At 54.8% G+C, this 120,000-nt stretch overlaps 1 protein-coding gene across 1 annotated transcript; it reads left to right on the top strand.

Annotated features, from left to right (window-relative positions):
* Positions 1-5,509: 5,509 nt before the first annotated feature.
* Positions 5,510-40,442, top strand: SDHAF3 (succinate dehydrogenase complex assembly factor 3). The gene is made up of 2 exons (XM_007506054.3): positions 5,510-6,141; positions 39,487-40,442. Exons 1-2 carry the CDS (start codon positions 5,968-5,970, stop codon positions 39,766-39,768), a joined length of 456 nt encoding a protein of 151 aa, XP_007506116.2. The 5' UTR covers positions 5,510-5,967; the 3' UTR covers positions 39,769-40,442.
* The last annotated feature ends 79,558 nt before the right edge of the window (positions 40,443-120,000 follow it).

The following is a 120,000-nucleotide window of genomic DNA, read 5'->3' as shown; positions in this document are numbered from 1 at the left end:
ATGGCAGTTATTGGAAGGATGATGCCAAGGGGCAATGGCCCCATACTGGGTGGGGAGCCTGGGGGCCTGGAAGGACAGTGGTGGCCCCTGGAAGGGGGGAGGGATTCCAGGGAAAGGGAATGAGATCCATTTGGGACACACCTCTCCTCTCTGGCCATTCAGACCAAGATGTCTGAAAGGCAGTTGGACACGTGAGGCCACGGAAGGGAAGGGCCTGGAGGATCCAAAGCATGAAGGCAGGAGTTAATCCTTGGGGGCTACTGAAGTGTAGCAGGAGAAGACACGTGGTCCCAGACATGTGGGCAAGCATCAGAGACAGCCCTCCCTCCCTGCCTCTTCTGAGCACCCCAAGGGACCATGCAGCTGGGTTAGAAGCTCCAGAGCATGGCTACCCCCCTATCCTGGAGCCCAACCTGGCCACCTCCTGCATTTGGCTCTCCAAGGAGAACCCGGAAGGCAGCCTCCAAGCTGGTTTGGCTTCCTTTTGCTCTCATTTACAGGAGGGTCCGAATTAGTCCAGTTCAGTTCCCGGAGGAGTGAGTCTACCTGCGGGCCGCTGGACAAGGACCTGGCGTTAGGAGGATGAGCTCAGATGAAGGCTGCGGGGAGTCTCTGCCCCTCTGGCCTCTCTGACTCCAGGGCCTTCCCTTGCTGAGGACCATCTCGTATCGTTTGGTTGGGGGCCTGGACTGTGCTCCATGGCGGGTGTAGCCTCTGGGAATCCAGGAAGGGCCACCTCCATGTGTGCTGAGGCAACAGAGGGAGACTCCATGGACATCAAGAATGCAAGGAGGTAAGGAAGGAACTCCCAGAGCCACAGAGGAGTTTCTGCAATGAGCAAGAGATGGAAACGGCTTTGGGGAGTCATGCCTTGCTCCACTTTGTCCTGGAAGGACTCCAAGGGGACCTGGAGAAGAGAGAGGGGGAGTGGGGGCTCCCAGCTGAAAAGGGGAAACAGGAGAGGGCTGCCCCAGGGCAAAAGGAGTGTGATGGAAAGGGAAAGGGATGCCACCTGCCTTGGCTCCAACAGGAATAAGAGAAACTTGGATTGGAGGCAGCCCAGCGCTCAGTGGATAGAGTGCTGGGTCTGGAGTCAGGAAGCCCCGAGTCCAAACTGATCCTCAGACACTCACTAGCTCTGTGATTTGGCCAAGTCACTTACCCTGTTTGCCTTAATGTACTGGAGAAGGAAATGGCAAACCACTCCAGTATCTTTGCCAAGAAAACCCCTGGACAGGATGGCCCATGAAGAATCCTACTGGCCTGAAGTGACTAAAAAACAAAACTGAAAAAGAAAACCAGGGGAATCAGAGGTTGGAAGGCAAGTACCAAAAGGAAGAACTGAGGCACCGGCAGCAGTGGTGGCATTGGTGGTGGGTGGTGCAGCACACAACTGAAGCAGAGACCCTTCAGAATCTGCATGTGGAGCACCCAGGGTCCCCTGCCCCATAGGCCTGGAAAGCTGCCTCCCTCCCCAGACTGAGGTTCTCCATTGGTCAGTATCTTGTCCAACCACTGCCCAAGAATCACCACTGAGGGCTAATTTGTTCAAAGCAAAGGCACATGAGGAAATGGAGCAGTGGCAAAGACAACAACCCTCTCCTTGTCCATTCTCACCCCATACCAGAACCAGGGAAATGCTGCCCCTCTGGGACTTCCAATGAGAAGAACTTCATCAATAGCTAGTCTGTGGCTGGTTGTGCCCCCTGGCATTGAGCAGAGCCTGTTTTGGAGCGAGTCAACAGCTTAGAATCATGGAAAGTATTAGCGACCTTTTTGGATGGGTAGAAAAGCTCTGCTGAAATTGGGACACTAATACATTGCTGGGGGAGTTGTGAATGGACCCAACCATTCTGGAGGGCAATTTGGAACTATGCCCAAAGGGTGATAAAAGACTGTCTGTCCTTTGATCCAGCCATAGCACTGCTGGGCTTGTACCCCAAAGAGAAAATAAGGAAAAAGGCTTGTACAAGAATATTCATAGCTGCATTCTTTGTAGAGGCTAAAAACTGGAAAATGAGGGGATGCCCTTCCATTGGGGAATGGCTGAACACATTGTGGTATCTGATGGGGATGGAATACTATTGTGCTCAAAGGAATGAATGATGAACTGGAAGGATTCCATGTGAACTGGGAGAACCTCAATGAACTGATGCAGAGTGAAAGGAGCAGAACCAGGAGAACATTGTACAGAGACTGATACATTGTAGCACAATCGAATGTAACTAACTTTGCTACTAGCAGCAATGCAGTGACCCAGGACAACCCTGAGGGACTCATGGGAAAGAATGTATCCACATCCTGAGGAAGAACCGTGGGAGCAGAAATGCAGAAGATAAACAACTGCTGAATCACATGGGTCGGGATGTGGACTCTAAACGATCACCCCGGTACAATTATCAACAACACAGAAATAGGTCTTGATCTATGACACATGTACAACCCAGTGGAGTTGTTTATTGGCTATGGGAGGGGGGAGGGGGAAAGGAGGGGAGGGAAAGAACATGAATCTTGTAACCATGGAAGAATGTTCTAAATCAATTAATTAAAAAAAAAAAAAGCAAAGCTCTGCTGTCCCCCTCCCACTGTAGCTACAAAAGAGGTGAGAGCTTCCCCCAGCCATTGGGGCCTCCCCTGGCACTGTCCTGCGCTCTGGGGCTCTAAGGATGCCTTCACCATTTGCTCACATAGTAATATTCAGAGTCCCATTCAAGGGCTGGGAAGCCAGGAAAGAGGGAAGGAGGGAGAAATCCATTTGCGATTTACAAGGCAATTAACAGACAGCAGATGGTTGGAGTTTCTGGAAATCAGATAGCCATGAACTGCTTTAAACTTGCCAGACTGTCCCTCAATGTGGCCCTTCTGGAGAGTAAACACAGCGGGCTACAATAATGGGGGATTCATCGGGAGCAAATGTCTCTCCTGCATTAAAGCAAACAACCCCATCCACTAGCCTCAGGTCCTCTTTCCCCAGGGCGGGATTAGGACACCGGAGTCCCCTCGGGCAGATCGCTGAGTCCCAGAGGGAAGGGAGTCGCCCTTTCACTGCTCTCCACCTTCTTTCTTTCCAGGACTGCGTCTGCCTTTCTCTCCTTTGATCCCTCTCCACTAGGTTGCTCTTTCTTTTACATCCTTTACATCTCTGCCTTCCTCTGGTCCCAAGTCAGGGAATGCTGCAGGCAAACACAGCTTTACTAGACACTTACTAGCTGTGTGACCTGGATCCAAACAAGGATGCTGGCTGCCTCAGTTTCCCCACTTGTCAAATGGGGATAATAACAGTACCTACCCCTCAGGGTTGTTAGAGGATCGAATGGGGCACCACTGGCAAGAGCTTTGAGCACTCTGGCAATGCCAGCTGTTATTCTTAAGCTCCCACTATGTGCCAGGCTCTAGCTCACTCCCAAAGGTACTCATGGTCTGCTGGGAGGGCCAATGCACACACAGTTGTGTGCCAGCAGCCGGGAAGTTCGAGCTGGAATTCCCATGGGAGTCCTGACTCCAAAGGGAGGGCTGTTTTCCCTGGATCACGGCAATCAGCCCATGCTCTGATGTGGAGTTAGCGCTGCCCCATCTCCAGGCTGCCACTGTTAGGCATTAATTGGTCTTTCCCCTCTGGCCTTGGACCTTCCACCTTCTAAGGACCTGCTTTCAGCCTTGAAGCTCCCCTAACTGGCCTCATTCGCCCGGGCTAGAATACTCCCAACCCCCCTTTGTCCCCCATCTCAGGGGTACTGACCCCCAGCCTCTACTGGACCTTCCCCAAGACATGTCATTCTCATGTCTGTCTCCCTCTCCCCACCCCAACCACACTGCCTCAGTGGTCCTCATTTCCTGAATGACTTGTGTCTTCCCTCCTCTGCCCAACCCAGACCTGGTGGCCCTCAGGATTTGTGCCCTCCCTCTTCTCTCTTTGACTTCCCCTTCCTCAGCCTCCCTTTTGGAGCCCACTCCTTCCCTCAGCCCCATTTCCTAGGTCTTCAGCCACCTTCCTCACTTCAGCCCCCCAGGCCACCCATAGGCCCTTTAGTATTCCAATTTCCTGGTCCCATTAAAAAAAAATCGGACTTTCCACCCTAGAACTGATACTCAGAGTCGGTTCCAAGGCAGAAGAGCTGTAAAGGCTAGGCAATGGGGGTCCAGTGACTGGCCCAGGGTCACCCAGCTAGGAAGCCTTATTTGAGCCCAGGCCTGGCTCTATCCACCCCAGTCTTGGCCCCCATCATGTCTTCCCATGCTTGATCCTTTGGAACTTTCAGCAGCCATCATCACCCAATCTGGGGCGGTTAAGCAGCCAATTGACTGTTGGGCAATTATTAAGCACCTCCTCCACAGTGCCTGAGACCTGTCTGGGGCCACAGAGATCAGTCCCTCCTCCGAGGAGCTCACAGGCCTCTGGGGCTGCTTGCAGGAAGCCAGGGATGTCAAAGAGGAGCAGGAGAGAATTCCCGGGAGGGGAGATGGCCAAGGAGCATGCTGGGCAGGGGGGGGGGGGGAGGGGGGGGGGCGGGAGCGACCAGCCTGAGAAGGGCCTCGAAGGTACAGAGTGGGTTTCCTATTTGATCCCAGAGGGAATTCGTGCTTGGGGGTGGGTGGGCTGGGCTCCGACCACCAACAACTGGAAGGGAAGGGGGGAGCCTGGGGCCCGCAGGCCCACCTTTGCCATGGGGGGGGGCAGCTGTCAGAGGAGCAGGGAGTGGGCGAGTATTTCAGAGATGTTCCCACGGTGGAAACCGGAGGGCTGGAAAGCTGGGAGGCTGGTGGGTGTGGGGAAGGGCTGAGCTCCAGGCCTGGGTTGAGGCCGGAGGCAGGGAGGATGCTAGTACTTGGGAGAGGCCCCGGTGCCCTGAAGGAAGAGCCTGCGGAGGAAACAGAGGAGCCCGCAGCTGGACAGAAGAGGGGATCCCCAGTGAGGCCGTGGGAACGGGATCTGACAGTGTGGGCGGCTCCAGGGACCACGAAGCAGCCCCCCCCCCCCCCCCTTGTTCTCTTGGTTTTAACTTTCCAGCCAGAAGAGCGGCTCCTCGCCAGGGGACGGTTCCTCCAAGGGCAGCCAGCCTGCTAACAGCAGAAGGCGGCCAGGATTAGAGCCATAGAGCTGAGGCCCCAGGAGGAGGCGGCTTGGTGGGAAGCGTCCCGTAGAGATGGACGACCTCCAGCAGGGACAACCATGAGGCCAGCAGACGTGTCTGTGCGCTTTGGGCGCCAGTGGCCAGAGCCCAGAAGGGGGCAGGTTCTCAGGGAACGGGAGCCTCAAGGGGGGCGGGCACCCGGGGAGTGTTTGCTACAGTGTATCATCTCCTCCGAGTGGGTGTGGAGAAGACCCGTGGGGAGCCTGTGGGAGAGGGGGATGAGGAGGAAGCCCCGAGGAGGCTCCCCTCAAGGAGGTGAGGACTCCTGGGTCCACTTCGCAGTCTCTCCCCTGACCCCCGCCCTAATGGCAGTCAACACCTCCGCGCTCCTCCCCACCCCCGCCTCAGTTTCCCCCTCGGAAGAACTCCCCTAAGAGGGGGAAGGAGTGCTTCCTGGAGGAGGAGGATGGGGAGGATCAGAACCGGGTTCTCCAAGGAGCTGCCCTACTATCCCGGGGTGTCGCAGGAATGCCAAGCCTGGCGGTGTATGTGTGCTTCTCTCAGGCCACCCCCCCAAAATCGGGGGGGGGAGAAAGGGGGGACCATCGGCCTCAGAGGGGAGGCGGGGCAGTGCGCAAGTGTGCTGGGAGCTGTGGGTTCACGGGCTGGCTTCCTAAAAGAAGTTGTAGAGAGCAGACGCAGCAGGAACCACCTAGGAAGAAAGTCCCGTCAAAGGCAGGGCGTGGAGAGGCCGTGCAGGGCGCAGGCGCGCCTGGAAGGCGCAAGGATGAAGGCGGAAGCGTTTCCAAGAGAGACGTAAGCAAAACAGAGTCGCGCGCAGGCGCATTGGGAACTCCAGAGGCGGCGCAGGCGCAGTGAAGCCGGTGACACCAGCATGACGGGGCCGCACGTGTCCCGGGTCCGGGCCCTGTACCGCCGGCTCCTGGCGTTGCACCGCGCGCTGCCGCCCGACTTGCGCGCTCTAGGCGATCAGTACGTGAAGGACGAGTTCCGGCGCCACAAAGGCGTAGGCCACGAGGAGGCGCTGCGATTCCTGCGCGAGTGGGAGGCAAGTCCGTGCGCGTGCGCCCTGCGTGCTGCTGCGTGGCCGCGTGTGCGTGCGTGCGTCTTGGGTCAGTGACGTCACGGGAGGGACAGTGGGCGGGCCGGAGGGGATGTTAGAGTAAGCCCCTGCTGGGTGCTGGGTTCTTACGTCATCCTCATACTAGGGAACGATAATGGCCAGCGCTGCCTAGACCTCTTGTTAGATCGTCACAACCACCCTACACAGGAGGTGCCGTTGTCCCATTTTACAGTTGAGGAGACTGAGGCACACAGAGGTTAAGAGACTTGCCCAGGGCCCCCGGCTAGTAAACGGCTCAGAGTGGACTAACCGCCTCCAGCAACATCTAACCGCAGGGTGTCGGATTAGGTGCCCCCCCACCCCCCCAGGTCCCCAAAGTAGCCGCAAGAGCCGTAGGAGATAAGGCAGGGAAGACGCTGCCCGCCCGGCGGAGAGGTGGGGGTCTCATCCAGGGAGCGGCCCGGGGGCTGGGGCCGCCGGCTGGAGAGGGTGTTGGGAGTGAGGAGGGGAAGGGCCTTGACAGATCCTGGGGAGGGGCTAGCAGGGCGGCTGGAGGGGGAGAGCCTGGAGGACTCCCAGGTGTGTTGCGGGGAGCCCCTTCTCAGAATGGTCCAGCCTCTTCGGGCAGGGGGCAGCCAGTGGACACTTCGGGCTGAGTGATCCTGGACAAGTCACCACACCGCTGGCTGCCTCGGTTTCCCCAACTCTAACGCAGGGATCTAGAGAGTGCCCAGCCCCGGGATGGTTGTGTCTCAAAGGAGAGAGTGCCCTGGGGCTGGGCTTGCAGTGGGTGCCATCCAGGGGACAGAGAACCCTGCTGGAGTCTGGAGGTCCTGGGCCCAGATGACCGAGTCACTTCCCCGTCCCTGGGTGGGTACCAAACGCAGGCAGGCCACCAGGCTTTAAAAAGTCCCCAAAGGAGGTCTCCACCCTCATGACCCTCTCCTTCTTTGGTCTTCCCCAAAGGCAGTCAGGAGAAGTTCATGAAGGCACCCACAAACTGGCTCGCTATTAGGGAGTTGGTGCTCTCTCTGAATGGAAAATCAGGAAAATGGGGTGCCCAGCAGGGGACTGCCTGCGAGGCCCACTTGGCTGGGAGGCATTAATGAGGGTCCAGGTGAATGGTCAGTAGGCCCGGCGCTTCTGGTGCTCTGAGAGAAAGGATTGGAGACCTTAGAGTCCAGGCCCTGGTTCGAATCCTCCCCAAGACTTCCTTCTGTGGGGAGAGTCCCAACAGTCCCGCCTTGAGGTGGCCCTTTACCCATAACCATTTGAGGCTGGGGTCTCCCTACGGAGGCAGGCATCCATCAGGTCAGAGAGTTCCCAGGCCCAAGATGGGCTGGGGTGGGGTACAGCTGGAAACCAGTGAGGACTGCGGGGTACGTTTCTGTGCTGGCTTTTCCTGGGCCCCCCAGACAGCCCAGATTTCTTCTCCTGAGACCATGGAGCCCTGAGGAATGGCTGTCCCTGCCCCTCTGAGTAGGAGCCTCTATTGCTGCAAAGCTTTGTCTCCGCCACTTGTTTCCTTTCCATCTTGGGGATCCCTTTGTGGGTGCCCTTTCCCCCCAAGGCCACCAGCTTCCTACACTGTGAGAGAGCTCTCCCGGCCCATCTGGGACCGTTTACAGTGTGAGAACAGAACACGGTGGCCATACTTAACTAGAGGGCAGGAGCCTGGGAGGGAGGAGAAAGCAGGGATTCACCTGCCCAAGGATGCTGCAGAAGAGGGATTTGAACCCCCAGAGGGTCCTCTCAGGGAGAAGCCGTTTAGAGGAGTCAAATGTGAATCGTCCCCTTTTGTGTCCCAGGCCTATCCTGGTCGCCGCAGCATGGTTTCTTCTTGTCTCAGTGATGGTGATGCTTGTTGGTCCTTTGGGCCCCCAAATTGTTTTCTCCCGCCTTTGGGCAAGAGAAAAGGGGGGCTCTGGCTGGCCCCAGCATTCTGTTTCCTGACCTAGGCCCTGCTCTTGCAGAAGCCTCGGGCCGTGGCTCTAGAATCTTGCTGTTGTTCTCAGACGCTGTGAAGATGCTCTTCATCATTATAAGGCTATCCGGGCCCCGGAGGTGGGAGATGGGAAGAACTGTTTTCTGCCCCGCCTCAGACACTAGCCTGGCCTCCCCGGGGAAGAGGCTCGGCCACCGCCCCCCTGTCTCCCACCCCAGGATTCCCCAGACCCTTGAACCCCAGACCCTTCCCCTTGGAGAGGATCAGGAGCTTCGATCCCCTGAGCCGGGCGCCATCATCCTTGACTTCCCTGGATGATTCCAGGTCATTGGAGACAGTCTTGCTTTGGGTTTGCCTGGCCCCAAGGCAGCAGGGAGCACGGGGACCCCTGGCTTCTCCTCTGTAGACGAGTCTGTCCGGGTGGGGGAGGGCCGAGATGGTCTGGGGCCTCCGGGATGGAGAGGCCCGGTGGGCCTGGGTTTATTCCTGGGGTGGCCGCCGTGGTCCGAGGCTTCACGGACTTTCCTCGTTTACCTTCCTGTAACGAAGTCACCTTCTTCCATTCCAATAACGGCCCACGATGCGTCTGCGAGAGCACTTAAAACACGTCTGGTACGTGCAAGCCATTCTTTTTGCCGGGGATGATCAAAGTGTTTCCAAGTTCGCTGTGCGCTCAATGAGATTTCTCTCTCCAAGTGACGAACGAGACTTTATACGTTCCCAGAATTCCCCTGCCATGGGGCGTCGTGCATCTGGGACCATTCGAACCATATGCCATCAGAGAGTGGCCAGAGAGGCCCTCAGCTGGGGCGTGGCCTTCCCCTGGCCCTTGGGCCAGATGTCTGAGGGCGCGCGCAGACTCTTGGGAGAGCGGCTGCCCCCTTTGGTGCCCTTGACCCTCAATGAAGAGAAGCCGGGCGCCAGCACGCCCACCTCCAGTAGGTACGGGAGCATCGTACGACTCGAACACAAGCCGGGAGGCCGCCCGCCTCCTTGGAGGAAAGGCATCTTGTTCCGGCGGGCCGTCGCATGGCTGCTTTGGTTCAGCCTCTTCCCCTCGCGTGCCTTCTTCCCCTTTGCCCTGCCCCGTCCAGCCCTCTTCAGGATGCTCTTTCCTGCTGCCCAGCTTCTCCGAGCCATGCCAAGCTGACCCTGGCCGGGGTCGCCGTCCAGGCTGGTCAGCACCCCCACCCCAGCCGTGTGAAGCCATTCTGGGTGCAGGCGTGTGTTTCCTTTTTGGTCAAGCAGTAGTTTTCTTCCCCCCCCTTCGGTAGTCCCGTGTTCTGCATCGTGCTCTGGAGTCGTGGGGTCCTGTACCTCGAAATCCCTCATCCACTTTCCCCCCGAAGGAGTATGCGGAGTTTTCCTGGCTGAGCCCTTCCTGGGAAGCTCATCTGTTCTTTCCCTTCCGTGACCTGATGCTTGCGGAATCTCGTGGGATCCTGCCTCCCTCCTCAGGCCTGCAGCTCCTGGTTGGGGGATTTTCTTGGGTCGGAGACTCCGGGCCAGCCGGACTTTCATTTGGGGCTTCTCGTAGGAGGGTCGGTGGCTTCTTCGTGTCCTCATTTGACCGTCTGCCCGGGCGGTTTCCTTGCAGACGGAGGTTCTTTTTCTGGTCCCGTGGCCCCTGGACTTTGTGCCAGCTGTTGGCCTTGGCTCCCTATTTCTCCTGGTCGCTCATGTTTAGGAGCCTGTTCTTGGTCCGTGTCTAGCCTCGGATTCCCGGATGTTATTTCCCTTCCCAGCCCTTTCTCCGCAGCTCCCGTTTCCTTTCCAGTTCTTTAATTTCCAATGTAAGTTGGAAGTGATTTTCAAACTCTTCCTTCCCCTCTTAATGATCCTTAGGCAGGCTGTGTTTTCCTTGGCGTTGCTGGGAAGCGTTTTGTTGGGTCTTCTCTCCTGGGTTGTCTTGGGCATCCCGGCCCTCCTCATAGCTCTTTATCTGTCTTGCTTCACTCATTTCTCCGGCAGTCTTGGTGCACCCGGGTGGCTGGCCCAGGTGGGAGTTTGGGAGGCTGTCTGGGATCCCGACCCCCTGGCAGACCCCACACGGCGGGCTCCGTGTCACCTGCTGGCCTCATTCAGGGCTCTGAATCCTCGCTCCAGGCCGCAAGCTGCTGCCCTTGGCCAGGAGCTGAGAACAAGAGCCTCGGGACAGTGACTTGGGGAAGAAGGGGAGATCGGGGTGGTCCGTGGAGCTGCTGGCCTAGCCCCGCGCTCTGGCGCCGAGTCTTCACTCCTGGTCCCTGGGGGGGCTCCCCGCTTCCCCATTGCTGGCTTGGGCTCCAGGCCAAAGTTGCTGCCAGCTTTGAGTGGGGGCGCCAGCTCTGGGGATCGCTGTGCAATTGGACTTAACGGTCATTTGCCTCTCGGGGCTGGGGTCACTCAGCTGCTGGTTGGCTTTGGGAGCTCGGCCAGGAACGGTGGCTCCCTCCCTCGCTGATGACTGCGTGGTCCCGGGCTCACTTTGGGTGCTCGGCCGCTGGAGCCGCCATTCTGACTGCCCCGCTCCCCATTCACAAAGTGTTCTTTAGACACCCCCAATGCCCTCCACTGGGGCGACAGCCTCCTCGCCCGGCTTCCCGCCTGCAGTCGCTGCCCGGTCTGTGGGCTGCTCAAGCTGGCCTCTTCCGTCCTCTCCACGCATGGCATCCCATCTCGCTTTCGGGCTTGGCGTTGGCCACCCCCGTGGGCCGGAGCGCCTTCCGTGGCTCCCCGCAGCCCACCCATCCTTCTGTGCCTTCCCAGAATCGGCTGGAGTGAGTTAGCGCACACCGCGGTTCTGCTGGAGATGCTCCGGGCAAAGGCGTTTGTCCCCGGGCAGACCTCTGCGCGCGGCACACGCGTGGCACACGGATGCTGCTGGCGCCTCTGCTAAGGCCCCTCTCCTTCTTTGTGCTTGCCAGGTGGAAGTGGAGGCTCCGAAGTCAAAGCAGTCCTTTGCTGGCGTCTCCCCCAAGTGACTTCTGCTCAGGAGGAGGTGACTTCAGTGCTGGCTTCTGTAGGGGGGCACAGGAGGATCCTGTGTCTGGCTGCATGGCCTGCTCCTTGGCCGGAATCGGTCCTCTGCATTTTGGTGGGCCCCAATTTCTGGTAAGCCCAGTGGACCACAGACACTCCTCGGCCCCAGGCAGGGCGAGCATTGGCTCCCTGGGACATGGGATCCCTGTTTCATCTGGCTCTGCCCTTGGGAGCTCTTTGTTCTGTAGCCCGGGGCCATCTTGGATTTCTCTCAATCCTGACTTCAATTGCCTTTTGTAATCGATTAGCCACACTTTAGGAAGCACCTCCTGGGTGCAGAAGGGAGGCAGGGCCTGGCTTCCAGCAAGGGAAATAGCACGTTCCCACACGAGGAAGTCCAGGACTAGGTCCAAAGCCCATCCACTGGGGGGCAGAGATCACCAGCTGAGCCATTCCCGTGTTGGAGAGGCGGACATTTGCAGGTGGGGGACGAAGCATGACCTCCCCACCCCAGGGAAGGGGCTGGAAGCATCTGCCTCAAGTCCAGCCAGGCCAGGTGGAGCATGGAGGGGTGAGACGGTAAGAAGGCAGGAAAGTTGAGAGGGAGCCCGATCATGAGGGCGTCACTCAGCAGCTGGAGACCTTGGAGCTTGGCCGCTCTGTCCGTGTAGGCTGTGGTGAGGCCCTGCCCGAGGCACAGTGAGGGGAGGAGGCGGGCCTGAAGCAATGAGCACACCAGAGCATCTCTTGGAAATCCCCCAGAACACAGGAAAACCGCCTCGGCCTCCAGGAGCCGGCTTTCTGATGGCGAGAAGATGCCCTCCGAGGTGAGAGAGACTTCTGCGCCTCTGCCCGCCTCCCTGGTGAAGAGGGACCCCCTTCTTACTCCCCAAATAATCCCTGTGTGTTGGGGTGTTTGGCATTTACTCCGTATGGACATGTCACCTGCCCTCAGAGAGGGGGAGCCTGGACATTAGCTGCTGTTTGTTCTGTAGTTGGGTTTTGTGAAGGTTGGACTTGGCTCTCCCCTGCTTGGAACAATGAGGGCACTTCGCTCTTCCTTGACAGTGAAGATTAAATTGTAACCCTGGGTCTAGTTTTAGATTTTAATCAGAACGCCTTAACTCAGTGTTTAAAGTAGATCCACCCATTTTAAACACAAAAGCTGTGAACTTACTACAAAAAGGTGTGAACACCCATTTCATGCATTGAGTGGGAGGTCTGTGACCCACGTGTGAAAGAATGGGCAGCCCTGGAGAGGAGCGTCTGCTGTGATTGGTAGATGTAAAGTTAGAGGAGGTGACACAAGAGAGAAAAATCTTTAAATAGAGGAAACAGAGGCACACTGGATGGATTTAGATCAAGATCATTCAGTCACTTGGAGTTGGAGTGAAGACACTTGGCTGTGGAGCTGGACCCCTGGAGGAGCTCATGCAGGAGCCTCAGACTGCTTTCCTTTTAGACAGTCACCGTGGTGAGTGGAAAGACTGACTTAGTTTCCTTGCCTTTTCTGGGGGTGTGAACCTCTGAGAAAGGCCCATCTTCTTGAGACTCTTTTCTCCTGGCTGGGGCTTAACATTTCCACTTGGCTCAGAGGAAGTCAGAGCTCTGCCTCTCTCTCTCCCCTTTTATCTTTTCCTTAATATCTTCCCTCTATTGTAAAATAAGCTACCATAAATTCCATTTTACTTTAGTAATTCATTTTGGGATTTAGTCATTAAATCCCTGGTGACTACCAATTTAAATCAACCTATTAAATATTCAAGACCAACCATAATAATAAATTTAACATTTATTTTGTTCCTTTTTTATCCCATTTTTGCATTTGAAGGACATGTAATTGTATTGAAAAGATTTTCTTTTTTTTGATTTTGCAATAAGCTAAGATATCCATTTGCTTAGCATAAAATTGCATACCCAAAAGCTTTAAACTATGGAAACCTGTCATTTATTGATAAATATTATGGGATTGTGATTTATGATTGTGTCTGACTGTAGGGATCAAAAAAGGAGCACAGACTTTATCTACATAGTGCCATAGAAGCACAGACTTAACCTGGAAAGTGCCAAAAGAACACACAGGTCAAAAGGAAACCAATCCCATCGATTGGTGTACTTCTACGCCAATACGAAAGGACTTGAACCTAATGTGAGCCTTGAGGTTGCAGTGCTTGACATATGTTGAGACGTGGGACTCCTTGAACCACACTCCTTGTAAAATACTTTCTATGAAAGGACCTAACAATTGGCTCTCCCTGAGAAATGGTGAAATGATCAGACTGTGGAAGAGCCATCAGGATGTGACCATAACCGGCAGCAAGATTCTGGAGAAGGAAATGGAAAACCGCTCCGATGTCTTTGCCAAGAAAACCCAGGAGAGTCCATGGGGAGATTCAGCTGCTCTTTGGGAAGCTGACATTGGCCAGGGTGTGGGGGATGGATGAAGTGGGGATCGAGTCCAGGCAGGAAGAACAATGATTAGAATGACCTGGGTGAGAAGGGGCAGGGCCTGAACTGCCCTGATGGGACCCTCAAAGGTCACCGATGGAATCTCCCAGCTTTAGCGCTTCTTGCCTCTGTGCTCAAAGGCTACCACCCTGTGTGACTGGTGGATGGCGGTGCCTTTGCCATAAATGCTCTTGGGGTGTGGGGGTGTGGCCGGACTTTAGTGGAGAAGAAGAGGAGGAGTTTGTTTTGTACATGCTGAGTTTCGGGGGAGCAGAAATCCTCAGTAGACCAAGGGCAATTGGGACTGGAGCTCAGGGGAGAGGCATGGGTACCTGAGCTGGCACCCCCGCCTCCTCAGTCCCCCACTCGGGACCTGTTTCCCCTGCAGCAGATAGCACCAGCCCTATCTTTATTAACCGCCTGGTATGCTGGAGGGACCCTTTGGTCATGCCAACAAAGAGGAATGTTTCCATAGCGGCAATTTCTGAAGTTGCCACGTGATGGCAGAATAGCCTCACATCTGGAGCGACGCCACTGTGAGCCCAGGCTGGCAGCTTCACATCTGACTTCTCTGTTTGTCTGAGATATTGCAGCCTTCCAGCTTCTCTCATTCATTTTCCACAAGATATTCAAGTGTGTCGGTTTATTTAAAAATGGAAAATGGCTTCTCATTTATGCCTGAAGGAGAAAGACAGAGACAGACAGAGACAGAGCAACTGACAGAGAGAGAGGGGGAGAGAGACACAGGGAGAGGGAGAGACAGAGAGAGAAAGGGAGGGAGAGACAGAGACAGAGAACCAAACTAGACAACCTGCCCAGCCCACCTAGGCCATGACTGGCATCGGTAGGAATAACCCCCCACATCAGCATCAGAATCAGTGATCCTAGGACTTTAGAAGTCGTTGAGTTTGGCTCCAGGGCAGCATACCAGGGCATGTGAAGGGACTTTTTAGGGCCACTTAGGAATTCAGTAGCAGAGGCAGGAGGCTAATCCAGGTCCTCTGATTCGCCATAATCTGGTGGGAAAACGTTTAACTGGAGCTAGGAGAAGCTGGGTAAGGGCCCTGGCTCAGACTGAGCCCCCCTGCCTTCCTGCTGGTCAGGTCAGATGGGGCTTCGGGGGGATTCAGCTTCAGAATGAGCCAGTGCACAAACATGGCAGCCCAAAGACACCCGGGTTGTCACAGGCTTAATTAGGAAAGGAGCCTGCTGATTGGAGATGACGGAGGAAGGAGAGGCAGAGGGAGCACATCTTTCAAGAATGATTCTAAGGTTGGGATGTCGATAATGTGGGACTGAAGCTCGAGAGAAAGATCTTGGCTGCAGAGAGACTTTGGGGAGTCATTCACCTAAAGGTGGGGATGGAATCAGTGGATGCTGATGAAAGAAGAGAGGGGAGGGAGGGAGGAGGGAGAGAGAAAGAGAGTGAGAGAGACAGAAAGAGAGAAGGAGGGAGAGACATGGAGACAGAGAGGGAGAGAGACAAGAGAGTGAGAGAAAGCCAGAGAGAGGGAGGGAGGGAGAGACAGAGGGAGGTAAAATCCGGGCAACCAGTATTTTGTTGAGTGCTTCTTGTGTGCCAGGCCCTGGAGCTCCTGTTCTGTCCTGGCAGAATCAGGAGAACCCCAAGCACAGCTGGGTGAGAGCAGGAATGGACAAGGATCCACTGGGAGGGGCTCGGTTGCTCTGACAGAGGTTGTGACCCCAGATGTTCCACGTGACCCACCATGGTTTCCTCTGCCTCCAGAGAGAGCAACTGGCCTCTGAGTGCAGGTTGGGCCCATTGTTGTCATGCTGCCTTTATTTTTCTTGGGGGTTCTTGGCCTTTGCTCTCTTCTGCAACATGGCCAATATGGAGATATGCTTTGTGTGCCTTCACCTGTGTACTTGATATGAAATTGCCTTCTCATGGAGAGAGGGGGGCAGGAGGGAGGAAGAGAATTTGGAACTCGGTTTTTTTTTAACTTTAAACATTATTTTATTTGGTCATTTCCAAACATTATTCATTGGAAACAAAGATCATTTTCTTTTCTTCCCCACCCCCACCTCTCCCATAGCCGACACACAATTCCACTGGGTATCACGTGTGTTCTTGATCCGAACCCATTTCCATGTTGTTAGTATTTGCATTAGAGTGTTCATTTAGAGTCTCTCCTCAGTCGTATCCCCTCAGCCCCTGTAGTCAAGCAGTTGCTTTTCCTCAGTGTTTCTACTCCCACAGTTTGTCCTCTGCTTGTGGATAGTGTTTTTTAGATCCCTGCAGATTGTTCATGGTCACTGCATTGCCACTAATGGAGAAGTCCATTATGTTCAATTGTACCACAGTGTATCAGTCTCTGTGTACAATGTTCTCCTGGTTCTGCTCCTCTCACTCTGCGTCAGTTCCTGGAGGTTGTCCCAGTTCACATGGAATCCCCCCAGTTCATTATTCATTTGAGCACAACAGTATTCCATCTCCAACAGATACCTCAATTTGTTCAGCCATTCCCCAATGGAAGGGCAGCCCCTCATTTTCCAATTTTTAGCCACCACAAAGAGCGCAGCTATGAATGTTCTTGTACAAGTCTTTTTCCTTCTTATCTCTTTGGGGTACAAACCCAGCAGGGCTATGGCTGGATCAAAGGGCAGACAGTCTCTTAGTGCCCTTTGGGCATAATTCCAAATTGCCCTCTAGAATGGTTGGATCCATTCACAACTCCACCAACAATGCATTAATGTCCAGACTTTGCCACATCCCCTCCAGCATTCATTATTTTCCTTTGTTGTTATGTTAGCCAATCTGCTAGGTGTGAGGTGATACCCCAGAGTTGTTCTGATTTGCATCTCTCTGATTATAAGAGATGTAGAGCACTTTTTCATGTGCTTATTAATAGTTTTGATTTCTTTGGCTGAGAACTGCCTGTTCATGTCCCTTGCCCATTTATCAGTTGAAGAATGGCTTGATTTTTTGTACAATTGATGTAGCTCTTTGTAAATTTGAGTAATTAAACCTTTGTCAGAGGTTTTTATGAAGATTGTTTCCCAATTTGTTGCTTCCCTTCTGATTTTGGTTGCATTGGTTTTGTTTGTACAGAAACTTTTTAGTTTGATGTATTCCAGATTATTTATTTTACATTTTGTGACTCTTTCTATGCCTTGCTTGGTTTTAAAGCCTCTCCCTTCCCAAAGGTCTGACATGTGTGCTATTCTGTGTTTACCTAATTTACTTATAGTTTCCTTCTTTATGTTCAAGTCATTCACCCATTTTGAATTTATCTTGGTGTAGGGTGTGAGGTGTTGATCCAAACCTAATCTTTCCCACACTGTCCTCCAATTTTCCCAGCAGTTTTTATGAAATAGTAGATTTCTGTCCCAAAAGCTGGGATGGAACTCAGTTTTTAAAAAAAATAATGTTTTATTTTCTCCAATTACATGTAAAAACAATTTTAAAAATTTCTCATAACTCTTATCTTCTGTCTTAGAATCAATAGTAAGTATCCAGCATCTAAGTTGTTCAAGGCAGAGAAGCAGAAAGGACTAAGCAGTGGGATCAGGTGACTTGCCCAGGGTCACACAGCTAGCTAGGAAATATCTGAGATCAGATTTGAACCCAGGTCTTCCTATCTCTAGATCTGAGTCTACTCAACTGCCCCAACATTCTTTTTTTTTTTTAAGTTTTGGGTTCCAACTTCTCACTTTCCCTCCTATCCTCTCTCTCTGTCCTGAGATGATAAGCAATCTACTACATATTTCACACATGCAGTCTGGAAAACATCTTTCCTATCAGATTAATTTTGTGGAAGAGATCTCAAATGGAAATAAAAAAGAAGCAGAAAGAAAGTGAAATACAGTTTGCATTCAGACTCCCATCAGTTCTTTCTCAGAGGACAGACAGCATTTTTCACCATGAATCTCTGGGATTGTCTTGGATCACTGAGATTGAGAATAATGAGGTCATTCGCAGTTGTTCATCAAAAATATTGTCCTGTTAGTCGTAATAAGGAACATGTACTGTCATAGGGGAGCGTGGGTCTCACCCGGACTCCTCAATCTGAACAAACTTGTCCTTCAACTCCAAGAGCAGCTCCAATTGCAAATCTTGTAAACAAACACACTGACACAGCAAATATATATAAAATTTGCTGTCCCTGTGTATAGAGTTCTGGTTCTGCTCACTTACTGTTGCATCAGTTCATCCTGCTTGAGATTTCTTATAGAACAGTGGTGTTTTATCACTATCCTATACTACAGCTTGTTCAACCATTCCCCAATTGATGGACAACTCTTCAACTGCCAACTTCCTCTTCTACCCTCTTCTCTCTTTCTCTTTAATCTTTTTGGGATACAGACCTAGTAATAATGCTGATGAATCAAAGGTATGTACAATGTAAAAAATTTTAATTAATTTGGAATATTTTTCCATGGTTACATGATTCATGTTCTTTCCCTCTCCTCCCCTCCCCTCCATAGCCAATGAGCAATTCCACTGGGTTTTACATGTGTCATTGATCAAGACCCATTTCCATATTATTAATATTTGCATTAGCATGATTGTTTAAAGTCTACATCCCCAATCATATCCCCCTCGACCTATTTGATCAAGTAGTTGTTTTTCTTCTGTGTTTCTGCTCCCACAGTTCTTTCTCTGGATGTGGATACATTCTTTCTCATAAGTCCTGGGTCATTGCATTGTTACTAGTAGCCAAGTCAGTTACATTTGATTATTGCTACAATGTATTCATCTCTGTGTACAATATTCTCCTGGTTCTGCTTCTTTCACTCTGCATCAATTCTTGGAGGTCTTCCCAGTTCTTATAGAAATCTTCCAGTTCATCATTCCTTACAGCACAATAATATTCCATCAATATCAGACACCACAGTGCATTCAGCCATTCCCCAATCAGTGGACATCTCCTCATTTTCCAGTTTTTAGCCACCACAAAGAGCACAGCCATAAATATTTTTGTACAAACATTTTTTCCCTATTATTTCTTGGGGATACAAACCTAGTAGTATGGCTGGATCAAAGGGCAGGCAGTCTTTTATGTTTTTTAATTTATTTTTTTTAAGACCCTTACCTTCTGTCTTGGAATCAATGCTGGGTATTGGTTCCAAGGCAAAAGAGTGGTAAGGGCTAAGCAATGGGGCTTAAGTGACTTGCCCAGGGTTACACAGCTAGGAAGTGTCTGAGGCCAGATTTGAACCTAGGACCTCCTGTCTCTAGGCCTGGCTCTCAATCCATTGAGCAACCCAGATGTCCCCAAAGGCAGTCTTTTAAAGCCCTTTGGGCATAGTTCCAAATTGCCTTCCAGAATGGTTAGATCAATTTACAACTCCACCAGCAATGCATTAGTGTCCTGATTTTGCCACATCTTCTCCAACATGTATTATTTTCCCTTGCTGTCATGTTAGCCAATCTGCTAGGTGTGAGGTGGTACCTCAGAGTTGTTTTGATTTACATTTCTCTAATTATAAGAGATTTAGAACACTTTTTCATGTGCTTATTGATACTTTTGATTTCTTTATCTGAAAACTGCCTATTCATGTCCCTTGCCCATTTATCCATTGGGGAACGACTTGATTTTTTGTACAATTGATTTGGCTCCTTATAAATTTGAGAAATTAGACCATTATCAGGTTTTTGTTATAAAGATTTTTCCTCAATTTGTTGCTTCCCTTCTAATTTTGGTTGCATTATTTTTTGTTTGTACAAAAACTTTTAATTTACTGTAATAACAATTATTAATTTTACATTTTATAATATTCTCTATCTCTTGCTTGGTCTTAAAATCTTTCCTTTCTTATAGATATCACAGGTAAACTATGTTCACCTAATTTATTTATACTTTCCTTCTTTATTTTAATTCATTTACCCATTCTGAATTTATCTTGGTGTAGGGTGTGAGATGTTGATCCAAACCTAATCTCTCCCACACTGTCTTCCAATTTTCCCAGCAGTTTTTGTCAGATAGTGGGTTCTTGTCCCAAAAATTGGGGTCTTTGGGTTTATTGTACACTATCTTGCCAAGGTCATTTACCCCAAGTCTATTTCATTGATCCTTCCTTCTGTCTCTTAGCCAGTGCCATATTGTTTTGATGATCACTGCTTTAGAGTAAAGTTTAAGATTTGGTACGTCTAGGCCTCCATCCTTCACATTTTTTTCCCCCATTAGCTAAAAGGTACGTACAATTTGAGAGTGCTTTGAGCATAGTTCCATATTGCTCTCTAGAATGGTGGGATCTGATCCCAGCTCCACTCCCAGTGTATTAGTGTTCCAAATTCCCTGCATCCCTTCCAGCATTTATCATTTCCCTTTTCTCTCCTATTAGGCGGTCTAATAGGTATGAAGTGGTACCTCAGCATTGTTTTAATTTGCAGTTCTCTAATTAAGAGTGATCTTGAGCATTTTTCTATATGACTATAGGCAGCTTTGATTTCTTCATTAGACCACTGCCTATTGATATCTTTGGCCATTTATCAATTGGAAAATGGCTTTTATTTTTATAAACTTGACTTAGTTCTTTATATGTTTGAGAAATTAGAAGAGAAGAGAGGAGTCCCCCCCCCCCCCCTTTCCTTCTAATCTTGGTTGCATTTGTTTTGTTTGTATACGAACTTTTTAATTTAATGTAACAATTATTTCTTTTACATTTTATAATATTCTTTATCTCTTGTTTGGCCTGAATTCTTTCCTTGTCCATAGATACATATGACAGATAAATTATTCCTCACTCCCCTAATTTGTTGATGGTACCCTTTTTGTTTAGGTCATGCACTCATATTGACCTCATCTTGGTATATGGTGTGAGATGTTGGTCTATTTCCAGTCTTTGCCCTTTTCCAATTTTCCCAAAAGTTTTTGTCCAATAATGGGAACTGAAACTATCAAAAGTGAATATTAAATGTTTTTACCTGTAATCGGGAAATATTAAACAAAACAAATAAAAATGCATTGGAAAAATCATTCGAAAAGATAACCGTGTCCGAGATGTCCAATGGGATCACAAGACTAGAGCTCAAGAGAGAGGTCAGAGCTGTCTCGGGATCAGAACTTTGGTTCTAAGTGATTAAGAAGGGCAGCAGAACTTGGGAGTTTGCCAGCCACAGGGCAGGAGGACCAGCTGAGTGGGACCACCTACTTCCCAGGATCCTGAGAATCCTGAGAGTGGTGATGCTCATGACAACACTACTTTCTCCTGGGAGGGAGGAGTTGGGGGCCCAGGAAGTTCTGCCTGGGCATTTGGGCTGGTAAATCCCTGCTACTTCCCTTCCCCAGACTAGTTTGAATTTCCCCCTGGAATCGGCCTTGTAGCTCCCTCCCCAGATGGGGTACCCAGACAAAGCATCATGAACGGGATGGGAAGCAAGCGTCCGGAGTCCCTGGACATTCGGCTCACTGACTGGACCATTCCTTGGCTTTGGTTTGCCCAGTATTGCAGAGGCCCCTTTAGGGATGAGCCTGGACTCTCTTTTGGCCCTTCACTTCATCCAAGATGGTGGAGATGAGACCCCACCTGACGGCTCTTGTCCCAGGCACTTAGCCTCCATTCCTCCAGCACTGGTCGGGCAAGGTTTTGAATGACAGTTATTTGCACAAGCCCCTTCTGCGCCCCTCCTCCTCGGCTCCTGTGCTCCCAGAGGCCTGCCATCTGTCTTGTTGAATTCGTTGTTTTCCCCAACTGCCTCATGGTACAAACATGCTGTGCGCACAGTAGGCATTTAATACGTGTACATCGAGTGGAATCCTCGAGTTGCTGGATTTGGGCTCAGCAGAAGGTTGAAGACTGAAGGCGGCTGTGCCCAGGGCACGGGTGGCGGCCAGGCGGCCCCTTTCTCGGGCTCCCGTTTTGACCGTGGTTCGAGAGAGCGAGATCTCCCCTTCCTGCGAACGTCCCGCCCCCGCGAGGGGGCTCACCCGGGAGCTCTTTGGCGAAAGGACGACGAGTTGGCCATTTTGTCTTGGCTCACGTCCGGACCAGGGAGTGGGGGCGTCTGGGAAGCGGCCATAGTTATGAAGGGCAGAACAGTGTTCCCACCCGCTTGGCCATAGCTACTGCCGCCACTGCTGCTTGTCAGCGGGGAGGGCGACGTTCAGAGCCCCTTTCGCGGGTGCTCAAGCCTAGCCCCACGGTACAAACTTGCCCCAGCGTTGCCAGTCACGTCCTATAGGCTCCCATCCCTGCCTCCTGGCTTCCCAGCCAGGGCCCCGCCGTCTACAGGAAGGCTTGCACAGCCGCCCCTACTGCGAGGGCCTCCTCCCTGCTCCCGATCCCCAGCTTATCCCACCTAGAGCTTGTTTGCACCCTGCCTGGGAGCTCTTGGGCAGCCGTCTTTCCCCTTTCTTTATGTCCCCAGCATGTATTTAGCAGTGATGCCCGGCACGTAGTAGGTGCTTCCCTCCTCCCCAAACGTTCCCCTTCTGCCTTAGATTCAATAGTGTGCATTGGCTCCAAGGCAGAAGAGCAGTAAGGGCTAGGCAACTGGGGTTAAGGGACTTGCCCAGGGTCACCCGGCTGGGACGTGTCTGAGGCCGGATTGGAACCCAGGACCTCCTTTCTCTGGGTCTGACTCTCATCCACTGAGCCAGCTAGCTGGCCCTGGAGTGGGCACTGACTGGCTGGCCTGCATGCATTATGCCTGTAGCCACTGTTCCCCCTTGATCCCAGTGCTGAGGGCCATAGGGGGCACCCAGAGAAGGGTCTAATGGTAGCTTCAGGACCACGGACACCGCTTGGCATGAGAACCACCTGAAGACCTTGAAGAGAAGCCCTTGGCTGTAGCTGGAGAGCGGTGGTGGGGCTCAGGATTGGGGGCGCGGGGGAAGTGGAGGCTCTCAGTGAGGACAGGCAGCCTGGGGGAGATGGTGTGGCCAAGTCCACCTGTCCGTCGCCCCTGGAACCTTCGCTTCATGTGCGTTCTGGCCCTCAGCCCAGGCGTGGCTGTTCTCTACAAAGGAGCGCTTTTGTGAGGGGCAGCACCCTACGGAGAAACGGGGGGCTCTTCCTAAGGACCTGCTCCTAGAAGGAGGATCTCCCGACTTATCATCTAGCGCCAGCCTTTTGAAAATAACAAATGGGAAGATTTGATCTGTGGAGTGACACGTCGAACCTGGGCACCCTCCTAGACCCTCCTCATGACCCGGAAAAGGCCCTGGGGGTTGGGGATCACAGACTGGCCTGCCTGATGACCCAGGGAGGACTTCTGATGAGCGCCCTCCCATGCCCACTCCCTTCTTGTCACTAGAGGCATCCTTTTTTCTGCCCATTCAGGCGCTCGTCTCATTCCTGATCTGTCCTGATCCACTCCCCTAGTCCGCTGATTCCAATATGGCGCCAGCAAGGCCAAATCAGGGTTCCTCTGGTGGAGGAGCCGTGGACTGTGCCCTTGGAGGGCCAGCTTGGAAGGTGTCTGTCTCAGGAATCCCCCCTAGTTGCCCCTGTGGTCCCAGGCTCACCGCAGGTCCTCGAGGGGCCCTCGCGGTGGCCCTTGTGGACTTGTATTCCGGATGCCCGCATTCCTGGGTACCGACTCTTTCCGTACCCGATCCCATCAAGCCTGCCTCATTCTCCCAAACTCCAAGGAGCCCTCCTGGAGCAGGGCGTCCCTGGGGATCCCAGACCACCTCCTTTCTAGCTGCGCCCAGCGGTGCGCCTCCCGGACGGTAGCTTTGTCGTAGCTGCACCCCAAGGCGCTCCGTGACTCGCCAAGCCAGGCGACTGAGCTCAGTCTAGCGGAGGGCCAGAGAGACGTCTAGGGGGGGCAGCTACAGAGCCTGTCCTTTGGCTCCCAGACATCAGCGGCCCAACGAAAAGGGAGAGGATGTCAGCGCAGACACAGACTCCTCTGAGAGGGCTCCACGCGGCTTAGCTCATGGCATTGCGGTCTGCGATGAGAGATTCCTTTCCAGAAGGGAGGAGCATCCTGAAAATGCCATCTGGGCTCGGTGTCCGGGGAAGGCACGGCCTTTGACGCGGCTCAAAGAGTGCCGCGTGGAGCCCGGATTGGGTTGGGTCTGCTTGGCCCCACGGGGCAGGCCCGGGAGCATCGAGGGCCAGTTAGAAGGAGGCACGCTTTGGCTCGGTCCCAGAGAGAAAACTAAAAGCAAAGACGCTTGCTCCTAGCGAGCAATGTCCGGGAGTGTAGCCTTGGGAGCTTTGGGCAGAGGCCGGGTTACCAGACGCCTTGTCCGGCGTGGCATCCCGGCTTTGTAGGAGGCTGGGCTCTGCCGCTCCCTTGGCACGGAGACCGAGACCTCCCTCTCGTCCCTTGTCCTTGCTCCTTCCCCGCAGGGGGCTGGCCTTGACCGGGGCCGGAGGAGGCCCTGAGAGGAGTCTCCGCAGTCCAGGGGCCTTTTCCCATCCCTGCTAGGGCGGCCCTTTCTCTTGAGCTTCTCTTGGTTGTTCTGCCTCTGGCCACGGGTTTCCCAGGGCTTCTCTCTCCTTGGCAAAGTCTCCTTATCTCTGAACGTGCCTTCAGACGGACCTGTGGCTTCCCGTCCCCTGACTGGGTGCTCCTCCTCGGAGGCTGCCCTGGCGCCTCGGAAGCAGACCCCAGCCCCGCCTCGGCCCTTCCTCTTGGGGCTCCGAGCCGCGCCGTTGCCTCGCCTCGGGCTTCGCGCGTTGCCTGGCCTCCTGCTCCCTCTCGCTCTCCCTGAGACTTCCCACCGGGGCTCCTCACTGCGCTCGCCGCCTCCTTTGTCCAGCCTCTTCCAGAGTTACTCCGCGGTGTGAAGAGGAGGACCGGCGCGCGTTGGTGGGGGCTCCGTCCGCACCGGTGAGGCAGCCGCCTTTCTCCCACCGTGGAGCTGTGCCGGCCCCTGTCCTCTGGCCTTAGTTGGGTCGAGGTCGGAGTCGGGGCCCAAAGAGAAGGCTCCCCTTTGTCTTCCCGGCTCCGTCCTCTCCCTCTCCTGGCCTCTCGGCCCGCGCCTGCCCCCCGCCCCACACAGGGGAGGGACCCGCCGCCATTTCCTGGAAGCTGCCGGGCGCCCTCCTCACCTGGCCACGGCCAGCCGAACCAGCACATTTCAGAGCAGTCGTTTGGGCGCTCAACCGCAGCGCGCCTCTCGGGACTCTCAAAATCGCGTGACTGCGACTCACGTTTTCTCTGGTGACCAGCGAGCTTTCTTCTAAAAAACAGCCTGTAATGAGCCTGGAAAAGGGAGGCCAGAAGAGCGAAGGTTTTAATTGCTCCCCCGTGCATTCCTCCAAAGGGATCCCGGCTTAATTGGGAGGGGACTAAGCCCGGGAATACCAGCTCATTGAAAGAAAAAGCTCCGGCATGGCTTCTCTCCGCTCAGCCTGCTGATTGCTCCCACCAGCCGCCGAACCTGGAGCTTCTCCGCGCCGCTCCCGTGAGATTGCAAAGGCGCCGACCTTCCGATTGCCTGGATCCCGGATCCTTGAGGCCGCTGCAGATCTGTCCTGCGAGCACTTTCACGCACGGCTCCAGCCGAGCTCCGGCCTGGGACCCGCTCGCTGCTCTCTTCATCGGGTCTCTCTGAGACGGCCCGTGACGCAGTGCTGTGCTCCATCCGATACACCCTCCCCATTGGGTGGAGGCCCCCTCGGGCATTTGGGGACCGTGGAAAACAAGAACAAGCAACCGGTGAACAATTATTAGGCACCCACTGCATGCCTGTACCAGATGGCAGCCGGAGGAGCGGCGAGGAGGACATCCAGAACAGATAGAAACCGCAGCCCTTGGCCACAGATGGGTCATTGATGGGGAGGAGACTGAGGAGTCGTGGAGAGCTGGGGGGGCCTTGGCCACAGATGGGTCATTGATGGGGAGGAGACTGAGGAGTCGTGGAGAGCTGGGGGGGCCCTTGGCGATACCTGGGAAATCTGGGAGATGGGAAGGCTTGGGGGTGGCCATAATGGGTTCTCCCGTCAGTCCAGTGGAGGACCAGTGAGGAAATACATCACCCACATTCTGCCCCAATCAGGCCCGACCACATATTTGTCTTCCTGAGCTCTGTGGGAACCCGATTCAAGAGGCTTCTTTTGATTGTCCCACTGGGGAGGGCGATGGAAGGGAGAGAAATGGGTTCCGTGCTGGAGAGGAGATGAAAGGTTAGGCCCCACCAGAGATGTGGGCCTCCTCCCCAGGAAGGATGAGCCTCAGCCCTCGCCTCCCCTCCCAGCGCAGCTCTGGGGTCTTCTCCTCCCCCTTCTTTGGCCTTCATCTGCTCAGATTCTCCTCTTGACTCCTCGCCCTCCATAGGCCATCCCTCCCCAGATGCTAGCAGACCGCACAGGGCCTGGGGCTCACGGGGCCCTGATTTGGAGAGGAGACACGGAGGAGCCCCACAATCTCAGACCGGGGAGAGACGCTGGGGAGGCAGAGCCCCATCGGGCCTGATTCCAGGGGCCCTCAGGTAGCTCAGGCAGCTCCCCAGAGTCAGTTCCTCGGGGAAACAGCTCACCCCTTTGAGAGAGCTGAGGAGATGGTGAGGGGAGGTCCGTGCCAAGCCAGGCACCCCAGCCGGGCACTTGAGAAACACCCGAGGAGGGCGCCGGGGAGCCTCAGGAGACAAATTTCCTCCCAATTCTGTAGGGAATGGCAGAGCCCTTTTTTCCTTTGTAAAAACAAGTTGCGGCAGGGCTGCAGGGCAGGGATGAGGGGCGCCAATGGGGCGGCCATGCCTGGGGACCAAAATGGCGGAAACATCTTCGTTGGCACAGGGATGGGTACGGCAGGAAGGAGCACAAGGGGCCATTTCTAACAGGGAGGCTTAAAAATACCCACCGTCTTTGATTGACTCTGGGAGACTTTTGTTCCAAGTGTAAGAAAGGATGTGAGGTGCATTAACCAAATGAGCCCCGCAGCCCAGGCTCCCAGTGACACGTAATGGCTTTAATTGCCGAGCAAAGGAGCACTTTAGAGCGGGCGGGCGGGCTCCTTTGTCTTACGCCTTTGTTTGGCACGTTCAGATGGCGCACGGGCTGCCTTAGCCACGCGGCGCGCCTTTGTCCTCATAGAGTAATGCTCCCATTTGTTCATTAACCCCCGGCAGGGCCCCTGCACAGTAGTGAGGCCTCCGTCACCTCTCCCCAGTCTCGAGAGACCCAAGGTAAGCCAGGAGAGGGGCCAGGGAAGGGGGAAAGCTTCCTGTCTGTGCTTGGCAGAGCCCAGGGAGGGAGAGAGGAAGGCTGCCCCAGGACCGAGGCTCTTCTGCAGATCCTTCACGTCCGCCCGCCAGGTGGGCTTGTGCGAGAGGTCCTTCAGCGAAGGACTGGGCTGGGGATACGGCCCTTCCACGCTTGGGGGGGGTGCCAGAGAAGAGAGAGGACCCAGGAGAGCAGGGAGCCGAGCATTCATTCCAGGCGGAGTCTGCCTGTCCTGAACAGTCCCCTCTGCCACATACCTGATGGAGGCTCTTCTCTTGGACAGCTCTGGTTGTGTGGAGCTCCCCTAGCTCCAACCTACGTTGGCCTTCTTGGAGCACCCAACACTTACTTGTTCCTTGTTCTGCGTCTGTGGTGAACAGAGCAGAGCTCATGCCTCTTCCAAATGGTGGTCTTCCCAGCATCCTTGGAGCATCGTCCCTCCAGTTCTAGAACCAGATGAGTAGGAGCACTGGGGAACGTGTGAGCAATGATTCTCAGATCCAGGGAGAAGGAACTGGTTCATCCAACTAGCCGTACAGTGCTGGGGGGCACCCAGGCTTTTAGGAGCACATGTCATGTACCCATTGAAGGAGATGGCTTCCTACCCCATGCTGTCCCCGGCCCTGGCTGTTTTATGTTAGGGACCAAGCTTGTCTCCCCAGCGGCCTTAAGAGCAGGGAGCATCCTTCTCTGTCTGTCTGTCTGTCTGTCTTTTTCTCCTTCATTTTTTTATTACTATGCTAATGTGTGTTTGAAATTATCTTTCTTCAATTAAGTCCTTCCCTTCCTTCCTTCCTTCCTTCCTTCCTTCCTTCCTTCCTTCCTTCCTTCCTTCCTTCCTTCCTTCCTTCCTTCCTTCCTTCCTTCCTTCCTTCCTTCCTTCCTTCCTTCCTTCCTTCCTTCCTTTCCTCCCTCCTTTCTTCCCTCCCTCCCTCCCTCCCTTCCTTCCTTCCTCCCTCCCTCCCTCCCTCCCTCCCTCCCTCCTTCCTTCCTTCCTTCCTTCCTTCCTTCCTTCCTTCCTTCCTTCCTTCCTTCCTTCCTTCCTTCCTTCCTTCCTTCCTTCCTTCCTTCCTTCCTTCCTTCCTTCCTTCCTTCCTTCCTTCCTTCCTTCCTTCCTTCCTTCCTCCCTCCCTCCCTCCCTCCCTTCCTCCCTCCCTTCCTCCCTCCCTCCCTCCCTCCCTCCCTCCTTCCCTCCTTTCTTCCTTCCTTCCTTCCTCCCTCCCTCCCTCCCTCCCTTCCTCCCTCCCTCCCTCCCTCCCTCCCTCCCTCCTCTTTTTTAGACTGCAGAAGCCTTAGGCATTTCTCATTATACAGGAGTTTGGTCTAAATATATTTTTGCTCTGGAGACTTCTCTAACCTGCTTATTTGCATGATAATCAGGGATTCATTACTGAAATATTGAAACCCAGAGGCCTTTGTCACAGCATAATTTGAATTCTCTTTAGAATCTGTGAGGAACTGCTGTGATCCCTCCCTCTTAATCAGGGTGGTTCAGTGGGATGAGGGTGGGCTTGTGGGCCCAGGGCCTGGCTTGGCCTCTCTTTCATCCCTTTCCGGAGTCTCGCTCCCTCTGAACAGTAGCATTCTTTTCCCAGCTGAGCTCCCCAGCATTCAACTCAGACACCACCCCGTCCTCGCCGTGTCCTGCAGGGCCTTTGCTAGGGATCTTCACCCCAAGACCAGCGTCCATGCCTTTGGGGATCCGTCTGGGCGCCCTCATCCGCTCCGTTAGGGTAGAATCCTCTGCGGGCAGAGAATGCTTTCAGTCAGGGCGGCCCCCCGGCGTGCCAGGCACCTCCAGAACGTGAGCGATCCTGTCCAAACAAGCATGCTGTCTAAGAGATATGTCGAGGGGGCCTGGGACAGGCTTCTCAAAGACAGTGAGTCTGGCTGAGGAGTGAAGGGAGCCAGGAGGCCGGGAGGCCTGGAAGGGGAAGAATCCCGTCTGCGGAAGCGCCTGGAGAAAGGACATGGAGGGATGAGTGTGCGAAGCAGCCAAGAGGCCAGCGGTGGGGCCAGGGAGTGCGTGGAGGGGCGCGAGCTCGAAGAAGATGGGAAGGGTGTGCAGGGAGCTCACATGAGGAAAGGCCAGAGGCTGTATTGGTGCCTGAGAGCCGCTGGGCTTTATGGAGTCGGGGCTGCTGGGCCAGACTGTATTTCAGGAAGAAGAGCTGGAGAGCTGAGGGGAGGATGCACTGGGGAGAGGCATGAGGAAGGAGACAGCTGTGGTCTGGTGGAGAAATATGGCCTTGCCCAGGGGACAAGGACCGGATTTGAGAGCTGCCGCACTGATGGGCCCAGCTTGATGGTCCATTAGATTAGATACAACAGGGGAGGGTTGGGGGGAGTCGGGGATACCACCTGGGTGGCGAGCCTGCAGGTAGGCTGTACCAGGGAAGGTGGGCAGAAAGGAGGGTTCAGTGGGGAAGATCGAGTGCTGTTTGGGGCATGGTGTTCACAGGACATCCAGTTGGAGGTGTCTGATTGGTGGTTAGAAATACCAGGCCACAGGGCAGGATGACTTGTCTGAGAACTGCCTTCCTAGAGGGGAAGATGGGAGCCTGGGACCAAGGAGACCAACGAGTGGAGGGGAAGAGAAGGGGGCTGGGCCAGAGGCTGCTCTTCTCTCTTTCCCTCCTCTCTTCGCGGGTCACAGTTGGCTTGTTGAGCCATCCCAGGCTCTTTCCTTAGCTCCAGCCCCCATCTTCTATGGCCCCTGGGCATCTCCACTTCAGTGTTCCATCCGCACGAGGATAGCAGCTGCTTTGTCCGCACCCAGGGCTTCTAGCCGGCCGGTGGCCTTACCCCCCGCCGCCCCGGCCCCCCAGTGTCTGGGGCCTTCCCTCCTCTGCTCTAGTCCCAGAGCCGCTGCCATGGTCCATGGCGTCACGAGGGCTCCCTTCCTGCTCGGTGCTTCAAGGCCTGCAGCCAGCGGCCAGCGGCATTGTCATGGGCCACAGCACCTGTCTTCCCGGCTCACAAACGCGTCCCAAAGAGCCCATAACTGTCAGCCATGAGCGCCCTTCCTGGCTCTGTTCTGTGCAGGGTTGGAGGACAATTCGCTCTCCTTGTTATTCTTTGGTGCACAGCCAGCTATGGTTCCACTGGGCGGCTCTGAGACAGACCCTGAGAGCAGGAAGAGGCTCCCTTCGGTCCCCCCAGGCTCCCACTGGGGCTGTGGAGGCTGGCGACGACCAGGGTCCACTTTCCCTACGGGTGGATCCGTGCGAGGATGCTCTTGGGCCAGGGTCGTACCTGGACGATGCTCTAGCTGGGCCCCGTTTACTTTTCTCTTGCAGGATAGTTTAAGCTGGGTTATTGCTTGGATCCCTTTTTGCTCCAAGAGAAAATGGCTGTGTGCAGGCACTCAGTCGTCATCCCCATCCCTCTGCCCCAGCTGTCTAGCCTTGTGGTGGTTGTTCTTACGTCGCGCCCAACCCTTTGTGTCTCCCTCCCCAGCACACCATCCCCTTCTGCCCACCGCCCAGCCTTAGTTCTCTTCAGTCTGCATTTCATAGGATTCCACATCCTAGCTGCAGGCTTGGCCTCCCCAGGAAGCTTCCTCCCCTCTTCCTGCATATTCCTGCCCCGGCCTGAGCTCCCTTCTTTTGTGTGTGTTTATGTCTCTGCCCTGTTCACTGCGTTACCCAGAGATGCTTCACTAGAATTCATGCACCTTAATCAGGCCCAGAATCACAGGGGTAGAGCTGAGGAGGGCCTTCGAGATCAGTTAATGGGAGCCCTGTCAGGCACCTGGGCCAGGGTCACAGAGCTTGGAAACCAGTCTCAGGGGCCAAGGGGAGCCCCAGGCCAACAACGCCTCCACTCTAGCCCTTTGTTAGACAGAGGGACCCTGGGGGAGCCCATGAGCTCCCTGTTCTCCAAGCAATGGACGTTTTCCCATTATTTTCATCACATCCTCCCAGATTCCTTTGCCAGAAGAGACCTTAGAGCCTATGTTGTCACACTCCCACGTCACGTCATGGGGATCAGTCCATCCCTGAGGCGCATTCAGGGCCTCCTACATGCCAGCACCATGCTTGCCAGTGAGGATGCAGACACAGAACAACAACTCTGGGCCTCAAGGAGCTTATGTTCTATCAGGGAGACATCATGGGGCGGGAGAAGAGGGAGGTGGGGGAAGGAGAGACAAAGAGAGAAACAGAGATAGACAGACAGAGAGAAAGAGACAGAGAGACAGAGAGAGAGACAGGGAGAGAGAGAGAGAGAGAGAGAGAGAGAGAGAGAGAGAGAGAGAGAGAGAGACAGAGACAGAGAGAGAGACAGACAGAGAGACAGAGAGAGAGAGAGAGACAGACAGACAGACAGACAGACAGAGAGACAGAGAGAGAGAGACAGAGAGAGACAGAGAGAGAGACAGAGACAGAGAGAGAGACAGACAGAGAGACAGAGAGAGACAGAGAGAGAGACAGAGACAGAGAGAGAGACAGACAGAGAGACAGAGAGAGAGAGAGAGAGAGAGACAGAGAGAGAGACAGAGACAGAGAGAGAGACAGACAGAAAGACAGAGAGAGAGAGAGAGACAGACAGACAGACAGACAGACAGAGAGACAGAGAGAGAGAGACAGAGAGAGACAGAGAGAGAGACAGAGACAGAGAGAGAGACAGACAGAGAGACAGAGAGAGACAGAGAGAGAGACAGAGACAGAGAGAGAGACAGACAGAGAGACAGAGAGAGAGAGAGAGAGAGACAGAGACAGACAGAGACAGACAGAGACAGACAGAGACAGACAGAGAGAAAGAGAGAGACAGAGACAGAGAGAGAGAGAGAGAGAGACATAGGAAGAAAATGGATAGGTGTCCAGCTGAAGGAAGGACCCTGGCAGCTGGCTAGCCCTTGGAGGACCTAAAGGAGTGTAGTACATGCTATGCTGGGTAGAATACGTGCAGATATCAATTTGGCAGTCTAGCACAGAGACAATAATTAGGCCCATGGCATTGGAGGAGATCCCTGAGGGCGAGAGATTCAAGGGAAAGAAGGGAGCAGACCCAAGAGGACAAAGCCTTCCAGGACAGCTCCTCTGAAGGGGAAGGTGCCAGGCGATCCAGCAAAGCTGACTGAGAAGGAGCAGTCAGATGGTTGGAGGAGAACCAGGACATGCCAGAATCATGGCAGTCAAGCTCTAGCTTGAGTCTAGCTCGGCCAACGGTGCCACAAGCTGCAGAAAGATCAAGGGGGATGAGGATGGGGCAATTAAAGGTCAGAGTGAGTGAAAGGGAAAAGGGAGGTTAGAAGAGGAAGGAGCATCTGGAAGGCCGTCTCACGGGTCATCCAGTCCACCTCACATCTACCCCAAAGTCCCTGGGAGGGCCACTCTCCGGCGGCTGTTTGGGGGGAGCTCAGCCCAGTTCTGTCCAATTCCAGTTATCAGATCCAAGATCAGCCTCTGCGTGTATTACCTCTTGCCCTAGATCTGATTTCCAGGCATTCGAGGGCATCTGTGCCCTCAACCCTTCAGCCCAGTGAAGTCTGCTCCTTTCCCAGTTTATTTTCTCTTTTCTTGCGTGGCCTGCAGTGTTGTAAGAAGCGAACGAGAAAAGGCAGGGGAATCTCTTTGAAAGCCTTAATAATGCTATAGAAATGCCCAGTGGTCTGCAGGCCCCTCCCCACCCTGGTTACCCTTCATCAGAGGGTTCCATTTTGCCTTCCTAAAATGGAGTTCTGAGCTGCACTTTGACAATTCCCTTATCCCAAACACAAAACTCTAGAACCTTCCCTTGGTCCTGTTACTCCTATGCTGCCATCATTCCTTCCTTCCTTTCTTTGCCAAGCCTGCCAATGAGGAGGATGCACCTCTGTCACCATTTCCCTAACACGCAAACCCTGAAGGCCTTGGCAATTCCATCTCATAATTCTGTTGAGAGCAGGCTCTTCCCAGATCACTGAGGACTCTAAGCAAAAAAGCCCATGGTGGGGGCAGCTGGGTAGCTCAGTGGATGGAGAGCCAGGCCTAGAGAAGGGAGGTCCTGGGTTCACATCTGGCCTCAGACACTTCCTAGCTGTGTGACCCTGGGTAGGTCATTTAACTCCCATTGCCTAGCCCTTACCACTCTCCTGCCTTAGAACCAATACACAGTATTGATTCTAAGACAGAAGGTAAGGGTTTAAAAACAAAAAAAAAAGCCCATGGTTGTGCTCTCTCTCTCTCTCTCTCTCTCTCTCTCTCTCTCTCTCTCTCTCTCTCTCTCTCTCTCTCTCTCTTTCTCTCTCTCTCTTTCTTTCTTCCTCTTTTCTTTCTTTCTTCCTCTTTTCTTTCTTTCTTCCTCTTTTCTTTCTTTCTTTCTTTCTTTCTTTCTTTCTTTCTTTCTTTCTTTCTTTCTTTCTTTCTTTCTTTCTTCTTTCTTTCTTTCTTTCTTTCTTTCTTTCTCTTTTCTTTCTTTCTCTTTTCTTTCTGTCTCTCTCTCTCTCTCTCTTTCTGTCTCTCTCTCTTTCTGTCTCTATATCTCTGTCTCTGTCTGTCTCTCTGTCTCCCTGTCTCTCTCTCTCCCTCTCTCTGTCTCTGACTCTGTCTCTCTCTTTGTCTCTCCCTCTCTCTGTTTCTCTCTCTGTCTCTCCCTCCCACTCTCTCTCTCTTTATGTCTCTCTCTCTTTATGTCTCTATATCTCTGTCTGTCTTTCTGTCTCTCTCTGTCTCTCCCTCCCACTGTCTCTGTCTCTCTTTATGTCTCTGTCTCCCTGTCTCTGTCTCTCTGTCTCTCTCTCTCTTTCTGTCTCTGTCTGTCTCTCTATCTCCCTGTCTGTCTCTCTGTCTCTGTCTGTCTCTGTCTCCCTGTCTCTCTCATTCCGTTGTTGGGTAGTCCTAGTTGGTAGAATGACCTCCATTCATCTCTGGCACTCTCTGGTTTTGCCTTCTGGGACCAGAGGCAGCAAACTCCATCCCTCTTTCTCATGATAGCTCTTCACATCGTTGAAGAAAGCATCTGCTTCTCCCCCGAGCCTGCCTTCTGCAGCCTAAGCCATTCCCCGGCCTTTAGTCTGGTCCCCATCCAGCCAGTTCTCCCTGCTGGTTGGCCCTCTCCGGAGTCATGGCGGCTATCGCTTTCCCGGCCTGCTGCCCTCACTTTGCATGTGTCCCCACTTCGGTGCACTTGTCGTGCTCTCTGTACTGCCAGAGCTCGTCCGGTCAGTTCTCCATCGATGGAGATCTTCGTTTCCCGTCCCCGTCCCCGTCCCTAGACTGCCGAGTCCTCTCATTTAAGAAAACTTCAGGTCCCACTAGATGGGGAATAGGCCAAGCTTGAGGTCAGCCCCCTAAAATGAACCGGAATCCTTAGTTTTGCTGATGGCAAACAAACAAAATCTGTGGTCATTCTTTGAGTACCTCCCCGGAGCCTGGCTGATCGTAGCAGTGGTTTTCAGTCGGCCAGTCCATAAACATGTGTTAAGTGCCTACTATGTGCTAGGCATTGTTTGAAGTACTGGGGTACAGGGTGAGACAACACATGATCTCTGCCCTTAACGAGCTCCCAATCTCATGGGGAAAGCAGCATATAAAAGGAAACAAGGGAGGAAGGGTACCCCGCTAGAGGCACAATGGAACCCTGCAGCTTCACTCTACCCTCCCCAGGCAGAGGGAGACAAAGGCTGAGGGCCGGGGGCTGCTGAGGACTACGGAGTTGGGGTGACTTGGAAGGGAGGTGGATCCCCGCCTGGCCACTCACCTGACTTTCATTATTTCCTCCAGAAACTCGTTCTTCTGCAAGTTCACATCAGCTCTGAAATTCCCTCCTTTACTCTCTTGGATGCCCTCCAGAGAGGAGCAGAGTCCCCGGGAGGGCAGGGCCAGTGGATCTGTCTGACCCTCCTTGTTCTTGGGGGCTTTGGGGGCTGCCCCAACGCGTGAGCTCGACAGCCCCTGAGAGTTGTTTTCAGAGGACCTGCAGTCCTGCCAGGCTAGTGATCTATGACTTACAATAACAGTTCGATGCCCAGCGAGCGACCTTAATGTTCTCTCAGTGTTTTCCCCAGTATGCCTTTGGCCTCAGACATGGCCTGACCCAACTACGGGAACATCAGGTAGGATGTTTCTCTCTTGCCCATCTTTGGGAAGTTACGATCACTTTGGGAGGGAGAATCGAGATGGATGATGTTAATAACTTGGAATTACTGTTGCCTTCGTGGAAATTTGCAGTTTTTGAAAACGCTTTTTCCCACTCGGTATTTGCATGATTAACTATTCTTGAGTGTTTTGTCTCACTGGACAGCTTTTCCTTGATCATAACAGAGTGAAACTTAATTAAATCCCAGCAAGTTACCATTTGTGTCCGAACTCCTGATTCTGACATCCTCATAGCGAATCCCCCAAACCCACGCATGGCTTCCGCTTTGGGAGTCAGAGAGCCTCCTGGGGTCTGTGGATTTTAGAGTACAGCGGTAGGGAAGGGGCTGTTGGGTGGGGCGGGGATGGGCAGTTGCAGACGGGCTTAGCACATTAGCATGGGAAGCTAAGGTTTGGAACGTCCCCTCTTCTTCCCCTCAAAGAACAATAGTGGCTAAAAATGGCACCTTTCTCCCCTTCCCCTCCATATGTATTCCCCCCCACACACACACACACACTCTAGGCTTGGCCTCCTCTATGAAGGACCCTCCACTATGTTTTACCCCAGGAAGATGTCCACTTTGCCCAGCCATTGGCCCAGATTTAGCTAGACTCGTGGAACACCCTAAGGATTGCTTTATGGGTGAGCATGGGAGAATGCAAGTGGGGAGAGAGACACCCTGGGCCCGAGAATCCAGGCATCTGATGAGACAACCAAGAATCCAAGTTCCTGGAGATGTAGAATTCACATCATCCTAGGGACTGAGGGAGATGGGGGCCAGAGGATGGAGGGCCTTGAGGGCAAGTCCAAGGAGTCTGGCATTGAGACTGCAGAGGAGAGCCAAGTTTGGGAGTAGGAGGGTCACTTGCATGACCTTTGTGCTTTGCACTGCACTTGGGGAGAGTAAATTAGCAATGGGTGTGTAGGAGGGCCTGGATGCCCCTTAGGAAAGAGGCTATGGCCAGACTATGGAAGACCTATCTCAACCGTTCTTCATCCTAGTGCCTCTCCTCTGTCATGATTTCCCGTTTCACCAGCTTCTTGATGTGTATTCATTTGTGAGCTACCTGAGGCCAGGAAGTCTTTCAATCTCTCTTTGATCGCAGCACTTAGCACAGTGCCTTACATGTTGTTGATTGATTAATTGATGGATAAATAGTCCTGGCATGAAGGCCAGGCCCAGGGCAGTAACAGTAGATGAGGAAGCAGATGACTGGCCAAGTCAGTGGTGGAGGTATCCAGGGTAACTTCAAGCTTTTGAACCCAGATGACTGAGAGAATGATGTCATCACTGACAGAAATGACAGGGAGGAAGCAGCTGCTGCAGGGGGGTGGAGGTGGAGCAGAAATGGAGCTGAATTTCAGGGTGAGTCATGCAGGTAGGGATGTTCTAGAAGAATTACAGGCTTGAGGTGGAAAGTCAGGAAGGACATGGCAGAGAAGACCTGGAACTGGGATTTGTCCACCTACTGGCATCCTACCCTAGGCTGCGCAGCAGAGGCTTCATCATTGTGCTCGTTGGTATTTCTGTGAGATCAAGATCACCTTCTGGCCCTCCCCACAGTCAGCCTTCTATTTGGGTACCTGTCCATGTCCAGTAATTAGAATGTGAACACACAGGCATCCATAGAAAGGCTGATTCAAGGCAGTTGGATTTTACCAAGCTCTTTGTTCCTACTGGTTTGGCCCTCAAAGCCCAGTGCATCAGGAAATCAAAAAGAAGAAAACATCATCAAGTTAGACAAGCAAGTGAAGGCAGAAGTAACATTTCAGAACCCTGAGAACTAAAATGCACCAAGGAAAATCTTCCCTCAGCCTTGCAAAACGTTTGTTCTGGATTAGAATAGCTCCTTTGTAGGCTGGAGAAGGAAGAGAATTCCTGCCACTACCTCTGGCAGGTGGGTTCCCAGACCTCTCTTTACTGAAGATCTTCTCCCTCCCTCCCTTTCTCCTTTCCTCCCTTCAGAGCTCCTTTCTTCCTTCCCTCCCTCCCGCCTTCCCTTCTCCCCTCCCATTCTCTCTTCTCCCTCTGTCTCTGTCTGTCTCTCTGTCTGTCTCTCTTCTCCCTCCCTCTCTGTCTCTCTTCTCCCTCTGTCTCTCTGTCTCTGCATCTCTGACTCTGTCTCTCTGTCTGTCTCACTCTGTCTCTCTGTCTGTCTCTCTGACTCTGTCTCTGTCTCTCTCTGTCTGTCTGTCTCTGTCTGTCTGTCTCTTTTCTTCCCCCACCCTCACCCCATTCTCCCTCACCATTCCACATCTGACACTCGAGTGTTAAGGATGGGTTTGTTTTTGCTTCCTTATCAAGCCCAAGTTTGCCTTTTCTCAGCTCCAGCCCTCTCCCTAGTTGAGCCCTTGAGGGCTGAGCCTAGAGACTCCACCCTTCACATGCCAGAGGACAATGCTTGGGTCCCCCTTGAGTCTTCTCTTGGCCAGACTAACCCTGCCCAGTTCCTTCCGAAGTCCTTCCATTGCCTGGACTTCCCCAGCTTATCAGTGGCCCATCTACACCGTCTGGCCCAGGATAGACACAGTGGCTTCCTCTACACCAGGCCTCTCTTCCAGGAGTGTGACATTGTGGGGAGTTTCTGGTTTGTTCAGCTGTTGCCTTCTCTTGAGCTTGAAGTCCATTATTCTCCTCTAATGGATGTCAGAGCTCATCTCCCCACCTAATGTTGGCAGGGTTGACTGCATGTGCCAGCCCTCTTGGGCTCTTCCTAGATCCAGCTGGACCCTTACAGCTTTGCGTCATCTGAGCTCTGACCCAGGAGCTGGCCATGACTACCCAAGTCAGGGGCTCTCTATGGCGACATCCTTCCAAGTCAACATGGCGCCAAAGGCCTTTTGTGGCAGCCGTTGACCAGCCGGGGTCTGTCTGTTGAGGTGGCTCTAAGCCACGTCTTTCCATCTTTCCCACAAGATGCTTTGGGGCAAGTCAGCATTTCTGGAATCGCCTCTTGATCTACCCGTGGAAGGGAGGCCTGTGGGAGAAGGAGAGCAAAGTTAGCTCTAGATGATGCGATGCCGGCTCTTGGGGATCACCACTCACCAGCCGTCTCTTTACGGATACTCTGAAATGCTGCCAGAGAAAGGGAAGACCTCAGGAGTCTCCATTCTATTTCCTTTTTTGGAAAACGAGGGCAGTGGGGACCTTGGTCCAGGCAGGGCCGCTCCCTGCCCCGTGCGCCCTTTTCTCTGACCCTGCCAGCAGCCCAGCAGATACTGGTGCTCCTCAAGGAGGGCAGGTCCCTGCTCTGTGCATTCGCCATCTATATTTTCTCCTGTCCCGTTCAAAGTCTTTCTCCTTGGCAGAGAGAACAGGAACCGAGGCGGAATGGAGCAGCCTGTCTTCCTGTCCATTGTCGGTGGTCACCACTGCACTCCCTACTATGGATTCAGTCTTGTTGACAGCTTCTCTGTCTCGAGCTTAGCTCTCCGGCCACCAGGCTTGGAAGGCCTGGCGCCACTCTCCATCGACGCGCCAGTTACAGCGAGTAGGACCGGGCTGGGCCTTCCCTTCTGTGGGAGATGCTCCTGCTGTTGAGGAAGGGCTTCAGACCTTTAATCCAAAGGAGGACGTTCTGCAGGCCTCTCATTGTGGCGCTTTCCTCCCAATGGAAGCCGAAGGCCTTGAGGAAGAAAACGTTCCTGTCTTAGGAGGAGAAAAAACCGGCTCTGTTGGAAACACAGAGGAACCTGCCAAGGAGAGAAGGACCGGATTTGAGAGCTGCCGCACTCCACTGTGACTGGGGGGTATCCAAGAGGACGGAGCCTGCGACCCCATGACGCCGTGACTAGGTTTGCGGCCCAAAGAGAACCAAAAAGAGGGGGCACCTCGATGTACAAAGATGTTTGGAGCGGCTCTTCTTGGGGCAAAGGTTTGGAAAGTGGGGAATGGCTGAGAAAGCTATCGTCTAGGACTGCAGCAGAATCCCATTGTGTGGAAGAGAGGGGCGAGCAGGAGGAGCTCGGGGAGGCCGGGAGACTTCCAGGAACCGAAGCAGAGCGACAGGAAGACTGTCCGATGAACAACCGGGAGTGCCGCGGCTGTTCTCAGCCACATCGGACGATGCTCCGAAACTGTCCCAAAGAACTCAGGCAAAAAGCGCCGTCTGCTTCCGGAGAAAAAGAGCCGAGTCGCAATCCAGACCGAGACAAGCTTCTTTCACCCTCTTCATTTTTCCTATGTACGTTTTCCTCCACCAAAGGATAATCGGAGAAATGTTTTCCTGTCAAGGGACGAGGGCTTTGGGGGCACAGGGGGAGTGGGAGGCCCGATAGTCTGAAAAATCTCGTTTTTAGGTTATTGTTATAGTTCCTGGCTTGGAATCGGCTCTCTTCGTCCTGCTTCTTTTCTTTCTTTAAATGCCCTTCCCTTCCGTCTCAGACTTGAGGCAGAAGAGCAGGAGGGCTGGGCAGGGGGAGGGACGTGCCCAGAGTCCCCCAGCTAGGAAGTGTCTGGGGCCAGACGAGAACCCAGGACCTCCCCGGGCCTGACCCTCTCTCCCCTGAGCCGTCTTGCTGCCCCTGACGGCTCTCAATCGGTGCTTATTGGGGGATTAAGGCCCAAATCTTCTCTGTAAGTTGAGGACTTTGCAGCCTCAAAGGGTCCCGGAGGTCCCTCCCAGCCCTAAGTCTGTGGGTCTGGGAAGAGGACGACTCCCCTTGGACCGGTCCTAACCTCCGGGGCCGCAAGGGTAGCCCTGGAGCTGGGCTGCCAGGGGGAGGAAGCCCCAGGCTCCCGGCAGCATTCTTTGTCAAAGGGTGGGGATTCAGGCCACTCATCTGGGGGCCTCCCCAACAGGCTCACCCTCCTTGCTCTCTCCCAGAGGTACGCAGCAGCGCTCCAGCAGCAGACGAGTGGAGCCGCGGGGACGCCGCTGGGGAGCCCGCCTCACCGAGGAGCAGCTGGACCCACTTCAACGAGGAGCAGATCGGCCAGCTGCAGGAGCTCATGCAGGAGGCCACCAAGCCCAATCGGCAGTTCAGTATGGGGGACCCAGCCAAGCCCCAGGCCTAGAGCCTCCTCGATGGGACTCTCCTGCGCTGTGGCCATGAAGCGGGGGCTTCTGGGGGCGGCAGCTGCTTGTTTGGGCAGCTTTTACCCTTGAACTATTGCTGGTCTGCTAGTGAGATGCTCCTGAAACTAACTGTATGCTTCCCCAGCTACCTTAGTGTACAGGGACCCCGGACACCCATAACCTGTTTGCGGGAAAGCCACCCAGAGGCCCCCAGTGTTCCCCAGCCAGCCGGCCTTGCTGGGCTGCTGCCACAGACCATCTATAGCTACCTTGTGGTCAGCCCTTGCTCAGACATCCTGCCTCTGGGTTCCCCCATGCCCCCTCTCTGTCCCCCTCTGCCCCCCTCTGCCCCTCTCTGTCCCCCTCTGTCCCCCTTTGCCCCCCTCTGCCCCTCTGTCCCCCTCTACCCCCCTCTGCCCCTCTCTGTCCCCCTCTGCCCCCCTCTGCCCCCCGCCCTCTGCCCCCCTCTGCCCCTCTCTGCCCCTCTCTGCCCCCCTCTGCCCCTCTCTGTCCCCCTCTGTCCCCCTCTGCCCCCCCTCTGCCCCCCTCTGCCCCCCTCTGCCCCTCTCTGCCCCTCTCTGCCCCCCTCTGCCCCTCTCTGTCCCCCTCTGTCCCCCTCTGCCCCTCTCTGCCCCCCTCTAGGCCCCTCTGTCCCCCTCTGCTCCAGCACTCCTTAGGGCTAGCGAGTGCACATTGTCCTGAGGGGTCTGGGCCCCTCCAGCATGTGTCTGTGTGTCTTCCCTTAATAAAGATCCTTCCACGCCGCCAGGCCTCTTCTGTTTTTGAGGGCCGGCTCTGGACGCCTCACGTCGGCCCTTCACACGCCGTGGCTGGGGGGCCTCCTGGGATGGCTCTGTGGCGGTGGCCTCTGGCAGCAGGCATTCCGCGGACCCTGAAGGACGGGCCATTTCCCGGGGATCCGCCATCACGGAGCCACGGGGATCTCTCCCTCTTGTTTCTGCTCCAGCCAGGGAGGTGACCAGAGGCCAAAGGGTCAGAAGTAACCAATTAGTGAGTCTCTGTTGGCAAACCCAGCCAGTTGGCCGAATATTTGCTAGCAGCGATGACCGTCATTAGCCCTCTGATTCGCACCTGAGACTCTCCTCCTTACATTACTCTCAGACAGGCTTGGGGGGAGCCCAGGATGGCGGCCAGCGGTCCTCCCCTTGAGCCTTTAGTTGGGTGGGAGTGCCGAGTGTGGCCGGGCTTCTAATGGGGCACTTGGGCCAAAGGAGGGCTGCGGCTCCCTGCTCGCCCCTCACCGCTTCCCCCCTGAGCTGGCGGGCGGTCAGTGGTCTTTGAAGGCCCGGCCACTGGGAAGGGCCCCGCCAGAGGCCCGGGACGTCCTGGGGCCGGAGGAACAGCTCTCGACCCATGGAAACGGGAGCGGGCAGGCCCAGGGGTCAAGAGGCAGGCTATAGCTGGAGCAGATTGGAGCGGGAGTGGGCGCGATCCCTGCTGCCTGGAGGGAGACAGAGAGCCCACTGCCGGCAGCCCTCTGTGCTGCTTACAGACGAGGAGACTGAGGCCACCCAAAGGGAGGCAACGTGAAGCCCCCATAACCAGGCGCTGTCAGACCTTCCAGGCTCCACGGCCACCGAGCTTCTTCCCCGGCTCTCGGGCCAGTTTGGGGGACGTCCTTCTCCCCGTTCTCCAGGGGACCTCGGCCATCCGACTCCCTTCTAGGCGGAGGAAACTGGGCCCCGGAGCCCGGGCAGAATCGAGTGTGGAGGGGGGGGGGGGGAGCGGGCCCGTTTAAACAGGCCTCTTGGGGCGCCATCTTAGCGGCTGACATTCTCCATCTGGGTTGTGAAGCGACCAGGAGCCGCCGTGGCTGGCCTCCAGGAAGAAAAGTCCCGAATGGTTCATCGGGTTACCGAGGACTTAAAACTCTCCACGCCTTGGACCCAACTGGAGAGGGCCATCTTGGGGGTGGTCTGGAGGCCCGGAAAGAGCCGCTCTTCAGCTGGAATCGGCCCACCCCCGAGCTAGCCCGGGGCGGGGTTCGGGCTGGCAGGCATTTTCGGGGGGAGGCTGGGGAGGGGGCGCCTGGCCCAGGCAGAAGCCCGAAGGTCGGGTCTCCGCCCGCCGCTGCCCTTTCTCGGGGTGTTTCCTGAAGGGCCCAGAGACACATTGAAAAGGGAGGCCGCAGGCCACTCAGGCCGTTCTGCACAGCGAAGGCACCGCGGCTCCCGAAGAAGATCCGGGGGTCCGAGGGGCAGCAGCTGTCTGGGAATGGGCAGCGCAGGCTGACGTCAGGGGGTTCCGCCGGGGCCTCCGGCCAGTGGGAGCCCCGCCAGGCTGTCCCTCTGCAGCCCCGTCCACCCGCAGCCAGGACGCGCGGCACCGGGCCGTGTCTGCTCTGTCCCGGCACGCGCGCTCCCGAGGACCTGAGCGGAGCCACCGCAGCCGGGCCTCGGCCCGAAGTCTGGCCAGTCGGAAACCACCGCGACTGGCTCGCCGTGGCACGAGGGACACGCCCCGCCCCGCCCCCAGCCTCCGGGCCAAATCACCGCCGGCGGCGCGCGGCGTCTCCTCAGGCTCCTCCCTCGCTGGGCGCCGAGACCTCCAGGGAGGGAAATGGCTGAGAGGAAGCCCGAGGAGCCCGGCGCGAGGGCAGGATTGAGCTCCCCGGCCTTCCCCCTTCCCTGCTGCCTCCCCGCGTCCCCCATCCGGACTGGGCAGGGGCTTCTCCTCTCCGGCCAGTGCCCGGGGCTGCCCTGGAGGCGCCAAGATCCTGTCGCGGAACCTCCGCTGGCCTCCGTTTCCTTCGTGGTCAACTGCACCCACCACCCCACCACCTCGGCAACCAGACATTAGTTTCTAGTTTTTTAGGGCGTTTCCAGTGGCGGCAGCAGGATTCCCACCCAGCTCCAGCTCGGGAGCTCGCCTGACTCTCCTGGCTGACGATGGAGACCCTCAGGGGGCCCCGGGAGGTGGGGGGCGGGGCAGCCGTCTCCTGGAGCCTTGGGAAGGGCAGCACTCGCCCCTCCCGGGTGCTGCTTCTATGGGGCACCCTCAGCATCCTCCCACCTGGCCCCGGAGAGAGGCGCCAGCCAGGTGCTGAGGGAGGGCAAGGCCGGGGCAGGCTTCCGCCTCTCCCCCTCCCCATCCAGCGCTCCCTCAGGGGCTCTGGCAGGCTCTGCCTCTGCCTCTCCCTCTGGGCCCCTCTTTCCCGTCCTCGCCCTCGCGCAAAGGCCGGGGAGGGCCTGGACATGGGGCAGCTCTGGCACAGCGGCTGGCCGCCTCTACCTCTGGGAGCTGTTAGGAGGATCCCTGGCCCATAGCAGCCACTGTTGCTATTCTCAGGTCTACACCAGGGCAGGTCTAGACGCTGCCCCCCCACCCCAGGGTAGAGCTCCAGGAAGCCCCCAGGGACTGCCATGGTGGGGGGCCAGCAGCCCCGCCTTGGAGCTGGGGGGGGGGGACAGCAAGGCCCGCTGATGACAGCGTGTGCTCTCTGCGGTCCCCAGGCCACGAGGGAGAGCGAGCCTCATGCTGTCCCCTCCCAGAGCCCAAGCCCCGGAGCTGCCCGCCCGGGAGAGGCCCTCTGAACTGTGTCTGGTGTCTGGTCTGGGCTTATCTCGGGTTGGCTGGAGAGGAGCACCAACCGGACTCTGCGCCGCTGCTACTGCCGGAAGCTTCCGGGGAGAGGGCGGGCCGGTCCAGGGAAGGGAGCCCGACAAGATCTGAGCTTTGCCTGCCACCAGAAGCCGTCGAGGAGATGGAGAGAAGACGGGCTGCCCTCTCCCATCCCTGGCCCCATCCGTCGCCCTCTGCTTGGTTCCCCTCCAGGCCTGCTCGGGTATCTCATCTCTCAGGCATTGGCAGCCAGAGAAGAAAACAAAGGGAACGGAAGAAACCCCGCCCTGGCCTGGCCCGCACTCGCAGCCTTGGAAGCTCAACACGTTTAGGGAGGCGGCTGATAACTCTGGTCCCATCCTGGGCGCCTGCTGGCTGCCTCTTGGAAGGGCCTAGAAAGGAAGCAACTTTCTTGTCCCCCTTAAGAAGGCGGGCTCACGGGCCCGCTGGCTTTTCTCATTAACCTTTCTGACACCCCAAGATCAGAGGACGGAGCTCCTCCATGCTGGCTGGAAAGCGTCGCAGGACTGCCAGCCTCCCACTTCTCCCCTGCAGCGAGCCCCTTCCTGGGAGCTGCTGACCACCCCAGCCCATGCTCAAAGCTCTCCAGGGCCAGGGACGTCCTCTCTTCTGGCTCCTGGGAGATCCTCTCTGGGATGCTTCCTTAGCTGGAAAGCAAGCAAGCAAGCAAGGGCAGCTGCGCCTCAGCCTGCAAGCCCCCACTGGTGTGCTTCCTGTGAACAGTCCACACTGTGGGGGACACTTGGCTCTTAGGAGAAGCATTGGCGAAGATGCCAGTAAAATCATTGCTACAAGCCATTTGCCCCATAAACCTGGGATTCCCCCATTACAGGAGCCTTCAGCCTCGGAGTCACCCCTCAAGCCCGGTGGCCTCCCTGATGGAGGAGTCATGGAGGCCATCAGAATTAAGCCCTGATACTCGACCATTCTTCATGCTGAGTGTCACAGACCTCCGTGTGAGTGTGAGTAAGCGTGTGTGTACACGTGTATACTGTAGGGGAGGGGAGCACACAAGCACCCCAACAGCGGTTTCCCCTGGGGATTTTCCTCCTGTGGTGGCCAGCTTCTGAGGGATGTCTACACCTGGGGGGGGTGGCTCTTCACTGCCGAGTTGGTGGTTGCTTCTCCCTGTCCCTCAGATCCTTCTGGGGTCACAGATAAGAAAAGAGGCCCCCCAAGCTTAGAAGGCCCCAGAACTACAGGCTGCAGCTCCCTGCGTAAGAGGGTTGTCCCCCCCTCCCCTTCCCAAGGCAGAGGGGCCTGCTTCCCACCAGGGAAGGGGGATCCGAGGAGTGTTTGGGTTTCCCCAGCAGAGGCTGCTGCGAGAAGGAGATGCTTGGGGTCTTTGGGAGCCCGAGCACCCCCCAACTCTTTGTCATCCTCCTCAGCCAGGGGTGGCCCTCCGTGTCCAAACAGAGGCCTGAAGGCCCAGGTCTGGGGGGCAAACCGTGGCACAACCAGCAATCTCAAGCCAGAGCTACTCTGGCAATGCTTTGGCCTTTCCAAACTGGCCTCGCAGCTTCCTGCAAAGCCAGGAAAGCCGCAGAGGAAGGTAGCTGCTCCCCCTGGAGCCACCGTCATTCACCGAGAGATTCCGTTCTGGAAAGCCGGCCGCTCACTCCATCTCCTTCTGCCAGGTGCAGAGCGGAAACTGATGGAGAAGATTGTTCTGTCTCGAGCAGCGCTGGGCCCCGTTTAGGAGGGAGAGGCAGGGAGGGGTTCAGAGAGAGGACAGAGACCCCCTCGGCCTCCCCTTCCCCCCCTCAAGCGACCCACAGAGTCTCTGGGCTTTGCTGGTGGGCCTGGAGTGACAGGAGCCTTTCTGCCTGTGAGCCAGAGCTGTGTGGGAAAGGGGAGCAGAACTCGGAGCCACAGGGCCCGGGCACAATGCTGGGCTCTTCAGCAGCTGGCCAGACAGTGACCTTCCTCGGATGGTGGCACGGCGTTCCCTGGAGTGCCCGGGAATCCCTACGGAGCCAGAGCGCCATCCAGTCAGGTCAGAGGAGCTCCCGAGTGGGGACGTGCTTCAGTTCTTGAACCAATCCCAGCCCTGCTCACATCTGGCCTGATTGAAGGTCCTGAGTGGAGCAGGGAGAAGCTTCCCAGGCACTGCACTCCAGGAGCCAAGGTGTCCAGCAAAGCCTGAAAGAGACCCAGTGAAGCCATGGATGCCTTCTGAGCATGTACGGATTCCCCAGCAGTGGCTGTCTGGGTGTCCAGGAGGGCGGCCGGGGCCCTTGTAGACATCCTTCTGGCCAACCCAGGGACCCTCTCAGAAGCAGAGGAAGGCTCAGAACACACCGCCACTGGGTTGGGCCAGGCAAACCACTTCCTCGAGAGAATCATGGGCTGTGAACGATGCCAGTGTTATCAGAGGAAACTGAGGCTCAGGCAGACCTGTCTGGATCACACGGCTAGGAAGTGGGCTGAGGTCTGAAGCAGAATTCGAGTCCAGATCTATCCGGGCTAGCACGGGGGTCTTCCCTGACTTTGCCAAGCCCATGGTGGAGGGAGAGAGACACGCAGACTTGTGGCCTCCTTGATGTGCTGCTCTCTCTCCCACAGGCATGCGCCTCCTGCCCATCCTCTGGGCAGTTCTTGCCCTTCCAATGACAAGTAAGCTCACCCCAAAAGGATGGAGAAAGAACTTGACATACTTGAGAGCACTGAGGTGGGCATCGGCTTTTCCAGTGAGCTAGACAGGAAGTATTAACATCCTCATTTTACAGATGAAGAGGCCAAGGCTCTGAGGAATTCGATGACTTACCCATGATTACGTGGTTAGCGAGTGGCTTGAACGGGATCTGAACTCAGGGCTCCTGAGCCCCAGTTTAAGACTACTACTCCTTCCTTTGCCTTGCTGCCTGAACCAAAGACCATCCTTACTACAGGAATCGAGGACAGAATTACTAGCCTTGATAAGGTATACACAGCAGGAGAAATCTGAGTGGGGAAGATCTGCAGTTCTCAGTGGTCCACAACCTACAAGTGAGCTGTGTAGCTGCCATATGAGCTAGCCAAAAGCTTAGGCAAAAGAGCTAATGTGATCTCTCGGCTTTCTCGGGCAATGCCTGTGGTCTGCGGTTTGGGGGACATCATCGAAGCATCCTGGCATCGGTTTCCTCACCAGGAAGATCATGATTGGACTTGACTTCACTCTGAAAGCTCATCCAGCTCTGACTGCTGCTGTTCTGCCCTTGATTAGTGGGCTGAGTCTGGAGCTCTAGCTGGGTGCTGGGTGCCTCATTTTAGGGCACATGTAGCCAGACTGAAGGGCATCCAGAGGAGGGTGCACGAGATGAGTGGGAGGAACTAGGAGCTGAGAAAGTGTAACCTGGGCGCAGGCCGGGGGCGGGCGTAGATGGAAGTTCTCGTCTTTGAGTCAGCAGGCACAATGTGGCACCCCAGTGCAGTTCGCCATCAGGAGAGCAGCCCTGCAGAGAGAAGTGGCCCACACTGCAGCGGGCTGCCTTTGGGGGGACCCAACGTTGGCAGCGTTCTAGAGGGAGCTCTGAGGGCCTTCCAGCCCTGGAGATCCTTCCCTCGGTTGGACCCTTTCAGAGGGTCATGTGCTCACACAAGCAGTTTCCCAGGAGTCTCACTTTGGGGTCTCCCCTGCAGAGATGGCTGCCAAGATGGGTGCCCTAGCCCCAGCGGCCAATGCCGTGGCCCTCCGTTGCCCCTCAGAGCCCAGTGACGTGGCTTTGGAAAGGAGTTTGCCAAGACATGCTGGAAGCCCTGGAGAGCGAGGAGGGGAGCTGTCCGGGCGTGCGGTGCTGACTCCTTCCCCTTGGCTCAGCTTCCAAGCCCTGGAGAGCGAGGGGAGCTGTCCGGGCGTGCGGTGCTGACTCCTTCCCCTTGGCTCAGCTTCGGCTTTGGGCCTAAGACACCAGCCAAACCAGGGAGAGCCCATCAGTGAGCTTGGGGCATTGCGGTGCCTGCCCCGCTGCGTCCCAGTGAGCCCCCCTCTGGCCCAGCTGAACCCTCCGTGGACCTGATGGGATGCTCAGCCCCCTGGGCCCCTCCTGTATGGACTGATCAGGCTCTGGCGTGGTCTAGTAGCCGCTTCTGGCTTCCCATCGATTGGACTCGGGGAAGGGAACAGCGAGTTTGCCCTTCACAGCCCTCTCGCCTGTTCGTTCCTTGGCTGCTGGCCCTGCTCTAGACACCTCTTCGGTCGTCCTGACAGGCTCCTGGAAGCCCCTCACTTCTCTCCCCGCTGCTGGGTTAGAAATAAAGCTTTTATGTGGCCCAAGTGGCAGCCATTCCCATAATGACCTGCGGCCTTAGAACTCTCCTACAAAACGGAGGGTTGGCCTAGCTGGCCTCTGAGCAGGTTCTGAGCTCTAGTAGAGAAGTCAACTGATCCCATCTTGAACCTTCTAGAGTTCTCTCTTAGTGCTGCGGGAGTCTGGCTTCTCTCAATGAGACCCCCTGCTTGGCTCCTAGCCTTTGTGGTCCTAGGCTTGTCATTTCCGGAAGCCTAGGCCTCAGTGAGCCTCCCTTTGGAGACAACATCTCCCATGCTGCTCTGTGTTCATGGACTGCTCAGAGCCCATGGCTCCCGGGAGACTTCTCACCAGATTCCTTCTTCAGGAGCCTCTGGGGCCTCCCTTTCGTCAGGCATTGATCCACACACCTTCCTGGGAGCCACTGGAAGAGGCATTTGCTGGGGTGATCCACTCCTGAAAGAGCGAGAACCTCCGGCGCCCTGCAGTGTGCAGTTCAAGGTGGGCTCCCGGGAGCCTTGAGCAGCTCTTGCTGGGGCAGTGGCTGCCTCTCATCTGAAGCCAGTCGTCCTGGGGAGATTCTTCCAGGAGTTCTCTGCCTTCGTCCTGGGATATGCCAGACTGTCTGCTCAGGAGGCGATGACTGGTGGTCCCCTTTCATCTCAACGGGAATCATGTCCCCAAAGAGCACAGGAAAGGGGAGGTGGCTTTAGCTGGCCTCCTAGGCTCGAGGTCTGGGATTCTCCACCCTGCTTGCCTCTGCCATTGTGAGGCTTTTGCTACTCCATCCACAGCATGAGGACAAGGTGGCTTTGGGGTCACCCTCTCAAGAGGCCTCCGCCACTATTTACAGCAAATACACTCACGAGGGTCCCTCTCAGAAGCTGTTTAGGTCCCCTCTATAACTTTGGATCCAGGCACCCAGGTGCTGTCCCACATGGCCAGCTGGGAAGTCCCAGACCACGTCAGGGCAGGGCCCCGCTTGCCCCCTCCTGAAGACCTTATTCTAGTACCGATGCCGTCTCCTTGAGAAGGCACGTGGTTTCCTGACCCAGTCGTAGAAGCCTAAGAGCTATTTCCCAAGGATCAAGGGGAAGAAGGGGGGGTTCCAAAGGGAAATAAATCCAAGCTAGCCATAACTACTGAAAAATGGCCCCAACCACTCATTAGAGGAATGCAAATGGGAGCAGCTCTGAGGTTCCAGCTCATCCCCATCTGGTGGGCAACGATGAGCAAAAGAGAAAGAGCTGTAGGAAAACTGGCATGTCGATGGATGCCCTGCAGGAGCAGCCATTCCAAGAAGTCCCTTGGGGCCAGCGGTGCCATCTTCTGGCCAGATCTCCAGAAGAGCACACAGAAGTGAGAAGAGCCCTCCGGCCCGAAGCGTTGATGCCATTCCCTTTCAGAGAGGCTCTAAGCCAGAAGCCATGGCATCGTCTCGACGGTGTGGCAGAGAAGCACTGAAGGGATGCTTCCAGATCTCTTGGGCCATGTGGAGGGGAGTGAGCAGAGCCGGGAGAACAATTATACAGTGACAGCATTAAGAGAAAAACAAAACATTGAAGATGAATCATCCCACCCACCTCCTGCTGGAAAGGTGATGAACTTGGGATCCAGAGTGAGACACAAACTCTGGACACGGCCAAGGGATGGCTGTCTGGTGGCCAGTAGACATTTACTTCAGTGGCAGGGGGCAACGAGAGAAAGGAGAACGCAAAAATAAATGCTGACCCGTTATTTAGAGCACGAGTTAGATCAGGATGTAGACTCCAGACTGCAAATAGCAATCACATGGAAATGGGTCTGGATCAATGACACACGTAAAGCCCAGTGGCTACGGGAGGGCATTGGAGGAGGCAAGGGAAAGAACATGAACTATAGAACCACAGGGAAATATTCTCAATTACTTCAAACTTAATTTTTTTAAAAAACGAGTATGAATCCTTGCCCTGTCTTTGGCCTATGGCAGAAGGATTCCAGGCACTTTCTAGTTCAACCCCCTCACCTTACAGTTTACAGATGAGGAAACTGAGGCCCAGAAGATGAAGTAACTTGCCCAAGATCATCTGGGTAGTGTCAAAGTCAAGATTTGAACCCAAGTACTTGGATTCCAGAGCTCTTTCCATCATCACAAACTTCTGCTCATAATGACATCAGTGGGGAAACCCATGGCGGCTACTTTAGTGACTAATGGCCAGCCCATACATTTGACTGCACCCTTGGTCTTGGCCTTTACAGTCCAGGCACAGACAAGAGGGAGAGGAGGGCAGATAGAAGGCAATGGGGCACACGCACAGTATTGGTCCCTGGAAGGATGGCAACAAGAAAGGCTGTGGAAGCAGTAACAAGGCTAGGAGCACCTGGGCCATGGACAGAGGCAAGGGTGGGAACAGCCCTGTTGGACTTCTCCCTTCGTGAGTTCTGCCCCTTCCCTCCTCAGCTCTCTACAGCCCCCTGGAAGTGGGGCTCCCTGAGACCCCGTCTTCCTTCACTTTCTAGCAGCCCCAATCTTGGGCTGGGGGGGGGAGTTGGGATGGCTTCTCACCTCGGACAATAAGGTGAGACTCGGGGGTTCCAGCCCTCCCCTGGGGAGAGGGGACTTACCCGAGGGGGTGGCCTACCCCTCTCTTGAGCTTCTCTTCACTGTTCTCAGACTGGAGTGGCGCATGTGTGTGGGGGAAGAGAAGGTGGGCAAGACTTCCTCCAGCTCCAGAGACCCTCTGGGGAGCAGCAGCCGAGAGCAGAGGCTTGTCTTCCATATCTGTGGACGTGCTAGTTAGTCCTTCATGGTTTTTCGTTGGGTTAAACACAAAGGCGAGCCTGTATTTGACATGCTTTTAGCCGGAATTCTGATGTTCTCCAGATCTCCATACCTGAAAGTTTGGGGTCCCCCAAAAGAACCCAAAGCTGAAATTTGGCTGCACCAGTGGCTAAGTGAGCGCCTTCTGGAATGGATTGAGTACTTTCTGGGGTGGGGAAAGGGCAGGGTAAAGTCCAAGCAAGCTCTGAGCTGTGGGAGATGGCAGAACCCTGGGGCACAGCCACAGTGGAGGACCCCCTCCACCAGGCCAGGGATTGCAGGCACAGCAGCTTCAGTGGGCTCTTGGAAGAGCACTCCCTGGGCCATGGTAGCTGAGCCCAGGGGCTCCATGGCAGCAGGATTCTTCTCGAGTTCTGTTTGTTCTCCTAGATCCGAAAACGAGGCCGCCCACCCTTGGAGCCTTGTGAGCCCAAGTGCTTGTAAGGAGAGCCGGAGCATCCCAGGCTGAATGCCGGCTCGTCAGAAGGGGCGTCCCTGGAAGGGCCATGACGAAGGGGCCATGCTCAGAGCCTCGTACTTCAGGGTGGCAGAGCCCAGGGTTGGGGGGATCAAGAGGACTTTGCTATATTGCGGGGGCAGGCTTTCTCCCACTGCCGCCGAGTCAGAACAAATGGAAGACTTGATGGTGATGCTGGCACCTCAGAGGTATGAGCTGTCCCTCCTGCAGGGGGCCCAGCACCTCGGCTCCCCCATGGGTGTGTATGACCTGCCTGCAATGCCCACGCGTTTATGGAGGAAGGGGAGGCCGTGCTTTTGTTTGTGTCGCTCTGCCAGGCGAACGGTGGCTTCTCTTCCTCCCTGTCCTTGGGCTGGCACGCAAGTGTGGGCACAGCCACAGTGGCAAGCTGGATGTTGCTGTGGGTGGGGCCAATGGGAGGCTCTGATTGGATGGCTGGAAATAACCATTAGCCAGCATGGCTGGGAGTCACTGGCCCCTTTGTTTATTGCTGTGGTGATTAAGTAGCGGATGGGAAGGAAAACAAAAGGAGCTGCGGCTGGTGCCAGGGCCGGGATGCTGTGCTGGGCACACGGGCGAGGGCAGCTGGGAGGAAGAGCCTGGTCTGGCTCTCACTCTGGCCCTTGGGGCTGTTTGGCACAGGCTGGCCCGTGGCAGAGCCTCGGTTTCCTTTTTGTTGGGGGATGAAACGGGCCCCGTCCTACATGGGAGCGTCCCAGGCAGGGCTATAGGAGAAGCAGCCGAACTGTGGAAGAAAGGGCTCTGCGAGCCCAGAACACTTCCTGAGCCCCTTCCGAGAGGAATTGGAGGGGAGGCTTGAAGGACAGACCCTAGCCCCCCCCCACCCCCCAGGAGGCACAGGCCTGAGCCCCAGACGTGCCAGCCAAGGGAAGCCATGATTGGAGATGCTCGCAAGAAGAGGCAGGAAGAGGCACTCATTCATGTGCCCACGCGCCGGGGAGCTCTACAAGACTGGCTCAGTTGGACCGCACAGCCTGGGGGTTGGGCTGTGGTATCCTCAATTATCTCTGGGAGGGCTGAGGCAGGCAGAAGCTAAGGCATGGCCAGCGAGAATCAGAGGATGGATTCGAATTCAGACCCCGGCCCCTCCCCCCTCTCTCCGCTTCATGCCTGTCAAAGGTGGGCCAGGCTGGAAGTGCACCTCTGGGCATGGGGAAGGGGCTGGTCCAGGCTTCACAAGCCCCCGGCAGAGCGGAGCCTCCAGGAAAGCCTCGAAGGACCCTCCTTGGCTGTGAGCCCAGATCGGCAGCCTTGGCCCACCTTCCCGGAGCCCTCGAGGAGGCCCGAGCAGCAACTGGGGCCTCACAGGCACGAGGCCTCGGCCAGAGCCTTTCCATGGGACAGGCTGTGTACAGACAGATGGCGCTCCACATCCACATGGTCGAGGGAGCCACGAAGCCAGGCTGTGCTGCTGGACGGCACCCAGCGACAGGGCAGGACCGACTGGAAAGAGGAAGACAGCCAGCGGGGCCCAGGAGGCTGGCGGACACACGGAAAACCACGGGGTGGGGACAGGGACGGAGGGAGATGGACAGATGGGCGGAGACAGAGTGGGGAGGTAGAGAGAAGAGAGAGGGAGGGGAGGGGGAGAGGAGAGGAGAGGGAGGGAGAGAGAGAGGGAGGGGAGGGGAGAGGGGAGAGGGAGGGGAGGGGGAGAGGAGAGGGAGAGGGAGGGGAGGGGGAGAGGAGAGGGAGAGGGAGGGAGAGAGGAGAGGGAGGGGAGGGGAGAGGAGAAGGAGGGGAGGGGAGAGGAGAAGGAGAGGGAGGGGAGGGGGAGAGGAGAGGGAGGGGAGGGGAGAGGAGAAGGAGAGGGAGGGAGGGTGAGAGGGAGGAGAAGGGGAGAGGGGAGAGGGAGGCCTCCTCTGGGAAACCCTCTGCTCCATGGTCCCTCTCTTCCCAGCTTCAGACTCTGTTTCCCCAGCTGCCTTCAAGGGCAGCTTTGGTCTCCATCCTCCTTAAAGGCAGGGCCTCTGTTTGCTGCTCGCTGCTGGAGGCCATCATACCCTCACTGGCTGACAAGGTCACAGTCTGGGGAAATGGGGTCTGCAAGGCAGCCCCAGAGAATGAGGCCCCCCCTGATCTCCCTCTGTGACTTTTCTCTCTTTAACGTCCCTCACTAATGGATGATTATTGTTCTCTCCAAAACAAAAGAAATGATATGAGCAAAGACTTATAGATTAAACATATATCCCACCTTAATCCCCCCAGACTATTACCCTAAAAGATAACAGAATGAATGAATGAAAACCTAGGGCTCACTACCCATTGCCCCCCTCCTTTCCCTCTCCACAGAGCTACATTCACTCCCATCACAAGCCAGGCAAGCCCAGAACATCAGTTGCCTTCAAGCCCAGGTGGACAGGACACACTTCACTGGTTTGTTATGTTCCAATAGCCAGAGCAACATCTCCAAGTACACAAGTGAAATACAAGAAAAATGTGACTTGGAAATTGAGGAAAACCCCAAATCTGGTCTGTCATTAAATTGCCCTCTGACCCTGTACCTAGCTACAAAATGTTTTGTTATCCATCTCCTAAGTAATTGTGATTGATTGTGAAAGCTGACCAAAAGGAACAATGATTCTCTAGGTCAGGGAGAAGTAACCTCTGGATCACCCTGTTTATGTCATTCATCATAGCAACAATGTTTCATTGACTATCTCCTTAGGCTACGCATCTTGTTAAGTTCCATGGAAACGTGTGTAGAAAATTGATTGTGTGCCAGAAAAGCAGGTACTTGACACCCTATATAATGAACGAACCTCTGTGCTATGGCAGAACGTTGTGTGAGGACTACGCACCTGGGCCTGAGCACACAGTGTCTCTCATCTCCATTACTCGACTGGATCATCACATCTAGCTGGAGGAGTCCTCACCCTCAGGGAACCCGCTGGACGACTCCCAAAGGCTTGCCTTTCCCCAGGACAGCAGCCCTCCCCTCTCCAACATTTGCCCCCTGACCATCTGACCTAGCTCAGACCCCACTTCTCCATCGGGGCCCCCAGCCCGTGGCCCATCTCTGCAGCAGTGAATGGGGTGGCTCTCCCCTCCTAGATCCTTTCTGCTCCTGCTGGCCTTTTCCATCCTGACTGAAAGCATGTCCCCCCCCAAAGGGGCTTCCCCCCAGGGCTCCGGATCCTTCCCTTGTGGGCCCAATCTCTGTGCCGCCTCCCACATCATCTCCCTGTGGGGGTCTCCTTGGCCCTCCTCCAGACTGCCAGCCCTGCCAGGCACCCAGCGAGGTCCACCCCATGGTGCCCTTCTCCTAGGACCTCCCCCTCCTTCCTTCTCTGCACCATCCAGGCAGCAGCCAAGCCACCTTTTGAGCCAGGGCTCATCCCTGGCCTGCCTCCGCTGACCCTTTCACGGTCCCTCCCCAGTGGCTGATGCTGTGCTCGCTGCATCTCTTCCCTGCCTTTGCAAGAGCAGGAGGCGAGAGTTGGGCGGCCCTCCCACTGTGCTGTATGGCAGGCCCTCCGGGGTCTTCCTCGCTTGTGCAGGAAGCTCTTGTGGCCAGGCTTTGCCTGAGGGCCATCAGACGTGGGCAGGGGGGTGCAGCGTGGCTCATCCTCCACAGGGAATCCTCAGATCTCACTAGCTGTTGTTGCAGTCAGACACCCAAGTCTGGCCTTGCCCCTTGTCTCAGGGGTGACTCAGCCTGACTCAATTTACCTCCCGACCTTGATAAAACATCACACCTGGTTCTCCTCATTTGGCCCTTTGGGTAACCAGGCAAGGCTGGGAAGAGGCCTTTGGCTGGACGGCACGCCTCAGCTCTCAGGTAGAGTCAGAGGGGATCCCGGGGCCTTGGCTTGCCTGTGTGTAAAGGAGCCCCCCCCCCCCCAGGAGCTTTACTTGTCTATCAAACATTCCTGACATACCACAGCTGCTCCAGGCATGTGTCTGTCCCGGCCAATAAAAGTCAGGGTTGGGGCTGACCCAGAGCCGGCAGGTGAGGGGGCAGAAGAGAAGAGACATGCAGGCCAGGCACCACGCGCTCAGGCTACCTAGAGGAACGCTGTCTACCCTTTCCAATCAACTTTATAAAATATACATCTGGGGAGAAATCGTATTTTTAGTTCTTACACCTGGCAGTGCCCTCTTGTGCTATCTGGAGGCCGGGGGGTTCCCATGGGCCCCCACCTCCCAGTTCAGTCTCAGAAGACATCCAGTGCAAGGTGGGGGGACCCTACTGCCCCCCAGGCTTACTCATGTCAGCGGAGGGAGCGAGCCTCCTGCCGTTCAGAGGCAAGGTTCTGAGGGAGCCGCAGTGCCAGCCATCAATGACCATTCATCCCACTTCACAGAGCAGGAATGTTGTGGTATCTGGAGCAGGATTCAAATCCGAGCCCCTGGCCCCGGGGCCACGATGCACTCTTCCATTCCAATGAACCAGGCATGGCTTTACCAGTCCCCAAACATATCCTGAGCCAGCCTGGCAGTCATCCTCCCTGGCCCTGGGAGATTCGGAGCTATTCTGGGTGCTGAGAGGGCCCTCGATGCGCTGCCATCCCTGCCAGGCTTTGCCACCTCCTTTCTCCCTCCCCCTTTTTGGCAGGGCAGGGACCTTCTCTTTGCCTTTTGTATAACGGGGCTTAGCCCAGTGGCTGGCACACCGCCAGGAAGGGTTAGAGGCGGAACTTGAACCCAGGCCTTCCCCACCCTACTGCCTCTCCTCTCCTCCACTCCTTCTTAGTCCATTCCTCATAAACCTCTTGGGGGCAGAAGCCCCAAGCTTCCTGGGAGCTCCCATTTGCACAGGATCAGCCCCACCTGCTGGCTGTCCTGCTCCCACACACAAGCAGGAGGCTCTGGGACAACTCAGGTGAGCCATGGCCCCGACTCCAGGGGCCTGTGTGGCCAGCCTGCCTGACATCAAGCTTCAGTGCCCAGCGGGCATGGAGAAGGGACCCGCTGGTGCCCCCTGGCTCAGGCTCTCGGCCTCTTTATTGGGGGCTCCATTTTTGAGGTCTCAGCTTCCATTTTCTGCTTGTCATTCTCCTCTAGGAAATCCCCAGTGTCTCCTGAAGTGGAGGAGGAGGAGGAGGAGGAGGAAGGGGAAGAGGAGGAGGAAAAGGAGGAGGAGGAGGAGGAAGAGGAAGAGGAGAAAGAGGAGGAGAAGGAAGAGGAGGAGGAGGAGGAGAGGGGGCTGACTTGGGCTCCACTTTTCAAGCAATGCTTTCACTCCAGATGTTGGAGTGGGGGGGGCACCAGGAGCTTCTGGCTGTCCTTAAAGGCTTGTTGTAGTACCCCTTGGCCCAGCACAGCCATAGACGAAAAGACTGCTAAGAGGGTGGCCCTCACGCCTGTAGCTCTACCTGTCTCCCAGCCCAGGCAGCCGGCTTAGTCTCCAGAACCCGCCGTCCCAGGCCTCTCTCCCAGGGCCAGAGACCCAAACTCACCATGGCTGACGCAGGAGTCTCTCCTTGGGGTCTGACCTTTGACTTGTGTGAGACCCAATGGACTCAGGACGCCATTTTGGCCAAGGCAGCCTGAGCTGGGGAGGAAGGGGGATGCTCCTTCTGTGCTGGCCCCAGCCTTGGCAGCTGCTTTTCTGGTGCCGAGTTGGCTCGGTCAGTAGGGGATGGACCATCCTCTTAGGGGCCACCCACTCAGCTCTGGTTTCCAGGCAAGAAGCCCTAGAAGTCTCCATGAACAGCAGTGGGTGCTGCCACTCTTGTGCTTATTACATTTAAGCCGTCTCAGGGCCCAGGAAGAAACCTGAAAAGAGGCAGGAAGCAGAGTGGGGGAACGTCCTGCAGCTCCAAGACCTTCTTACAGGGCTTGAGGACCTGGAAGGGAAACTGGGGCCTGAGGGGACGTGGGTGGAAGGGCTAAAGCTTAAGGTGAGGAGGACATAGAGAGAAAAGAGGCCCAGAGACTCGGGATTCTTCAGCAGCTCACCCAGCCGGTGGAGTGCTCCTCTGGTGGTCAGACAGGTGGCCTAGATTTGATTGAGGTCCCAAGGAATGGGGCATGTGGGCTGTCAAGCAAACAGGTGTCATGGCAGAAAAAGCAGCATCAGGTTGGTAATCAAGAGCAAGCTAAAAGGGCCAATCCTAAGACAGTGGAGTAGCCAGCGCTGAGGACCAGAAGCTCATTTGCAGGTCCTTCTTCCTTCCTTCAGCACGCTGGCCCCATCTCATACCTCGCCTTTGCCCTTGCAAAGAAGCTCCAGAAACTGCTTGGCAGCCTTCCAGACTGCAGCCAGGGGGAGAGGGTTGAGTCCCCCAAATGTGAGCCCCATCCAGTTCCAGGATCCCGAAATCAGTGATGAGAAACATCAGAAACGTATCCAAAGTCTGGGCCGCGAGCACTTTGCTCATTCGCGTCAGCTTCTGAATCCATCTTTAATACTTCCGTGAGCCGCTCATACCTGGAACCCGTCACTCTCCGTCCCTGCCAAGCTCCAGCAGCACATGAAGGAAGGCTGCCAGGGCTCCTGGGAGTGGGGAACAACCCAGGAGCTGGGGGGGGGGGCACAGGACAGGCTCCCAAAGTCCCAGTGGCTCCAGGGAAGGCTTGAAGAGCATAATCCTAGTAAGCATGCTCATAACAGCATTTGAGATGGCTTTTGAAGGGGAGCCTCAGGGATCTTATCTGTAAAATGGGGTCATCTGAGCACCCATCTCTCAGAGTTGTGAAGCTCCAGCAAGCAAACAGGGGTGCCAAACGCCAGCTCTCTGAAGCCTGAATGTGCTTTCCTGGAGGTGCTGGAACCCCCGCGAAGGGCCTCAGAGGAGGAGAAAGTGGGGATTGGGGCTGTTTGAGAAGTCCAAGGTGTGTGTTCTTTGCTGGGCTCCGCGCTGCTGTGAGCCACCCAGGTTCCAGTGGGGGTTCTTCCCTCCCCTGCCTGCTGTAATCCCTGCTAGCACGGAGCTGGAAGGTCCCCAGAGCTCCTGGAGCCCAGCCAAAGCCCTTTCTTATCTCACAGTCCAGGACCCTGAGAACCAGCGAGTCTCGCACGGTGGACCAGGAGACAACCCCCGCCAGGTTTTTTCACTTGTGGGGGCCCCTGGAGCCACCCTACTGAATGGGTCCTGGCCTGATGGGGGGTGGGCAGGCTGCTGCCTCAGAGCATAAGGCGGACACAGCCGCGAAGCAAGGGTTAGAGCCCCCTGGGCCATGGAGCAGTAGGGCCTCCCCTTGGCCCTGAAGGGAGGCTTGGCGGGTGCAGCAGCATCCCTGCAGGGGCTCCAGAGGGCTCCCCGGGGGCCCGTTGGCCCTGTAGGCAGCGACAGTACTGGGAAAGCTCGTTTCCACACACATGACTTGGCAGCTAAGCGCTAAGCTGTTGGCAGGGGGCAGCACCCACGATGGGGCTTGCTGGCTCCCACTTCCCTTGGGCAGGAAGCTGAGGGCTCACCCCGGTTTGCGCCTTGGGGCCGCTGGCCAGGGTGCTGCCGGGTGGCTCCTGGGCCCTTTATACTCCACGAGGAAGGTCCAGAAGCCACAGCGACGATGGGGGGGAACCCGGCCCATGTGAAGGGGGCTCTTCTCGCACCTTAACCTGGAATTCCTGGTGGCGAGTGGCGAGAGGCCATCCATGAGCGCTTCCTTCCATTGCATTCTGGAAGGGCTCGCATCGGCCTGTCTAGCATTAGCCCAAAGGGTCCATCCTGGGCTTACCCACCTCCTCGAAGGGCTGTGCCCTCTTCCAAGGGACGCCGTCTCCGGGAAGCCCTCGGTTAACCCAAACGCTGGCACTCGGGGATGAGAAGGAGCCATTCCCTCTCCCTGGGGGACTCGATTCCCTGCCAAGTTCCCTTTCAAGGGAATGATGCCAGGACGGGCCCCTGAAAAGTGGCAGTCCTTCTGCTCTCGGGCCCGTGGGCCAGCCGGAAGCTCGGCACCAGGCAGGAGTGGAGCGGCCAGAATGGAGGAATGAGTGGAAGAAGAGCCGAGAGCGGATTTCCAGTATGGCGGATGGTGTGTAGTCGACAACTGGGAAATCGTCAAGGCGGAACGGGGCCCGAGGGGGCTGAGAGGTCACAGAGCCCTGGATGAAAGGCTAGAAGAGATCCAGAGGCCAGAGGCCAGCCCCCTCGTCCTACAGATGAGGACGGGAAGCCCGCCCAGGGCCCACAGGCCACAAGGCCACGGCAGGCTCAATGCTCATCCCATTGGAGAAGAGGGAGACACGGAGAAGAGCAAGGACAAAGAGCAGGGCGAGAAAGATGGAGGTTGAGGGACATTTCTGGAGCCTGTTTGTCCTCCCAGAGGCCCACGTCACTACTCCGGCACCATAGTGGAACCCTGAGGAAGACCGTAGGAGGAGAGGATCGAAGCCCAGAAAACAACTGAATTTTAGCCCGGAACAGGATCAACTTGGATCAGGAAAGCCAGAGCCCCTCTGGGGGAAGCCCAGAAGGTAACTCAGCACGCAGTGCCAAGAGGCCCCCCAAAGAGCCTTCTTTAAGTGTGGCAGCTTTGTCGTCTGCTGAATGGAGCCTAGGGACTGCCAGACTGCCTGGCTGCCCACCCACCTGCCCACGTGCTGCCTGCCAAGCTGCCCGGGACCAAGTCTATCACAGGAACTTTGGAAACAAGCTCACTTGACAGAGCCCGCTCAGCGCCTGCCATTCTCTGCCTTTCTTCTCTGCTTTTCAGTAGTGGAGACTGACGGGCGCCCGGGAGCCCCAGCTGCAGCAGCCCACCTCCAACTCCTGTGCCTGGGAAAGCGTTGGCACTTGTCAGAGACATGCTGATGGGTGTGGTGGGAGGGACCAGGCTGAAGCTGAGGAACACTCAGAACCAGGAGTCCTCAGCTGCCAAGGGAGTCAGATGTTGAGACCTGTCAAAACTGGGTTTGGATGGTCACAAAATGGCGTCTGCAGTGGGCAAGGGAAATGGAAAGTGGGAAAGGAATAAGCACTTTGTTTAAGACCCTATCACGTGCCAGCCACTGTGCTGGGTGCTTGACAAGGATTAGTTCACTAGATCTCACAGCCACCTGGAGAGGGGGAGGTGTTATCATTATCCTCATTTTCCAGTTGAGGAAACTGAGGCAGATGTGAAGTGACTTGCCAAAGAAGGATGTGACACTATATTTGAAGTCAGTTCTCCCTGAATCCAGGCTCTGTCCAGCTGCCATGGAATGTTGGACTGAGAGTCAAAGGACCTGGATTCAAATCCCAGTTTCAACATTTAATGCATTTGTGATCCTACATCAGTCATTTAATTTCTCTGAGCCTCAGTCTCCTCATTGGTAGAATGGGAATAATGACTCTTGCTCTGTCTACCATGCAGAGTTGTTGTTGTTGTTGTTTTTGAGGAAAGCATTTTGAAGTCCTTAAAATGCTAAAGAAATTCATTTCCCCCAATTGAATGGGCATCCAGTCTTGGACAGCAAATTTTATTCAATTCTTGTCTTTGTCTCCAGACACCTAGAACCCAGAATGAGCTTACTGTATTCTTGTGGCTTCCTTTATTCCCCAGTAGGAATTACAATTAATGGTTTGACTGAAATATATGAAAATTATAAATAATAATGGTGGTTGCCATTTAAAAGTATTTATTGCTCAAAGTTGAAATGATTTTAATAGCTTTTATTTACAAAAGGGGTAGAAAGAGTGAAAGCAGAGAAATACGAAAGATAGAGAAGATATTTAGCCTGTCTAATTAAATATTGCTCTGGTGCATGACTTACCCAAGACTTGTTGACCTTCAATGGAATTAAACTCTCTCCAGAAATCAGTAAAGGAAAGCCATTCATTCACCCAAGTTCCCTCCAAGGGGCAGGTCAAGACAATGACTCAAGCTGAAGGCGATGATCTATGGGGGATGACTCCTCAAGCCAATTCATCTCTGAAGTGAACCTTCTTCTGAAGCTGACCTCAAGCCAACTCTCCCCAGAAGACTGTACCAGAAGAGTATCTCTAGGAGATTATCTCCACAAGACTGACTCAAGCCAAAGGATTCATGACTTTTATGGTGGCTTCTTGTCCCTTCCCCTCTTCACAAGAACCAATCACAGCTTCCAAATTGTCTAACACTGCCCAGGGGGGTGCAGTGGGATCCACTTCTCGCCTTCTGGAGGTGTGAATTCTCATCAAAAGGGTTCACATTTTCTTGGCTAATTAAGTTGAAAGGGTGGTGCTCTCTAAGAGCTCTTCCACCTAGTGCTAAGTAGGGTGTTCAAGCTTTTGCTGATTAAATTCAAAAGTAGACAAAGGAGAGTTAATGCTGTCTTCACAATCTAGTGAGGTACTAAGTAGGGGTAGTTAAGTTAGTGTTAACCAAAGTGCTAACTCCAACTAGGCAATGAGGAGAATACAGGATTCCCTTCTCACAAGTGTGAACTCAGAATAGACAAAGAGAACCCAGAATTTCCTTTCACACCCCTTACCCCTCTTTTGAGTGCAACAGGCTTCAAGTCAGAGGTCTGACTGGGATGGAGAGGCAAAGGTGGAGTGATAGGGAGAGCTCCGAGACTGGCCCTCAAACATTTACTATGTGGCCACAGATGAAGCACTCATCAGTGTCTGCTGTGATCCCTTATCACACGTGGCTCCTCAGGAACATTGACCCACATTCAGAGCACTCTTCCTGTCTATACCCACTCAAAAGGAATCCAGGGACTGACTAAGAACTAGAGCAGTGGGTCAGTGGAATAGAATAGGTGCCCAACCCAAGGTACTAAATGAGCAGAGTGACCTAGTGTTTGATAAATCCAAAGACCCAAGGTTTGGAGAGAACTTTCTATTGACAAAGAATTGCTGGGAAGATTGGAAGAAGCCATGACTGATGAGCCCCCATCAGTGTTTTCACTTTTACTTATCAGTCTGAGAACATGATTAGTTCAAAGCAAATGCATTAACAAAACATCAAAGAAAAGGTAATATGGTGTTTCCATCTCCAGCCCCATAAACTTTGCATGCACGTTCCCACAAAGAGGTGTACAGCAAGGGGGATGGGTGAACATGCCCAAGACACATATGTGGAGGAGTACACCTGTAGGGAGCACGTGAGGTCTGGGTGCACACCTAAAGGGCCGGAGATCATGGGTCCAGCGGTGTCTTTTGGTGAAGCCATCATGCTGCTTCCCACTGGCCTCACCTGTGTTGGTGGGTCCATGGCTAGACACTTACTAGACCACTGTACATGCCAAATGAGATAATAGTCAGGGTTGGGGTTTATATAGAGCCCTGTAAGGTTTGCGAGGCCCTTCATCTTTTGAGGGACTTACTACAGGCATTAGCATCCCCATTTGAGAGAAGGGGAAACTGGCTCTGCAGGAAGGGGAGTAACTGCCTCATGATCATGTAGTTGGTGTCAGTGGTGGGATCTGAACTCAGGCCAGAGAGACCCTGGGTCCAGGGCTCTTGCTCATTAGACCCTGCTGCCTCTCAAACAGGATGTTTGATGTTGATTTACAAGCTTTGAAGTCCAAGGCCATTGTCAGAGGCAATGGCTCTCCCTCTTCCTCTTCCTAGCCCTTTCCTTCTCTCTCCCCTCCTCCCTCTTCCTTCTCCATCGCCTCACCTTTTCTCTGTCCCTCCTCTCCCTGATGCCCTCTCCTCTCTCTCTCCTCCCCTTCTCTTCCTCTCTTCGGCTGCCAGCTCTGCCCTTCTCCCTCCCTCCCTCCCTCCCTTCCTCTTCCTTCTCCAGACGCCTCCGGCAGTCCTAGTCACTGTCAATCATGGTTTCCTCCACTTTGGGAGAAAAGGCAGGACCGCCTGGTGTCTCATCCCAACCTCGTTTTCATTCCAGCTGCTTTTGCCAGGCCCTCTGCTAAGCCCTGGGCATATGAAGACAAAACGGAGGGGGGGGGGGGCTGACATTGCCTGGACAGAGCACCACGCCCAAGAAGTCAAGAGAAATGAGTTTCAGGGGCTGGAAAGAGCTAACAGTTAGGAGAATCAGGGAGGCTTCTTGTAGGAGGTGGCCCTTGAGCTGAACCAGGAAGGGGGGCAGAGCAAGTCTTGTATCCTCTGCAAGTCTCTTCCCTCATCTGGGACATCGCACTACAGTGTAGAGAGCCTTGGGCCAAGAGTCAGGAAGATCTGGATTCAAATCCCATGTCTGCCACTTACTAGTCTCCCAAGTCATTTCACTTCCCTCAGCCTCAGTTTCCTCCTGTGTGAAAATGAAAGGGCTGGACCAGAAAACCTCTGGGACCCCTTCCAGCTCTAGACTGAGGATCCTGGATGCCACTAGGAGCCGAGCACTTCCTCCTTGTGCCTCAGCTTCCTCTTTTGCCAGTTGGGAGGGTGGGGCATGGGCTAGACAACCTCTAGGCCCCCTCAGGCTGTAGGTTCCTGTGTTCAGGGTTGTGCCTACACTGTCCCACAGACGTCAAGGCGCCCCAGGCCCTCCACTCTTACTCCCGAAGAGATCCCTGGCAGAGCCAAGTGTGGCACCCTGCAGTGGGGAGACCTGGTGGCCTAAAGGGGGCTCTGTTCTGGGGTGCAGCTGCTGGTTGGCTGCTCTGGTCTGCCTTGGTTTCCCCATCTGTAAAAGGAAGGGCTGGGCAGATGAGGCTCTCACTGTTCCCAGCGGGAGCCGGGTGAGTCACTGGCACTCCCCCAGGCACTGGACAGGGAAAGGAGGAGCTGTCCAGCTGGCCCTGCAGACCTGTGGGAGGGGGCTCACTCGGACCCTCAGGGCCTGCCACGCCCTGCTCCTGGCTCCGCCCTTCAGCTGAAGCCTTTGGCCCTTTGTCTTCCTCAAACTTGGTGCACCCAGACTGGCACCACCACAGGATAGATGGATCTGAGATCGTTAGAGAAGGGGTGAGGCAGCTACGAGGGCCCACAGTACAGAGCCAGGAGCTGGGAGACCCTGGACAAGTCACTGCCTGCCTCACAGTCCTCATCTGTAAAACGGGAATCACAACAGCACCAGGATGACAAGAGGTACCATTTGGAGAGTGCCGGACAAGTTGGTGCTTCTAGTGTTCCGTGGCAGAGCACAGGGGGCTCGGACGACGCAGCCCAAAGATGCCCTCCTTTTCTTGTGGTTCATTCACCACCCCCAGATCTTTTTTAGATGAAAACCACAGTTCGAATAACCCTCTTCCAGTCCGCCTTGGGCTGGGGTCAGCTTTCCCACCCTCTTCCACGTCTGACCGTGTCCAGCCCCCCCCTCCCCCCCGCCCACCCATCTCATCGTGGCAGGGAGCTCCGGTGAGGGCGTGCCCCCTGCCAAACCAGCCTGCCATTTTCCTGCCACTCCAGAAACTCGAACCCAGGGCTTCCCAAGGCTGACGCCAGTTTTCTGCCCATCTGTCTGTCCCTCCCTCCGTCCTTCCCTCCCTCCCTCGTTTTGTGAGGTCACTCCAGCAACTTCTTGGCAAGGCATGATCTTGGACAGGTGCAGGCTCTTCCCATGCTGGTGTTTCATCTCCTTCCTCCAGGCCTTTGCTCTGTGGGCTCTGAGCGTGTTCTTCGCCTCTGCCCCTCCGAGTGCCCTGCTTCCTCCAAGCACACGGCACTCCTCCCTGCCCAAGGCCTCCCCTCACTGCTCTGCCTTCCATGCCCGCCTGCCTCGGGCCTCCCTCTGATCTCTAGGCCTGGCTCTGTATCCACTGGGCTGCCCCCCATCTTCGGGTGTCCTCGAGAGAACTCGGCTCCTCTGGCTCTCTTGGCAAGCCTTCTCGGTGTACCATCCCTGGTTTCTCTCTGCTTCATGGCATGGCACTACTCAGAATTCGCCCTCCATCTTCACGCTACTTCATGAAAGGTATTCCTAAGCCGTTGCTGCCTTTGGCAACCATCTCCGGGTTTAGCTAGTAGGACAGACGTCTGCGGATGGAGATGTTCCAGATCTTCCGGCTGCCGATTAATTTACAGCAGTTAAACTTCTGGATAAAATGTCCCTAGTCGGTGCCGATGCCATCGCTTCTGTGTCTTCCGGCACTTGGCAGGCGTTTAATAATTGTATATTAACAGGCTGACGAGATGGATGGCCTGCATGGCCTGGGGGGTGAGCAGCTGCTGGAGAGTCAGAAGAAGGAGAAGGATGCTTCCCTGGATTAACCTTCTCGAGGGGATGCAAGCTCAGGCTGGAAGGGGAGCTTTCAGGACTCGAATACTGTAGACCCAAAGAGAACCAGTGCTGTTACAGAAGAAAAAGGGGAGGGGGCAGCTAGGTAGCTCAGTGGATTGAGAGCCAGGCCTAGAGATGGGAGGTCCTGGGCTCAAATCTGGCTTCAGACACTTCCTAGCTGTGTGATCCTGGACAAGTCACTTTGCCCCTATTGCCTAGCCCTTACTGTTCTTCTGTCTTAGAACCAATACATAGTGTTGATTCCAAGATGGAAAGTAAAGGTGAAGATGAAGGAAAAGGAGGAGAAGGAGAAGAAGGAGAAGGAGAAAAAGGGGAGTGTCCTCCAAGAAGGAACCCACCAACCAATTTCCCTAAGAAAGCAAGCCAAAGGGGACGCTGCCTTTGAGACTTGACAAGCTATGGCTGGGTAGGAGAACTCTAGGACCTGATCAGGGAAAGGTTCTGATTTTCAAGAAAGAGAAGGAGTAGAAGCCAATGATCTCTAGTCCGGGTTCTGTAGAGTTCTAGCAGGGAACATTAAAGGGATGGTTGAGCAGCTAGAAAGGGGAGCAGCCATTACAAAGAGCCAGGCTGAGGAATTCCATGTGAACTGGAATGACCTCCAGGAAGTGATGCAGAGTGAAAGGAGCAGACTCAGGAGATCATTGTACCCAGACATTGATACATTGTAGCACAATAGAATGTAACTGACTTTGCTACTAGTAGCAATGAAATGACCCAGGATAATCCTGAGGGACTTGCCAGAAAGAATGTAGAAGAAAGAACTGTGGGAGCAGAAACAGAAGAAAAACAACTGCCTGATCACATGGGTCAAGGGGGATATGATTGGGGATGTAGACTGTAAGCAATCATACTAATGTGAATACTAATAATATAACAAAGAGGCAGGCTGGCTTGCCAAGGGGGCTTGTCCTGCCAGTCTAACCCCATTTCTTCTTGGAACAGGATGACCTGACCTGCTGATCAAAAGAGAGCTGCAGGTGTCATTGACCTCAGCTTTAGTTCAGCATTTGTTAGAATCTCTCATGCTACCATTGTGGAAAAGGTGGAGATGTTTGGGCCAGATGATCAAACAAGGTGACTTCAGAGCTGGTTCCAAGCTGGAATCAGGAAGCTGGGACTCTAAATGGCTTGAGGTCAACACAGAAGGAAGTCTCCAGTGAGGACAAAGGTGCTCATTGGTTGGATAGATTTGTCATTGTCTTACTTACTTACTTACAGCTAGCATCATTACCCACTGGTGGAGCCCGGATGGAGGAGGAGTCAGCTAGCATAATGGATGGCAATCAGGACTCAAAGCTACATTGAATATTGAGAAGAGCCTGGTGATGGAGGGGTGGGTTCAACAGAGGAAGGGTGGGCAGTGGAAAGCAGGGTGGGGGCAGCGGAGGAAGGGTTCTGCTCAGTCTACCATTGACGTCTGATTGGATGAGTGGCCAGTCTTCCTTCCTAAGTGAGCGTTTCCCTGTGGGAGGCAGGAACAAAGCTGGCTAAGACCTCGGTCTTTTGGAGCCTACATCTCTTCCTTTAAGACTCCAAACAGGCTCTGTTTATTGTTTTATCTCTTATTTTTCTTTCTAGTCCCAGCTGCTGTGGGCTGACCCACTTCTGCCCCTGTGGGGCAGGCTGAAGGAGAGCACCACCTCCCCACGGGGGTCCAGATGGCCGAGAGCTGGCCTGACTGGCCCCGAAGTGTTCCTGGTACATTGAGAAAGCCCTGAGTCTCCAGGCACAGTCAGGAAACTGAGGCAGCCTCATCAGCTGCAGGATGCAGGGAGGACCACCTTGAGCAAAGCCTTTTGTGAATAGAGCAGAAGAGCAGGCTTAGGGAAGGGCTGGATAATTACCACCCACGATTCCCCAAAGGAACTGTGACTCAGCAACCCAAGTGACAGGCGAGGTGACAGCTCTGGGAGGGGGCAGACTGATGGAGAGTTAGTTACAGCAGGTACAGGCTTGCCAGACAAGATGGAGAGGGAGAACTGGGGGGGGGGGAGGGAGAGGGAGAAACACAAATCACCAAAAGCAATTTGCTCAGAACCAGACCAATCCAGGCCTGGATGTGGAGGGCAAAGAAGGCCCCGCCTGGCCCGTTTGAGCCAATTTTTTGTCTTTAAAAGATTGCTTTCGCCCTTCACCATCCTGTTCAGGGGAACAGCCAGGCATCTCTGCCTAGATCAGTCCCAAAGTGGAAACGGCTGCCGGGTTTCTGCCCATCCTTCTGCCCTGCAGAGGTCAGTGGCGAGGGGGGTGGAGGGGTCGCCCATGGCTCTTCTCAGGACTTGGGGGCTGGAGCTCAGGATGACCCCCGTATTCCAGCTTGTCCGAAGGTGCTGCTGCTCAGGCTCCCTCTAGAGCCACCAGCCCGCCGTGCGGCCTGCCTGGAGCTCCGGTTGGAGAGCCTCAGAAACATGGCCTAGCTGCCCAGTTGGTCCAGATGCGTCCCCAAGGGAGCTCTTCTTTGTAACAAAGAAAGAAGGAAGGAAAGCTGGCTCTGGAGCGGCCACACCCAGAGCCCCCCACTTCTGCCACAGAGGGAGGGAGACAAGCCCGCAGAGTAATCGATGGACTCCCAGAGCCTCTTTCTTCGGACATGGGGGCCAGCAGGAGAGTCCCAAACCATGGGACCAGGAGACGATGGAGGGAAGGCAGGGGAAAGGCCCTGGCGCAGCCGGGGTCCTGGAGATGCACAGAGGCCTCCTCCTGGGGAGATGAAGCAGGAGGTGAGCGCCATCCCATTGCCAGGGTCCCCCCAGTGCTGGCCCAGCCCCACCACTGAGCCTCCTCCCACAGTCTGCCAACGGGCTCCAAGGGGGCTTCTATCAGCCCTAAGCCTCACTTCTCTGCTGCCTCAAAGCGCCAGGCCAGACTGACTTCACAGCCCCGAGAGAAGCACGAGTGAGGGCTGGCAGTGTAGGCAGTGCCATGGGGAAAGCTTCTCGGGGCCATAAACTAGTCTGCCCGGCACATGTCAGAGTCAGTCAGGAATCAATCCATCAACCGCTGGGCATTAGCTGAGCTCGGAGACAGCACAGCCGCAATAATTCCTGGGCCCTTCTGTCAGCTCTTCCACCACCTGCCCACTCACCACCCCGTCTGATCCCCTCTAGCTGTGAAAGCAGGGGCAGGCAGGCATTTGAGAGCCTCTGGCTCCTGTTTGCTCCCCCTGTTCCTTCTGCTCCAGGCCCTCCAGAGCCACCTCCCCCACCATCTTTCTCAGGCCATTCCTTCTGCTCTGACTTTCCAAGTTCCACAGCTCTGCCTTGACCTCGAGCCTCGAAGCCTTCTCTGATCATCTCTCATCAAACCCAACCCAGGGTGACTTGGATGTGGCTGGACCAAGTCCAACGTCATACTGACTGGACATGAGACAACCCAGGTCCTTTGAGTCCTGCCTCAGTGGCTTCCCACCCTCTTCCCCTGAGAAGCTGTTTCAAGCCTTCTCTCACATTCCCCAAACCTCTCACACTTCCTCTCTCCCTGCTACTCTAATGAGACAATGGAGACCTGCTGAGCTGAGCTCCCTCTGCTCCCATCCTCCTTGCCTCAGTCTCCCTTGATGTCATCTCCCACTGTCTCCTCCTTTCTCCCAGGCTCTTCTTGCCAAGGCCAAGCCCTCTCCATGTGGATTTGATTTCATCCCTTCCCAACCTCTCCAGCAGATTGCACCCCTCCCCACCCCAACCTCTTTGGCCTCTCCTTCCATATTGGTTCACCTGCCCAATGCTCCTCCATCCATAAAGGATGACTGCTGAGCCTTGTTCTCCCCTCACCCTCTCTTCCCTCCTTTTCTCAGGCCCATTCCCAGACACCTGTCTACACACTCTCCCTTTTCTCTCTCTCCTCACCCTTCCTTTGCTGTCTGATCTTCAACTCCATCAATCAACTGCTCCCTGGAAAGCTGTCAATGAATTTGTAATGAGCCAAGCTTTTCCCCCTCTGCCCTCCTTCCTGCCCTATCTGCTGCAGCTGAGTCTGCTGACCCCCCTATCCCTTCAGACACGGATGTCTCCTGGTCACCTGGTCTATCTGTTCGACCCCTGCTAGCTCTCCTTTATAGGTTGCCCATCCACATCTTAGCCCCTGAGGGGAAGCTTTCCCCAAGACTCTTCCCTAGGTCTCCTAGTGGCCTCATGGGTGATCGTGCATTTCAAGATTATCTCCATACCTGGGACTTCCACATCTATCTAGTGACCTCTGGGCACACTCTTATGTCTTGGTCCCATGTTACCACTTGCCTGTTGGACATGCTGTGTTCCATAAACATCTCCAGCTCAACCCATCTATACCAAAACTCAAAATCTTCCCATCTTCCCATGCCCCCTCTTCACCCAAACTTCTTATTTCTGTCCCAGAAAACCACATCCTTTCAGTGTCCCAGCTTGGTAACAGTCAAGAGTCTCCCCCCTGATGGGATTGTGACCCCATTTAGCCAATCAGAGGCCAAATCTTACCAAATCTGCCTTAGAATCATTGCTCACAGCTGGAACGATTTCTAGGAACTGATGCAGAGTGAAAGGAGCAGAACCAGGAGAACCTGCTACACAGACAGATACATCGTAGCACAATTGAATGTAACTGACTTTGCTACTAGCATCAATGCAATGACCCAGGACAATCCCAAGGGACTGGGGAGAAAGAATGTATCCACATCCAGAGGAAGAACTGTGGGAGCGGAAATGCAGAAGATATGATTGCATAGCTCAATGGAGATATGATTGGGGATGTTGACTCTAAAGGATCACTCTAGTGCAAACAATAATATGGAAATAGGTCTTGATTACTGACAAAAGTAAAACCCAGTGGAATTGCTTGTTGGCAATGGGGGGAGGGAGAAGGGAAGGGAAGATCTCCGGGCTCTGGGCATTTGCATTGGCTCTCCCCCATGCCTAGAATGCCCTCCCTCCCTTCCTCTTCACCTCCACCTTATAGACTGTCTCTTTTCCTTCAAGATGCAGCTCCACAGCCACCTTCTATGGGAAGCCTCTGTGGATCGGATCCCTCTAACTGCATCTAACTTCATGGCATCTCTTTGTATTTCTTATGGCCTTGTTCTCAATGCCCTTGTTGTTTCCTCCATTACAGTAGTGTAAGCATCTTGTAGGGAGAGATTGTCTCATTCCTTGTTTTTGTAGCCTCAGCGCCTAGCATGGTGCTGGCACACAGTAGGAACTTAATGAGTGCTTGTCCCTGAATTGATCTCCTATTCATAGATCTAAGTTCAAAGTACACATAACTCAATCAGTTCATCAATAAACATTTATTTAGAACCTACTATGTGCTAGCACTGTGCTATGTGCACAGGGTACAAAAAGAGGCAAAAAACAGTCCCTCCTCTCAAAGAGCTCACAGTCTAATGGATGAGGCAACAGGAAAACAAGTATGTCTGAACAAGCTGCATTGGAGAGAAATAGGCACTAGAATTGAGAGGGGTTGGAAAGGTTGCCTGTGGAGTCTGGATTTTAGTTGGGATTTAAAGGAAGCCATGGAGGTCAGTAGATGGAGTTGAGGCATGGGGGCCAGCCAGAGAGAAGGCCCAGTGCTGAGAGATGGAACGTCCTGTTTCTGGAGCAGCCAAGAGCCTGTGTCACTGGATATGGCAGGGAGTAAGGTACAGGAAGACTGTGAGGGTAGAAGGGGCTAGACAATGAAGGCTGGGGTATCAGGACCAAGTCCATCTTAGTAAATGCCTTTACTAATAGTTCACTGGACCCACTGGATGACTGCTAATGGGAAAACTCCAGTGGGGGCTCATGATGCAAATAGGTGTAAAGGGGGCATCTCATACATGGTAACTCCAAGACTTGTGAGAGTTGTTGCCATTTGGGAAAAGTGCAGATCACTTGGGGATGAGCCCCAGGGCTGGGCCATGTGTGGTCAGTAGGAGCTCCAGAGGCCCAGTCACCCGAGTCATCACCTGTCATAGCCAGAGGGGACTCGGAACCACACGAGATGCCAAGCCTCACTGGGAGGGAACAAGTACAGGTTCTGTTGGGAGTGTGCCTTGGGATGTGGCCACCAAGATGGCACCGAGTACAAGCCTGGCTCAGGCCAGGGCACCCAGTGACCAGGTATTTCCTGACCCAGGAGTTCCCCTGGGCTACAAGGCTTAATTGATCAAGGGCACTCGTTGCTCTTGTAGCTGCCTCTTATTCATCTTGGGCATGGGCTCCCTGGCAGTCATCTTTGGGCTCTTCTTTCTGACTGGCAGAGCAGAACTGAAGGACTTTGTAGTCAGGTAGACTTGGGTTCAAATATGTCCTCAGATGCTTGCTAGCAGCATGAGCCTGGGCAAGTTCACAAACCCTGTTTGCCTCAGTTTCTCATCTATAAAATGAGCTGGAGAAGGACATGGCAACCCCCTGCAGTGTCTTTGCTAAGAAAAGCCCACATGGGGTCATAGAGAGTGGAACCCAACTGGGTAACAATGGCTAAGTACTGGGGATCGCCAGGGGCTCATGAGGGACAAGTCAGGCTACAGAGGAGAGATGGGAGGTTTTCTGTAAGTCACATGGCCACAGCCTCTCTTCCCAGTCGTGGACAAGCACCGTGAGCTAGACAACAGTTCAGTTCAGTGGATTTGTGGCGTAAATGGCAACCACCAAAGGTTCCCAGACCCATGTGGCCCTGGAGGGAGAACATAGCTGGGGGTGCCACAGGACTCTGCCCTTCCCTGGTCCCTTCAGCACCTTTCACAAGGTCTGGGAATGGAGCCACGTTTATCAGGGTGGGGGTGTCGAAAGGAGGAGGGGCCAGGAAGCAGCTAGAGTTCCCAAAGACCCCAGCAGGTAGCCTCGACAGGCCCAAACAAAGGCGACGGGGGCAGAGGCAAACGGGACCCTCGGGGTTAGAGTTTGTGGGAGACAGTTTTGCACTCACCCCCCAGCCAAGCTGGGCTCCACTTTTCCCCAGAGTAGGGACGGAGCTGGTGGCCCAGGGCAGAGGATGGGGCTTCGCCTCGATTCCTCCTGAGAGTTAAGGGGAGAGGAGAGATGAGGGGGCGGGACGGACCCAACCTGCATCTGCTCTGTAGCTCAGTTGTGGCCCAGAATCTCCCGTGAATGGAACGTCCCACGGCTGGGGCCAGGCCGCCATCTCCAGGGACAAATCGCGTCCTCTGCCTTGGTCTGCTCGCTGCTCTGCCTTCATGTCAGGATCAGGAAAGGGAGCTGGCGGCCTCTCGGGCCATGGAAAGTGGGGAGCCGCGGAGTCAGCGGCGAGCTAGCCAAGGAGGAGAGGCGTGGCGGGGTGGAAGCCGGGCCAGCCCCTGCTGTGGGCCCAGCCCCGTCCTCCCTGGCGCCAGATCGATGGCCTCCTCAATTTGATTTGTGAGAACGACGGAACAGCACGCTCTGGGCCGAGCATGCTGGGAGCAGAGAGTTCTCAAACAAGCTGGGACTTTGCCCAGGCTGAGGACAGCCTGTGAGGAAGAGGAGAGCTGGAGAGAGGCTGCTGGAAAAGAACCAGAAGCACGAGGGTCATTGATATGCTCCCCCCCTCGTGCCAGGAACTGTGCTCGGGCCTCACCAATCCCTCTGCCTAAAGCTGCCAGACAAGTGGGCCAACGAGCCGCTTCCCATCAGTGTCCTTCTTGGGCTCCAGTATTTAGGAGCAGAAAAAGATGGGTCGGAGCTGTCTGACGGCTCCGTGTCGGCGTTAAGGCAGACTTGCGCCAATAGCCAGCGTTAGAGCAGCTCTTCTTCCTGGCTAGCAAGACACCAATCAATGGAGGCGCGGCCACGAGAGGCCACTTCCTGCCACCAAGGGGTCTTCTGCCCACAGCTCCGCCTCGCCCCCAGGCCCCCTCTGTCAAATGGGGATTGACCAGGGGATCCCTTTCAGCCCTTGTGGCCCCAAACTCCCAGGGTTCCTGCTTCCTATGGGGTCAGCTCAGCTTTGCTGTGGCATTGAGTCATTTCAGTGACGCCCCATTCTTTGTGCTCCCGCTCATTTTACAGATGAGGAAACGGAGGCAAACAGAGGTAAATGACTTGCCCAGGGTCATAGATTAGTGTCTGAAGCCAGATTTGAACTCACTGCAGGCATCGCTTAGCTGCCCCTGAGCTCAGCATTTATCAGCGGGGCAGGGGCCCTGGCTCCGAGCCTCCTGGGATCCCTACAGACTCCCTCGATGTTCTGCATGGAGAGGGAGGACGAGAAAGGAAATGACGCCCAGCCCAGCTCAGTGGGGTGCCCCCCCCCCGTACTTCCTCCACAGGGACCATCGACTACGCCAAGAATGGTCTTTGGGCGTCCAGCGTCTTGGATGGACAGGAAGAGTTAGATGGCCGGGGGCCTCGCCTCCAGGGTCACGCCTTCCTGGGCTGGGCTGGCGTGATGCCGACTGTGGGCTCCGGCAGCGGCACCCCGAGAGAGGAGGCTCCGAGGGAGCTTTGGGAGCATCTCTCAGGATTGGACGGGGAGCCCCCACTGGCTGCCCAGCCGTGGCTCGGGGGAGGCGGATGCACCGGGAAGCAGTGCCCCTGCGCTTGGGTCCCGCCGAGTCCGGGGTGAAGAGGAGCCCCTTACAGAGGCTGTCTGGGTGGTCCAGGGCTGGGGAAAGCCCGTGTTCTCCCCATTCTCCGAGTTCTCCACGTGGGCTGCTCTGCGGCCGCTCTCCCAAGAGGGAGCCCTAGAAGGGGAAGGCTGGCCGGACTTCTTCATGCTCGGGAACGCCGTCCCTCCATCGGCCCTCCTCCTCCTGTGTGTACGACGAATAAAGCCCTCTCGCCTGTTCAGCGACGCGGTCTTGGAGGCCACTCAGGGCTCAGATACGCCTCCGACAACTCACGCTATCTCACCGACCAGGGACGGCCGAGGCCACGAGAACCCGGAACGCAGAGCTTCCTCGGAGGAAGGTTCGAAGTTGTTTACGCAGAAAGAGAAACCACAAGAGAAGTGGAGGCAGCAGGCACTTGGCTGGCGCTTGGGAGGTGGCAGGCGACAAAACGTCTTTGTGGGCAGTCTTCCTCCCTGGCCAAGGCTTGTGTGTCTTGTCTGTGGTCCACCGAGATAGCTGAGTTATCCATGGAACGGCAGAGAGGAAGGAGGTGGGGAGGAACAGCTTCCGTGATGGAGGTATTTGAACTGTGGTGTTTGTAGATCTTCACTTTCTACCCTAGGAACAACACTAAAGCAGGACAGGCTTAAGTGACTTGCCCAGGACCACACAAGGAAGTGTCTGGGTAAGATCTGAACCCAGACCCTCTCCACCCCAGGTCTGGTGCTCTATCCACTGGGTCATCTAATTCCCCGAGGAAACTAGAAAAAGAAGTGTGTGTAGAGTCTGTGGCCAAGATGCTTGCAGAGATTCCATCCTGGGATTGCTGAAGGTGTGACACATTTTTAACAAGACCAGTCTTGGGGAGAAATAGGAACATTCGTGGGACTCATTGCTGAATGGCATAAACCGAGGTTCCAGGCAGGTGCGGAAGAGTCAGCTACTGCGATATGGAGGCAATTCCAGACGTGGCATCAGTCGGAGCCCAATACCAGAATTCTATGGATCGATGGTTCTTCTTGTGTTCAGAATGTAAAATTGATGAAATGGTAGGAAAGTTCTAAAGTGACATTGTGGTCACCGACTTAAAAATATCATAACTGAAGTCAAAATGGCTTTTAGCAGCTTCATTTATGGAGGGGTGGAAAGAGTGAAAGCGAAGAAATGTACAGAAATGTCCAGCCTACCACCCGAAGTGTTGCTCCAGTGTCCGGCTCAGCCCCGGCAGGGCTCTGCAATCTTCAGCCAGAGGACCTGGTGGTGTCTTCAGCAACGGCTCCACCCACACAGCCTCCTCCAGGAAAGGAAGGCCTCTCCAGAACCACTCTCTCCAGAAGCCAGGAAAGGAAAGCCAGCGTCACAGCGCCTCCCTCAGCCCCTGGAGAGAAGACAACAGACAACGAGGAGCTGTGGGGCAGCCTGAGAGCAGGCCCACCTGGGCTGTGCCTTCCACCAGGCTGTGGCGACAGGCCGGGGCTCGGGGAGGCTTTGGGCGTCACTGTGCATTCTTCCTCCTCTCCCAGGCCTTCTCTGATCCAAAGGCGTCAGGCAGAGGGTCCTGGCCACTGAGAAGAGACGCGCGCCTGGCTTTTGGAATGGGCGTTGACCGAGTAAAGACCTGACGGGACGGCTGTCTGCTGGAAACTGGAGGGCCCTCTCTTGGGGTTCCGAGTGGGTCCTCCAGTAAAACTGAGGCTGGGAGGGAAGAGGCCGAAGAACTGTCCAAGAACTGAGCCATCCCGAGGTAACTCGGAGTAGCTGTGAGCCCGTTCCTATCAGAGCCAGCCCCTGGGCAGGCCCCGGACGTGGCCCCTTCCTTGGGTTTCCGTGCCAGGCTGCCTTGTGCTGCTCCTCTGTCTGCCGCTGGGCCGTCCCCGGGCTCCACCTGGGTCCTCTCCTCTGCCCTTTCCCCTCCCAGGAGCTCAATCATCATTAGTAATGAGTCACGATTAGCAGGCTTTATGCACCTGGACGGCTCCAGCTCCCTAGCATTCGCCTCTGATTGGACGCCCACTGACGCAGATGTCCCAGAGGGAGGGTGTCCTCCTCCCAGCCCCCGCCTAACTCTCCCAGCGCTGCTGCGGTCATTCCGGGGGGGCGTCCCCCCCATGCCCTCGGCTGCCCCCCGCCCAGTCAGCATCCCCCCTCGGACCCTGGCTCCCGGCTTTGCTGACCCCGTGGCAGCTCGGGGCCTCACGAGGTCAGCCTCCTGCCCTCCGCCCGCCCGGCTCAGACCCCCCTTGAACGGACTCGGCAGTTACTCGAGGGCCGCCTCTCCCCGGGGCTCTTCGCTCCCTGCTCAGCTGAAGGAGGGCAGCGTCGGCCACCCCCGGGTGCGGGACCAGCCATGGGCTCAGCGCGGGGAGCCTGCAAGGTGGGCGCCTCAGCCACAGGGGCTTCCTCGGCCCCCGGCCTCAGGGATCGTCGCCCAGGGCCGCTGCCGGGCTTGCCAGGGGGCTTCTTCCTCCCCCCGGCCCCGGATGCCCTGCGGGCAGTGGCCGAGACCAGGTAGGAGAGGACCCGGGCTGGGCCCCCGCCTGCCTCTGGGGTTTGCCCCTTTGGAGCCCCTGGAGCGGGGCTGTAAGGGCTTCCAGAGCAGTTGGCGCGTTTGGTCCCATCAAGGAGGACACGTGGCCATCGGAGCCTTGAGAACAAAGACCTTAGCCCGTGCCGCTGGCCCTGGGAAAGGCTTTCTGGCACGCTGGAGGCGCAGATGGCCAGGATGAGCCAAAGATCCAGAGAGCCGGCAACAAGCCCCAGGGGAGGGGGCCTGGAAGGCTTCTTGGAAGAGGCGGCACCTGAGCTGGATCTTGAGGAGAGGGATCTCAGCCGATGGGGGGATAGACCCATGGTGCCACGTGGCAGTGTGTGAAATGGTGTGAGTATAGCCACAGAGCTGGGCAAGGACCGGACGAGAAGTGAGGAGGGTCCTCGATTGTCAGGCTGTCTCCACACATCCCCAGCCCCCAAAGAGGGCTCCTGCCCTTCTCCTCCTCCTCCTCCGACGTCTCCCCAGATTAGACATCTTGGCCGCACCATCGATCTTCAGATGAGACCTGGGAAGCCTCGAGTGGCACTCCCGGTTGGGGGGTTTCTCAGGGGATGGACAAAGGCAGTGGATGTGGGATCGGGGCACTGGAGGTGGGGGAGCTGGGTTCAGGCTCTCAGCCTAGCCACCCTGGCCTCACCCAGAACCCGGGGGAGTTGGCATTCTCTGCCCACCCTCCAGGGCAGCCGGCAGGGTCTATCGGCTGCCCAGGACAACCACCTGCCGTGACTCGGAGATGCATGAATGGAAAGAGGGTGTCCACCGTCCTGAAAAGAAGGGGGCTCGAGGCGTCCCCCCCACTTGGACTGGCCCCGGCTGATGGCCGAGCAGCCCACACTGGCTGTGACCGCTTCCTTCAGCTGGCCTCGAGCACGTCTTCTAAGAAGGAAAATGTTTGACTGAGGAGTTAGTAAGCTGGACAAAATGGCAGCATTCCATCAAGAGCCGAGTCCAGTCGTGACACAAACCAAAGCTCGCCAGCCGGGCCAGAAGCATCCTTCCCTTGGTGGCGCCCGGAGGCCTCAGCTCCCAGCAGGAGCGCAAGGGAAGAGGGCACCCCCGCGCTCTCCCCAGGCCAGCTGCTCCCTTCAGCGTCATTAGTCCAGGGGGGCGATTTTCAGGTTAGCTAAGCTTCTGACAGCTGTTCACTAACGGGGAAAGGGAGACCCCAAGCTGTATGGCCAAGGCTTGACTTCCTTCCCGCTAAATCCTGCTTCCACCGGGAGCCCACGAAGCAGGGAGCAAAGACCGTTGATCCTGGCCCATAGCCAGAGAGAAGCCAGAGAAACGGAGGCTGGAGAACACACAGCCAGCAATTCAGAGAGGACTCCCCCATCCGGAGTTTGGCCCCTCGACCAAGAGAGAAGCTCCCGGGTCTCCCCCAAGGGGCATCTCCACAGAAGAGGGGCCAGCCTGCTCCTCTCCAGGCCTCTCCCCCTTCAGGGTTGGCCTGGAGGAGAGACGGCATCTTCGGTCTTCTCTCTTCTGGAAGGGCCTCCAGAGGCTCAGCAGATGGAGCAGACCAGAGCTCTCTCCTCTCCCCACACTGCGCCGAGGTCCACCACTGAGACAGCGCCCTACCAATGGGCCTTGGAGCCAGGCTTATGTTGGTGTCCCCAGATCTGAGCACAGCGTAAACATATGATCAGGGCTTAGAGGTGGCACTTCCTAGCTGTGTGACCCTGGGCAAGTCACAACCCCAATTGCCCAGCCCTTACCTCTCTTCTTGGAACCAATGCTCAGTATCAATTCCAAGACACAAGTTAAGGGCTGTTTTTTTCCTTTTTAATACTATTACACATAATTGGGAAAATAAAATATTTTCACCTGTTTATTGGCCAACAGCCTTCTTTCTCCTCAGCTGAAGACCCATAACTAACTGCCCATGAGCCAGGTCCATGTGAATGTCCTACAGGTACCTCAAAATCAGCCTGTCATCCATTGAAGTCATGGCCACCCACTCTGCAAGCCTGCCAAGCTGCCCCTAACGAACGTGCCTATCTGGGTCTGTGGTGCCCTCATCCTTCCATCCTCTGGGCAGCCGCTGCTGGACTTCCTCCCCCAGTCATGGTGGTCTTCTCTGTCTGTGGCCTCCCACATTCAAAGGTGCCGAGCCTGGCCTGCCTCCCCCTTGTATGATGTCAGGAGGCCGCCCCTCACCACCCTCCCCCTGGTTCAGGTCCTCATCACCTCTTCTTGGACGGTGCCAGCTCTCAGCTCCAGGCTCTCCCCATACAATCAGCCACCCACCAGCACAGGCCTTGGAGTGGTCTTCCTAAGGCACGCGTCCAATCTCAAAGGCTTCATTGGCTCCCCGCACCCGCCCCAGGCCAATGATACCCTCCTGCTTGGCATTTACTGTCCTTCCCACCCTTCCCACCCTTCCTGTTCACTTCCGGTTAGTCTCCTCCACTCTGCCTCTGCCTTAGGTTAACGGCGCCTGAGGGCACTGAGCTTACCAAGTGGCCCAGACTCTTGCACCAAGAGGGTGTTAAGGTAAAATTAGGGTTGCCGACTGAATATATTATATCAGTGGTCGCCAGGGAATCTAAATTCAATCCCAATAAAATACTCAAGTCCGTTTGGGATTTTTATGGTGGTTTAATTACAATAGAAGGAAGAAATTAAGAAGAAGAGAGAGAAAAGGGTATGAGATTTCTCTGGTCTAGCCTAAGCCAAGGGAAGTTCAGAGAACTCAGCCAAAGGACCTTTTCAGAAGATTAAATCTAGCTCGGCTTCCAGCTATGAGGTCTCCTCTGAGATGAGGGACTCCCTTGGAGGATAGTGCTATAGAAGGTCAGGGAAAGGAGGAATCACCACTCACCAAGGTCACTCAGGGAAGACAGCTCACCTAAATCATGCTACAGAGCCCAAACCTGCAAGCACACCAAAAAGCCGCTCAGAGAGCCCAACCTCGCTGAGAGAGAGATATAGAGAAGAAGTGACAGGAAATATAAAGGCAGTTCTTCCTCACTTCCTGAGTCTCACGTGTACCGATGGTAGCTTAAGCTTGGCTTAGGACAGCCCAGGGGTCTGTCATTTGTTTCTGATTTGTCACTTGCTAGCACATGTCGGTCATAGGCCATCCTCCTCACACTTAATCCTTAAGTAGGGGTGGAGAAAATCTAAAATTCACAAGGGACTCTGGTTGCTTTTGATCATTTGTGCCAGGGAATCCATGAAAATGGCCATATTCCCCAGGACTGGCTGGACTCTGCTGGGCTGCCTGACCAGAAGATTTCCTGACACTTAGCCTCCATTTATCTCTAGAGCCTGCCCCCCACCACCCCTTGCTCCAGGGGCTACCCTCTGGGAGCAAGAAGAACATGGTCATGGCCCCTCCCAGATGACCGCACCTAAGGTGCTTCCAGACAGGGCCAAATGCCCCGAGAACAAAACAGGTTGGAAAGAAGGTCAGTGGTCTCCACTCCAGCCTGTCCCTGGCTGAGACCCCTTGGAAGCAGATCCTCTTCCTGGTCCTTGAAGGCAGTGATCCTATCCCACCTTTGATTTCTCTGCCCCAGACCCCAACCCTAACTCTCCATCTGGACCCGCACAGGCAAGGCTGCAGGTGGCAGCGGCTGCTGGCTATTAGAAGGATTCAGGTGGAATAAACACAGTATGGTCACTCACCCCACACCACCCCCCCAGGATTCCTGTCTTCCTCCTTAGGTTCCTCTGGCTGTCTAAAGCCCTGTACAACAGGAAGCTAGTCATGCCTGGGCCCCATTGGGTAGGAGGAGGAGGACTGCCATTTAAGTGATGATCTGCAGCCAGAAAAGTTCATTCTTGTAAGAAAGTTCCCAGACAACCAGTGTAGAAAGACTGCCTAGACCGACTCCACGGGTGGTCAGGCCAGTAGTAATGGCATGTGCCTCCCCAGCCAGCATCTTGCCATCTGTGACTGGCCCCAGGACAATAGGAGTCCCTGGGAAAATCCTCATGGCAGCAATAATGCCTCAAATGCTGACCGCGAGAAAACAAGTACCGAAAGATGAATGCTTTGGCCTGACAGCCTCCCCATCCTGTCTTTGGCTCCCAGCTTTCCCAGACTCCCTCGATCACAGAAGTGTTCCTCTCCCTCGCCCCTGGCTGTCCCAACACACCCTCTCTGGGACCCATTGGTGGAGCCTCTGCGTCGCCGTGAGGGGTGGGAGCCGGAATTCCCGGGTAACTGAGGAGAGGCACCCAGGAAAGTCAGGTGGGGGAGTGCATCTCCCTCATCTGTGGCGCTGGTGTGGGGGCCCCCTTTTCCCCCTTTTCTGCTTCACTCCACTGAACATGGGCCCCAAGTTTCCTTGGAAGGGATCTCCAGAAGGAGGAAGCTGGGAAACTCACTCAAAGGCTGCCATTTCCCCGAAGACGTGGCTGCGTGTGAGACAGCAAAGGCGGAAAACAAATCCCATCTGATGATTCCTGCTCAGGCCTGTGCAAACGGAGCATCTGTCATTGGCAGCCCTCAGTGACAGGCAGGCGTTGTTTGCCGAGAGAGCGAGCGAGCGAGCGGGCCCAGAGCGGAGATTGATCAGCGCCATTAGGGAGGCAGCGCGGCTGCGGAATTGGCTTATCCATCTTCCCTGGCCTAAATTGCCTGGCGCACTTGCTCCAGGCGAGGCACAGAGAACTGGGGAATCAGCCGTGCTCGTGGACCTGCCGCCTGGGACGACAGCAAACACCTGAGCCGTGAGACAGAGGAAGGAAGATTCTTCCTGCCCTGAAGCGAGCCAGGGTCCTGGACACGTGGCCCCGTGCAGGCTCCCTGGAGGGGGGAAGGGCAGGCCCACGAGCTTCAGGAGAACCAGGAGAAAGCAAGAGATGCCCCAGACTAGTGGCTGGGCCCCCAGACACACAGCGAGACAAGCTCGAAAAGCGAGCTTCCCCCGGAAAAGGGACACAGGAAGAGGGCGCCAAGCAAACTCCCCGCTTCACACCCAACACAACCGAATGATCTGGACTCCGTGTGAGTGAGCGAATCCCAAAAGGAGCCTCGAGTCCCCTTCGCCCGTGCGGCTCCCTTCCCTGTGCTGAGAGGGGAGCCAGGAAAGGCAAGGAGGACTCGCACTCGGACCATCGGGCAGTCATGGGGTCATGGATCCAGGGAGGAACCGGACCTTCCCAGTGGAAGAAACTGAGGCCCAGGAGGAAAGCATTTGGCCCTACCAGGCAGAGCCATTCATGACCAGTTTGGGGCTCCCACCGGGGTGGTGACTGACTGGCCCACGCACGGATCCTGCTCGGGAGGCCCAGAAGGGGCTCCTGAGGGCTGGGGATGACAGCCTGGGGCTTGCCTGCTGCTTGAGCCCCAGCCAGGGTCTCTGGCAAACCGGAAAGAAGCCCGAGTCTTGCTGTCCTCGTTCTAGGGGTACTCTTGTGGCTGCACTGTGGGCAGGAGAGGAGGAGGAGGGGAGGTGCTGGCAGGCCACGCCCTCAGAGCTCATAATGGGACGGTCCTGGCCCACATGGCCTCACTGCCCCCGAGGTGCTGGGCTCGAGTTCAAATTTAGCCCCAGACGCTTCCTAGCTGTGAGCCTGGGCAACTCTCTTAACCGATGGCTGCCTCAGTTTCCTCAGCTCTAGAGTGGGGATCCCAGCAGCTCTCAGGGGTTCTCTGAGGATCAGACGAGATCCTTTTTGCTCAGCGCCGTGGCCAGCATCCGGTAGCTGCCATGTCCATGCTTCTTCCCTTCCCCCCGGCTCAGAGCAAAGAGAAATCAGAAGGCTCGGTCCAGCCTCTTGGTGCCAGCAATGTGCTGCTCCTTTAACCAGAGTTCCTCCAGGACCCCGAGGGAGGAGCGGCGTTGGCTTGTGGCGCTCCTACCAGGGCCAGCGAGCCCCTTCCCTGGGCCATGGTCTAGTCACAGCCTGGTGGGAGCCAAAGCCCCAGAGTCCAGCTGGGGGGCGTCTGGGGTCCTCCCTGGCCCCGTCCTCCTTTGGGATCTGCCCCTCTCTGTGCATGGAAGCTCAGCACCCCAAGGGTGGGGGCTTTCCTTTTTATTCCTCCTTCCTTCTGTCTGAGAATTAGCAGGAAGAGCCAGGCAAGGGGGGTTAAGTGACTCACCCAGGGTCACCCAGCTGGACCCTCAGGAGGCGGCAGGCATGCTGGTCAGCTGCTGAGTGCCCGTGGCTCCAGGCACCCAGGAGCCCGATGGAGAGGAGAGGCCCCGCTGGCCTGGGGGGCTCCTGAGGGAAAGGGGGAGCAGTGAGGGTGGGGGCTGGCTCAGGCCCAGCTTCCAGTGCCCCGTGGGGCCCCCTGGGGTGTGAGAGCTCCCTCAGTTCACCCCCAGTCACAAGAGGAAGTTCGGACCGAAGCCCCGAAATGGAATCGGCTGATGGCTCCCGAACAGAGCGCCGACTTGTCTCTCAAAGTCTGAACCCACTGAATGTTGTACTTGAGAAACAAACAGAGATAATTAGGGAGCCCAGGCAAACGGCACCCTGTAATTACCTTCAATCTCCCCAGTTGTTCTACCGACAGAGAGAAATGTGAGCTGCCGGGAGCGAGGGCGAGAAGCGCGGGAGATCTGGGAGGCGGCTGGCAGTGCCCGGGATGGGGGCAGGGTGAGGGCGCTCTCCCTTCCCTCTGGAAGCCCACTAGGGCTCGTGCCGACATTCATCAGAAGGATGCGCCCTGGACAACTGCAATGGAGTATTTTCCAGAGCTCTCCACCAGCAATGATGGCAGCGCCCAGATGGCCCCTGCTTACCAGCCTTGGCTCCCAGCCAATTCCTTTGCCCTGTCCACCCTTCCCTTGTCCACCCAGGCTTCTGGGCCTGCCTTGCCCCAAGATCACATGGGGAAACTGAGGCTTCTGAAGGGGCACCAGAGGAGTTGATGTCCTGCTGGTCTGGCTCAGTCACAGAATTAAAGAACACTAACCCCATTCACACCCTGTTCAGCCTTCCAGGCGCCAAGCAGAACATTCCTTTCCTCCTTCCCTGAGATTTGCAGACATCCCACCTCAAGCCCCTCAGACCCCTCCCTGTGCTGGGCAGCCCCTTCTCCCATTACACATGACTCTTTAAGACTCAAAGTTCTTCCCTGACTTAGACTGGGAATCAGGAAGATCTGAGTTCAAATTTGGCCTCAGACAAAGATAACTGTGTGGCCTGTAGACTAGATTTTGTGGTGCTTGGATGAAGGGTCTCACACTCTTCTTGGGAAAAGATGGAGAGTTGTGGGCTGGATGCTGTCTTCTAGGGGATGGCTTTGGGCCTGGTGGAGTTCCAGACTCCAGGAGTAAAAGGTAAGTTACCCAAAGCCAGAGGAGATCACAGCAAACATTCCAGATAACAGACACTGAAACCAAAATGATTGCGACAGCAAGAAACAGCAGACCATATCTAACAAGATGAGTTTAAGAGCAAGGGCCAGACAGCCCTAGCATGTGTGCTCGAAGGCATCCATGCAATCCCATGAGGTCTAGACATAGGCCCCCACCCCACCTTGGGGAGCCCTTATAGGAGATTTGTGGGAGGACAGGAACAAGAATCACATGAGAAGAGAAGCCATAGCTGGAATTGTGAAATGAACCCCCAGAGGGAATGCCACCATTGCAGTGTCCAAGAAGTGCCTTCCAAAAGCGTCCTTGGGTCAGTCAGTGGGTCAACAAACATTTACCAAGGGCCACTGTCCCTGCTCTCATGGGACTTACAGGTCACAGAAATTGGGTCTCCAGTTTCCCTCTGAGTACAGAACTCTTGTTCACACCTTCTTTCTTTCCTTCCTTCCTCCTTTCCTTCCTTCCTTCCTTCTTTCTTTCCTTCCTTCCTTCCTCCTTTCCTCCCTTCCTTCCAAATCCTTCTTCATTGTCTATTTTGACTGTTTCAAAAGAGAAATCAACTTTGGAGCCAGAGCTGGAAACAGAGCCTGGCAGAGAACGATTACTCTCTAGTCATTGATATGGGTCACAAGTCCTGATGGTTGGGTCCTGGAGAATTGGAAGAAGCAATTTGGAGCATTTCTAGGATCGCAGATCTAGAGATCAAAGGAGGCTTAGAGCATGGAGGTCAGCCTCCTATTTACTGAAGAGAAAACCAAGGCTGTAGCAATAGACTTGTTCCTAATTCTGTGGTCAGAGTCACTCTCATGTTCCTAGAACAGAAATGTCACTCACTGCCCATTTTCAGATGAAGAAATCAAAACTATCAATAATCATATAAAAATATTCAAAATCCCCCCTGATTAGAGAGATGTACATCAAAACAACTCTGAGGTACCATCTCACACCTAGCAGATTGGCCAATATGACAGGAAAGGAAAATAATAAATGTTGGAGGGGGTGTGGCAAAATCAGGACATTAATACACTGCTCATGGAGTTGTGAATGGATCCAACCATTCTGGAGGGCAATTTGGAACTCTGCCCAAAAGGTGCTAAAAGACTGTCTGCCCTTTGATCCAGCCATAGCACTGCTGGGTTTGTACCCCAAAGAGATAAGAGGGGAAAAGACTTGTACAAGAACATTCATAGCTGAATTCTTTGTGGTGGCAAAAAATTGGAAAATGAGGGGATGCCCTTCCATTGAGGAATGGCTGAACAAATTGTGGTATCTGACAGGGATGGAATACTATTGTGCTCAAAGGAATAATGAACTGGAGGGACTCCACGTGAACTGGGACGACCTCCATGAACTGATGCAGAGTGAAAGGAGCAGAACCAGAAGAATGTTGTATGCAGAGATGGATACATTGTAGCACAATCAAATGTAATGGACTTTTCTACTAGCAGCAATGCAAGGATCTAGTAGGCTCTCCACATCCAGAGACAGAACTGTGGGAACAGGAACCTGATCAACTTGTTTTCATGGCTATAGGATTGGGGTTTGGGTTTTAATAGGTTACTCTATTACAAAAATGAATGATATGGAAATAGGATTTGAGCAATAATATATGTATGTGAAATGGCAGCTGGGGAGGGCGGAGAGAATCGTGTAACCTTGGGAAATTTTTTTATATTTTAAAAAGAAAATTACAAAAGAAAAAGAAAAGGAATTGTCCCTGCCCAACTGTCACTGGTGTTGATAGGACCCTAACCACCCAGATGGCAGATGGGAGACGCTGAGAGAGTCTCAGAGGCTGCTGGTCCAACCCCTCCCTGAACAGGGAAGGTCCTTCCCAAGGATCCCCTCACAAGGACCAGGAGCAGAATGTGAGTCCAGCTCTCTCTTAATTGCACCTTAAACGTTGCTCATTTTCCCTGGACGGGCAGGTGAGGCTTTTCAAGGCACTTCATAAGAAAACTGGAGGTCCGAGAACTTGTGACTTTCTTAACGTCTATCTCATTGCTAGTAAGGGTCAGAACAAGGACTTGAACTCAAACCTTCCAGCTCCAGATTTGATCGTGTCTATGGCCTGGTCTCAGAATACCATCACACAAAGTCATGGCAGCCCGCAGCAGCATTCTTTGGGGGGCTTCCTGTTGACTCTGTTGTCCTACGGAACCAATTGCCCCCTCGCGCCATTTAGCCTAATGGTGCATTCTAAGGCCTGAGGCCTGGGCCTAGATTCTGCCCAGGCTTTATGGACTCTTTCCCTGGGCTATAGGGCATGTCTCTTCTTGGGATTCTCCCTCCCCCAAGCCTCGAGTTTTCCCAACTGAAACATGGCACAGGCCAGCGTTTGTCTTTATTCCCCACTGCATTGACAGGCGGGCTGGGGCACGTCTGAAGGAGCCGGCTAGAGGGCTGGGCATGTGGTCAGAGCTGGGGAAGTGGGGGTTGGGCAGGGCAGGGGGATGAAAGGTGGCTTCAAGCATTGGAAGTCCTGAGAAGGCTGGGGGCCAAGGGCTGGCCAGGGGAGAAGGGATTCGCCTTGATCTGCCTGGCCCAGGAGAAGCAGGAACCCATTCAATCTAATGAACTTGCTGTCCTGCCCTCAAGGGGCTTCCCGTCTAAAGGGGAGACACCACCCAAAAAAGTGGTGAGGAGAGAAGGGTGGGGCACCAGGGGACGCCCGAGCCAGGGGCCTCTTGTTCCGAGGAGCCCGGAGTGGGGTGAGCCCGCAGGCCAGCCTGCCCTCTGTAAAGGAAAGTGTGGGAAGCGTGTGGTGCTTGCCGCTGAGCCCCTCGATCAAAGGAGCAGCCTACCTTGGACTGGCGAGCTGAAATAGGAGGAGCGTCCTGTTCCTGGAGGTGGGAGGCGGGGCGGGCAGGGAGGGGCGGGCAGCCTGGCACTACCCTGGCCGCAAGTTCGTGACGGCTCTGCTCCTAATGAGCTGCTGAAAGCCAAGATTTCACCCTAAGTGGTCCCCGCAGTAGTGGGCGCTTCTTCGGCATCTCGCCCTCTCCGAAGCCCTCTCCAAGCAGGCGCCTCCACAGCATGTCCGCACCCAGAGGAGCAGCCTTCCTGGGGCTCTTGGGAGTTGGCCAAGCCCTTCCCACACGTCATCTGAGGCCATCTGCGGCCCCCGTTGTAGGAACAAGGCAGCCCGTGTGGAGAGCCGTGCCAGGCCTGGAGAGCCGTGCCGCCCAGGAACCCAGGCACAGGCTTCGCTGCAGTCAGGTTGGAGCTGAGCCGTGAGCCCAAGCCGCCTCCTCTGAGGAAGGAGACCCGAGGCGGTAAGCCCTCAGGGCGGCCTGGGCCAGATGTGATGCGGACAGTCAGCCCCCGCCCAGCAGGGCCAAAAGCACGGGACTTCCTTGGGGGAGGGAGCCAGGAAAGCCTTGAAGGGGGCCACACGTAGTCAGGGCCGGCACGGACTTCTCATTTAAAAGCGTGGCTGACACTTGAGCTTAACCCGGAAGGAAACGGAATGTTCCAAGGCATCCCAGGACCGGTCAGATGACCTGGCAAAGGCATGGAGTCAGGAGATGGAGTCCCTCTATGGGGGACAGCAAGCAGCGGTTTGGCCGGAACAAGAGCAGGTGAGGAGTCAGGAGTGAAGGCAGGCTGGCCCCACGCCGTGTAACCAGAGGAGGCTGTTTAGTCCCAGCTCACACTTGCTCTCTAGAACCCTCTGTCTGGTGGGGTGCTGGCAAAAGGAAGCTGTCCAGTGGGGTCCCCCCCAATGCTCAGGTGACAAAGACTAGACGGTGGATCAGGAGCAAAGCTCGGGGCTGCCTGTCCCCATTCCTAAGGCCCAGAGCGAGCTGGAGACGGAACCAGAAGAAGACGGCGGACCTGCTGCTGCCCCCCCTTCAGACGGAGAGCTGGCGGCCAGGCGCCCCCTCCCCTCCCCCTCCCGAGAAAGAGGGCTCCCCCAGGGGCTAGAGCCCTGCGGCGGAGCTGGAAGGGCAGCAGGCGGCCCGGAGGAAAGGAGAGGCTGCCCGGCTGCCTTCTAGGCAGGGCGCTGCAGGCAGCTGGGCCGGTGGGTGGCACGAACAGGGCTCCCCCAGCAGAGCCGAGAGAGTTTCAGCTCTGCATCTGCTGGACAGCTCCGCATGCCAGCAGGGCGGAGCTCAGCCTTTCCCTTCTCCCTCCTCCCCAGGTGCCCAGCCACGACTCTGGGGGCAGACCCCAGGCGCTGCCCCCTCGGGATGACTGCAGCGGGGCCACCGTGCCATTCTCCCGCTCCTGAAGCCTGCGGGACAAAAGGCGGGCTTCTTCTTCCCTGCTGGGGGTCTTCACACTCTGGGCAGAGGAAGGGGCAGCTCCCTGGGCCCGCGCTGGCCCAGGCTGGGCTCCCTTCCGGCCAGGCTCTCCCTCCTCCTTCCCACCTCTTGGGATCTGAGTGCTCTTCAGCACTGGGCTCAGGCTTCCCTGGACTGCTCTCTGGACTCCCTGCCTTCTCCGGGCAGAATGGAAGACTTCGGGGGGCAGCCACTGTGTGGGGAGTCTGGCCCGTGGCAGGTGTTCAAGCAATGTTTAAGATGAGCATCAGGTGGGGAGAGAGCCAAGCCTGGAGGCAGGAGGTCCTCGGTTCCAGGCCAGCCTCAGGTAGCTCCTAGCTAGCTGGGTGACCCTGGGTGAGTCCCTTGGAGCCCACCACCTTGCCCTACAGCTCTTCTGCCTGGGCACCGATCCTCAGGGTGGATTCCAAGACAGGAGATGAGGGTCTTCACAAAGCACTGTTGGCAATTTTGTGAAGGGAGGGGAGCTGAGGAGGAGCCAGATCGCTTCTCAGGTCCGACTGTCGGGATGCCCAGAATTAAGGAGGCCCCCCAGGGCCCCCCGCAGAAACGGGGCCTGAAAAGACGCCGCCACACGGCTCGGGCTAGGATTTCTGGTTGGGCCTCAAGAGAAAAGGAGCCATTTACTGGCACTGAACTCCCAGCTCCGCAGAACCTCTTCGTGTGTGTTCAGCTTCCCCAGCTAGCAATTGAAGTCAAGCGTTTAACTTATTTAGGTAATATTGAAGTTATGCCGAATGATTTTGCTTCTCTGTTGCTCGTGTCGGATGACAGAGATTCCAGTGAGGCAGGGATGTTGGCACTGTCAGATGAGAGGGACGCCCCGAAGGCTTCTCCATCCCCGAGGCAGGAATCCCTCGGTGACCGCTATGACTGCAGCGGCCCGTGGCTGGCGCTGCAGATGGGGCTGAGGAAGGTGGCGCCTGTGCCGCACGTGGCTGTGGTGCTCACTGGTCCAGCCAAGGTGCTGCCAACATTCTGTGCCTTCACCCTGCTTGGGAAGGTGTTTCCCCGACCTTGCTTTGAGCGGCCAGCCTGTCCCGCCACCCCCCAACCCTTGGGTCGGGTCTGCTTTAGAACCCTCTGAGCCTGCCTTCTGGATGTTCTGGACCTCGAGGAGCCCTTGACTCGGTTCTGGACAGGCTTGCTGGGTCAGATCACAGTCTGGGCCTTCTTTACTCTCTGACTCCTTCCAAGAAAACTTCCTGTGGCTCCCCTCATCTAGGCAGGAGAGCTTAGAGGAGTGGATTCTTTGGGACTCTGGTTCCTGGAGGTCCAAGAACACCGGGAAGGCCTGCTGAGCCACAGACACAGCCTCTGGGCCGACAGCCAGGCTCACCAAACTCCCAGAACTCCTGGGAGACTCTGGAGGAGTTCTGACCCAAAAGCCACGGAGCGGCGGGGTCCCACTCATGCACCTCGGAATGGCTCCCCACCACTGGCATTGGGGGCAGAGAGGCACCAACAGGGAGACCCTTTCCAGCACTTGAGAGCACATGGGGGTGTCAGGCAGAAAAGGGGGCTCTAGAGCAGGAACAGCCCAGTACCAGAGTGGCTAGGACCCAAACGCCAGCTTCCCTCCCCTACCTGGACCACCACTCTGGGCTTGCATTTTCCCTGGGACATTTCCTCAAGCTGACTAATTTATCTATTGTGGCATTGCAGTATGTGTAAGCTCTGGGGCTGCCTCCAGGCTCCAGGATGTCCCGTAGAGTACATGAGCCCCCACCAGGCTACCACCCACGACTATCAGCTCACTTACCAGACAGACTGAGCTTTTAGCAAAGGGCCATTAACTAACGTGGAATAATAAGAATGAAGGGGAGACCTCCCGCCCCAAATCTGCCACACGGCAAGGCGAAGGCCAGGCAGCCTGTGTGCCAAGGGAATAATTTGTTCCTTTCGTGGGGCCCCAGGGAGTTCTCATTAGGAACGCTGCTGAATCTTGATCTTTTCTGTTGTTTCCGGCGGGTTCTTGGTTCTAGAGGTGGACACCATCACTGGCAGCTGATGCCCTGCTAGAATGCTAGGAAGAGTTCAGAGAGCCTTCTTTTTTATGCAGACTCTGTTCCCCTTGGGTGGGCCCCAGGCGGGGCCCTTCGGGCGGAATAGCCTTCCCGTCCATCAGCCACACTGTCCTTCCTGCAGTGGGTTTCTGGGCTTGGCGCCCTCCGTCTAAGGTCTTTGAACTCAGGATTAAGGGCTCGATTGAGTGAATGTATCAGGGTGTCCAGAGGGTGGTGGGACCTCTGGGAGAACCCCACCCACCACTCAGGAACCCAGGAAAGGGCTCCACCTTGCCACGAATCTGCAGCTGGTTCCCACCTGACTCCGCCCCCCTCTCTGAGAGCTGTGGCCGGACCATTGCCCTTCGCCCACGGTGTGTGTGCCCGCGCAGGGACCGGAAAGGAGCAGCCGGGATCCTGCCCTCGGCTCACCCCTTCAGAGGAGAGGGTGCCTCCTCCCGCCCCGGGTCCCGTCCAGGCTCCACCAGTGCTGCGCTCTCCATCCAAGCCGCCCTGGGCGCCCGCGTCTCCCCTCTCTCCCCTTGAGCCCCGGCAGCCCTCCCTGACACTAACAGCCCCGTGATGGACGGCCTTCATTTGTTGGCCCCTGCAGCGCCCGGCGGCCTTGTTTCCTGGAGACGCTCCGCCATTCCACAGGGGATTCCTGTCTCTAGCCTGGAGCTCTGCGGGCAGCCTCACGTGAGGAGCTGGAGCTGGGGCCCAGGGGAGACCCGGGAGTCCGAGCCCTTCCCCCAACTCCTTCACAGCGAGGTGCAGCTCCAGGAGGAGCAGAGCCCCAGCCAGCCCCGGGCGCGTCCTCTGCGCCCTGCTGCCCGCCCGGAGCCTGGCATCCCAGGCTGGCACTGCGGCCGAGAGGGCGAACCCGGGATGCCGAGAGCAGCTTTCCCAGTGGGCCGGGCGACCAGGTGCTCCCTCCTTGTCCAGGACGGCTCGGGGTCCACCTCGCTGCCCCCCCGCCCCTGGCCGAGCCCACTCTGTAAATGGGGGCTCCGTGAGGGGGGAATAGAAGGGGGCGGCTGTCGTCCAAAGGGACTGGCGGCGGCTTCAGAGGCTGGCAGCCCTCGGGTGACTGGGCAGCCTCCGTCCCAGAGAAGATCTGGGAGAGGCAGCCGCCCCGTGTGGCCACAGGACGCTCCCCGACCGCAGCCGGAGGACCTCCGTCAAAGGCCTGCCTCCGGCTTCCCTCTGCTTGTCCTCAGGGGAGACACGCAGCCACTTTCCCGGACCTCAGTTTCCTCCTGTGTCAAACGGGCCGCGCTGGCCTCCTCCAATGTAGAAGCGATGACTCGAGCTCCCCAAAGGGAGACGAAGAGGCGGGGGGGGGGGGGGGCAGGAGCCTGAAAGCCATCACCGGCGGCTGGCCAAGGAGGGCAAAGATGCCCGGAGCATCCCTGCAGGCCTGCTGGGCGGGGATAAGTGAGGAGGCCTGCTTTATGGAGGGGCCAAGCCTGCTCCCCCAAGCTTTGGCTCAGTCACCACATTTGGCACTGGGGGGTAGGACACGCACACAGGCACACACTCACACACGGGCACACACGGGCACACACTCACAGGCACACACAGGCACACACTCACACATGTGCACACACAGGCACACACTCACACATGTGCACACACAGGCACACACTCGCATGTGCAAGCACACACAGGCACACACACACACACAGGCACACACAGGCACACACTCACACACGGGCACACACAGGCACACACTCACACATGTGCACACACAGGCACACACTCACACACAGGCACACACTCACACACAGGCACACACTCACGTGTGCACACACTCACACACTCACACCCACACACCCATATCTGTAGTCTTTCTCTCAGAATAGAGTTAATGGGCTCCAGGTCTGTCTTTTTCAGAAGTAAACCCCCTACGTTCCGCCTCGAATCAGTACTAAATACCTGCTCCAAGGTAGGAGGGCTAAGGGCTAAGCAACGGGGATTGTGCCTGGCCGGGGGGCACATGGCTAAGAAGCGTCTGAGGGCAGATTTGAACCCAAGACCTCCCATCTCTTGACTGAGCCCCCCAGCTGCCCCCCTGCTAGAATGCTAGCCTTAAAAATTGCTTTGTGTCCCTCTTCGGCAAAGACACCCCAAGGCCTTCGGAGTCGAACGCACAGCGCCGGCCATGTTGCTGTGGTCTTACAGGGGGCAGCCAGCGTGCCAAGGCACATTAGGCAAGCGAGACCACGCCTTGGACTTGGGGTCTCTGCATCTGGGCTTGGATCCCAGGCCTGGCACTGACCGCGTGGGTGGGCTGAGTCGGGTCTCTCAACCTGCCCAGCTTCCGGCTTCTTCCTGTGGTCTCTGATTCTGCATCGATCGACCAGACCACAAGCCTTTGCAAGCACCTACTATGTGCCAGCTGCGGGGGGAGGGGGAGCCCTCGAACCCCGTGATCCCAGACCGCCCGCCGTAGCCGTCACCCAAGCAGCCATCCAGAATGAGTTGACCCTTTGGGAGAAGAGCCAAAGAAGAGGGCTGTCAGCGATTCAGTTCAGTTGGCATTCATTAGGTGCCCGCGAGGTGCCAAGGACTGTGCCAAGCGCTGGGGGTACGATTAGCAAGAAGGAAAGGAGTCCGTGCCCTCAGAGAGGGTCACTGGGCAGGGGCATCTCATCCTGTGGAGCTGGCAGGGCCCCAGGGAGGGCACTGGGGGGAGTTTGGTGCCCTCCCCCGAGGGCGAGGAGGCTGAAGGGGGAGGAAAAGGGAGGGGGTGCGCGTGGTCCTCTGGAGCTGAGGCTGAGCAGGGCAGGGCAGGCTCGGAGTCTCAGCGGCCAAATGGGGAGCAGCAGCGAGAGGACAGGACGGACGGAGCTGGCCAGCGGGTTCCTGCCATCACCCGCCCAGGGAGCCTTTGAAGCTGAAGGGCAGCCTGCCTTCCCCTCGGGCTGGGGCCGCCCCCTCCTGCAGCCCCCCACAGCCTCCTCCCGGGAAGCCCTTTCTAGCCCCCCTTGTGGTCGGGTCCGCCATCCCCGGGGCTCATTCAAGCCCTCTGTTCAGGCAGGGCAGCCTGGAGAGCTCCATCCTGCCCCCACGGGGAGGGGGGGGGTGGGGGGTCCGGTACTGCCCCGCACACCACTCAGGGCAGCAGGGACTCTGCAGCTGGCGCCTCAGAGCGGGACCAGGAAAGCAGGGACAGGAGCTGCCCTGAGGACTTCGGAGGCATCCTCTGAGCTCCCGAGGGAGAAGGCCTGGGCGGCACCCCAAAGTGCCCTCTGAGAGCAAAGGCCCTTGGGAAGCTGCTGCCCGCTCCCTGTCGGGGACCCCCGTCTTGGGGTGCTCGGCACCCCTCTGGGCCCTCCCCGGGCTCCCATTGGGGCGGCTGGCCTCCCTCGGCGGTCCCTCCTGGCCAGCCTCTGCCCCAGTCACGGCCGTCCTCGCCTCTTTCTGCTGGTGCTCCGGGGGCGGCTCTGCAGGAGGAGCAGGCCGCCGAGGCCCCAGAGTCCAGGAGTTTGGGAGGAGGCCAGAATCAAGGGTGCCCAGGGAGCAGGCTGGCCTTCAGGCCTCGGACCCGGGAGGAGCGGCAGCCCAGGCTTCCGCCTGCCCCGCAGAAGCGCCCACAGGACTAAACAGCATCCGTGGCGAGTCCCAGAAGAGGCCCCGGCAAGGCCTGCGCTCGAGGATTCATCATTCTGACAGCCAGCTCGCAAGGGAGGAAGAACATTCGCTTTCCTGACTGCGCTGATGAATCACATCAAATAATCGCCGGATTCAAAGGATCGTTTGTCAAAGGCAGAGCCGGCCTTCCCGGAGCGCCAGCCCGGCCCGACTGCGCCATGGCTGCAGCTCTGGCACAAGGGCCTGGAGCTGGCCCGGTGGGACCCCCGGAGCCTTGTCCCCAGCCCCGTGGGTGACGCCGCCTCCGCAGGGGAGGGAGAGCGCAACCTGCTCAGGCCTCGGCCGGCCACCACAGGGCAGACGCTTCCCCAGCGGGAGCATTCAAAGGCCACCTAAGCTCGCGAGCTTCCTGGATAGGGAACTGGGCACATCTCGGGTTCTAGAGACAAAGCCAGGGAAGCATCCCCCTAAAGGCCAGGGAGCCGTCCCTTGCTACCCATTCCTGCAGGACCTGAGATCTCTCTTCCTTCCGCATTCGCATTCCTGTGTTCTCTCTGCTTAGATAAATGGACTTTTTCAATAACTGGGAGGGGCGTGTGCGTGTGTGAGTGCATGTGTGAGTGTGCACTAGTGTGTGAGAGTGTGTATGTGAATGTGTGAGTGTGCGAGTCTGTGTGAGTGAGTGTGTGCAAGTGTGAGTGTGTGTGAGTGTGCATATGTAAATATGTGTGTGTAAGTGTGTGTGCGTGCATGTGTGAGTGTGTATGTGAATGTGCGAGTCTGTGTGAGTGAGTGTGTGCAAGTGTGATTGTGTGTGTGCATATGTAAATATGTGTGCGTATGAGTGTGTGTGAGTGTGAGTGCATGTGTGTGTGAGTGTGTATGTGTGAGTGTGCATGAGTGTGTATGTGAATGTGTGAGTGTGAGAGTCTTGTGAGTGAGTGTGTGCAAGTGTGAGTGTGTGTGAGTGTGCATATGTAAATATGTGTGTGTAAGTGTGTGTGCGTGCATGTGTGAGTGTGTATGTGAATGTGCGAGTCTGTGTGAGTGAGTGTGTGCAAGTGTGATTGTGTGTGTGCATATGTAAATATGTGTGCGTATGAGTGTGTGTGAGTGTGAGTGCATGTGTGTGTGAGTGTGTATGTGTGAGTGTGCGTGTGCAAGTGGGTGCTCTCAGCATAGAGATGGCCACGGCACCCACGGGCGCTGTCGAGAATCCACAAGGGCAGAGAGAAGAAAGAGGACCCGGACCCAGCCTCGAAGAACACCCACAGACAACTGAAGAGCCCAGCACCTCGGGAAGCAGCCCCCTCTCCTCTGAGGAAGGAGGAGTTCCTGGGAGTCCAGCCGGCATTGACTTCTCTGTCCAGCACCCCCCCCCAGGGACCTTCTCTAGCCCGCCCGCCAGCCCACCCGTTTGAAGCTGGGGTGGCCGGAGAAGGCTATCTGTTCACATGGAGTCTGGCCAGGGTGCAGAAGGCTTGCAGGGCAGCCCAAGCCTGCAGCCACTCTCCTGGTTGGCACATCACACTGGAGGAGCTCCCGTCCCTCACCTGTGCTGGGGAAGATGAGTCTTTGAACCCGGGCGTAGTTGTCCTCATTCAACTCAGTTGTAGGTTTTTGGCACGGGGCACCCAGGAAGCTGTCAAATGAGGGAGTGCCCGGGCAGCACCCTCCCTTCCGTGGCTTACCAGCCCTGCGCCTTTCCTGCACAATGAAGAAGTTCCTAAATAGGGGGCAGCCGGGTGGCTCAGTGGATGGAGAGTCAGGCCTAGAGATGGGAGGTCCTGGGTTCAAATCTGTCCTCAGCCACTTCCCAGCTGGGTGACCCTGGGCAAGTCCCTTGACCCCCATGGCCTAGCCCTGACCACAGTACCCAGTATTGACTCCAAGAGGGTTAAAAAAGGTGGTGAGGTGGAGGAGACAGGCTTAGACTGGGAGGATGGAAGGACAGAAGGACCAGGAAGGCTGGGGGAGGAGGAGCACCTTCACTGCAGGTCCTTGGTGAACCCCCCACCACCCCCCGCCTCCACCCTGCCCCCTCCCACCACAGGAGACGGGAGAACCCGAACCCTGGCATAACTCCGGCAATTCTGCTAACTGATGCAGCAGGGATGAACCTCTTCTGGGCACTAAAGGAGCCGCTCCAAGATGGCCCCAGGGCTGTTTTCACTGAAGAAGCCAAAGGTCTACAGTGGGGAGAGTATCACAGACCGCTGACTCCAAGCCTCTGCACTTTGAAGTGGGGACACCAATTTGCCCAGGGTCACACGGCGAGTAAATAACACTTCTCCAGCTTGTGGGATTCGAATCCAGATCCGGTGTCTTTAAACGCGGTGGCCATTTGCTTCAGGTCCGTGGGGGCTGCCAGGAAAGCTGAAGATCCAAGAGTTATTTGGCCAAGTGTCTCCTAGCTCTGTTGACTCCCAGATTCCCAGAAATGCCAACAAACAGACACTTAGGGGCCGAATGATGCCTCACTAATGACCGTTATGAATTTTTAATACCAACCAACAGAAGCTGGGAAGTAAGAGCTCTGGCTTTGGCTGAGCGAGGCTCCTCCACCCAGACCCACGCACAGCCCGTTGGGACTCCTGTCCTTGTGGGCGATGGCACCCCGGCGTCAGGGCCCCCAGCCCACTCTCAGAGGTCCGCAGAGACCTGGACATCAGGTGCCTGGGTGGAGGTGGACACGGAGGAGCTGGGAGCCCAGGAGCCTGGGTCAGGTGCCCGACTCCAGTCCTTGGGCAGCCCAGTTCCCTTTTCTGAGACTCAGTTTCCTTCCCAGTGAAACAGAGCGACTGTGGTCCCCATGTCACAAGGTGGCGCATGCCACAGGCCTGATGAACCGGCTTAACACCTCCTTGGGGTGTGTGTGTGTGGCAAAGGGACAAGGGGGTGGCCAGTGAGATCGTCTGACACCAGGAAAGGCCTCCCATGCTCGGGGACCCTGCGCTTGGCTCCTTGTTCATCTCTTCTCAGGTTCAAAGACAAGCCGGTGCCTTCCACCACCTCCACGTAAGGGCAGAGAGATGGATCTTCCATTGGCGGTCTGGCTTCCCCTGGAAAACTTCTGGCCTGGAACAGAGATTGGCCTTAATGGCCGGTGATTAACTGGCCACGAGGCCAGGCACAGGAAATGTAGGGAGACGCTGCATTGATCGAGGCAGCTGTGGGAGGACTTTCCCTCACCCTGCTTCTCCCGCCCATCCTCCTGGCATCCCCAGTTCAAGTCCCACCCCATCACTGGGGGAGGGGAGCCCCTGCAGTAGCTGGTTCAGACTGGCCCCCCTTCTCCAGCTGCCCACTCACTGCTCTCAGGCCTCCCTCTCTCACCTCCTTCTCTGTCTCTCCTTCTCTGCCTGCCTGGAAGAAGCAGGCTGGGAGCTACAGAGGCCTCGGCCGTCTGAGGGAGAATTCAGCTTCTCCACTTCCTCTTGCCAGGTGGCTTCCTGGTGGAAGTTTCCCCACAGCCCTCATGCCCAGGGACCCCATGGGCGGCCCGCGGCTCTTCCGGGCTCGGATCCTCCGGGGTCTAGTGCAGAGAGGCGCCGGCTGATCAGCGCAGTACAGCTAGGATGGGACTCTTGGGGAGCCTGCTCTCACTGTTCCCTGGAGAAGGGGGTGCACCAGCTGGTGTGGCCTTCGTGGATCGCCATGCCCCTCGGAGCACATCCATCGCAGCACTGAGGCAGCTCTCGCTCCTGGTCCTGAGCTCCCTCCTTGGCCTCCACTAGTTTTTGGTTGGCTGAAAAGATACAGGCTCAAAGGGATGCCAGAAAAAGATGGGGGGGGGGCAAGGAGAGAAGCAGAGAGCCCCGAAAAAGGTGAAGAGGGAAGGACACACCTTCATGTGCCGAGGGGAAAGGATGCCCAACGGAAGCACCAAACAGGAGGGACGAGAGCAAGGTTGACCTCACAGGCATCCCAGAGACTTGGGGCTGGATTCCAGCTCCCACCAGAGGCACCTCATTCAAAAGCAACAGAAGAGTAGCAGAGACCAGTTATATCTGCCCATGGGAGGAAGTCCAGGACCCCCAGAAGGAGTGAGCTCCGGCTTCCTGACTTTTGGTTGTTTGCTCTCCCAAACTCAGAGCCAACGTGGTCCAGCCTGGCCAATATTCCTTCCAGGGCAGAGCAGGAAAGAAGCCAGAGAAGGCACTAATGTCACCATGCCCCGTGATGTGTGGTCCTGACTCGCACACAGTCCCGAGACTGTGATGAGGTTCCACAAAGGGTTAAAGAAAGCAAGATGCTAAGCCTGAAGACCCAGGGAGGGACTTGGGAGCCATCTTTGTCTTTGGAGGAAGGAGGAAGGTAGAGATGTTCTTGGTGTGAGAACTGATTTTCCCTCCTGTCTATTAGGGAGAATGACTGTGTGCTCCTGTGTCAGAGATCCGGGGCAAAGATTCCAGCCAGTCTGCTGCTTTTTTGCATTTTCTTGGCCTTGGCAGCCCCCCCAAACGCCTCCCTTTCTTAGAGAAAACTTCGTTCATTCATTAAGAACGCTGCTGCATGGCTCCATGACGCTGCTGGCTGCTGGCTTTATTTTTGTATTTTTCTGAAAGCAAAGACTACTTTCTTATAAGAGGGACTCAGTAAAACCGAGAGCCCTGGGAGGGCATCTCAGCCAGAGCTCATCCCTTCTGTGGGAAGCATGTGCTCAGAGGGCACCAGGGGAAGGGGCCACCCTGCCCTGCGTGGCTTTGCCCCTCTAGCTGAGTACTGAGAGATCTGCCTTGATTCTGGCCTGGGCAACTGGCAAACTTGGGCAAGATAGAGGGGTCTGCCCCTCCAGGAGAGAGTCGCAGGAAGGGGCCGAGCCCTTCACAGGCACGGCAATGGAGGCTCCTCAAGCTGGCCTGAAAGCTTTCCCCATAACACGTCATCAACTACCGGGAAGTAGTCTGGGCTGACCTGGGAGTGCAGCAGAGAGGAGGTGGTGTGGTTGGGCGCTGTCCGGCTCTGGGTCAGTGATTTATCTGGCCTTGGGCCTCTGAGATTTACTGTTGATTAGTTTTAGGAGAGGCCCTTCTATTCCTGGGCTTTCCGGCGGCTTCAGTAGGAATGAGCGTTGCACTTTGTCAAAGGCATCCATTGAGATAATCAGGTGATTTTTGTTGGTTTGCTTGTTGATGTGGCCAATCGTGTGCATGGTTTTCCTAATGTTGAACCAGCCCTGCATCCCTGGTATGAATCCTGCCTGGTCAAAGTGAATAGCCCTCCTGATCACTTGCTGGAGTCTTTGCTAGTGTTCTATTGTAAAATTAATTCATTATTAAATAGAATTAAAATTGCTATTGTAAAATTAATGTTAAAGTGAATGTCCAATACTTCAAGTGTTATTATTTTATAAAGTTTATTATCTGACAAAATAGAACCACATGACTAAGTTTTCTACCTCCGCTCAAAATGTCTGCTCCCCCAAAGCTACCAACATGGAAGGCAAGAGAGCTAGACACGTAACTCCACCCAATTTATCCTGTCCACATCAGCACGTAATGCCAGGAAGTGAGTGGGGTTCTGGGAATCATAGTTTTTGCTGGGGATCATCGTATTTTAGGGTAACAGATTCTAATTTCGCACTATTTACAATTTTTGCATCTCTGTTCATTAGGGAGATTGGTCTGTAGTTTTTTTTTCTCTGTTTTTGACCTGCCTGGTTTTGGGATCAGTACCATGTTTGAGTTGTAAAATGAATTTTGTAGAACTCCTTTGCTTATTCTGTCAAATAGCTTGCATAGTAATTGGGATTAGCTGTTCTTTGAATGTTTGATAGAATTCATTTGTGAATCCATCTGGACCTGGGGATTTTTTCTTAGAGAGTTTCTGGATGGCTTGTTCAATTTCTTTTTTCTGAGATGGGATTGTTTAAGTATTCTATTTCCTCTTTTGTTAATCTGGGCAATTTACATTTTTGGAAATATTCACCCATTTCATCTAGATTTTCATATTTATTGCCATATAATTGGGTAAAATAGTTCTTGACAATTACCTTCATTTCCTCTTCATTAGAGGTGAGGTCACCCTTTTCATCTTTGATACTGTTAATTTTCTTTTCTTCTTTCTTTTTTATTAGATTTACCAGTACTTTATCTATTTTATTTGTTTTTTTTTTTCAGAGTACCAGTTCCTAGACTTATTTATTGGTTCAATAGTTCTTTTACTTTCAATTTTATTAATTTCTCCTTTGATTTTTAGGATTTATAATTTAGTTTTTATCTGGGGATTTTTAATTTCTTCTCTTTCTAGTTTTTTAAGTTGCATGCCCAATTCATTAACCTCTTCCCTCTCTGATTTGTTGATATATGCACTCAGGGATATAAAATTTTCCCCTGAGTACTGCTTTGGCTGCATCCTATTAATTTTTATATGTTGTTTCCTCATTGTCATTCTCTTCAATGAAATGAGTAATTCATTCTTTGATTTGTTCTTTGACCCATCAATTTTAAAGAATTAGCTTATTTAGTTTCCAATTAATTTTAAATTTGCCTTTCCATAAGCTCTTATTGACTGTGATTTTTGTTGCATTATGGTCTGAAAAATTGCATTTATTATTTCTGCTTTCCTACATTTCTTTGCAATGTTTTTATGCCCTGGTACATGGTCAATCTTTGTGTATGTGTCATGTGCTGCTGAAAAGAAGGCATATTCCTTTTTATCCCTATTTATTTTTCTCCAGATATCTATTAGCTTGACTTTTTCTAACATGTCATTCACTTCCCTCACTTCTTTCTTATTTATTTTTTGCTTTGACTTATCTAGTTCTGCTAGGGGAAGGTTGAAGTCCCCCATTAGTATGGTTTTATTATCTATTTCCTCCTTAAGCTCCTTTAGTTTCTCCTTTAGAAATCTGAAAGTTGTAGCATTTGGTGCATATATGTTTAGTACTGATATTTTTTTTATTATGGAGCCTTTAATCACGATACAATTACCTTCTTATCTCTTTTAATAAGATCTATTTTGCTTTATCTTTGTCTGAGATCATAATTTCTACTTCTGCCTTCTTTGTCTCAGTTGCAGCCCAGTAAATTCTGCTCCACCCTCTTACTTTTACCCTGTGTATGTCTACCTGCCTCAAGTGTGTTTCTTGTAGAGAGCATATGGTAGGATTCTGGTGTTTAATCCATTCTGCTATCTGCTTCCTTTTTGTTGGTGATTTCATCCTGTTCACATTCAGAGTTATGATTACTGTCTGTGTATTCCCCTCCATTTTGACTTTTCCCTTTGACTCTGGCTTTTCTCTTATCCCTCTTACCCTCTCGTCTAACTTTTCACTTTTAGTCAGTCTCTTCCTTTTTCTCTCCATAATGTTACTCCCCTTCCCATCCCTCCCCTCTTATTATTCCCTTCTTACTATAGTGCCTTTTAAATGATCCCCCTAACCTTTCCCTCCCTTGTATTACTCCCCTCCCCACCAGCCCATTTATTATCCTTCTACTTCTCTATAGAGCATGATACAATTCTCTGCCCCACTGGATCTGATTGTTCTTCCCTCTATGAGTCAATTCCAATGAATGTAAGACCTGGTACCAACCTCTTCCACTCTTCCATTGTATTGGTCTTCTCCCCTCCTCCCCCTATACGCTTCTTTATGAAATAGATATTTACCCCAATTTTTCTCTTTTCCTATTTCTCTTAGTATTATCCTTTTTCACCCCTAGTTTTTTTTTATTTTTGACATATCATCCTATACAGTTTGTCACTGTACCCTTTAAGTATTCTTCTTCTAACTGCCCAAATAGTAATAAAATTTTTAAAGTTACCAGTATCATTTTTTTCCAGATAGGAATACCAATTATTTGAACTTTTTGGGTCCTTAAAATTTTTTTTTACCTTTCTTCATTTCCTTTTGGTGATTCTCTTGAGTTCTGTTTTGGGACATCAAATGTTCTGTTTAAATATTGTCTTTTCTTGGAAATCCTCTATTTTATTAAATTATCATATTTTTCCCTGAAAGAATATAGTCAGTTTTGCTGGGTAGTTGATTCTTTGTTGTAGACCTAATTCCCTTGCTTTCCAGAATATCACATTCCATGCCTTCTGTTCCTTCAGTGTGGTTACAGTCAGGTCCTGTGTAATCCTGACTGTAGCTCCCTGATATTTGAATTGTTTATTTTTAGGAGCTTGTGGTGACTCTTCCTTGGTCTAGAAGTTCTTGAAGTTGGCTATAACATTCTTGGGTGTTGTCAGTTGAGGATTTAATGCGGGAGGTGATCTGTGGATTCTTTCTATCTCCACTTTACCCTCTTATTCAAGAATATCAGGGCAGTTTTCTTGGATAATTTCCTGTAGAATGATGTCCAAGATTTTTCTTTGGTTGTGATTTTCCAGCAGTCCAATAATTCTTAAATTGGCTCTCCTGAATCTATTTTCCATGTCTATTGTTTTATCAATGAGGTGTTTCATATTTTTCTCAATTTTTTCATTTTTTTTTCATTTTTTTATAGACTCTTGTTACCTTGTGAAGTCATTTGCTTCTAATTGTTTGATTCTAATTTTTAAATACTGAATTTTCATCCCTGGCTCTTTGATCCTCCTTTTCCTTTTTATCTATTTTTCTTTGTAGGTCATCTTTCACTTTATTTGCTTTGTTTTCAAGTTAGTCAGTTCTGACTTTTAATAAACTATTTTATTGTTTTAGTTTATATGCCTCTGTTCCCAGATGACCCATTTTGCTTTTCAAGTTCTCTTCCCAGTTTTCTTCAGCCTCTCTTAATTGTCCTTTGAATTGTGTTTTGAGTTCTTCCAAAGCCTGAGTCCAGTTCTCTGGAGTTCCTGAATTTTTGCTTGGCGCTCTTTGGTCCTCCTCTGTTCCATTTGTTCTTTGTTCATTACCTGAACAGAAGCTGTAGACTGTAATTTCTTTTTTCTTTTTTCTGTTGTTTACTCATATTTTCTTGCTTCTCTATTTATTTGCTGGATCTGTGAGTTTGAGATTTTTCTGCCCTGAAGGGGTTTTTTCTCTGCTCTACTGATTAACTGGATTAGACTTAAGGAGTTGACCTGTTGTATTAATGTGCCCCGAGGCCAGATCTTCCCCAGCTGAAGGCAGTTACCCTTGTCCTCCTCTCTTCCTTTCTACCAGCCTCCTTCCTGCCATCTGCCTGGTCAGAACCCTGAGATTCCCATGGTGGTATCAGGGTATGTACTCTGTTGGGATTGCAGCCTTAGCCCTGGGATCCCAGGCAGCTGAATTCTCACCATGAGTCTGGGCACAGTAGCTGGGGGAGGGGTGTTGGAGATTGAGATTTTCTTCCCTCTGAAGGCTTCTTCTCTGCACTATTGATAGACTGGATTAAGCCGGTTGAGCTGATCTGCAGAGCTGAATGTGCCCTGAGACCAAAACTTCCAGAGGCAGAAGCCCAAGATCGAAGTGTGGTGGCTGAGGGCTGCAATCAGGCTGCCCTCCTCTCTGGCCCTCTCTTCCTGCTGCCAGCTGGGGTCAGAGCCCTGTAGCTGTGGTAGCAAGGCACTCCCTTCAGGCTAGAGCCCTCTCCCTGAATCTCAGCACAGCAGGTTGGGGAGGGGCATAGGACTTCCCTTCTTCCTTTTCCTTAAACTTGAGAGTTCAGCCTTCTCTATGTACTCTTTAAGTTGAACCAAGCAGGACTGGCCCCCGACTCTGTTCTGTTGTTATATTTAGTTTTCTGTCCCCCCAAAGTGTTTTTTGATTGGTGTGGAAGGGTTTCCACAGAGGAACTGATTTTTGCTGTTTCTAAGCTGCCATCTTGACTCCATTGAATGCCTTCCTTTTTAACAGAATCAGGTTAGTAAATGAAGGGGGGAGGGGGTCTTTCCCAGCAGACACGACCCATCCACTGGGGGGATAGGGAAGAGAGAAGAGGATGATGAGCCATCTCTTAATGAGCTCCTATAATTCAAGGTGTCTTGGGATGGGACTGCTAAGAATCTCTTTCCTGGGCCCCCTGACCTGGTCACCCTGGGTGGGAGAGGGTCCCCCCCCCCCCGATCATTTTCTCTGGCCTAACCAGTAAACCTGGTATAATCAGTAACTGATACTCTTACCCCCAAATCAATCTGTCAAGTTCACTTTCATCCTCGCGTTGGACAGAGATACTCGGCAGTGGGGGGAGCTGGTCATCAAAGATGGACCCACGGGGGGAGGAACCTTCTCTCATGGAGATCATGCCAACACCTTTTGGGGTGACATCTGCGTGATTAGCATTTGCTCCCCAGGACTCTCTTTCCCAGCTTGCCATGTTCCTTCCCACGTTATGTGTAAGGTAGGGAGGATGTAGTTGGAGTGTAGCTCCGCCCTCTCGCTCTCTTTCCCTAGGAACCCCTTAGTGGAGGTTGGGGGGAGCCAGGTAGAAGAATTTTTCGCACGTGGTCACACTTAAAGTTTTGAACTTTTATTTCTTCTACTTCAAGTGATCATTATTAAATCTTAGAAAATAGAATACTTGCAGTTATTGGATAGTAATTGATCTCTAACACACCGAATACGACACTCATGGCCTCTTTGTGTCTCCATGGTCTTTTTCTGGGTTAGGGGGGAAGACTGGGGAACGCAGAGGCTATGAATCCACAGTAAGATGCCGGGACTCTGAAGCCCACCTGGCCAAGAATTCGTGCCAGACGGCCAATCCACAGCCGTGTGTGTGTGTGGGCAGGAGAAGACTTGGGCCAAGGGGACTCCAGGGCAGATTTGGGGGCTGGGGTCAAGTCCTGCTCCCTCTCTAGGCCTCAGGCTCTTAATCTGTGACCTGAGGGAGCTAGAACAGATGTTTGACCATGACTATTCGGTGACTAAATGCCTGTATTGTTGTAGCTTAAGAGAAGTTTTGCTTGATCTTCTCTCAGATGAGGTGGAGGGAGAGCTGGGGTGTATGGATCGGTTGTCCGGGTGGCACATCATCTCTGATTGGAACAATTCCCATTGGCAGGCACCCTCAGCAGCTTCCTCTGAACCCTAGCCAGCGGCAGTGCCATGGCCGTTAGCATGAGCGTGATGCTGGCTCCATGACAACAGCCAACAGAATCATGTTCACTTTAACCCAGTGATAGCCAGAGAAGAATTGTCCTCTGAGGTGGATCTCTAGGGATCCCCTGGAGCACTGGGGACCCTGGGCCAAGGCAGGGGCCACCTGACAGATCCTGACTCTACGGACGCTGGAAGGGCCCAGATAGAGGGGTGGACCCTGTCTGAAGGGGAGGTGATCCGTTTTGGAGGAGGTTAGAATGTGTAAGCCCACTCATGACCGAGCACTTACACCATGACATCTCTTGGAGTTAAATCTCCCATAATCTCCCTTGGATACCATTTGGCTGGGGCTGGTGTCTCACAGAGGGAACCAATCCCCCCGCTAATATAATTCAGGGACGGCCCGTCCCCAGCTGCCCCGTGTGGGGCGCTGGTCTCCACAGTCCTGTTCTCTGCAGGATGCGGAGAAAGGGGAGTTGCGGTCACTTGGTACCAAAGGGCCGGGGTTAGTTAGGGCCCTCCTCGGGCTCTTCCAGCTTCACAGAATCACGGAGGGGCCCCTGGGGGACCTCTGGCCTCCTTGGTCGTCCAGGCTTGGTTTCAAGGCTCGGCCTCAGGCACTCCAGCCCATTCCTGGAAGATGGTCCTTGCACAAAGAGCCCGACCACTGGTCATGTTCAGTCTATTCTTGGAGACTTCCAAAGAAGGGAAACGCCCTCCCCTCCCTCAAGGCAAATGCCGCCACCAGGCTCACTGCCCCCATCCAAGCCCCAGGGGTGCCCTGCAGGGCTCCCTCCCAGCTGTCCTCTCAGGCTGGGTGCTCCCCCAGCAGCCCAGGAGGCTGCAGACACGACCTCCTTCGGTTGCCATCTGTTTTCACAGCCAATCTTCACCAGGTGTGATCACGGCTGTGAACTTGGGCCAAGAACTTGCCCTGGAAGCCAACCTACAAGATAGGAGAGTCCATGAAGGGGAGAGAAACGGGCCCTTCTCTGCATCCTTATCTGCAAAGTGCACGTGACAAGCCGATTGGGCGGTTATGGTCTCCGCTGCCCTTTCTATCCCCCATGCTGCCCCCTTAGGAACCACCACAACCACCATAAGAGTCCTTGGCACTGGTACAGCTCCTTGAGCTCTGTGAGGAGCTATCCAGAGATGATCTCACAGCCCAAGTTGCTAAGTACTATTCTTATGCCCACTTTGCAGGCGAGGAAACCAGATTAAGAGAGACCAAGACTGGTCCAGGGTCACATAGCTCATAAGCGCCTGAGGCAGGATTTACACTCAGGTCTTCCTGACTCCAATTCCCTGACTATCCACTGTGCCACCTCCACTTGTCATCTTAGTGGATAATGAACAGAGGACACAGGCTAATTAATGCCCACAGTAACATGCCCAGCCCAAGTCCCAGCCCCAGGAACAAAGGGTGATTTCACAATTCTCTCCAGCTTAGGCTGAAATCCACAGCTGAATTTCCTGACCAGAGAGGAGATAAACAAACTTGGTCATACTCATCCTCCATTATTTTCCCTTGTTCCCAGCTTCCATATGTGACTGTTGCTATATCTCCACTGATTAGAGAGCTCCTTGTGCAGCCACATGTAACGCTTGACATAGCTCAGAAGCCCTTTCGGTACTCTTTGGCATTGCTCCCTTTGGGTCCTCAGAATCCCTCCTGTGGCCTCTTTATCAGGAAGGATAGTATTATGGCTTTCACTTTTATCTTCCAAGTCTTCCAAGTCATTCTCTCTTTTCTTCCCAGTTGCCAAACAGGAGGAAAGATTGAGCCTCTGAGAGAGGATTCCCAATGCCCGGAGTCAGAAGACCTCAGTTCTACTTGGCCTCTACCACAAATCCAGTGTATGACTTTCAGCCAATCGCTTAATCTCTCTGATTTCCTCATCTTTAAGGGCAGAGTAAAATGAGAGGATTTGGGCTTGGTGATTTGGCTTCTGAGAAGCCTTCTAGCCTTAAATTCTAGGCTCTTTAGGTCTGGCTTATCTGAGCCTTGGTTTTCTTTTCCACAAAATGGGGTAGATGACCGTCCACCTACTACACAGAATTTGATGTACTGTTGGAGTCAGATCTGAGTTCACATCACAGTTCTGGATGTTTGGCCTCTACAAAACTCAGCGTCCTTAGCTGCAAAATGGGAACAGTGACATTTGTGCTGTCTCCGTCATGTGGTTGTTGTGAGGAAGGTCTTTTGCAAACCCCAATGTTCTAGGGACATGGGCAGCACTGCTTCAAGCCACTGGGCTTGAAGCTCAGGGGATGGCGAGGGCCCCAGAAAGGGAAGCATGACACAGGCCAGGCACAGTCTGTAGGCTTGACATACACACAAAGCCCTCAACAAATATTTGCTAAAGAAATGAAGCCATGCTTTGCAATGACTGCCTTTAATCTCCTCTCACCTCATTTCAAAAAGATAAGCCCAAAGTTATTAAAATTTTAATTTCACCAGAGAGGAATCTGCCCATCATGGAACCTTGGACAAGTTCAAGCCAGCGGCTCTAGCTGAGAGGATCTGGAAGCGCTCACCGGGATTGCGTAGCCTTTCGAAGTGAGTCTGAGACAAGATGTGGAAGGAGAAGAGCCAGAATGGGCTAGGATGTAGAAGAGATAGAATTGAAGGAGTATGGAAGGAGGTAAGAGAGAGGAATGGGGGAGGAAAGGAGGAAGAAAGGTCAGAGGAAACAGGGAGGGAGAGAGGGGAGAGAAAGAGAACCACCCCAGACTTTTCCTTTCTGTCCCGCTCCTACTAGCTCAAATACGATGAGATACTACCTCGTAGCAGCCAGCCTCCCATAGACCCTGGCTGTTGATAGATAAAGTGCCAAACTAGCCTGGCAGGGTTGGGGATACCCTTTGCCAGCAGAAGCAAAAGAGATTTTCCAGGACTGCCTGAAGCAGGCTGAAGGCTCACATCCCCAGTCAGTACAGCAAGGATCTTTGCAGTGCTGACTGAGCCATGAAGAAGAGCAAGGGACAGAGGGATGATCATTAGGAGGCAGCAAAGCTTCCTGGTCTCCTCTATTCAAGGTGAGGCCAGTCTCCAGCCTCCCATAGTGGAAGAATCCACTTGGAGTTGCTGGGTGTGTGGTGGCTTATTGTATGTCAGCTGTTCTTTGGTTCTTTCTTGCTATCCCAAGGTTTCTGGTCTGCTGCAGGTCATCTTGTTTGCATAGCAAGAAGACCTCATGATTATCATTGAAACTGGCTTTTCAGAGAGGCATTCCAGGCGGGTAGGGGAGCCAAGAGCACTCACTGAAGTAGTTCACACTCGGAGCTGGTAGATGATCAGAACAACAGTTTGGGGGCACCTGTAACGCTAGACTAATGCTTTCTTCTTTTGTTTCTTGCTACCATTAGCACTGGTAGTGTTGCATACCAGCCATGTTAACACCTGGGAAGTATGATTGAGGTATTGATATTGTATTACCAGACCCATGGTCAGACCTCTTGATGGTCATGGTATGGAAAGGGACAGTCTGAAGCTCTAGCACAGGCTGGCCTTGGCAGCCACGCTGCCGCTGGCTGGGAGTACATTCATTTGCAAAGTGCGGGTTGGATTAATCTCCACCTCTTTGATCTCATCATTGTCAATTCAACCAATGTTAAGACCTATGTCATGTATTGGTGGATCTCCAAATCCACATTCCTAAAACCTTCAATAAATACTGGGGAACTAGTGGGAAACTCACTCTTACTAGCTCTTACCTTTACTCTTACTTTCTCTGTCTTCCCTCTTCCTCTCTTCCTCTTCCTCTTACTTTCTCTCTTCCCTCCTCCTCTCTTACTCTTACTTTCTCTCTCTTCTCTCCTCCTCTCTTACTCTTACTCTCTCTCTTCCCTCCTCCTCTCTTACTCTTACTTTCTCTCTCTTCCCTCCTCCTCTCTTACTCTTACTCTCTCTCTTCTCTCCTCCTCTCTTACTCTTACTCTCTCTCTTCTCTCCTCCTCTCTTACTCTTACTCTTACTCTCTCTCTTTCCTCCTCCTCTCTTACTCTTACTCTCTCTCTTCCCTCCTCCTCTCTTACTCTTACTCTTACTCTCTCTCTTCCCTCCTCCTCTCTTACTCTTACTCTCACTCTCTCTCTTCCCTCCTCCCCTCTTACTCTTACTCTTACTCTCTCTTCCCTCCTCCTCTCTTACTCTTACTTTCTCTCTCTTCTCTCCTCCTCTCTTACCCTTACTCTCTCTCTTCTCTCCTCCTCTCTTACTCTTACTCTCACTCTCTCTCTTCCCTCCTCCTCTCTTACTCTCTCTCTTCCCTCCTCCTCTCTTACTCTTACTCTTACTCTCTCTTCTCTCCTCCTCTCTTACTCTTACTCTCTCTCTTCTCTCCTCCTCTCTTACTCTTACTCTTACTCTCACTCTCTCTCTTCCCTCCTCCTCTCTTATTCTTTCTCTCTCTCTTCCCTCCTCCCCTCTTACTCTTACTCTCTCTTCCCTCCTCCTCTCTTACTCTTACTCTCTCTCTTCCCTCCTCCTCTCTTACTCTTACTTTCTCTGTCTTCCCTCTTCCTCTCTTACTCTAACTCTCACTCTCTCTCTTCTCTCCTCCTCCCTTACTCTTACTCTTACTCTCTCTCTTCTCTCCTCCTCTCTTACTCTTACTCTCTCCCTCTTCCCTCCTCCTCTCTTACTCTTACTTTCTCTGTCTTCCCTCTTCCTCTCTTACTCTTACTCTTACTCTCTCTCTTCTCTCCTCCTCTCTTACTCTTACTCTCTCTCTCTCTTCCCTCCTCCTCTCTTACTCTTACTTTCTCTCTTTTCCCTCCTTGCCTCTTACTCTTACTCTCTCTCTTCCCCTCCTCTCCTCTTACCCTCTTGCTTCACTGTATCTCTTTCCTAGTGATGCGGTCACCCCCAGTGCCTCCTACTAATGCTCAGACTCCCTTATCTATAGGAGGCACCAAGGAGTTGTAACTCCCCCACTTTTTCTAGCAACGTTGTAGCCCCCAAAGCAGACTCTCTTGTCTATAGGAGTTTCAAGGGGTTGGTACTCCCCACTTATCCTCTTATTTCCTCGGGATTCCCCTTACTTCCCACGTGTTTCCACTTTTGCCTTTGAGTCATTATTATCCACCCATTCCCTTAGCCCCCTCTCTCCACCTCAGGTTATTACCTGATAAATAATAGAGAGCTCCCGTGGGGGGTCGCTATAGGTAGTCCACAGAGGGGCCATCAATCCACTCTACTGAGTTGTAGCAAAGCATCTGATGATGCGTGGGGGGAGGAGGGAAAGATGGCGGCCAGATTGGGCAGATTCGTGGCTAGGTGAATGGCTAATCTCACAGGTCGGCTTTCTGTGGTCAGTGTTGACATCAATAAGGTCTGCCGTGAAGGGTTCGGGGACTCTGGCCCCATGTTTGTAGCGATGGCTTGGACACAGGCCTAGAGGAGATGCTCCGTGCTGAGGACTCATGTAATGCTCAAGGACAGACTTGGGAGTGTAAACCTCAAAATTCCTTAGACTTATAGATGTTGGAAATTTCACCATTGGGATATTTCATACTTGGAAAATTTCTTACTGATAGTCTATTGGAATGGGAACCCCATTGGCATGGGAGGTTCCTTCTCTTCCCTTCTTAAGATTACTTTAGGACAGAAACCTTTTGCTGAACAATGGAAAGGACTTTGACCTATGCTTAAGCATAGAACAGGAATTTCTTTGAGTCATGATTGATTTTAGAATTGATACAATGGAGATACTTGGAATCAATCTCCACCCTATTCAGTCCTAACAGGATTGAGTAAGGGCTGCAGCCTAGATCAAAATTTAATTATTCCAATCTCTACCCTACTCAGGTTAACAGGATTTAGAAAGGGCTGTAGCAAAAGAGCAAAGATTTAATCATTTGAAAATATGACCTTCAACAGACATGTGCAAAGCCTCTGGGCGGTCCTGGGTTAAGCTAGAGCCTCCATTGGCACAGGGAAATTGATGGACAAGGATTGGTAGATGTGAGAACTGAGGGGAGGCAACTTGGATGGTTTCCTTAAAGATCAGGGGGGTCTGAAGACTCGAGGGGGTTGAGGAGTTGGTCGGAGTGGTGGCAGTGGACTCTGAGAAGCTTGCTCTGAAGGAAGCTGAAGGTGGGGGCCTCTGAGACTGTTTCTCCATTTTGGTCACGTGAGTAATAGGGACTGATCTCCTTTCTTTACCTCAGCTATCTAAGGGCTTGGGCCTTTTGGCCCAGCCTAAACAGAAGGGGTATTTAAGCCCTATTCCCTTCTCTCCCTTTTTCTCTCTCTCTCCCTCTAATTCCTTTCTTCCTCCTATTGTAATTAAATTCTATAAAAGGCTGACGGCTGACTTAAGTTTTCATTTAGGAATTACATAGCTGAATTCCTTGGCGACCTTAAATTAATATATATCAGTCTTTTAAAGTGATTTCCTTGTAACAGGAGTCAACACGGTCTCGACAAGCACCAGCACTGGACCCGATTGAACCTGATTGGGGGCTCGGTCTCTCCCTCAGGCTGACAAAGGCCCACTTCTCCAGCAAGATGAGGGGGTGGGAGGGGCGTCAGGTGGGTGTGACCTGGGTCTGAGTCCACGGAGGTTCGGCAGCTGGGAGGCCGCCTGAGCCTCTTCCATCTGCTGCTTTCCTACAGCATCATTTCAGGAAGCCAGTTCCGGACTTCCTTAGACGCTCTTGATTGGCTCCGGAAGTGACAGCGCAGACAGACGAAGACCCTGATGAGACTTGGCTGGAGGGGCTTCTGGTGGGGAGAGTTTCATGATGTCAGTCCAAGCAGTTGCAAAGGATGATGGTCCTCGGTGGACTTCTGAGGCCGGGCTGAGCCTAGAGCAGGGGGAGGCCTCGCTCGAAAAGCTTCTGGGAGCGGACAGGAAGAGTCGGGGAGAGCCGGCGGGAGGCCGGCCCGTGGAGCCCTTCCGGACTGCCGTCCCACTGGATCCCACCACTCGGGCCGCATGGCCACCATGGCTCGAGAGGACACTCAGAGGGACTCGCGTGAGCCCAGAGCCTTCTGGTCCCACTTGTTCAGGCCCAGACGACAATGTCTTCTGAGAAGGCAGCCGGGCCAGCCCCGGGGCAGGCTGGGAATGCTTTGAGCCAGAAGAGCCCTCGAGGAGGGAGCCAGGAGGTCCACCAGGATTGCCCAGGCGGGACGAGATGAAAGAGGAGCTCGGCCATGGGAGGTCCTCTGGTTGGGCTCCAGGGCAGGGCGGCTGAAGGCGCCTGGGGGGCTCCTGAGGGCCCTGCCTTCTCTGGGGCGCCGGGAGGCCCCGAAGGGCCCATCTCAAGATGACTGGCCACGGACAGGAGGACGGACAGGTGGCTCAGTGGAGGCCCGAAGACCTCTTTGGAGGCTACTGCAATGAGCCAGGGGAGAGGCGACGCGGGCCGAGGACGGCCTGGAACCCTCGGGCGGCCCCAGGGGGGCAAAGGGGCGAGTGCCGCTGACCGGGAGCCCTCAGGGGCCCCGGCTCCCCCCCCTTGGAGCCGCAGGTCCGGCCGGCATCTGGATTGGCCGAACGGCCTGCAAAGGCCTGCCAGGCATCTCCTTGGACGTGCCGGGCCGGTGCGGGCCCTGGGCCCTCTCTGGGGCCGGCTCGTTCCCCAGCGCGCTCCTGTTGGCTGCCCAGGCTGCCCGGCCGGACGCTGGGGGCCCAAGGTGGACCGAGGCACGAAGTCCACAAGTCACGCTCAGCCCCGAAGGTGGGGAGGGGCCGGCGTGAGCCCATGGAAGGGCCCCTGGACCCACCGGGCCGGCCCACCGCACGACTGACCACGTCTGCGGCTCTGACCCAGGACGACAAGCCTTTCTGTTAAGCTGACCGGGCAGGGGAGGCGGCCGGACCGATTAGGAAGCCTCCAGAAAGATCGCTGTTCACATCCGGTCTGAGGCTCTGGTTAGCTCCGGGGCCCAGCCAGCCTCAGTTTCCTCATCTGTCAAATGACTGAGCAGAGCCCGGAGGACGCACTGAAGACTTTGATGTCTGCCAGCCGGTTTCCCAGGACTCACGTGCAGGGTAGCTTTGAGGCGAGCCAATACACGCGTGCACACCCATGTATCACACACGCGCGCACACCCATGTATCACACACACGTGCACACCCACACGTCTGTGTCATGCGTGTAGCTAAGATGATGACAACCCCAGACACGTGGAGGCGACGGGCCCGGGAGCTCAGGACAGCCCGCAGGGTGTCGGGCTCCATCCAGCCTGGCTTCACCCTGGAGCCCGTGGAACTCCGCGTGTCCGTCCCTGTCTGCGCCCAGCCAGAGCAGGCACCGCGGCCTGAGACCCGGCCCTGTGGGGAGCCTGAGGGGGGAGGAGATACCAGGGCTGGGGAGAGGGCGGTGCAGGCCCTGCGGAGTTCGGGCGTGGCGAATGAGCGCAGAGATGACCAAGGTGCCAACCAAGGCGCCAACCAAGGTGCCAACCAAGGTGCCAACCAAGGCTGCAACCAAGGCTCCAACCAAGGCTCCAACCAAGGCGCCAACCAAGGCTCCAACCAAGGCGCCAACCAAGGCTCCAACCAAGGCGCCAACCAAGGCTCCAACCAAGGCGCCAACCAAGGCGCCAACCAAGGCGCCAACCAAGGTGTCAACCAAGGCGCCAACCAAGGTGCCAACCATGCCATGGCCAGTTCCTTAGAGGATTTCTCCAAGGTCCCCAGGGAGAAGCTTGTTGCCAGCTGGTGAGTTGGCATCCAAGCTGCGCTCTAAGAGGGGAGGAGGGCTTGGCAAAGAGGGCATGGCCATCACCGGAATCAGAGCGCGCCCAGGGCCAAAGAGCAGAGTGAGGCAGAGAGTGTGGAGCGGGGCAGGGAGATGAGGAGAGCCAAGAGCCAAGGGGGCACCAAGGTCGGGAATGCCTTGTTGCTGTCGTTGGCTTTCTGCTCTGGCTTAGAGATGGAGAGCCGGCAGGGAGCCCAGAGCTCATCTGGCCTGCTGCTTCAGAGCAGACAAATTTGTCTGCATCTGCCCTCACTTGTGGGCACAGGCTGTGAGCAGCAGAGCCGGTCCCTGTGTCGGTGGCCTGTCTCTCACCCTGGTGTCCTGGGCCCTGGGCCTCTCTGCAGCCGGCTCCTCACCGGCCAGCCTGCTCCGGCATCCATTTCCTGATGGGCCAGACGGGCCCCTGCTGAGCCTCTGCCCACTAGCCTGGCAACTGGTCTTTCCCGTTCCCTGATGCCAATGCGTGCCTGCTTGGGCTGCTGCCAAACTTCTTCTACCCACCTGTCCAGACTTGTACCTGGGCCCCTGCCCTGGGCACCAGGTCTTCTGGCTCTGCCCTCTCATCAGCCTGGTGAAGCTGAGCCCTTGGCACCCAAAGGCTGCCATGCACCGGGATGGGGCGGCACAACTCAGGCAGCACCCCGAGTCAGTGACCCAGCTCGGCCCCTGGGTCCCCTCCACCACCCAGAGGACTTGTCTCACCATGGCTGGGCTGGCTTTTTTCTTTCTCCATCTCTCCAGATTCAATCCCTCATGCAAATGTTCAAGAAAATGCCTAACAGGCGGGTGATCGGCCCCCTCCTGTAAGGGGTAAATGTAGGGGTTTTGACTAATATATTATATCAGTGGTCGCCAGGGATTAATTCAATCCCAATAAAAATACTCAAGTCAGTTTGGGAATTTTATGGTGGTTTAATTAATATAGAGGGAAGGAATTAAGAAGAAGAGAGAGAGAGAAAAGGGTGTAAGATTTCTCTGACCTAGCCTAAGCCAAGGGGAGTTCAGAGGCCTCAGGCATGAGGGTTAGCTTCTCCCAGTCACCTCACCAAGGATGCTCACCGTCAAACCCAGACAAGAGCGGCAAGCATGCCAAAACCCCAAGACGCCCAGCACACTGCCACGAGCCACATCTCTGTGGAAGAGCCAGAGGCAGGCCTCCACAAAAAGAGGCCCAGAACTCAACACTCTGCCACCAAAAGAGCCGGAGAGAGCAAGAGACGTGAAATACATAGACTCTTTTTTTACATCACTTCCTGCATCTCACCTATACCAATGGTGGCTTAAGCTTGACTTAGGACAGCCCAGGGGTCTGTCAGTTGTTTCTTATTTGTCATTTGCTAGCACATGTCTATCAGAGGCCATCCTCCTCAACACTTAATCCTTAAGTAGGGGTGTAGACATTCCTGATTGCTAAAACTAATCAGGGCGTAGAAAATCTAAAATTCACACTCCCCCAGTCAGGGTTCTCGTGGTGGGGGAGTCTGGGAACTCTTCCTGTGAGGTAGGGGCCTCAAAGGAGAAGCTCCAAGCCACCCAGAAACTTGTGAGGGGCCATGAAAGAGGCCTAGGAGAGCTGGTCATCTTCCTGCCCTGCCAAGGGCCACTGAGCATAAAGACCACCAGCTGACGCCCAAATGCCCATAGCCACCATGTGAGAGGCCATAGCTTAGGTGCTGGACCCTGGGGGCCCTTTATCACCTCTCACTGCCAAGGCCAGGCAGCATAGGCTGTACTCGAGGCCCTCCAGGTGTCTGCCCTTTGGAAGCTCACAAGTGCATGGCCATCACCTCGTCAGCCCAAAGGAGGAAGGAGCAAATGCCCAGGTGAAGAATGAAACCATGTGGGACAAGCCCAGGCCTCAGCCTTTGTCTTCTTCCCTCTTAATACAACCTCTAAGGAAAGCGGCAGACCAGAAGGACTGGCTCTGGCTGTCTGGAGGGACTCCTTCTCTGGGGGCTGCTGGAGCTACTCTGTAGGTACTGTAATAGATGATATTTGAGGATATATTTTGATGGATACTAGATAACTAATGGATCAGGTAGTTATCTTCCTTTGCCTACCCTCCTCCCTCTATGCCTCCCGTTTTCCTCCCTCTTCAGAAGCCTTTAGCCTTGCCTCCCCCCTTTCTTCAGTCTCCCTCAAGTCACTCAGTGTGAGCTGTGAGGTTTCAATGAAATAGTTCTTAATCTTTGTCAAACAAGGAGTTTATTTGGGGAAGACGGGACAAGGGTGGAGGATAAGGTAAGAGGGGCGGGATATCCCTATTCTCTACAGTGAGTGTTAGGTTTGAGGAGATTGAGAGAAGTGGCAATTCAGTCACTACCATGAAACAGAGCTAGTCAGAGAGAAACATGTGAACTCTTGTCCTTCTTCTTCTGCCTTCCAATCAGCCAGGCAACCTCCCAAGTCCCAGAGATAAACCCAGCTTCTTCCTTCAGATCAGCCAGAAGCCCAAAGCCTTCAAATCCAGTCAAGCAGTTGGCTCTTGCCTCCAACTGTTTCCCAGTCACATTCCAAATGGAATCTTTATTTGACTGACAGCTGACCCATCTCCAGCTTCTGTCCTTTGCATGCATTTTCTCATAATTTCGCTCTTCTCCACAGTACCTAAATGTTTAACCCTTCTCTATTCCCTTTCAAATGGAAACTCCTTTTCTCTGGAGCCTAAGGCAGAGGTTGGCACCCAGCAGGCCCATCAAATATGTTCTGGATGAATGGTAGCCACAAATGATGGCCAGTTTTCTGACATAAGCAGCAGTCAGTCTGGAAGGGCTGGCTGCTCCTTAGATGGGACCCTGTCCATCTGGGCCAAGAGGCTGAGGATAGCAGCAGCCTGTGTCATGAGGCTCAGTGGGAACAGCTGCCTAGAGACCCCTCTGCTTGGGAGTGAGCCTATGGGCTTCCCCTCTTGTGGCTGGGGCACCTGGTGCCGGAAGAGTGAGAGTGGGAGGACCTGGCATCTAGGGTCCCTCATAAAAACACCACAGGAGGAAGGAGTGACCATGGAGGAGCCATGAACCCTGCCCAGGCCTCCCCAAAGCCAGGCCCAGAGGAGTACCCCACAGCCAGCTACATAAAGCTGTCTAGGAATCTAGAAGGACTCATGATCTTGCCAGTCCCACCCTTTGGTCCAGTCATAGGAATGAGGAGGAAAGGAGAAGGCTGCCACCTTGGTACCTGGGGGCTCCTGAGCCCCTTCATCCACCTGAGAGCTGCCTAGGCCATCCTGTCTCCCTCCCCTCAGAACAAGCTCTGCATTCTCCAAGCTAAGCTCGCTCTCCTCCCTCGTGGGCAGCTGCAGAGGCTTTCCTTATGTGATGGGAGGTTGGAGCCAACGGTATCGGTTCTGGACTTGGGCCCCCTCCAGCTCTAAGGTTCTCAGGAGGAGGATTCCACCTGTTCTTTCAGTCATCGGCTTGTGTCCATTAGCAGCAGAGTTTGGAATGTGCTTAGCCAGGCCAGGCATTTGCTGGAGGATTTATGGCCCAACATGCTGCATCTGTTCGAAAGGTTATTAGTGACTGTGTCGAGGCCTCCTTCCAACTGCCTTTCCTTCTCCTCTGTAATGAGGAGGCTTCCATCAGCCAGAGAGCTAGTCGGCTGCGGCAAAAGTGTCATCTCGTCTGGGGGAAGAACCATCAGCAACCCCCAGCCCATAATTCAGCTGAGGCCAGAGGCTTGGCATGCAGAATGCCAGTGGGCTCCTGTGGCCCCTCGTGTCTGACTGGGACCCCACGGACCCCAGCACACCCGGCTCCTGTCTCCCCAGGTCAGTCTGAGCTCGAGTTCGTTGTTTCTGTGACGTGTCCATCCCTTCAATCTTTCCCAGCTCAGTACCTTTTCCAGTTTATGTGGCCAAAGTACACGAGCTTCGGCTTCCACCGCTGACCCTCTGGTGAAGAATCGAAATGATTTTCTTTTAGTATTGGCTGATCTGACCTCCTTGCTGCCCAAAGGACTCGCAAGTCTTCTCCAGAACCACAATTCCGACACGCTGCTGGAAAAACCATAGCTTTGACTATCTGGGCCTTTGTCAGCAAGGTGATGTCTCTGCTCTTGTCAGTCCTCCGAAGGGACTGAGAGAACAGCTGAGTGTTGCGCCCTCGCCCTTTGACAGCAAGCAGTGGGCCCCTCCTCATCTCCAGTCCTATGCAGAGGGCACCTTCAGTTGGACGCATGGATGGATTCATGGACGGACGGATGGATGGGTGGGTGGGTGGGTGGGTGGGTGGATGGATGGATGGATGGATGGATGGATGGATGGATGGGTGGGTGGATGGGTGGATGGGTGGGTGGATGGGTGGGTGGATGGGTGGGTGGATGGGTGGGTGGGTGGATGGATGGATGGATGGATGGGTGGGTGGATGGGTGGATGGATGGATGGATGGATGGGTGGGTGGATGGATGGATGGATGGATGGATGGATGGATGGGTGGATGGATGGATGGATGGATGGGTGGGTGGATGGGTGGGTGGATGGATGGATGGATGGATGGATGGATGGATGGATGGATGGGTGGGTGGATGGATGGATGGATGGATGGATGGATGGGTGGGTGGATGGATGGATGGATGGATGGGTGGGTGGATGGATGGATGGATGGGTGGGTGGATGGGTGGGTGGGTGGATGGATGGATGGATGGATGGATGGATGGATGGATGGATGGGTGGGTGGATGGATGGATGGATGGATGGATGGATGGATGGATGGGTGGGTGGATGGATGGATGGATGGATGGGTGGGTGGATGGATGGATGGATGGGTGGGTGGATGGGTGGATGGATGGATGAATGGGTGGGTGGATGGATGGATGGATGGGTGGATGGGTGGAGGGAGGGATGAAAAAGTAATGATTTGGCATTTGCTCTGTATCTGGCACTCTAGCTAAGAGTTAAAGATAGAAACACATGAGAGCAAGAGAATCCCTGCCACCCAAGAGTCTACTTATGACCTAGAAAGACACTACAAAAAAGAGAGGTAGGAAATGGGGGGGAGTCACAGAGATGAGGTTCTTCCTAGGCACTGTGAATGCCTTCAGTCCCTTCTTCCCCCACCCCAGAGTGGGGATTCCCAGGGCCCATCACAATCTCCTTCCACCTCCAGCCCTCCAGAGAACTGCTGTTTCCTAGCAGATGGTAGAGAGTTTGCAGCCTATGAATACCAACTGGAAAACATTGGAAAACAAGCCAAATAGACCCCACGCAGGCCCTTAGCATCCTTCCAGCTCCGTGGGCCTTTGGCCCGGCTGGCACAGTCTATGAGGGCCGGGGGTCAGCCCCACACAGGACAAGGCATTGGAGAAGGATTCTGGTGGGAAGCACTGGGTTCCTCAATTCCTGTTAACTTGAACCTTGGCTCTTGGTCTCCCCAAATGGAGAAGAAAAGACTAAGGGAGAGGAACTGGGACTGGGGGGTGGTTTCAAGGGCCCAGGAGGGCTCTGAGAGGTGGCCACAAGAATCTGAATTATAAGGGACGAAACATCTCACATTCATGGAACACTTTGAAGTCTTGGCTGTCTACCAGCTAATTAATGTCTTCTGGTGCCTGAGCCCTAATGTTTCCTGGAATCAGCCCCGAGCCCCAGCCAGACATCTGCCCTTTCTCCCATCAGGCTCTGGCTGGCTGGCTTGGCTCCTTTGATCCAGATCCTTCCAAGCCCTCTAGCGGGGTTACCCAAAGATAGAGGCCGGCCAAGGAAGGGCAGGGCAGGTCTGGAGGCAAGCTGGTGGGTGCGCTCTGACAGGCAGTGCCAGATGGCACCTGGCCACACGCTGTCCCTTGGCTTCTTTCTCCCTCCTCAGGCTGGCACACACTATGGGGAGAACCAGACATTTTCCTCCTATGTTAAGGTTGGCAGAAACTCGCCCTACAACAACCCGGTGAGAAAGGCGACCTTAGAAGACAGACAGACAGACAGACAAGTAGTATTATTTCCACTTTGCTGATGAGGAAACTGAGGCTTCTGGCAGAGATGAGATTTGGATGATGCAGAGGTCCCGAAGGGCCCGGAAACCAGCTATCCCACGCATCTCTAGTTAATGTTGCTGGCGGCTTAATCTGCTGCTCGACCTGGCCTAGGTTCCGTACTGTCATAGGTGACAGTGGACAAGCCCCACACCTTCTGAGCCTGTTTCTTTAGCGCTAAAGTGAGGTGGCTACAACAGACGAGCTGCCTCGGCCTCAGTTTCCTCATCTGTAAAGTGGGCGTAGTTAGAGCTTCTGTGAGCAGGGCTCCAGGGAGAAGGCCGAGGGCTGGCCCTTGGAATGAAGGCTAACTCCAAGGCCTTCTTGCCCCGGCCCCCAAGAGGCAGGAGCTCTCCGTGGGTCACCCGGGCAGAGGCCCCTAGAAGGGTGAGGGGTGCCCAAGGTGTGGCAGAGTGGGCAGCCATCCCCCAGGAGCGAAGGCACTTGAGGAAGAGAGGCTGTACAGCACCCCAAGGCAGCTGAGCGTGGTCTGCGGAGGTCCGAGAACAAGCCTGTGCCCCGGGGAGGGCAGCGCGTGCCGGCTGAAGGGGCCCCGCCGTACAGGGAAACGATGGGACGGTGGCAGGAGAGGTCTGGGGGCTGGATGTGGGGCTCTGCACACCGGGAGGCTCCATCTAGACCTTCTTCCCAGCTCAGGGTCTGAGCAACTTGCCCGGGTGCTTTGGGGAACGGGGCAGGACTGGAGCCCCCCGAGCATGTGGAGGGCCAGCAAAGGCCCCCCCACATGACCGCGTCAGTCCTGGGAGCCAAGGGCTCGGCCTCGGCCTGTTTCCTCACAGATGGGGAAGCCACAGCCCCGAGGTGGGCTTTTAGGACCCTGTTCCCACGGGCCGGGGCTCGGAGCCTTCATAAACCGGGAACTGGCCCCCGAGAGGGAGTCCTTCATCCCCCAAGGGTGGATGTCGGGGGTCCCAAAGCCTGCCAGGCCCAGGCAGAGTCACCTCAGAGGCCCCGGGCCCCGAGTTCAGGGTACGGCGGCGGTCCATGATGAGCCACATCTTGGGTCTGAAACTAACCAAAGATGCTGTGCGGCTCCCGTTCGTTCTGCTCCTGCGAGCGCCAGGCTGGAGGGCAACTTTCTGCAGGCTCCTTTTGTCGGGAGCTGATAAACACGGTGGCTGCATTTTCCTACAGGCAGTACCAGCTCATAGGCCTGACTAAGCTCTTTTGGGGGCGGGGGGGGCGCAGATTGTGTTTCCTCATTCGATTGTCCACACAGAAGGCAGCGGAGGGAGCTGGTAACTTTCCAGAGCAGATCCAGCGACCCCACGGGCCTGAGATCCCTTCAAGGGGCCTCTTCCCCCCCC

The sequence above is a fragment of the Monodelphis domestica genome, chromosome 5 (genome assembly GCF_027887165.1).
Source record: "Monodelphis domestica isolate mMonDom1 chromosome 5, mMonDom1.pri, whole genome shotgun sequence".
Taxonomy (NCBI): Eukaryota; Metazoa; Chordata; class Mammalia; order Didelphimorphia; family Didelphidae; genus Monodelphis; species Monodelphis domestica.
The sequence above is the reverse complement of the archived record's forward strand: the minus strand, read 5'-3'. Positions and strand labels throughout refer to the sequence as shown.

Coding starts and splice junctions, on each gene's coding strand:
- SDHAF3 (XM_007506054.3), top strand. CDS start 5,968: ATGACGGGGCCGCACGTGTCCCGGGTCCGGGCCCTGTACCGCCGGCTC. Junction 6,142..39,486: donor GATTCCTGCGCGAGTGGGAG/GCAAGTCCGTGC, acceptor GCTCTCTCCCAG/AGGTACGCAGCAGCGCTCCA.